The 121,896-nt window shown below is 44.4% G+C and overlaps 1 protein-coding gene across 1 annotated transcript; it reads left to right on the top strand.

The window, feature by feature from the left end:
- The first annotated feature begins 479 nt into the window (after positions 1-479).
- ZCCHC4 (zinc finger CCHC-type containing 4) lies at positions 480-61,498 on the top strand. Its single transcript, XM_082267968.1, has 13 exons — positions 480-603; positions 5,773-5,891; positions 9,800-9,882; positions 13,157-13,432; positions 28,842-28,922; positions 31,291-31,363; positions 35,350-35,500; positions 39,198-39,295; positions 39,476-39,597; positions 42,825-42,900; positions 48,049-48,100; positions 57,736-57,883; positions 61,252-61,498. The coding sequence occupies exons 1-13, from the start codon at positions 489-491 to the stop codon at positions 61,301-61,303; spliced, it is 1,446 nt and encodes a 481-aa protein (XP_082124094.1). The 5' UTR covers positions 480-488; the 3' UTR covers positions 61,304-61,498.
- Positions 61,499-121,896: the final 60,398 nt, after the last annotated feature.

Below are 121,896 nucleotides of genomic sequence, written 5' to 3'. Positions count from 1 at the left end.
TGGGAGGAAATACCCCAGGACACCATCCGATGTCTCAAAAGGAACATGCCCCAACGTTGTCAGGCATGCATACAAGCAAGTGGGGGTCATACAAAATACTGAGTACCATTTTGAGTTGCGTCAATGAATTTTCAGCAAAATTAACTAGCCTGCTGCATCATTTTTTCCACTTAGATTTTCAGGGTGTCTTTGAATTCAGCCCTCTGTAGGTTGATACTTTTCATTTCCATCAAGCAATGTGGGATCCTTTCATTCTAACACATTACCCAGTCCATACCAGTATAGATATCCAGCATGAGATTTTTCCCCATGGAGATCTGATGTGTTTTCAATGTGTTCCTTTCATTTTTTGAGCTGTGTATTTGTACATTGTTCGTTCATTCAGCTCACTACATCCTTTGCACACTCTTTCACTTCCTGCTCTGTGCTGTCACATGATCCACTCCCCCTCCCAATTGTAGTCATGTGACTGTGATGTCATCAGGCAGATGCCAGCAGTCAGCATGGAGGCAGAAGGAGAGTCACACATGTCTGGGATGTCAGATGGATTCCAAGTCTTGCTGGGTGATCAGAGGAAGGAGGGGGCTCCGCACTGTCCTCATGGTGAGATCCCCCCAGTCCTGTCCCTGTTCTGTGTGCAGCCTGTGTGTCAGATCATTGTATTTACAAACATTTTGAGTGTGCTGTGCTGTGTTCTTCTATATACACTTTATATCAATGATAACAGCGAGATCAGAAAGCAATGATCTGGGTGGCTGGCTCAGCATGCTGAGACTTGTAGTTCTCTTTTTACTTGTGATAAAGTAACTTTGTACCTCTTTGAGCTGTCACCCTCGCGTCTCTTGCTGTGTGCTTTTTCACACTGCAGAATTTGCATCTCCTTGCTGTGTTCAGGATGCAATAAATAAATAAATGGCACTGCAAGCAAGACATGCATTTTTTCTTTTTTGTTCTTTTCTGTAATGTGTTTAGGGGCTGCTATATTAACATCATTATTATTATTATTATACAGGATTTTTATAGCACCAACAGTTTACGCAGTGCATTACGTTATAAATATAGTGTAAATGCAGCTTTAGAAGTAGTATTCAACCTGCATTTAGAAAAAAATTGCTGACAGACAGGGTTAATTTTTTAAACTATACATTTTTGTTTTCATTTGTTATGATGGCCATACACTATATGAAAAATCGGCCGAAATTCGCTCATTTGGACAGTTTGTTCGTTTTTCCGCCAGTTAATTGGCTCAAATCGGTAATCGGGTGTGACGTTTGTGAGCCAAAAAAAGACAAGTTTGGAAATTTTCTGCCAAATGAACGATAAATAAAAAGGTTAATGTGTTTCTCGCCCAAACTGTTTGCGTTAGGTATTTGTGACAAAACGCACAAAAAACTGATTATGTCCATTGAACGATTTCTCAGTCATTACATGATGGCACGATAGTTTGATCTCACAGCCGAGTTCTCGTCTTTCGAAAAATTGTTTTTTGGATAGTGTATGGCCAGCATTAGTATGTAGAAAACCAAGAAGAGATACAAAAAAAAACCCCACCATGATCAAGTAATTTGGTGCATCAATTCAGTTAAAATATGTAGGAAAATAAGATATAAATATGCAACACAGTAAAACTGTAAAATAGACCTTTTGGTTTTAGGCCCCTTTCACACTGGCGGCTGTTCTGCCACTAGTAAAAGCATGTTTTGTTATTTTGAAATTCCAACACTTCTGGCACAGGGATCAATCACGTTTGTACTTTGCGTTTATCTGCGATTACTTACGTTTACATGCAGCTGCGTTTACCTGCGGTAGTAAACTCTTGCCTTTTCTATAGCTACTGATTACTTATTTTTTCTTTGTACTGTGATTAACTGCGTTTATGTACAGATAGCTGCAGTACATCACTCCTGGCCGCTGTCCATTTTATTTTTCCTAAACGCACAAAACTGTATGTTGGTAAAGCGTTGCTAAATGTAGTGTGTGTAAATGGCGCCATAGGGATGCATTGTCTGCATTTATCTATGTTAAGTTCCTCTATCTGCAGCTAAAAGCTGAAATCCAAATGCCCGTGTGAAAGGGACCTAACTTTGATAGGACAATCCAGACATAGGTAATAGGTAGAAAATATACTATGTAAGTACCGTATATACTCAAGTATTAGCCGACTTTTTCAGCAATTTTTTTTTATGCTGAAAAAGCCCCCCTCGGCTTATACTCGAGTCACTTACCTGTCCTCCCTGGGGCTGACTAAACGTCGGCCGACATGTACACTGCGCATGCGCTGCCGCCATTCGGGAGAGCCCGTACGCAGACAGTGCATGCGCAATGACATGTGGTGCCGGGCGGCACCATCTTTAAATGTAAGGCGCCTCGGGATGGGAAAGCAGGACCCCCCTCTGCATCTCCTGCGCCATGCCGGCAGCCCCCGCATCTCCTGCACCATGCCCGCAGCCCCTGCATCTCCTGCACCATGCCCGCAGCCCCTGCATCTCCTGCGCCATGCCGGCAGCCCCCGCATCTCCTGCGCCATGCTCGCAGCTTCTTCCTCTCCTGTACCATGCCGGCAGCCCCCTGCATCTCCTGCACCATGCCGGCAGCCCCCTGCGCCATGCCGGCAGCCCCCTGCATCTCCTGCGCCATGCCGGCAGCCCCCTGCATCTCCTGCGCCATGCCGGCAGCCCCCTGCATCTCCTGCGCCAATGCCGGCAGCCCCCTGCATCTCCTGCGCCAATGCCGGCAGCCCCCTGCATCTCCTGCGCCAATGCCGGCAGCCCCCTGCATCTCCTGCGCCAATGCCGGCAGCCCCCTGCATCTCCTGCGCCAATGCCGGCAGCCCCCTGCATCTCCTGCGCCAATGCCGGCAGCCCCCTGCATCTCCTGCGCCAATGCCGGCAGCCCCCTGCATCTCCTGCGCCAATGCCGGCAGCCCCCTGCATCTCTTGCTCCATGCCTGCAGCTTCTTCCTCTCCTGTACCATGCCCGAAGCCTCTGGTATCTACGTTTATTTTTGAAATTTACCAGTAGCTGCTGCATTTCCCACCCGAGGCTTATACTCCAGTCAATACGTTTTCCCAGTTTTTGTGGTAAAATTAGGTGCCTCGGCTTATATTCAGGTCGGCTTATACTCTAGTATATACGGTAAATAGAAAACAACTAGGTTGATATTAAAAATTATTAAAGCAAAATAATCCAGAGAGGGGTACACACGATTGGATTGAATACTTAAAGGGTAACTTCACTTTTGTGGTAAAAACAAAAAGCTTGCACATTAAAAAAAACAAAAAAAAAACATTACATATACAATTGCAACACAAGTCATATTGTAATTAAATGTTATCAAAAATTACCTTTCCATTTTAATCTGCAGCTCTGTAATTTTCTGTAAAATGCAGATGGTATACAGAACGCTCCCAGATATGTCATTTCCTGCTTGTGTGATTGGCTCACTGATTTTCCCAGAAGTCTGCACTGTGATACAAATCAGATTTTGAGCATCCCCTGCAACAAAAACATCATACTCCAAAAGGGAAATCACATCTAAAGGGATGCAGACCCTGCCACTTTCCTCATTAGAACCCTGCAAGTGCAGCAGCTGATTATTTTAAAACCACTCCCATTAGATTCACTTTGCACATGGAAACAGACAAACAGCTATTTCTCCAGAATAACAATAGGTAGGAATCTGCAACAAAGTTTGTTAAAATCCCCGCAGTGTTTTTTTCTCAACAAAAGTGGAGTTACACTTTAAATTGTCCTGAACCAAGAGGGGAATCTAGGAACATAGAGGATGATAAGTAAGAGCCCAGGAAAATATAAGTACAACTGGGTACATCTAAGTATTTGTGAAGATAGGAAGGTCAGGTGCCCTCATGAACTTGACATGAACACATGAACGTCTATGGTCCAAACCTAGTTTTTATGATGTAAGAGACCTTATCGGTCTCTTCTCTCATAAATACTTCCCTTTGCCTGTGAGCGGTCATGTACATTGAGCCTCCCATGTGCAACTCGGTGTACATTTATGGCACTTACTCTTTGCCATCATGATGTGATGTCATCACAACCTGGATATTCAAGTGACCAAGCAGACAACCTGGAAGGAAGACTGGGTGAAGATGGAAGCACTCAAGCACTGACAGCACAGTGATCTTTTGGCAGGTGAGTCTGTCATAATGTGCTATTACGCCTGTGCAAAATCAAATTTCTTCATAAATGTAGGCCAAAATGCTTTCTGCTACGTGTTTTTGGAAAAAAAAATTGCCCACAAGTGTATATTAATTTGGTTTGTGCAAAAGTTTTAGCATCTATGAACTATGGTGTATATATACTGGAATTTACGCAGCTATGACACTGTACTTGCAGTGGTGCTGATCAGTGACTTATAGTGGGACTGTGATAGTGTGGCGGGCAATCTGGCACTAGCTGACGCAGGATGGGAGGGTAACTAACTAACACTGACATCAGTAGTGACACTAATACAGCGATCAGTGCTAATACTGTACTTGCAGTGGTGCTGATCAGTGACTTATAGTGGGACTGTGATAGTGTGGCGGGCAATCTGGCGCTAGCTGACGCAGGCTTGGAGGGTCACTAACTGACACTGACATCAATAGTGACACTAATACAGTGATCAGTGTTAATATTGTACTAATGACACTGGCTGTGAAGGAGTTAACATCTAGGGGCATTCAAAGGGTTAACTGTGTGCCTAATAATGTGTAATGTGTGCAGTATGTGCTGCTTTTATCTTAATACCTGTGTTTTCTCCCAGGAAACGGCCAGATTGCTGTTCACAATACACGAAGTTCTATGTTTTTGTAATAGGACACAGCTGATCAGCTGATGTCAGCCAAAACCATTGGCTGAAATCAGCTGCCAAACTCATGCTGTGCCCAGTCACAGCAGGGGACGTGCGCCCAAAGCCAGGAAAAAAAGATTGCCACATACCAGTGCGTCGCCTGGCTTGTACCTTAGCTGCTGCCCACTCGCAATACAACTACTGTGGGCGGGCAACAAATGGTTAAAGTTGCACTATAAGTCCTTATATTGCAGTTGGGGTGGTACGCATGCTCCAGTGTGTCACACATGCTGTGCACTCAATAATTTGCTTTATGGCCACAGCAAATCTAACTTGGTTTGCAGATTTTAATAGCGGTACCACCTGTCAGACTTGCCCAATGGAATAATTTGGCTTGCGATTGTGGTGTGACATTACAATAGGAAACCTACCTTATGGCCACTGCTCTGCTGCCCTCATTGCAAATTTATTCTGTGAATTCCTGTAGAGGCAGAGACTGTTTTGTGATTGGTTGGTGTACACCAGGGACGGTCAACTTTCTGCAATGGGGGTCCCTAAGTGCAGCCCTTGACATCACTTAAGGGCCACACATAAAATTGAGTGTATAATCAGTGTCATAGACATTAGACACAAGGCAGGATATAGCCAAAGATCAATGGCAAGATACAAGAGACGGTCAGAGCCTGTGGATCTAATACCAGAGATGTTCAAATACTGTAGACACGACACAACAGCGGGTCAGAGACTGCTAGAAATCACCGCTATAACAGAGCAACAGGGAAGTAGAGATTTGTGTCTGCAGGGGTCCTGAGGGCCACACAAAAAGAGCCAAAGGGCCTAATTTGGGCGCCGGGGGTGTACATTGTAAAGTAGTGTCAAGTTTTGAGATGCCGTGTAAATGAGTAATTTAAAACATGATACAACATTATTTCATTAGCAATGGTATATTTTAATGATATTTTTGTTTATTCTCATAGGCCCAACACTATTATTTGTAAAGACCGCCAAAGGGAAGGAAGATGGTAGGAGATTCTATGCCTGCTCAGCCTGCAGAGATAGAAAAGACTGTAAATTCTTCCAGTGGGCAGATGAAAAGGTAAAATTATTATTGTGTATATAGTAGAGCTGCAATAATCGTTAAAAAAAATCACAATCTCGATTCAAACACCCTAATGATGTTAATCCGGCATTTCCACGATTCTTGTAACAGGTGCAGAGCCGTTCTCTGGTGGAGGTGTCAAAAAACAGAAACAAAAAAAAGCAGGCTGCAAAGTTTATCACAACATTGCTGAGATAAAAAGAAACATTGTATCATTTGGTTCTTTTAGATCAAAGGAATGAACTTTGTCTCTAAATAAGGGCAGTTTAATCACTTAAAGAGGAAGTAAAGCTTCCTCTGTAACTTGTACCCAGGGCTCAAAATTTAAAGTCCTGAGCTACTAGCCAGGCCTTAAGAGTTACTCGCCACCAGTTGCCCCACCCAACTCCTACCCTGCCCCGCCCCTAATTCCGCCCCTAAACACGCCCTCATATATTATCTCATAAAATTACACTGATAAATGTTTTTGCATTAATGCAGAAGTTACAAAAATAATTAATAAAGTTTTCAGTGCCCATCAGTGCAGCCTCATCAGTGCCCATCAAGGGTCTGGAGGGCGGGGGGCTGAAGAGCACTGGGGGGGGCTGTAGGAGCGGGGCTGAAGAGCACTGGGGGGGCTGGAGGGGGGGGGGCTGAAGAGCACTAAGGGGCTGGAGGGGGGGCTGAAGAGCACTGGGAGGGCTGAAGAGGGGGAGGGGCTAAAGAGCACTAAGGGGCTGGAGGGGGGGCTGTATAGCACTGGGGGGCCAGCAAAAGAAAAAAAATAAGTTGTATAGGAGGGGTATGGGGGGCTGCATATAGAGGAATTGATCTTTCCATATTCCTCCTGCAGCCGCTGAATGCCTGCAGAGAGGAGAATCAGGCATCCAGCGGCTGCAGGAGGAATATGGAAAGATCAATTCCTCTATATGCAGCCGCCCCACCGCTTCTCCCATCCATTCACACAGGGAGGCTTGCTCTAAAGAACGGCCACCTGTGCCGTCCTTTAGAGCCCTGTGCTGTAAGCGGCGGCTCCAGCGCGTATGTGCTGGAGTGACATCATCATGGCTCCGGCCATGATCAGGCCGGAGAACGCAAACCCAAAAGGAAGATGGCTGAACATGTTGGCTGTGTCACCAGTGAGCGGCAAGTGCTGCAGGGGCTTTGTTCTAAGGTAGGTAAATGAGCTAGTATGTGATGCATACTAGCTCATTAGGCCTTTTGTCTTATCAGGTTTTTTATTTATTTATTTTTCTGAGGTTTACAACCTCTTTAAAGACTAGGATTTTTTCTGACACTTGTTACTTACAAGTTAAAATCAGTATTTTTTGCTAGAGATGTATTTTGAACCCCCAAACATTTCTATGTATTTTCTAGCAGAGACCCTAAAGAATAAAATGGCAGTAGTTGCAATATTTAAATGTGACACTGTATTTGCGCAGCTGTCTTTCAAAAGCCACATTTTTGGGATAAAAATACACTTGAATGAATTAAAAAAAAAAAAATAAAAAAAAAAACAGCAAAGTTAGCTCAATGTTTTGTATAATGTGGAAGATGTTATGACGAGAATCAGGATCTTTATTCTAAGAAAAAAAAAAAAAATGTGATTCTCATTTTATCCACAATTGTGCAGCTCTAGTATATAGTTGTTTAAGAAGCCACCCGAGCCCCACTTGCATCATGCTGTGTAGCTGAGTGCAGTACATGGATTTGCTGCAGTAGAATAAATAATATATACTACACCAGATCCATGCACCCATGGGGAGGTTTACTAAAACTGGAGGGTGAAAAATCTGTTGCAGCTTGGCAATCAGCTGCCAGGTTGTATCCCTGGTTCACACTGAATGCGACTTTGAAATTGTCACTTCACTTATAATCGCACTATTTCAAAGCCGCATGTCAGTGCGATTTCAGGTGAGACTTGGCTGACATCTGTGTGATTTCATGCAGATGTCTATGCAAGTCACACCTGACATCAGCAAAAGTAGTGCAGGAGCTACTTTTTCAAATTCAGTTGCACTGATTTGAACAGTCTAATCGCATGACAAGTCGAACCGGTGTGAATGAGGATTTATTCTCAAAGCTTAATTGAACAAGATGAAGTTAGAAGTTGCTTGGCTACCATGCACAGCTGCACCAGATTTGACTGCTCCAGTGTGTTTGAAATTGGTTGTTTTATTCTGTCTGTAGCAACCATCAGCTTCATGTCCCTTTCAAAATAATCTTTATGATTAAACTGGTTTTAAAGTGAAACATTTTTTTACCCTTATGCAATCCCTGCATTAAGCTAAAAAAAATTCCTGTATTTCCAGAAGATTTCCCAGGACACCTACTGTGACGGGAGTCACTTTGGGCATAGGGGTTGTGGACCCCAAATTCCTTTAGAGAGGTTGGGGGGCACCATGTGGGGCTCTCTTATGTTTAAGTCACCCTGCATCTGTTATGGATGCAGGGTGACCAGGAGGGTGGTGAACACTGAGAATATGGTTTAGACTACTACAAATAGGACAGATGGGTGATGGTCTGGATTGCTTCATATTTGTCAGCAAGGTCTCCATGTAGAAATATTGAGATTTGTTCCCATTTGCCATGAGGTCTCTGACCAGGAAGTACAACTCCTAATATGGTCATTCCAGGAAGTTCAATGAGGAGACTGACTGTCTAACAATGTTTCTTTTGTCTGAGGTGGCTTTCCATTCACCTATTGTCGGGGTGCTAATGAACTCACCTGTTGTCTGCTAAGGGATGTATTGACACTCAGAGTAATGTGTATTGGGGGCTCGTTATGGAACCATTGTTCTCCGTCTGGCTATTGTGTACATTGATTGTTCCCTGGGGGCTTCTGTCTCATTACACATAACAGTCCTTCTGGTCAAGCTATCTGGCTAATCCCTGCTGACTTATTTTCAAGTCCTCATTTGCATGGCTAAGGAGGACCTGAAAGAGAACGGCATGTACTTTGCAATTGACCAATGGGAAAGCGGTTGTTGGGGGCAGGATGTTCCAAATTCTGTATAAAAGTGTATTGTGTACTTCCAATAAATCGTCTTCCTGTTTGAACTTACATACAGCCTGCTTGGTGTTTGTTCTAATGGATTCCGAACGGCACATAGCTGTAGTTTGGATCCCGGAGCCTTGGTTGACTGAACCATCAGACGTTGCGATCTGCAAGCTGACTCACTAGAAACAGAGGAGTGTTGGGAGAGCGGAAGCGAGCGAGCAAGGGTCTCGTCACACCTACCAACCAGCCTGCAAAAAAATAAAAATAACAAATTACCGTGCCTAACAGTTTATGTTAAAAACAAGGGGTATAGTTTACACACATTTTCAAATATATTGGAATATATTGGAAGCCACAGTGCCTACGTCAAGGCAGCTCTGTGGACCATAGTACACTGCCGCTTACACATATATTTGCTAATGTGTGCAAACTAAACCCCTTGTTTTTAACGTGAATTGTTAGCCAGGGTCAATTTTGTTTAATTTTCTTGCAGGCTTGCTGGCAAGTGTGCTGGGAAATTTGTGATTTGTTAGAGACAGCAGCGGGGGCCATTGGCTTTCCGCTGCTGTTAATCAAATCCTGTGAGGAGTAAGGGGATACGGGGCAGAGTCATGCTGAGTGTCTATAGATGCACACAGCCCGGCTAAGGAGCGAGTCCGAGCATGCACCCCCATAGGAAATGGCTTCTTATGGTGCCGCACAGAGAAAAGTAGGAGCCAAGAGTGCTAGCGGAGGGCCCCAGAAGACGAGGATCAGTACTGCTCTGTGCAATAACATTGCACAGAGCAGGTAAGTATAAATATGTTTATTATTTTAATAAAAAAAAAAAAAACAAGCCAGCATGTACTTGGCAAAATGCTTAATATTGTGAATTATAAGTAAAAAATATGTATACTCCACAGTTCTCCTTGTTATTTTTGAATAGGTTTCAGAAGCCAAACGGGAAGCTAGAGAAGAATATAACCGTAGCTGTCAGCCTCCCATGTCCCATGACCAGTACATGATAAGGTATCTTCCTAAATGGAGACACTTCTACTGTATCTCCTCTTCATATATAATTAGTGCTTTATCTCCTTTTTATCATTATAATGCATGGTAATGGTAGGTTGCCAAATGTACCACACATGGTGATTAAGGTTTTGTAGTGGGAACCTTAAAGTATACTTTACCTTGTAAAGCAGCCCATAGCGTGTAAAATAGAAATGAAAGGCAAAACATTTCTGTATAGATATAAAAAAACATTATAAATTATGTTTTCCCCTGATCACATTCCCTCTGTTCTCAGCTGCATATGAGCTGTGGTAGGAGAAACAGCAGCACAATGAACTTCCCAGTGAAAGGCTATCCTGGGGGGTGTGCATGTCAGGATAAGTGTGATCATTGGAGGAGTTCCCAGCATAGCTAGAGAACTGACCATGGTGTGTTCTCTTGCATAGTATGGTCAGTTTTTAATAGGAAAGCAAAGGGGCTGGCAGGAACACCAGGTATTTCAGACAGAAGAATCAATACAAAGAAATCAGGATACTTTTCATACAAGTACATGGTACAGCAGACACATATCAGGAATATGAAATGTTGGGTTTACATACTCTTTAAGGCTCGGTTCACATCGGTGCGATGGAATGTGCGATGATGGCTGTGCAAATCACATGCGATGTCTGTGCGAAGCGAATTCAGCCATACAGATTGTATGGCTTAATTTGCATCGCATTCGGACCAAACTCGTGCAGGACCCTTTTTTGGTCTGTCCAAATTGATAGTTTGAACCGATCTGGGGTGTCATTAACTTTGTATTGACACTCCCAGCGGTTTGCATATGGCAGTGTGAACTGCCTGTGGGAACCCGCAGTGGATTTGCAGGGTTTACCCATTGCATCAATGTAAACCTGGAAAAGGTATGCAGATCAGTTGTCCAGGCAAAGATGACTGGTCCACTATCATTGTGAGTGACCTGGGATAGGTTGAAAAGCATCAAGGAAGGTTTTTTTTTTTTTTTTTTTTTTTTTTGTTAGAGAAATTATGTATGCAGTCACTTTGTTGACAGCTCAATAAATACAGCAAAAAGAGTGCCAGGATTGGAATGTGACTGTTACAGTGCCTTGCGAAAGTGTTCGGCCCCCTTGAACTTTGCAACCTTTTGCCACATTTCAGGCTTCAAACATAAAGATATAAAACTGTAATTTTTTGTGAAGAATCAACAACAAGTGGGACACAATCATGAAGTGGAATGAAATTTATTGGATATTTCAAACTTTGTTATCAAATTGGGCGTGCAAAATTATTCAGCCCCTTTTACTGTCAGTGCAGCAAACTCTCTCCAGAAGTTCAGTGAGGATCTCTGAATGATCAAATGTTGACCTAAATGACTAATGATGATAAATAGAATCCACCTGTGTGTAATCAAGTCTCCGTATAAATGCACCTGCACTGTGATAGTCTCAGAGGTCCGTTTAAAGCGCAGAGAGCATCATGAAGGACAAGGAACACACCAGGCAGGTCTGAGATACTGTTGTGGAGAAGTGTAAAGCCGTATTTGGATACAAAAAGATTTCCCAAGCTTTAAATATCCCAAGGAGCACTGTGCAAGCGATAATATTGAAATGGAAGGAGTATCAGACCACTGCAAATCTACGAAGACCTGGCCGTCCCTCTAAACTTTCAGCTCATACAAGGAGAAGACTGATCAGAGATGCAGCCAAGAGGCCCATGATCACTCTGGATGAACTGCAGAGATCTACAGCTGAGGTGGGAGACTCTGTCCATCGGACAACAATCAGTCGTATACTGCACAAATCTGGCCTTTATGGAAGAGTGGCAAGAAGAAAGCCATTTCTTAAAGATATCCATTAAAAGTGTTGTTTTAGAGTTTGCCACAAGCCACCTGGGAGACACACCAAACATGTGGAAGAAAGGTGCTCTGGTCAGATGAAACCAAAATCAAACTTTTTGGCAACAATGCAAAACGTTATGTTTGGCGTAAAAGCAACACAGCTCATCACCCTGAACACACCATCCCCACTGTCAAACATGGTGGTGGCAGCATCATGGTTTGGGCCTGCTTTTCTCCAGCAGGGACAGGGAAGATGGTTAAAATTGATGGGAAGATGGATGGAGCCAAATACAGGACCATTCTGGAAGAAAACCTGATGGAGTCTGCAAAAGACCTGAGACTGGGATGGAGATTTGTCTTCCAACAAGACAATGATCCAAAACCTAAAGCAAAATCTACAATGAAATGGTTCACAAATAAACATCCAGGTGTTAGAATGGCCAAGTCAAAGTCCAGACCTGAATCCAATCGAGAATCTGTGGAAAGAACTGAAAACTGCTGTTCACAAACGCTCTCCATCCAACCTCACTGAGCTCGAGCTGTTTTGCAAGGAGGAATGGCCAAAAATTTCAGTCTCTCGATGTGCAAAACTGATAGAGACATACCCCAAGTGACTTACAGCTGTAATCGCAGCAAAAGGTGGCGCTACAAAGTATTAACTTAAGGGGACTGAATAATTTTGCACGCACAATTTTTCAGTTTTTTATTTGTTAAAAAAGTTTGAAATATCCAATAAATTTCGTTCCACTTCATGATTGTGTCCCACTTGTTGTTGATTCTTAACAAAAAATTACAGTTTTATATCTTTACGTTTGAAGCCTGAAATGTGGCAAAAGGTCAAAGTTCAAGGGGGCCGAATACTTTCGCAAAGCACTGTATCTTTTTAACATTATAATGAAGTTGTAGGAGGATGAGCATGGGCAGTGTCCTTTCCTAAAAACTCCATCCTAATTGCCTGTGCTGACACTGTAGGCTGACAGCCTATCCCTGTGGAATACATGTGGGTGGTATAAAAAAAAAAAACGAAGGCTCCAGTTACACTTGTGCGACTTCTCATGCAACTTTGGACATCAAAGTCGCATGTCAAGTCATTCCCCATGTTTTCCAATGATAACCATTCATATATGTGCGACTTAAAGTTGCAGCGACTTCAAAGTAGTTCATGCACTACTTTGATCTGACTTTCACTTTTAATGTTAACCCTCATAAGTTGCATGAAAGTCGTAACCTGAATGTTATACAATGCAAAAGTTGTCCATTATCACTAGTAAAAGCCAAAGTCGTATCCAAGTCACACCCATCCATAGTTGCGTTAAAGTTGCATCAAAGATGCACTCCAAAGTCAGCGCAACTTTAGAGACGTAAAAGTGTGACTGGAGCTTTACCCGACTAGGTTGCTGTATTACATTTCTAGATGGCTAGTTCAATTGATCTGTTTTCTTTTCACACCAGGTTTCAAGAGTTTATTGGGCTTCCTCTGGCAAAAAGGAAATTTTGTCAAGACTGCCAGCAGCTCTTGTTGCAGAATGAGTGGGAGGGACATTCAGGTCATCATATTGTTGGAGATATTTCTGTAACTCAATTGAAGAGACCCAGTCAGCTCCTGCATCCACTGGTGAACAAGAAGAGCAATGCACAATACCTATTCACAGACAGAAGCTGCTCATTCCTGCTGGATACCATCATTTGCCTGGGCTATAGACGAGTTCTGTGTGTGGGTACACCAAGGTACGGCCAAGACATTCACTCTGACAATCATGTGAAAATGTTGCAGAAAAAAAAAAAATGTTAAATGACATCCAAAGGTCTCAGCAGAGCAAACCTAAATTTAATGTTCATCTTAAAAGAGAACATTTTTTGGAATATTCTTTTTAAAAGAGAAAATTCTTTGGAATATTCTTTTCAAAAGAGAAAATTATTTTGAATATTTTTTTTAAGTTTCCCAAGTGCTGCGATAACAATACACAATTTTCATATGCTATATTTACCTAAATCAGTATTAAAATGTTTTTTAAAGGTTTAAGGTTTTTTTACCATAATGCATTCTATGCATTGAGGTAAAAAGCCTTAATGCATAGAATGCATTAAGGTAAAAAAAAATAAAAATCTTGGGACAATAATAATATGAATGGGGGAGAAAGCAGAAGGGGGTGGGCGAGTGGCATCACTTTTCTCAGTAGCGGCCACACGCATCTCAGCCGCTGCTACTGAGAAAAGTGATGCTACTCATCTGCACCTTCTTCTTTCTCCACAGAATTCATATCATTTTTGTCTCACAATGTATTGTATTCTGTGAATTGGCAGTGGAGTTCCTATCGTTCATTTGGTCCTCCTCCATTCACGGAACGTGGTGTATCAATAATATACAGTTCTATTCAAAATTATTCAACCCCCACTGAAATTGATTGTTTTGGCCAGTTTGACATTGATTTTGATCATTCAGTCATCCTGCTTACAATTAAATCAAAGAGGCACGTGTAGGTCAGACAAATATAACATAACATTTATAATGAAATAACCACAAATGTCTTTTCTGTGCTCACATCATTATCAGTTTTATTCAACCTCCAAGTGACATTCAATCTTAGTACTTAGTACAACATGCTTTTACAGTTATAACAGCTTTTAAACGTGAAGCATAGCTTGACACAAGTGTCTTGCAGCGATCTACGGGTATCTTCGCCCATTCGTCATGGGCAAAAGCCTCCAGTTCAGTCACATTCTTAGGCTTGTGCACTGCAACTGCTTTCTTTAAGTCCCACCAGAGGTTCTCAATCGGATTTAAGTCTGGTGACTGTGATGGCCACTCCAAAATGTTCCAGCCTTTAATCTGTAACCATGCTCTAGTGGACTTGGAGGTATGCTTGGGATCATTGTCCTGTTGAAAGGTCCAACGTCTCCCAAGCCTCAGTATTGTGACAGACTGCATCACATTGTCATCCAATATCTCCTGGTACTGAAGAGAATTCATGGTACCTTGCACACGCTGAAGCTTCCCTGTACCTGCAGAAGCAAAACAGCCCCAAAGCATGATTGACCCCCCGCCATGCTTCACAGTAGGCAAGGTGTTCTTTACTTCATAGGCCTTGTTCTTCCTCCTCCAAACATAGCGTTGATCCATGGGCCCATTTTGTTTCATCAGTCCACAGAACACTATCCCAAAACTTCTGTGGTTTGTCCACATGACTTTTGGCATTCTGCAGTCGACTCTTCTTATTCTTTGGAGACAGCAAGGGGGTGCGCCTGGGAGTTCTGGCATGGAGGCCTTCATTACGCAGTGTGCGCCGTATTGTTTGAGCAGAAACTTCAGTACCCACATCTGACAAATCTTTTCTCAGTTCCTCAGCAGTCACACGGGGACTTTTCTCCACTCTACGCTTCAGGTAGCGCACAGCAGTCAAAGTCAGCATCTTCTTTCTGCCACGACCAGGTAGCGTTTCAACAGTGCCCTTTGCCTTGAATTTGCGAATGATGCTTCCTATGGTGTCTCTTGGTATGTTTAACATCTTTGCAATCTTCTTATAGCCATTGCCCTTCCTGTGAAGAGTAATCACCTCTTCTCTTGTCTTCCTGGACCATTCTCTTGACTTCACCATGTTTGTAACCACACCAGTAAATGTCTAGAAGGAGCTGAGTATCACAGTCATTTTAAAGCTGCCTAATTGGTGCTTATTAGGCTTTATTGCTGCTCCCTGACATCCACAGGTGTTTTCAATACCTGATTGAAAACACTTCAATGAACCTCTGTTCTTCAGAGTGGTAGTCTATAAGGGGTTGAATAATTGTGTCAATGAAGAATTCACAAAAGAAACATTTACTACTGTATTACAAAACCAATTGATGTCATTTTAGTTGCATATGGTTCTTTAAGAAGTCCTTGTAGGATTTAATTCTGAATACAATTACAAATGTACACTAAATGTCCTAAAACCCTTCACAGCATTGGGGGGGGGGTTGAATAATTTTGTATACAACTGTAAGTTCTGTGAATGGTAAACAGGGCAGAATGGGGCAGGCGTGCAGTGCAACCTTTCTCAGTAGCAGACGCTGCTGTTAACCATGCCATCATCAGAAGGCAGCTGCTCAGGGAAGTATGCGGTGACGGTGAAGGAAAATTAGGGACTAGAAATACGAAAAATGAAACTAGGAGTGGAAAATTTATGAACAAGTGGATGAACAACCAGTACATACCTAGATAACTATTGTCCTCCTGGTATATTCCTGTGTTATATGCTGGTGATAACCTGATACCCTGATTTGTTATTGCTAACGTTTCTACTTTTTTGTACTTCATATTTTCAATAAAAAATACTGTAAACATACATTTATGAAAAAAGTAGATTGTGTTTTAAGTTGCATATTGATAGAGCCATCTGTATAGCCTCCATGAAGGAAAGATCGTCTTTTTAAGGACAGGGGGAAAACTGAAAAAAAAAAAGCACTACAAGATAAAAGGTTCTTCTTCTTCTGCCCAAAATCCAATCACCTCTGTCACTACCTTCTCACATGAGTTCAGTTCTGTCAAGGGTATCATTTCCAAGTATCTACTGGTTTTATATGCATATTCTGATTTTCTTCCCATTTTGTCAGCAGGCTGCAGATTTTCAAGCTGCCATTCAAGTACCCTGGGGAATATTTTATCCCCTAACCCAGTGCTTCTCAACTCCGGTCCTCATGACCCCCTAACAGGCCAGGTTTGCAAGATAACTGAAATACATTGCAGGTGATATTATTTGCTGCTCAGTGATTGCAGTATTCTAGTCTGCATCTCCCCAAGGAGATCATTCTGCATTCCATCTCCCCCTGCATCTCCCCCGTTCCTTCAGAGCCCCGTGCCGTTACCGTCGGCTCCCGCGCGCATGCGCGGGAGTGACGTCATCACGGCTCCAGCCAATCAGATGGCCGGATGCCGCAAACCCGGAAGAAGGGCGACACAACATGTCACCCACGAGAGAGGTGAGCGGTCGGCACTTCGGGGCTTCGTTCTTAGGTAAGTATTTCATAATGAGCTAGTATGCGATGCATACTAGCTCATTATGTGTTTTTCTTTCAGGTGTTCGTTTTTTAAAAAAAAAAAATTCGGAGGTTTACAACCTCTTTAAAATCTGTCCTGTTAGTGTGCCCTGAGGACCTGAGTTGGGAATCACTGCCCTAACCTATTTCTGTCTTCACAACAGAATAAGACGTGGTTGACTGTCTCTGGATCATATGTATGTGGCTTGAGCACCTGCTACTTTTGTGACGAGCACAACAGTAAACCTAAGACTATTGCTGCTTGTGCTACTGGGAGAGAATATACCACCCGTAACAATGTCAACTGTGGCACTTCTAATGTGGTCTATGCCATAGAATGTACATCATGTAGACCAGTCGTCCTCAACCCTGGTCCTCAGGGCCCACTAACAGGCCAGGTTTGCAAGGTAACTGAAATACATCCCAGATGATATAATTTGCTTCTCAGTGACTGCAGTACTCTAGTCTGCATCTCCCCAAGGTAATACTTAAAGCGGAGTTCTGGGCACAGAAGTCAATTTTCAATAAGCATACCCCCGGGACAGTCAGGGCTAGCACATTCCACAATGGCTAGCCTCTGATCTGTCCCGGTTCGCACTTACCTTTTAGAAGAAATACTTATAAAATTTCTTCCACAGCGTTTCCATCTCTCTTGTGGGCAGCTGAAGCCGGCGCGGTCCTCTTCTGTGTCTTCTTCCGCGTCTTCTTGTCCCAGAATGCGCCTGCACCGGCCCCTCTCGTCACTTCCGGTGCGGCGCCGCATTCCTCCACAGCTTCTGGGCATGCCCAGAAGCTGTTTAGCAGGGGAATGCGGCGTCGCCCGGAAATGACGAGCGGGGCCGGTGCCGTCGCATTGATTCCTGGGAGCTATGACGTTCAGCTCCCAGGAATCATAGCGAGACAGGAAGTGACGGGGTGAGCCGCGGCTCCGAGGGAGGAAGTACCCTGAGGTGAGTATTTACGATCTTCAATTAAAAGGTGAGTGAACAAAAAAAAAAAAAAAAATAACTATCCAATTCCTTTTCAGGTCAGGTCTACCTAGCGGAGGGGCACAAAAAAACAATATTGTTTTTGTGCCCGGAACTCCGCTTTAAAGTCTGGCCTGTTAGTGGGCCCTGAGGACCGGAGTTGAGGACCAATGATATAGACTACAGTATGTAGGGTGTACGTCACGCCCTATGCGAGCCAGAGTTAGCGAACATTATCATGGCATTTCTTACATTCGCAACTAGGGATTGTCCAAAGTCTCGAAACTATTTAAACTTACTCCTGCTGGCAACATGAGTTCATTTAAATTTTGTGGTTTTGAAAGGGTTAAAGGTTCTCTATGAGGGGGTGACACCCACAGGAAGCTCCTTGGAAGGGAGGTCTGGTGGATTTTTAATCTCCACACTAGGATTCCTGCAGGTATGAACTACAGGTATGATGTGGACCTTTTTCTGAAATGATACCATCATTTAGTCTAGTGTATTGTTAGTGCTTTGAATCATGGATTATTTATTCTGTGCTATTAACTGCACTTTATGTATTTATTTTTGGCTCTTTTATATGCATTGGAGCCATATATTTTCACACAGGTTATTGCCTTTATGTACTTATTTACGTATTTGTTTTTTTATTTATTTGATTTCTTTGAACTGTTTTTGTTTCTTGTCTTAAAATTGTGTTTATTTCCATAAGCTTTCTCAGTGTTTAAGTCTCGATTCACACTACGGCGATCCGACTTCAGGGGCGACCTGTGAAGTCGCGTGCACCGCGACTTCGGCACGACTTGCACAGACTTCATAAAATTAATGTCTATGCAAGTCGCCTCCAGGTCACCCCGAAGTAGTACAGGACCCTTTTTCTAAGTCGGAGCGACTTGTGTCGCTCCTATTAGAACCGTTCCTGTACTACACTATGGACCGCGACGGTGCACGACTTGTCAGGCTGACCAAGTCGCCTGACAAGTCGTACTAGTGTGAATGGAGACTTATGCCTGGTTACCAATTAAGCAATTTTTTTTTTTTTATTAGCACAATTGTCTGATTGCTTGTTGGTTAGGTGGAGTTTATTGCACTATATACAGTGCCTTGCCAAAGTATTCGGCCCCCTTGAACTTTGCGACCTTTTGCCACATTTCAGGCTTCAAACATAAAGATATAAAACTGTAATTTTTTGTGAAGAATCAACAACAAGTGGGACACAATCATGAAGTGGAACAAAATGTATTGGCTATTTCAAACTTTTTTAACAAATAAAAAACTGAAAAATTGGGCGTGCAAAATTATTCAGCCTCCTTAAGTTAATACTTTGTAGCGCCACCTTTTGCTGCTATTACAGCTGTAAGTCGCTTGGGGTATGTCTCTATCAGTTTTGCACACCGAGAGACTGAAATTTTTGCCCATTCCTCCTTGCAAAACAGCTCGAGCTCAGTGAGGTTGGATGGAGAGCGTTTGTGAACAGCAGTTTTCAGCTCTTTCCACAGATTCTCGATTGGATTCGGGTCTGGACTTTGACTTGGCCATTCTAACACCTGGATATGTTTATTTGTGAACCATTCCATTGTAGATTTTGCTTTATGTTTTGGATCATTGTCTTTTTGGAAGAAAAATCTCCTTCCCAGTCTCAGGTCTTTTGCAAACTCCATCAGGTTTTCTTCCAGAATGGTCCTGTATTTGGCTCCATCCATCTTCCCATCAATTTTAAACATCTTCCCTGTCCCTGCTGAAGAAAAGCAGGCCCAAACCATGATGCTGCCACCACCATGTTTGACAGTGGGGATGGTGTGTTCAAGGTGATGAGCTGTGTTGCTTTTACGCCAAACATAACGTTTTGCATTGTTGCCAAAAAGTTAGATTTTGGTTTCATCTGACCAGAGCACCTTCTTCCACATGTTTAGTTTGTCTCCCAGGTGGCTTGTGGCAAACTTTAAACAACACTTTTTATGGATATCTTTAAGAAATGGCTTTCTTCTTGCCACTCTTCCATAAAGGCCAGATTTGTGCAGTATACGACTGATTGTTGTCCTATGGACAGAGTCTCCCACCTCAGCTGTAGATCTCTGCAGTTCATCCAGAGTGATCATGGGCCTCTTGGCTGCATCTCTGATCAGTCTTCTCCTTGTATGAGCTGAAAGTTTAGAGGGACGGCCAGGTCTTCATAGATTTGCAGTGGTCTGATACTCCTTCCATTTCAATATTATCGCTTGCACAGTGCTCCTTGGGATGTTTAAAGCTTGGGAAATCTTTTTGCATCCAAATCCGGCTTTAAACTTCTCCACAACAGTATCACGGACCTGCCTGGTCTGTTCCTTGTTCTTCATGATGCTCTCTGCGCTTTAAACGGACCTCTGAGACTATCACAGTGCAGGTGCATTTATACGGAGACTTGATTACACACAGATGGATTCTATTTATCATCATTAGTCATTTAGGTCAACATTGGATCATTCAGAGATCCTCACTGAACTTCTGGAGAGAGTTTGCTGCACTGAAAGTAAAGGGGCTGAATAATTTTGCACGCCCCAATTTTTCAGTTTTTTATTTGTTAAAAAAAGTTTGAAATATCCAATAAATTTCGTTCCACTTCATGATTGTGTCCCACTTGTTGATTCTTCACAAAAAATTACAGTTTTATATCTTTATGTTTGAAGCCTGAAATGTGGCAAAAGGTCGCAAAGTTCAAGGGGGCCGAATACTTTCGCAAGGGACTGTGTGTGTGTGTGTAATATATATATATATATATATATATATATATATATATATATATATATATATATATATACTCCTGTATCTCACTTCATTATTGTGCTGTGATCAAGGCGGTTTGCCGAAACATGTTAGCCTTCTTGTCTGCTCTTTTCATGTAACAAATAAGTTTTCTGTGTGGATTTGGAGTTGCTGGCTCACTTACTGGATTTGTTTGCTCACTTGGGAGCCAGAGCACCCATTTTGTGGATTCCATCCATTAATTTTATATAGAGGTTCCCCTGTACAGAGCGCTGCAGCTGTTGTTTATACCTAGATAACTATTGTCCCCTTCTGGTATATTCCTATGTTAGGCTGGTGATGACCTGATTTGATGTTGCTAACTTTTCTACTTTTAAAAAAATTTTGTAAACATACATTTATGAAAAAGTGGATGTGTTTAACCGCTTTACGACCGCCTGCAGCAGTTATACTGCAGCAGGCAGCCGCTCCTGCGCGAACCGCCTTAACTGTACGGCGGTCGCAAAAAGGAGGCTAGGCGGTGAGCGCGCACCACTGGCGGTGCCAGCCTGCCCCCACTCATCAGCGGGGAAGCCGATGCAGCAGGCAGGCGGCGCCGATTTCCGGCTGACACCCGCGATCGTTCTCCGCTGAGAGAGAAGAACGGTCAGCTGTTGTAAACACAGCTGACCGTTCTTCTCCCTGGAATGATCATAGAGCCCCTGCGATCCTTCTTCCAATAATTTTTATTCAAGAATAACAAGTGAACATAGCATCAAAGTACAATAATGAAATGTTGAGAAAGTAACATATCTTGGAGAAATAGCAATAATAATAGAACAAGGCAATCAAAAGAATGAAGGTTTTCAGTCCATACGGCAACATTCCCAAGAGCTAAGCAGTACAGAAAACACTAGAAATGTAATGGCCAATGAGAAAACAGGAAAAGTACATTTAAAAGTAACAGTACGGCCTCAAGAATAGCATACCTGTCTGCCAGCTCTCTTCCCAACAGGGGGGCTAATTTGAACACGGTAAAAAGAAAAAAATAGCACAGGCAAAAGCAGAATACACCTTGTACAGTTCGACAGCTAACTAGAGTGCTATCTCCCCCAACAAACTTAACGTAATAATAAGTAGTTACCTCCCAATAACATGGAAGAGGGGCCACTGGCCCAGAGAAGTACTAGGTAGGAGAGGATCAGGGGTAGAGAAGGAAGGGAAAGAGAAAAGAGAAGAGAATAGGACAGAAAGAAGAGGGTACAGCCAATCCCCAGGAGAAGACAATTAGGTAATCTAATTCAAGGTCACTCCAGGTACCAGTGAGATACCTACATATTTGGCCCAGTACTCCCAGATTAATTCAAATCTGGGTACCGTATTGGTCAGGACACTGACCATCCTTTCTTGGGTCATTATCCAGGTGATTTTATTTCGTATCTTCCTGATGGAGACCCTGGATAATTTCCAGGACCCCGCAATGGAGAGTTTTGCACCCAGTAGAATATAGCGAACTAATGTTTGGGTGTATTTCGGAATGCCAGGGAGCCTCGAATGCAGAAGTGCAACAGGGGCAGTGGTGGGAAGCCTGTGACCGGTAACTTTGTATATCATGTGAAAAATTCTGTTCCACGTGCCTCTTAGTCTAGGACACTCCCACCAAACATGTAGCATAGTACCAGGCATCTGACATCCCCTGAAGCATAAAGGTGAGGAAGAGGGATACATCTTGTGAAGTTTAACTGGTACAAGATACCATCGGGTCATTACTTTTAATCCCGCTTCCATTAAAGGAACACTTCCGATCCCCTGAAAGGAGCGAAAGCCAGCTCTACTCCATTCCTCCATGTCCCAGGTGAATGCCAGATCCCTTTCCCAAGCCTGCATATATGGAAGCTTCTCTTGATCGGATATCAGTGACTGATAGATTATTGAGATGCCCCCTCTCTGCTCTGCAGAGTTAAAGCACCATACCTCATAGCTTGTGAAGGAGAAGGGGGGTGTCTCATCTTTCGAAATGGTTGCAAGAAAGTGAGAGATTTGCAGAAATCTATACTTTTCCGATAGTGGCATTTTGAGCTTGTCAGAGCAATATTTAAGTGTGAAGGGGCCCTTGGGAGTGAAAAAGTGTCCTATACGATAAATTCCCTTATCCAGCCACCATTGAAAGGCCTTGATGTCCATACCGGGTTGGAAGGCCGGGTTATGGAATAAGTGTGAAAGTGGTCTCATACGGGAAGTAAGAGAGGAGGACTGCCGTAGCCTATCCCACAAAGCGAAGGAAGAGGACAATACTGGGGACAGTATGGGAGGTCTGAGTCTGGGCGGACTCCAGAGAAGGAAATCTAGAGTGTATGAGGGGACTGCCTGCCTCTCGATTTGTATCCAGTCTGGTTTTTCAAATCTAGAGTAAACCACAGAGAGCTGAGCTAGTCGTGCTGCACGATAGTAGAGCCACAGGTTGGGGACTCCCAACCCCCCCCTTCGTCTATGAGTGTATAAAACCTTGCGGGAGAGTCTATGACCCATGCCCCCCCAAATAAAATCGATTACCGCATTTTGAAACTTGCGCAATGGTTCCCTGAGGAGGTGAATTGGGAGAGCCCTAAATAGGTATAGTAGTCTAGGAAGCAGGTTCATCTTAATGGCATTGATTCTGCCTAGCCATGATAAGCGATAGAGAGACCAACTCTGTAGTTCTCCACGTAGGGATTGGTAGACAGCTGGGTAATTTGCTTTGTGTAGATCCTCGAACTTGGCTGTAAGATTAACCCCTAGATATCTGATATGGGAATTATTCCAGAGGAACTCGAAGGAGGATTGTAGGCGTTGGGCCTCCTCCCTTTTAACTGAAATATTCAGGATGGATGATTTCGTTAAGTTAACCCGAAGGCCTGAAACTTTCGCAAAGTCCTCCAGTGTTTTGCAGATATTAGGAAGGGAAACGGAAGGTGAAGTGACGAATAGAAGCAGGTCGTCTGCAAATAACGCACATTTATGTTCTTGGTTGCCACATGTGACCCCCTTGATGTCTGGATTGGATCTGAGTGCAAGGGCGAGAGTCTCAATCGCGATCGCGAAAATAAGAGGAGAAAGGGGACACCCCTGTCTCGTCCCCTTAGAGATTGGGAACGAGTCAGAGTAATAGCCCTGATATCTAATCCTTGCTTCGGGGGAGGAATAAAGAGCCCTAATTATGCCCATGAAGCTTGTGCCAAATCCCCATCTTTCCAGAATTGTGAATAGATATGGCCATTCGACAGTGTCAAATGCCTTTTGAAGATCTATAGAAAGAAGTAATCCTTCCTGCGGATCCCCCCCAGCCCATCCCGACTGTAGTATAGAGATGATGTCGATCGCCCGCCTTACTTGGTCAGGGCCCTGTCTACCCGGGATAAAGCCTACCTGATCCTTATGAACGTACAGATTAATAAAGGACGCTAACCTATTCGCCAGTAGTTTGGTAAGTATCTTTAAATCATTATTTATAAGCGAGATGGGCCTATAGTTGCTAACTTCTCCTGGGTCCTTATCCGGCTTAGGTATTACTGAGATGAAAGCCTGATTGTTTTGCTTGTCGACCGGACTACCTTCTTTAAGGTTGTTAAAGTACCTAGTTAAGTAGGGGGAGAGCAACTCAGAGAATGTCTTGTAGTAAATGTTAGGGAAACCATCTGGTCCCGGTGCAGAACCCAATTTAAGGTCTTTAATCACTCCTCTAATCTCCGCTTCAGAGAAGTGTGCTTCCATGACCTCCTTATGTTGTTTAGATATACTAGGGATAGGCAAGTTGTCTAGAAAGGAATGTAACGCTTGTGACTTGTCGGAGCGGGCATCGCTATAAAGGTTTTGAAAGTAGGTTGCAAATTCCTGCAATATGCGTATTGGGTTCTGGGTTTTACCTCCCCCCCGATGGACATTTTGGGCATTGCGTGGAGTCTCATCCTGGGTCTAAGTTTCAGGGCAAGTAGTGTCCCTATTTTATCCCTCTGATGGTAGAATTTAGCTCCCTGCCATCTAATGTGCTTCTCAGCCGAGCTGGTCAGAGCCATATTGAGGTCAGCCCTGGTTGCGTCGAGAGCCCTCAGAGACGCCCTGGAAGGTTTACGTTTGTGTTCGGCACTTAAAGCCGCAAAGTCCTTTTCCAGGCTCAATAGGTGAGCCTTCCGTTCCCTTTTGATATTGGACGAAATCTGTATCAGTTTCCCGCTAATGGTCGATTTATGAGCTGCCCAGAGGGTTTCAGGAGAGATCCCATCTAGGTCGTTCAAAGAAAAATATTCCGAAATTGCGCGTTCAACTTCCGTCACTCGACATGGGTCGCTAAGAATGGACTCATTAAGTCTCCAGTGAAATGGGCCCTTAGGGGCGCAGGATCCAGCAATCTTAATTATCACCATCGAGTGGTCCGACCAGACCACATCTTTGATAGATGCCATAACCAGTGAGGGGATCAAGGCCTGAGAGACCAGAACATGGTCTATGCGAGCAAAGGTCTGGTGTGGATGAGAGAAGTGTGTGTAATCTTTCGAGGTTGGGTGTAATTCCCTCCAGCTGTCCACCAATCCCATTTGATTGATCAATTTGGCAATCTGTGAACTACGTTTGGGTGGTTTGACCGTTTGAGAACCCGGTGGTTTGGATTTGTCTAAGCCATAATCAAAAGCCGTGTTGGAGTCCCCCCCTAAAATTACGTGGCCCTCTAGTTGTGGCATAATCCGGCTAAACATATTCTGGAAGAAGTGTGTCTGATTCTGATTAGGCGCGTAGTAGGAGACAAAAGTATACAATAGTCCCTCTATGGTCCCTTTAACAAGGATGAATCGCCCCCCGGGGTCCCGTAGTTCATAGTGGGGGGTGAAATTACAAGATTTAGCAAAAAGGATAGCTACTCCCCGCGTTTTGTCCTCTGCATTAGCTAAAAAAAAATTGGGGTACTTAGCGTGTATAAACGAGGGACAGTAAGATCGGGGAAAGTGAGTTTCCTGGATCATTAAGACCTCTATCCCCCTGCGGTGAAAGTCCTGAAATGCCTTCCTTCGCTTCATGGGAGAGTTGAGACCTTGGGTATTGTGGGAAGCTATTTTGAGGTATGGGGCCATGGTTTTAGAAAGAGACATGAGGCAGGCAGTGTTGGTGCATCTGAAGAATCTTTTCACTCACCCCGTTCCAAGACAATATATCTGGAGTGCAGAGTCGATATTGCATGAGGATCCATTGTAGAGCTGAAGTGGTATGTGATATCCTCCCGGAGACCAGCTGTGAGAAAAGAAGAGAGGCAGTAAGAAAGAGGAACTGGGGAAAATAGGAAAGAGGAGAGAAAGGGAGAGAGAGTGGACCTGCGTCCAAAAAGGACATCCAATGCCGGGTTGAGGTCCACACCAACCCGACAAGGTTAAGTATGGGGTTCCAGCCTCCCGGAAAGGGGGGCTGGAGAGAGTCACGCGAGAAAACCGAAATCCTCTCCCGTGACTGGTGGAGGCGTCATCCGACCACTCCGGCAGGGCTCCCGCCCCATAGAAAAAAATGCTGTAGAGATAAAACAAACAAATGTGGTAAAGCATGCAAAAATAATTGACTGCAATAAACGCACGACCCTCAGGGGCTCCGCTACCCCCCATCTACTCAGCCGGAAGGGTCCCCAAGAGTGGCGTCAGAGTCCACTGCTGAGTACATAAATTGGTAGTAGGCTCATGTACCGGCTGCGAATTGCCTCGATCAGGGCCCCCCCCCGCAGAGGGGGGACCCGCGCAAGGGGCTGAAACAAAAACAGCAGGCATCCAAAAAAAAAAAAAGGGGGGGTGCAGTACTTGCAGACAAAAGCCAAAAAGTAAACGGAACGTCTGAAGGCCAGTCCAACAGGGTCTAGTCTGAAGAGAAAAAGGAAAATCCATGAAATTCCATAGACATCAATCTCGAACCAGGAGGATGGAGACAGACACATGAGGAGGAACTCCACTGAGAAGGAACTCTTGCTAGAAGCTTCCGCGGCGACGATCAGGGAGGTTTACCATCTTTAGAGCGCTTAAATTTGGATCCATTCCAAAGGGGAGCAATGGGGCTTGATGGGTTAGGGCGTTTTGACGGGCCTGATCCGGAGGAGGATGCCGGGTGATCCGGGGGCTGTGGCAGTAGTTGCAGATGCTGAAGTAGCCTTTCTCCCTCCGTGAAGCTGGAAAAAGTATAGGTCTTATTCCTGTAAGTGAATTTGAGGGCGAAGGGGAAAGCCCACCAATATTTAAGCTCCTTCTGTGACAGAATGGAAAGAAGTGGCTTCAATGTTCTCCGCCGTTGTATTGTAGAGGGGGCTAGATCAGTGAAAACCTGGACTGCGTGGCCCTGACAAGTAAGATTTGGAACCTTCCTGGCTCTGCTGACAATTTCTTCCTTTATCATATAGAAGTGGGGTTTGACCACTATGTCCCTCGGATTACCGTCCCGCCTTGGGGGACCCAGTGCTCTGTGCGCTCTGTCAAGTTCAAGTTTGTGTGCTGGTATATCAGGGATAAGATCCTTAATGAGCCCCTGCACAGCGGTCTGGACGTCCGCAATCGATTCCGGCAGACCCCTCAGTCTAAAATTGTACCTGCGAGACCTGTTTTCAAGGTCTTCCACCTTAAGGAGGGCCGAGTCCAGCTGATCCTGAAGTGATTGTATAAGGGTAGTGTGCTGGTTAGTTTTTGTCACTGTCCTGTCAATTTTATTCTCCATGGCTTCCATCCTGTCCCCCAGGTTTTGAAAATCCACTTTTAAGTTTGAGGTAATTTTGTCAGCAATTTGTGACATACCCCTCTCCATCATGATGGACATTTTGAGGAGAAGATCCTCATAATCTGAGTGGGAGAGCCCTCCGGATCCCTCTGTGGCAGGGGGTCTGATGGTGGTTATTGGTGTATAGCAGGCAGGGGAGAAATCCCCCAGCACCCTGCTCAGGAGGGACTCAGTGGAGGCTGGAGAGGGAGTCAGAAGCAGGGGGTTACTCACAGGTCCCTGAGGATTAGTTAGGCAGTGTCCTCTAGTCTGAGTGTCCGAGTGTGGCTGAGCGGAGTCCCCCTCCTCCATCTCCTCACGCTGCGGGGACGGGTCCGCCATATTGGAATGCTCGGCCGCCGGAAAGCCTGAGGTAAAGATCTCCGTTAGGCTTCTTCTGACCCGATCGGCTCGCATGGATCGTTGCCCGCGGGTCCGGTGGAGGTGCGGACCCCGATTTGGGTCTGCTAGTGTGCCGCTTCACCGCGCTGGGCGGGAGACAGTGCCGGGATGGCGCGGAGCTCCGGTCCTAAGCGGCCATCTTGGGAGCTACCGCGCATGCGCCTCTGGCGATCCTTCTATATACGATTACAGGTCTCTATGGTCATTCCACAAGCCACGCCCCCCCCCCACAGTTAGAATCACTCCCCCTAGGCTCACATTTAACACCTTGACCACCCAAAATGTTAACCCCTTCCCTGCCAGTGTCATTTGTACAGTAACAGTGCATATTTTTAGCACTGATTACTGTAGTAATGTCACTGGTCCCCCCCAAAAGTGTCAAAAATGTCAGTTATGGGTCCGATCTGTCGCCGCAATGTCGCAGCCCCGCATAATGGCAGATCGCCGCCATTACTAGTAAAAAAAAAAAAAACAATAAAAATGACATAAATCTTTCCTGTAGTTAGTAGACGCAATAACTTTTGCGCAAACCAATCAAAATACGCTTATTGCAATTTTTACCAAAAATATGTAGCAGGAAACAAATTGGCCTAAAATGTTAAAAAGATTTTATTTTTAAATTTTTTTTGGGAATGTTTTATAAAACAGAAAGTGAAAAATATTTTTTTTTTTCAGAATTGTTGCTTTTTTTTTTTGTGTAAAAGCGCAAAAAATAAAAATTGCACAGGTGATCAAATACCACCAAAGTAAAGCTCTATTTGTGGGGAAAAAAGGACGTAAATTTTGTTTGGGTACAGCGTCGCACGACCGTACAATTGTCAGTTAAAGTCATGCAGTGCCAAGTTGAAAAAAGTGGCCTGGTCATTAAGGGGGCAAATCCTTCCGGTCTTAAAGTGGTTAAAGAGCAGTCAGAACTGGTTGACCTTTTTAAAGAACAATGGACAGTGAGCCAAAAATGTACACCTTTCCATACACACGTTATGTGAAGCATGATAATTGATGGTTTTTACTACATGCAGTGCTGAAATATGACATGCAAAGACACCTATAAGGTGTATCATTAAAAATAGAAGATACTACTTTAATGGTCCACTAAAGCTATAAATTGCACAGAATCTAATGCATGCAGCCTTGAGTATAAAGCTGTTAGTGCAGCCATATTAGTTTGAGTTCTAGCCTTTTACCTAGATGCTGAGTCATTTATTTATTTAGCTTTCTTCATTCTCACTGTATTCTTGAGTCAAAACTAGCAACTTAAAATGACTATTGTTCCGACCTTCTAGATTACATGAATGGATTAGACATCAGGCTTGTGAAGACTCCAAGCTGAAGGTGAAGAGTCTGTTATTAGACATTGATTTCAGGTAAGCACTCATTGTATATCTATTACCATCTAGGCTTTTAAATAAAACCTGACAGCAGAGAAACATTAAAATGTATTTCTACTTTTGCCGTTAAATTTGAGAAACCCTGCTATACAGTATGTTTATGTGTTCCCAATTCACACCGCATACCCAAAACAAAACAAAAAAAATGTAAAAAATATTTCTTACCTTTTTTAAATGTTTTCTATTTGGATGTTTGTAATGAGAAGGTGTCATGGTTCTAAGATGTCCTGGAAAGCGGTAATCCTAGTACGCATGGACTGAATGTTGGACATCGGCCGGTACAATAGAAACCGGCCAACTTTTGGCCCATGTGTAATGCAACCGGTCTGACAGTTCGGCCAGCATCTGTCGAAGGGTCTTGACCGAAAAAGGTCTGCCAACCGGCTCCTAATCAGCACACTGAGAGCGCTGACCGAAGTCTTCTGGCGGGGGCCCCCCTGACGGCACACAATAAAACAGCAGCAGAGATTGCTGTACTAACAATGAATAGTACAGCGGCTCAGACCTGAGCTGTCAGTTTTTTTTTTTTTTTTTTTTTTTTAGCCCGCTGGGTTGAGCCAAAAAAATAAACTTGTAGTGTGTACCAGGCTTTACAGTGTCTTCGTCCCCACACAGAGTGAGTTATACCTCATTATATCGGTGCTCCAGCCCCCCCGATTGGAGAAATTAAAAGTCAGCAGCTACACATACTGTAGCTGCTTACTTTTAATATTAGGACACTTACCTGTCCTGGAATCCAGCGATGTCGGCACCCCAGCTGATGTTACCATCGGCTCTCGGGTGCTGCTGCCGCTATAGCCTGTTAGAGGAACCAGCAGGGAAGCCTTGCGGCTTCCCAGCCGATTCCCTACTGCACATGTGGCGGCGGGCAAGGAGGGGAGGGGGGGTTGAACTCCTTACATACCTCGCCGCAGAGAAGTCTGACTGCAGTGGGGACGGCTAACTGCCAAAACAGGTACCTGCTCCCCCCTGTCAAGCTGAGTCCTAATTTTTAGCACTTTGTGTCTTTTGACCCAGAGCAAGTAAACACATTAGGATTTCTGACTTTTCTTAGGCTTTTCATACATGCTTACTTGTTCCTGATCGGAAAGGATTGAATGTAGAGTGTAAGCACGACCAGGAGACTCACATGTTCCGAAAGAGGTCAGAAATCAAATCTCTGAATTTCTTCCATGACAGGTTTACTGTAAAGTGACCTGTCCACATAGAGCTATACAAAAAGGCAGCTTAGGAAAGCCAAGTAACATTGGGGGTCAATAATCCATGGACCAAGTCAACAAGTACCGTATTTAATATAAATTGGCCTCAATTAGAAACTTGTCTAATCCAGTCTGAACAATTTTCTTCCAGCAGACGTCTGAATCTCGTGTTTGTACTATGACTTACTTGCATCCTGGTATATGTGTATGCATTTTATATCTATCAAAAAATAAATAAATAAAGCAACGTACAATTCCCATAGCATTTCAAAATTTTTTTATTGTCCAATTCAGTGTGCCTTGTGCGCCAGTGTCTGTGATTCGTCACATCGATCGCATGGTACAGAGACCAACCACAGCGGACCTGTACCATGTGATAGCTGTGGCCAGTCACAGCTATCACAACAGTACACAATGACACATGAATGGATGCCATTCACAAAAATGATTTCTTATATGGTGGTCAGATCATCATTGCAATAAGCAATCATAGTAAAACGATGGTGACACTGTACTGCTTTGGTCAAAGTATGTAAGAAAATAAGAAAATTAACATTCTTAATCTTTCTTCTTTAAACATACTGTTACCAGTCAGTGTCCCTGATCACCCTCCCAATTCATTGTGCCAGTTACATCAGGTGTCCCTTTTACGTTAGGTGTCCACCTCAAAGTGCCCCTGTTCCTTGTAGCGCCAGTCAGGCGAGAAGTGGGAGCCAGAGGGTAGCTTTTTTTTTTTTTTATCTGCATAATTCTATGCTGTGCAACCTCCCACTAATGCTCAAGTGTGTGAGTGAGGCTTTAGTGGGCCAGTGAACAACAAACCTATGTATTTATAGGTTTACAAATATGGTTATTCAGAATATGAGGAATACCGGCAAGGAAATCCAAGGCAGACAGAAACAGAAGATGGAGGGCAGATAGAAGACTAAAGTCCATAAGGAGTTAATGCCCCTGTGCAGAAATAATGGCAATGCATTGTCCGGTTTTCATGGCTCATCAAGGAAAACAGTTTGGTTTAAATAGCTAAGATTGCGACTTTATTGCAATATGATATTTTATATAAGGAATACAGTGCTTGAATATTATTTTACTACAAAATGACAAATACAGCAGCTGACTGCTTTTTTTTTTTTTTTTTTCCCCAGGTATTCCCAGTTTTACAGCAAAACTGATTTCTGTCACTACAACATGTTTAACCATCATTTTTTTGGTGGAGAGGTAAGCTTTAAAAAGAACCTGCTTTTTACTGATGGATGCTGGAGCAATTTACCAGCTCTGGAAAAAAGAAAAGTGGAGAGGTTTGCTATAACACCATTCATATTTTGCTGTCATTTTCTGAGCAGCACTTAAAAAAATGACAGGCTTCTAAGCCATCAACTTTTATTATTCTAGCTTAGAAGAGAGCTTCATTGTGCACTTGCTGATCTATTTTTTACCTGTGAAATCGGTCCCTTCAGCTGTCTGAAATTGTGGCGTTCTTTTGCCCATATTTTGTTTATAGTCGTTACAGCTAATAAAATACTTCCTTTTTACCTACTTGAAGACCAGGCCTATTCTAACACTTTTTTTTTTTCATTTTTTTACATATAAAGATCAGTATTTTTTTTTGCTAAAAAATTACTCCAAACACTATATATTTTGTTTTAGCAGGGGCCATAATGAATAAAATGGTGATTATTTCATTTTTTAGGTCACATTGTATTTGCGCAGCATTTTTTTAAATGCAATTAAAAAAAAAAAAAATACACTATAGAATTGTAATGCAAATACCCATTTTTTTTGGTAAAATATAAAATATGATGTTATGCTGAGTAAAGAGATACCTTCCATGTCATGCTTTAATATTGCGTACACCCACAGAATGACGACAAAGTACGATACTTTAAAATCTCCATAGGCAATGCTTTAAAACGTTTTACAGGTTACCAGTTTAGAGTTAGAAAGGAGTTCTAGTGCTAGGATTGTTGCTCTCGCTATAACGTTTGCGGCAATACCTCACATGTATGGTGCGAAAAACGTTTACATTTGCTTGGGCAACCTACATATGTGTTTACTTCTTCGTTTGAGCACGGGGGAGGAGGCGCTTCTAAAACATTTTTTTAATGTTAATATTTTTTTTTTACACTTTCTTCAGTTTCTTTTAATTTTTGTTTTTAGATCACTTTTATTGCTGTCACAAGGAATGTAAACATCCCTTACGATAGCAATGGGCAGTGACAGGTAATTTTTATAGAAAGATATGTGGTCTATTAGACCACAGATGTCTCCTTTGCCCTAAAAAGCAACTGATCACACCAAGATCAATGTAATCAGATGCTTTCACTATTTAAAAATGGCGTTGTTTATATCCTGGGAAACTGGAAGTGAGGAAAATGCTTGTCCGCTGGCTTACAATAGAGGTGACTGGAGGCCGGGTCATCTCCGAGCACCACTATGGTCTAATAGAGGGGATTGGAGACAATTTGGTCTCTAGTCCTCTCTATTGTAAGCCGGAGCAAGTGCAGGATTGGATGCGGGGCTCCACACTTGGACAGGAGAGCCCAGAGAGGCACCGGGGGGGGGGGGGGGGGGGAGACGCCATGCCACCTGTAAAAGCAATCCAGTGGCTAATTAGCTGCTAGGGTTGCTTTTACTTCATAGAGCTTCACTGGTTCTAAAAAAAACAATACTGGGGCTATGGCTGATAGCTGTATCTGTAACCCCCTGGCATAACCACTTGAAGTCCATCACATACAGGTGACGCCATACCACCTGTAAAAGCAATTCAGTGGCTAATTAGCTGCTAGGGTTGCTTTTACTTTGTAGAGCTTCACCGGCTCTAAAAAAAAAACAATACTGGGGCTATGGCTAACAGCTGTATCTGTAACCCCCGGTATAACCACTTGCAGTCAATCACATACATGTACAAGATTTGGCAGCAAGTGGTTATTTTTTTCGCACACAAATTTAGTACAATATATGGACAGCGCACAGTGATGGTGTATGTATATGTATATGTGTGTGTATGTGTATGTGTATATATATATATATATATATATATATATATATATCATACATACATACATACATACATACATACATACATACATACATACATACATACGGAAAAGATCCCACGAGCAGCGATCCATAATGTAAGTCAGTTTATTTGCAATTAAAATCAGGGAATGCAAGCTCGTTACCACACGGGTCTGGATGGTCATTATGGATCGCTGCTCGTGGGATCTTTGTATATACCATCACTGTGCGCTGTCCATATATTGTACTAAATTTCTTTGCATCTACATCCCATGCTTGGGACGGGCAGCACAGGGATTGGTTTCTTCATTTAGCCAGTGATCTCCTGGTTCAATTCGTCCATAGGGGGCTTTGACTTTTAGTGCCTGGGCTTAGTGTATAATTTTTTCGCACACTCCTCTGAAATATTGCATGTGAATATTTTTTATTCTTATTTCCGGCCAGCAAGTGGAGCTCTAAGCTCTTTCTTTTACAGGCTATCCTTATCTGCTTTCCCACAGGCTTTTTTGCTCAGAAGAGTGACAGATGATTTGTCAGGAGAGAGAGCTTTTAACACTGTCATAACTGTGTCATGGGTGCACCCTGTATTACATGTTCATTTATAAAACAAAGACCTGGAATATATAGTAAAAAAAAAAAAAAAAAAAAGTATGTAAAACATTATTTTAAAAACTTTTAAAATTGGTACAAAACCATTATAGTCTGTTTGTTTAATTGTAAAATAAAAGATCATTCTTCACAAAACTGACCTTTTGCTCTTGCAGAACAAATGCCTCTGAGCTGGGTCGTCCAGTGTCTTCCTATATCACTCTGAGAGATAGAATAATGGAGGTTCTATGGCTGTTATCCACATCCTTGCTTTACTACATAGAAAACAGGGCAGTAGCTCTCTGCCAACTATACTGGTAAAATGCTTTTTCAGTCAGTGACTTGCTAGGTACAGTAGCAAGGATCAGGATGATGGCCCTAGAGTCTGCATCTATAGGTTCCATATTCTATTCCCTTTGGTTTCCTTTAAAAGGCATTGTCCACAGGAAGAATTAGCTGTTTTGCTATAGCAAGCAGTCCGGTCTTTCCAGAGAATTGCTGATTCATACGTTTTCAACTGGCCGGAATACTTTCACATTCTGTCTGGTCTGCAGGGACCAGTTGAAGAATCTAGGTCGGATTCTCAAACTACAGCCCTACAGCTGTTGCAGAACTACACATCCCATGAGGCATTGTAAAACTGACATTCACAGACATGACTAGGCATGATTGGAATTGTAGTTCCTGAACAACTGGAGGGCCATAGTTTGGGAATCCCTGATCTATGTGATTGATAAATGATCATTTGCAGCTTGGACACATCTTCTTATAAATTCAGAAACCCCTAAAAAATAAAATTTCCTGTTTTTAAAAAGATTTTCTCATCCTTCTTCCTAAAAAGTCATAGAGCTCTTTAAAGCAGAACTCTAGCTAAAAATAACATGACACCAATGAATAGCCTTTTAAAAAATAAAATGATGAAACCAGTCTTTGCTGCAATATTCTTCTTCAGTGCAGAGATTTTCCCCACTGTACTTTTCTTCTGCCACTGGATGTCCTTAATTTATGGCCAACAATACCCACTTCCTCTGAGCCCAGGTTGCCCTTGGACCCTCCCCAGTCTGTAACTGGACATTGAATGGAGAAGCAGCACTGCAATGAGCTCATATCCCTGTTAATCTGCTTCTCTTTCTATCAGCATGCTTCTTGTTAGCACAGGAACTGATTGGTTCCTTGCACTGCTTCTTCCACTCACACACCAGCCCTGATGTACAGAGACTCCAAGAGTCTGATACCGGGTCACATTCAGATATTTACGCTGCCTGTATTTAAAAATACTTTTCTTGATGACAGAGATGTATTCATTTTTGTCTTTACTATATGCCTTGAGTTCAGCTTTAAATAATCACCAGCACAGTGTTTCTCAACTCCGGTCCTCAGGGCACACTAACAGGCCAGATTTTAGGTATTACCTTGGGGAGATGCAGACTAGAATACTGCAATCACTGAGCAGCAAATGATATCACCTGTGATGTATTTGTTTTCTTGCAAACCTGGCCTGTTAGTGTGCCCTGATGACCGGAGTTGAGAAACCCTGCACCAGCATATATGTAAACGACTGATGACATCTGTATTAAGGAATATGTTGAATCTTTCAGGCTCCAAAGGAAATATGTCAGAATTTCTTGCAGGAAGATAATGGAGAAGGAATTATCATGGTGACTGACCCGCCATTTGGAGGTTTAGTGGAACCATTAGCTTTCAGCTTTAAAAAAATGAGCGAGATGTGGAGAGCACCATCAAACACAGGTATGCTGGTACCGATTATTACATTTGCTGGCTTAGTTTAGTATTCAGACATGTTATGCTAAATATCCACTAGAGGGCGTGCTGCTGCCTCTTTTGGATTCTTGTCTTTCTGCAAACTGTTTCACTTGATTAAAAACTTTTTTTTATTATTATATAAAGGTGCCGCTTTGTGTTCTATTTAGAATGGATAACCTTAAGAGCCGGTTCACACTGGGGCGACTTGTCAGGCGACCTAGTCGCCTGACAAGTCGCCGTGGGTCGCCTGCCATAGATTAGCACAGGACCCGTTCTAATAGGAGCGACACAAGTCGCGCCGACTTAGAAAAAGGGTCCTATACTACTTTGGGGCGACCTGGAGCGACCTGCATTGACTTCAATGATATGAAGTCCGTGCATGCCGCTCCGAGGTCGCGGTGCGCGCTGTGCACCGCGACTTCACAGGTCGCCCCGGCAAGTCGGGTCGCCCCTATGTGAACTGGCTCTCTTAAAAGAAAAAACACAGGGTCAATGTTTAATACCCTGCTTTTTTTGGGGGGAAAAATCGGGAAAATATGAAGCTGTTCATAACTCAAGGAAAACCACACAACACTCCCTGCTTTAATGGAACTTACATTCTGAAGTTCTGAACAAACACACAAACCCACACATGCTGTGGTCAATTAACATGCAGTTAGTGTTGCTAATCATGAATAAACCTAGCGCTCCGTACACAGAAACTCTAATCACTAAACCTGTGGTTCCCTCGGTTCTATAACTTGTGTACACCAGAAACGTGTCCAAAAGCTCTATTCTTTAAATCTGTGTACCTAAAATCGGGGGTACAGGAACACCCGAACTCATCCCAAACCTTACCCAGTGTTTCTGATTCAGGAGTGTACAGCTTGTTGGCATTGAGTCCTGGTGCTTCTGTGACCCTGATTTTAAGTGCACTTTTTACTTCCATTATACTGAATCACAGCAGCATAATCATAATTCTGTTCATTGCTGTCCCATGGGTTCAGCCCACCCTCCTGCACTCTAGATAAGGCAGGGACTGTCAGGCTGCGCATACGCAGTGTGACATTGTTCATGTTTTTAGATATTTATTTGACTAGGCTGGAGATACTACTGTGCAAACCAGAGTCCTGCCAACTGACCGAAAGCCAGGATTACTAGGTAATTCCTGGTATATTGACAGCTGTCAACCAAGCGACTTTTTCTTTACAATCACAGGTACACTACTGCCTTTTTCCACATTTATTCATATTTTTTCCATACCCCCTAAAGGTCCTGGCGTGTACTCTGGGAGGTACACTTACCCCAGGAGCCATTTACAGGGAAATCAGTGGGAAACAAAGGTAATTCATCTCTGCATACTTTTTCAGTACAAAGACAGATGTTCTATCTGCTCAGTACTTTTTATATTCAGGTGTCCCTTTAGTGCAGCAGTTCCCCCCACTTACTTTTGTGGGTGATCGGAGAACCCCTTTGTAGTGCCTAGGCAGAAGAACGTCACTAGCACACCGTGGATCTCCAATGTGGGTCCAAAGCTTTATACAGCGATCACATTGTTAAAGCAAGATCAATGTTTTGGAGCCTCGCATTACCCTGTCACATGCCTGATGAAGGAGTTCTGCAAGGCTCCGAAACGTTGCTCTTGTTGTAGCAATGTATTTGTTGAATAAAGCTTTTGACCCACGGTGTGCTGAAGATTTCTTCTGCCTTGACTATCTTTGGTTCCAGTCGACGGTCATTACAGCACCTGCTTCTTCACATGCTATGTCATTATCCAGGAACGTGTGTGTTTTGGGACTGTGCATTGATGTCTGTAATTCCTAGTACATACAGTACGTTGAGAAAATTGGCTGAAAAATACCGCTTTCGGGGCGAGATTGTCCAAATATCTGATCGTTCGTACACAGTTTTTGAGAACCAATCACAACAGTTCATGCAAAATTATCTGAAGGGACAAGCATGATAACAGAATTACCATTTTTGTTTAATCAGTACAGTTTTTGTCCATTAAAAAAAAATAAAAAAATCAAGTGACGAAGACAAGATGCTTGGAAATGAAAGAATACAATACATTACATCATCGTGGGAAGTTGTATTCTGTCTAACGAGAATTTTCATGACTCTGTTAACCTATTCATTTTCATTTCCAAAAAATTGACGTTTGTCTGATATTCTCATCATGTGTACCAGGATTGACCACTTCTGGACCGGAAAGATTTACCCCCTTAATGACCAGGCCATTTTTATGTGTTGCTTTAACTAGAGCTTTCTTTCGGTGGTCTTTGATCTCCTCTGCAATTTTTATTTTTTGTGCTTTAAATAAGAAAATGCAACAATTCTGAAAAAAAAAAAAAAAAACAATGTTTTACTTTCTGCTATATAACATTCCCCCAAAAAAATAAAAATAAAAAGATAATTTTTTTCAGCATTTTAGACCAAGTTGTGTTCTGCTACATATTTTCGGTAAAAAAATCCCAATAAGTGGGCGGCACAGTGGTGTAGTGGTTAGCACTTTCACCTAGCAGCAAGAGGGTCACTGTTTCGAATCCCAACCACAACACTACCTGCGTGGAGTTTGCATGTTCTCCCTGTGCCTGCGTGGGTTTCCTCCGGGTACTCCAGTTTCCTCCCACACTCCAAAGACATGCTGGTAGGTTAATTGGATCCTGTATAAAGAAAAAAAATTGCCCCTACTATGTATGTATGAATGTGAGTTAGGGACCTTAGATTAGGGCTCCTTGAGGGCAGGGACTCATGTGAATGTGTAATGTATATGTAAAGCGCTGCGTAAATTGACAGCTCTATATAAGTACCTGAAATAAATAAAATAATAAAATAACTGTATATTGATTGGTTTGCGCAAAAGTTATCTCGTCTACAAACTAGCAGAAATATTTGTCATTTTATTAATTTTTTTTTTTTCACTAGTAATGGTGGTGATTTTTAGTGGGACTGCGACATTGTGGCGGACAGATCGGTCACCAACTGACATTTTTGACAGTTTTGGGGGGACCAGTGACAATATTACTGAAATCAGTGCTAAAAATATGCACTGTTACTGTACTAATGACACTGGCAGGGAAGGGGTTAGCACCAGGGGCGATCAAAGGGTTAAATGTGTCCTTAGAGGGTGCTTTCTAACTGTCGAGGGAGTGGCCTTGTTGCATGAACAGAGACCTGTGTTCCTAAATAAGAGGAACACAGGATCCCTGTGTTCATAACTGACAGAACAGCGGTCTGGCTTGTTTACAACAGCAGATCGCCAATCTGTCTCCACGGGGAGTGATCGCAGGTGCCTGGCGGCAGTTGCGGCCACCGGACCCGCTGATTGGCTTCCCCCGTGGCCAATGGGTGCATGCACGTCCCCGCAAAGCGACATACAGGTACATCATTTTGCGGGACAGAGCCGACCTGCCGCAGTAAAACTACGGCGGCTGGTCAGCAAGCGGTTAAGGCAGAAGAGTTATTCCCAAAGAAAAGCTTTGCTGTGTTTTGCAAAAGCCAATCATTAATTCTCTGGAATTTATCAGCCTTTTAAATGATAAAAGGTAAAATCAGGTTGGTGTGGAATACTGGACATTGCACATCTTCATTCCCTTTTTGCACTGACTAGTTAGAGCCTTCACTTGTACTGAGCAGACCAGATGAAATAATGACATAAGGCCTTCACGAGTGAATAACAAAACCCTTTTCTTCCTATCAGGACATTCCATTGAGCTGACCACATTTTGGATTTTTCCCTACTTTTTTGAGCCTCGTATTCTGCAGGCTTCTGCCGGGTTTGCCATGCTGGATTATCAGGTGAGTGCTGCATTACATATTTGTTCACATACAGTATACTATTCCTTGCATATGTTTTCTTCAGAGTATCCCAATTTAGAATCCGGACGAATGTTTTTTGCAGATCTGTAGCTGTTGAGATATGTATAGTGACTCTTTTGCCTCGTTATCATTTTATTCTAAATCTTGTTGCTCTTTCAGGTGGATTATGATAACCATACTGTATACAAACATGGGAAGACTGGAAGGAAACAATCACCGGTCCGTATTTTCACCAATATTTCACCAGAAAAAATTGTGCTTCCCGCAAATGAAGGCTACAGGTGCAATATCCTTTCATACTTGGGCTTTTATTTGTACCATACATGCGTCCCTGGAAAACTGACCCTGGAGTGCATTGTCACCCAACACCCACTTTATGGGAGCATGGCTCTGTTATAGCAGTTGTGTGCTGCTATAGAGGGCCTGTATAATGGTGCTGACATAAATGAATAGGAGACTTCATATTGAAAGTTACATTAGAAGTTGTAATTGAATGACTGTGCACTTTTATACATGAAGCCAGCATTTTTATTTTGTGTAGCAAAGTTTAACATTTTATCAGGTGTCAATGTATTTTTTACCTTCAGTCTTTGTACCATTACACAAGTTCCTTTCCTGTACTAAAATCTCTTTAGGATGTTCAGCATCATATAGATCTTTTCTTCCCAGCCTGTCCCTGACCAGTCCCTTTCATTGGAGCTTAGTTCTTTCAATCATGAAAGCTCAGCTTTGTATGTGAGAATTACCTTGGGCGGTCTGCATGGTAAAACGTGGGCAGGCTACAATACCACCAAGGTATTCAGATCCTCCAGACTGGCAGCCACCTATCAAGGCATTATTTCTCTTACGTTCATTGACGGACTCAGCTCTTCCATAATTCTTGACCATATGGTTATGGCGCCACCTTTAGGAGTAGGACACTAAGCAGCAAAAAGACTGTTAGGCGTTAGGACCTAGATTCCTGCTCTGTGTTTATGGCCGCTGGCTCGGCACTTCGTCCAGTTTTGACCACGGCTTTGTGTCTCAGACAGTCGCTGAGTGGTCTAAGCTCTGGTCCATTGCCAATCGGTCCAGAGCCTCAAGTACATGTGTGATGTGTCCTTTGATACGTCCCCATTGCTTTCCAATCTCTATGTCCTGGCAGTGGTTCTTCAGCCAGTTCTCTGGCTTAAGTGTTGGTCTGCAGACCAGATGTCTAAGAAAGCCCTGGCCAATTTACCCTCCTGGTTGAGTGGCTCTTTGATGACACCCTGGATGACATCATTAAGAAGGAAAGAGTACCTTTCTCCCGCTATCCAGGAAAGGGTAGGGAGCCGCACCGTAAGCAGGGTCCCTCCTTCTCTGCACACAAGCGGCTTTTTCATTCACCAGGCTCCTCAAACAATGGATCCAAGCCCTTCAAGGGGCACAAAGCGTTCCTGCCCTCACAAGTCCACTAAGCCCGTGGACAAGCCCTCCTCGGCATGAAAGCCTGCCCCGATCCATTTTCAGGGTAGGTGGGTGAGGTTGCTTTAGTTGATTTGCAGATCCTTGGACCTCTCTGCTTTCCAAAAAAACGGGTCTGCAAACTGATTCTGTCAGGTTGCAAAATAGAATTTCTTGCTTATCTGCCAGACAAGTTCTGTCCTTCCAATCTTCATCTCTCCCCATCTCGTCTGCAAGGCCTTTACAGGGCAGTGCAGGATCTGCTTGTCCCGGGCATGATAGCCCTAGTTCCAGACCCAGAGAGGTTTAGGAGGTTTTACTCCAACCTGTCCATCCGATACTGGACCTCAAGGCCTTGAATTGCTTTGTGAAAGTGCAGAGATTCAAGATGGAATCCAACTGTTCAGTGGTAGTTTCCCTTCATCAGGAGGATCGCCTGGCCTCTATAGATATCAAGGACACATACTTACATTTTCCCATCTGTGCCAGGCACCAGTGCTTCTTGTGCTTTGCGGTCATGGACGCGCATTATCAGTTTGTGGCGCTCCCCTCCCATGCTTTGATCTGGCCTCTGCTCACCAGGTGTTTACCAAGTTGCTGGCTCTGGTCCTGGCATTGCTGAGACAACGGGGGATTGCTATGATAGGCTATCTGGACGATCTCCTCCTGCAAGCGGAGTCTTACTCTGCGTTGATGCACTATGTGGCAATCACCATGCGCACACTGCAGGAGTTCAGCTGGGAGCTGAACCTCAAGAAATCTGCTCTGACCCCCCTGCCATGCGTCTGGAATATCTGTGGCTGACCCTCAACTAGGTGCAGGCCAACATGGTTCTCCTACCAGGCAAACTTTGGAAACTCGGAACTGTGGATTGGTTGCTGCTGTCCCACAAGTGGTCCTCTCCATGTTTTTGCATGCAGGTTGTGTATAATATGGTGTCCACTTTCGAGACGGCCCTGTATGCACAGTTCCAAACGAGGGTCCACCCTTCTCTGGTGGCTTTAGTCTCCGTCTCTGTGGGCTGGGAAGTAATTTCTCCCTCTCCTTCAGATGGTGTTTATGATGATAGCCAGCAGTCTGTATGGGTGGGTGGAGGGGGGATGCTGGAGAAGTCTTGGCTGCCTAGAAGTCCTGGAACTAAGGGTGATCAGTAGGGTGGCCTATATCCATTACCAGGGACAAGGAGATTGGAAGCAGTAATGGAGGCCTCACCAATTTTTTAGTGGGTAGAACTTCACGTGCCAGCTCTCTCTCTGTTTACGTTCGGGGAGTAGAATACTGGCAGGTGGGCTACCTCACTCATCAGGTGTTGGATCACAGAGAGTGATCTCTACACTCAGACATGTTTCATCAAATCTGCCTACAGTGGGGCACACAAGATGTGGATCTGCTGACCTCCTGTCTCAACAGAAAGGTGTCTACAGTGTGATGGATCCCCTTGCTGATGCTAGACACCCTGGTAGTTATTTGAAGGCTTTACCCACTCATTTATACATTTTCCCTTCAAGGACAGTCAGTCATTCTGGTGACTCTGGACTGGCCTTTGCGACCCTGGTATGCAAATGTGGTGCAGGTGGTCATGGATATCCCCTGGCGGCTTCCTCTACGGGAAGATCTTTTGTCCCAAGGGCCGATCCTCCACCCTTCTTTACATTTGCCGGCTTTGATAGCTTGGCTATTCAAAGCCAAGTTCTAAGAGACACGGGGTTGTTGGGCTTCTCCACCCTTCTTTACATTTGCCTGCTTTGATAGCTTGGCTATTCAAAGCCAAGTTCTAAGAGACAGGGGGTTGTTAGGCTTAGTGATTCCCACCATGTTGAAGGTGCATAAATCCACCAATCTGAAGATGTATACCATACATGGAAGGCTTAAATTTCGTGGTGCGAGGCTTCGGATTTGCACTCTCATTCCTTCTCGGAGTCTCGGATTTTGGCCTTTCTTCAAAAGGGAGTGTATCAAAAGTTTGCCTTTAACCCACCTTGGGAGTTGTCAGATCATCTAGTCATCCTTTTGGGTATACTTTTTATTATTTGTTATTTATTATTATTATTATTATTATTATTAATTATGTTCTATCATTTAGGTTCTGTTCACTGTGTCAGAGATATGTGTCCTCTGAAAATAAGCACTGTAAAACCTGCAACACTTGTCCCTCAAAGGTAATACATTTATATTATTATATGGGTATTATGTGTATGCTATGTGTGTGTGTGTATATATACAAACTATGAAAAAAATTAGTATTATGTTTGTGTAAGCTTTTGTGAAATAGATATTGGATTGTAAGTTTCTTTGGGAACAGAGACTGTTGTCAGAGATCAGTATGTTCTGTAATGTGCTCCAGTATTTGAGCTGTAGTAGTCATATAAATCCTGGTTTCATAGTCAGAACATGCCTGCCAATCCTATTGGTAAAGGACTTCTTTAGGTACAGTGCTTTGCGAAAGTATTTGGCCCCCTTGAACTTTGCGACCTTTTGCCACATTCCAGGCTTCAAACAAAGATATAAAACTGTAATTTTTTGTGAAGAATCAACAAGTGGGACACAATCATCAAGTGGAATGAAATTTATTGGATATTTCAAACTTTGTTAACAAATAAAAAACTGAAAAATTGGGCGTGCAAAATTATTCAGCCCCTTTACTTTCAGTGCAGCAAACTCTCTCCAGAAGTTCAGTGAGGATCTCTGAATGATCCAGTGTTGACCTAAATGACTAATGATGATAAATAGAATCCACCTGTGTATAATGAAGTCTCCGTATAAATGCACCTGCACTGTGATAGCCTCAGAGGTCCGTTTAAAGCGCAGAGAGCATCATGAAGAACGAGGAACACACCAGGCAGGTCCGAGATACTGTTATGGAGAAGTTTAAAGCTGTATTTGGATACAAAAAGATTTCCCAAGCTTTAAACATCCCAAGAAGCACTGTGCAAGCGATAATATTGAACTGGAAGGAGTATCAGACCACTGCAAATCTACGAAGACCTGGCCGTCCCTCTAAACTTTCAGCTCAAACAAGGAGAAGACTGATCAGAGATGCAGCCAAGAGGCCCATGATCACTCTGGATGAACTGCAGAGATCTACAGCTGAGGTGGGAGACTCTGTCCATAGGACAACAATCAGTCGTATACTGCACAAATCTGGCCTTTATGGAAGAGTGGCAAGAAGAAAGCCATTTCTTAAAGATATCCATAAAAAGTGTCATTTAAAGTTTGCCACAAGCCACCTGGGAGACACACCAAACATGTGGAAGAAGGTGCTCTGGTCAGATGAAACCAAAATCTAACATTTTGGCAACAATGCAAAACGTTATGTTCGGCGTAAAAGCAACTCAGCTCATCACCCTGAACACACCATCCCCACTGTCAAACATGGTGGTGGCAGCATCATGGTTTGGGCCTGCTTTTCTTCAGCAGGGACCGGGCAGATGGTTAAAATTGATGGGAAGATGGATGGAGCCAAATACAGGATCATTCTGGAAGAAAACCTGATGGAGTCTGCAAAAGACCTGAGACTGGGACGGAGATTTGTCTTCCAACAAGACAATGATCCAAAACATAAAGCAAAATCTACAATGGAATGGTTCACAAATAAACATATCCAGGTGTTAGAATGGCCAAGTCAAAGTCCGGACCTGAATCCAATCGAGAATCTGTGGAAAGAACTGAAAACTGCTGTTCACAAACGCTCTCCATCCAACCTCACTGAGCTTGAGCTGTTTTGCAAGCAGGAATGGGCAAAAATTTCAGTCTCTCGATGTGCAAAACTGATAGAGACATACCCCAAGCGACTTACAGCTGTAATCGCAGCAAAAGGTGGCGCTTCAAAGTATTAACTTCAGGGGGCTGAATAATTTTGCACGCCCAATTTTTCAGTTTTTTATTTGTTAAACTTTGAAATATCCAATAAATTTCGTTCCACTTCATGATTGTGTCCCACTTGTCGATTCCTCACAAAAAATTACAGTTTTATATCTTTGTTTGAAGCCTGAAATGTGGCAAAAGGTTGCAAAGTTCAAGGGGGCCAAATACTTTCGCAAGGCACTGTATATTACATTCAAGGCAGTATACTGTTTAGTAGTACCTACATTTCTGGTTAAAGGACCCATTGTCTTTTTTTTAAAAGAAAAACAAATGTACAACAAATGAAAATAGAATGTGGGGTGGGATTTTGAATGTACTTTTAAGAACATTTTTTTATAGTTCTCCTTATGTGCTGATCTTAGTGTACACACATTGGGATTCATGCAGACCTTTCACTGCTCACTCTTTCTGTGTTTGCCACGTCTGTGCATTACCGCCCTACAGGGCCGGACTGGGAATAAAAACCAGCCCTGGTAATAATTTCATACCAGCCCCATAGCATTTTTATACCGGCCCACCAGCATAGCGTCATTTTCTTGATCATAAAAGGGAAAACCATGCATTTTAAAGCACATGTGAAGTGTGTATTATATGTAGATAAGACAGATAAGAAATCACATAGGGTTTTATATACATTATAAACACACACACACACATACATACATACATACATACATAATGGGGAATGCTGCAGACTCTGATGTAAAGGGGAACCCCAGGAACTCTGGAAATGTGACCATAGACCACCTTCCGCAGAAAGAAGGGGGGGGGTTACTGATATAAGGGGGGCCTTTATATCAGCGCCCCCTTACATTACTGTATTCATTTCCCCCTTACGTCACTGACCCCTACTCAGACTGGTCTGGCGGAAGTGTCACTGACCTCCTCTCAGGGGGACCATGCAGGGCTCAGTCAGTTGGCTCCCTTGTTGGCTCTGGGTTTATCCTATAGTCTTCTCTTCACAGTCCACAGACATTTGACTTCTCCTGTGACCACCTCCCGACTCCTCTCCAGACTCCCCCCTCAGAGACTGCAGACATGATAAAAGACAAGAGATGGTCAGAGGCTGTGTGGACATGGTACAGGAGATGTCAGAGGTTGCAGACATGGTACAGGACATGTCAGAGGCTGTGCGGACCTGGTACAGGAGATGTCAGAGGTTGCAGACATGGTACAGGAGATGTCAGAGGTTGCGGACATGGTACAAGAGATGTCAGGCGCTGTGCGGACATGGTACAAGAGATGTCAGAGGCTGTGAGGACATGGTAGAGGACATGTCACAGGCTGTGCGGACATGGTACAGGACATGTCACAGGCTGTGCGGACATGGTACAGGACATGTCACAGGCTGTGCGGACATGGTACAGGACATGTCACAGGCTGTGCGGACATGGTACAGGACATGTCACAGGCTGTGCGGACATGGTACAGGACATGTCAGAGGCTGTGCGGACATGGTACAGGACATGTCACAGGCTGTGCGGACATGGTACAGGACATGTCACAGGCTGTGCGGACATGGTACAGGACATGTCACAGGCTGTGCGGACATGGTACAGGACATGTCACAGGCTGTGCGGACATGGTACAGGACATGTCACAGGCTGTGCGGACATGGTACAGGACATGTCACAGGCTGTGCGGACATGGTACAGGACATGTCACAGGCTGTGCGGACATGGTACAGGACATGTCACAGGCTGTGCGGACATGGTACAGGACATGTCACAGGCTGTGCGGACATGGTACAGGACATGTCACAGGCTGTGCGGACATGGTACAGGACATGTTAGGGGCTGTGCGGACATGGTACAGGACATGTTAGGGGCTGTGTGAACATGGTACAAGAGATGTCAGGGGCTGTGGTGGTGGTGAGGGGGGTGGGATCGGAGGTGGTGGTGAGGGGGGTGGGATCGGTGGCGGTGGTGAGGGGGGTGGGATCGGTGGTGGTGGTGAGATCGGAGGCAGTGGGTGGCGGCGGTGGTGGTGAGGGGTTGGGAATCGGTGGCAGTGGGTGGTGGTGAGGGGGGTGAGAATCGGCGGCGGTGGTGGTGAGGGGGGTGGGAATTGGTGGCGGTGGTGAGATCGGAGGCAGTGGGTGGCGGCGGTGGTGGTGAGGGGGGTGGGAATCGGTGGTGGTGGTGAGGGGGGTGGGAATTGGTGGCGGCGGTGGTGGTGAGGGGGGTGGGAATCGGTGGTGAGGGGGGTGGGAATCGGTGGCAGTGGGTGGTGGTGGTGGTGAGGGAGGGGGGTGGGAATCGGTGGCGGTGGTGAGATCGGAGGCAGTGGGTGGTGGCGGTGGTGGTCAGGGGGGTGGGAATCGGTGGCGGTGGTGAGGGGGGTGGGAATCGGTGGCAGTGGGTGGCGGTGAGGGGGGTGGGAATCGGTGGCAGTGGTGAGGGGAGATTAGTGGCAGTGGTGATGGGGGGTGCCATCCTCCCCACCGCTTCCCCCCCATCCTATCAGGGATAAGATCTGTGGGGGTGGTGAGATCAGCAGGGGGCAGTGGTGGTGGTCTGGTGGAGGTCGGAGGATTGCACAATTACACTGCTGATTTTAATACTAACTTGGTCAGTCGGACTCTCGATTCCCTGGCCGGGTGCGATCATGCTGCTGGGCTGGCCGGTGTCTGAGTAGTGGGACTCTCGGCGCTGTCACCGTGACCGTCCGTCTTGCTGACAGTCACATGATCCACCGCCGGCCGGCGCCACGCAGCCGCTCCCGCCAGATCTGACGTCATACCGCTCATAGCGGCTGACGTATGAAAGACTTCACCAGGGCTGCAGCCTGCAGCGGCCATCTCACCGCGGCCGCGGCGCGGTCCCAATAGAGGCCGCGTCTTAAAGCGGCCACAATGTTAAAGCGGCCACAATGTTAAAGCGGCCCCAAAGTGGCCCCAGGGCCGGCGGCCCACCGGGGTGTATCCCGGTAGTCCAGTCCGGTCCTGCCGCCCTATGGACTTCAACGAGGATGTGTCTCAAGGCCAAAGATGGCGGGAGACTGAAGTCTATGGGGATGTAATGTGCAGGTGCTGCCAGGATGCAAACAAATACTGGAGGTTGCGCCCATTGGATCAAAGTAAGTATATGTTTGTGCAGCAAGAGGGGGGGATTACTTTTGGTCAGTGCAAAGGGGGCAAACTGGCTAAAATGCATTTTTCCTAAAGTTCCCTTATCTCTTCAGTGCTTTTGGGCAGATATAAGATCTTCATAGCTTCATGGTATTGTGCAGAGTAGCTTTAGACTTGATTGCTTTCAGTAAGAAAGATGATTCTATGCATCAAGATTTTCTAAGCAGCCTGGTTAACCATCCTAAGGGGCATAGAAAATAGAAGACTATTTCAGTGGTTTGGACAATAGCCTTGATGTGTATTTGAATATGTCCATACTTCTCCAATTTTATATCTGTTTCTGAAGTATCACACATTTTTTGTGTCTTTGCAGGATGGCAGAAAGTGGAAGCATTGCCCCCAATGCAATAAATGCGTGAAACCTTGTAAGTAATAACTATCAGAGTCTTGGTTTCATAGATTCACTGTTCTATATGAGCAAGTCTTAGACCTTAAAATGAACTGAACTTTTGAGGCAGTGCCTACATCATCCATAAAACACAAAACTGAGATGTGCCTATGTAAACAAGGCATATCTCAGTTCTGACGGGGGAAGGGACCTATCGTGTGTCTCTGCAAAGCAGGGACTACAATTCATCTCTTCCCCTAGTAAAGGCAGTACACTGTGTACACATAAACATTGACTAGGGGCTCAGACACAGAGTAGATCTGCTAAATCTGAGTTCCGCTGGCATATCTGCATTGAAAGGGGGCCCCCTGGCATATCTGCATTGAAAGGGGGCACTCTGGCATATCTGCATTGAAAGGGGGCACGCTGGCATATCTGCATTAAAAGGGGGCACGCTGGCATATCTGCATTGAAAGGGGGCACGCTGGCATATCTGCATTGAAATTTAAATTTAATTTATATTAATTCACACATACACACCATCCATCTACTCTTGGTCCTGCCCCCGGGTCCAATATATGAACCCATTGCGGCCCTCGAGTCAAAAAGTTTGCCCACCCCTGGACTAGGCACACAGTTAACCCTTTGATCGCACTAGATGTTTAACCCCTTCCCAGCCAGTTATTAGTACAATGACAGTGCATATTTTTTTAACACTGATCACTCTATTAGTGTCACTGGTTTCTGCAAAGTGTCATTTAGTGTCCGATAGTCTGCCACAATTTCACAGTCTTGCCATCATTACTAGTATATAAAAAAAATATACATAAATATATCCCATAGTTTATAGACGCTATAACGTTTGCGTAAAATCAATACACGCTTATTGGGAATTTTTTTTTACCAAAAAAAATGTAACCGAAGGCATATTGGACTAAATTTATGAAGAAATTCGATTTTTTTTTTTTTTTTTTTTTTTTTACTTTTTTTTTTTTTTTTTTACATTTTTTTTTATTGGGTATGTCTTATAGCAGAAAGTAAAAAAAGTGTGTTATTTTTTTTTTTTTAAGGAATTTTGGTATTATTTTTTTTTTTTTTTTTTATAGCACAAATAATAAAACACAACGTGATCAAATACCACCAAAAGAAAGCTTTAAGTGACAAAAAAATGCCATAAATTGTATTTGGTACAGTGTCACACGACTGCGCAATTGGCAGTTAAAGCAATGTAGTGCCGTATTGCAAAAAATGACCTGGTCATGAAGGGGGGTAAATCTTCCGGAGATAAAGTGGTTATTATTTATAAATTTTCTCTATAATATCACAAAACCCCACTTTTAAGTTCATGTCCACTTTAAAGATGTAGTTAGTAAAAAAAAACTATGGTAGGTAGTAAATTAAATCTATGTCAGCCAGCAAAAAAAAAAAAAAAAATATGGCCGTCAAATCAAAAAAACAATCAAAATTAAAGCCACGCTTACCCAATCAACTAAAACAAACCATAAATAATATATCAAAAACATAGTCCATGTGAAAGCATAAATAGTCTAAATATTATTTCTGTGCACTAATTATTCTCTTAAAGTGCCGGTGCTCAAAAAAAGTGGTGGTGCTTTAAATAATATCTTCTATAGTGCCAAAATGTTCACCACCAACATTCCACTTTGTGAAAAATGGTACCCTTCCTGGATGGGACCACACTAACCAAATAAATATGACCACCTTAGCATATACCAAGGTAGGTCTCTAAGTCTTGTTTACTCTCCTGATGATGTCCGTGAGTGACGAAACACGTTCACAGAGAGGCAGCTACACACTGAGTTGGGAAGCCGCTTCCGGGGATTGGAGCGCCCGCCAGCTTTCACATGTTGAAGAGGCACTGGCGAGCTGTAGAGTAATAGGCAGGTGACCCAGGGGTGCCAGGACGGGCACCAAAGATTGTGAGTGTTTATTTTAATTGTTTATATGTGTATTTTAATAAATCCCTTTTTGTTTAAATCCTCTATATGTGAGCACTGCTATGGACCTCTATTCTAAAGGATTTTGCCACACACAGCGGAGCTGTGGCACAAGCCTTGGAGACCTACCTTGGTATATGCTAAGGGGGCCATATTTATTTGGGGAGTGTGGTCCCAATGGGAAAGGGCACCATTTTGCACAAAGTGGAAAGTTGGTGGTGAAGAATTTGGCACTGGCACTTTAAGAGAGATTAATTAGTGCACAGTAATAATTTTTGAACTATTTATGTTTCCACATGGACTATGTTTTTGTTATATTAAGTATTGTTTTAGTTGATTTGGTTTTGATTTTCAGTATTTTTTACATTTGGTGTATTAAGTGGCTTTCATTTTTATTTTTTTTTTTTTTTTTTTTTTTTTATATTGTCAGCACATTGCATCAGCTGAAGCTAGCATTATTTGCACAATTATAATTATCAACAGGTTTTTTTTTTTATATTATTATGGTCAATAAATCAAACCTCCTATTAGCCAGTAAAAAAAAAACTATGGTAGCCAATAAAAGTCAGTAAGAAAAAATACAGTAGTCAGGAAAATAAAAACTACGGTAGTAAATTTTCAGTTGGATTTCCGCTTTGATTTGAGTACAGTGCACACATCTGATTTAGTGTTATGATTATTGCTCTTTGCACAGTTTTTGTACTGTGCCTAAAAATGTATCTTTGTCTGCCCTGAATTTCTCAATAATATAAAAGCCTAATGCTGGGTATTGACCTGTTCAGGCATAGTGTTTATGTGATCACAAACTGATAGAGCCCCCCTCCAGTGATATTTTTCCAAATGTATGTTGGTGGGCATCTCAAGCCAAGCAGCACAGCTCCTGTTTTTGCTTTTTAGAAGAGGAAACCTATTTTGAGGTCATCTCTCACACACCAGCAATAATTCACTTTTCTCTTTTGTTTATTGACAGACACAGCACTCAATTATTCAGAACCATAGGGTTATATTGCCCCCTACAGGAGTAGGACACTAGTCAGAAAAAAGACTTGGCTATGCCTATGGGCAGTCCCAGGTGGTATACTCACCCTCTGTGCTATAGGTCTTCAGTTTTTTTCTGCCTAGTCAGGAGTAATTTTTTTTTCCCTTTTTTAAAAGGCTTTTTTTTTCTCCTGCGAGATCTGCATTTAACTACCGTACTGGGCGACTGGATAATCTAGATCCAGTGGTCACCCCAGTCTGGCCACAGCTCTGCTCTAGGTCAGCTGCGACATAGCCCTACTGGACGGTCGCTGGCCTGTGAGTTAAATGCCTCGCAAGGTCGCATACGACCTGGTTTTGACCTGAGTCGCAGCATTCCCCCCCCATTTTGATGGCGAGGAGGTTCTGTCTGGAGTGGTGCCCACCTTGTTCCTGGGATGGTGAGTAGATGTATCCCCTCTCCCCCTGGAGGGTTTTGGGGTGGGCACGGCCCCCCCCCTGGGCCAGTCAAACCTGTGGGATCCTCCTCCTTCCCCTCAGACCCCACCCTTGGTTGTTTGTGGTTCCCATGGGTCATTCATCTGGTAGACCCCCCCCTGGGAAGCGTGGAGGGTTGGGATAGTGACTGGGGCTGGTGTACTGCACTGTACTGGTGGGAGGGGGGAACGCGCCGCCACCTGTGGCTGGTCTTCTCGGCTGTTGGGCACTGGCTGTTACTGGGGTTCTGTGCCCGATCCCCCCTCTCTTTTGCTGGTTGATGCCAGGGCTCCAGGGATCTCTCCTGGGAGCCTCGTAGAGCCTCGTGCGGTGACCATGTTTGTGTAGTCCAGCGTCCATTTTTCGTTGGTTCAGCCTGCTAATAGAGCGGCGGCCATGACAGGGGACTCTCTGGGCAGTGATTTCGGTTGTGGGAGCTCCTCCTTTTGCCCTGGTGTTGACTGTTGACTGTTTTTTTCCTTCCCCCTTGGATGCCGCAAGTGGAGCAGTGCTATTCTTGGTGCAGACCGGTGCTACTCTGGTGGGGTCCTTCCCTCTCTCTGGTGCAGATTGTGGGGTGCTCTGCTTGCTGGTGACCTGGTGGTGCTACTGGCACGGTGGGGATGTCCCATAGAGTTGCTAGTCATTTTTTGTGGGGCTCCCCCTAGCTGCTTATGGAGTATCAGGAGCACATTTCCCCTCCTGACCCCCTCTCAGAGGCTGCAGGTCCCTTGGGGTCCCAGCGCTCTCTTGATGCACTGACGGTGGTCCTGGAGTCCTTTATTTCCCAGATGGAGGTGGCTTTTGGGCAACAGGCTAGCAAAAAACATTCCCCACCTTCCCCTGTCTCATCTGCCTCATCAGATCCTGAATCTGTTCTCAGCCGCCGCAGTCGTGGCCCACACTGCGGGGTCTGCAGCCACGCTCCCTGATTTCTCAGATAGTGAGGATTATTCTTCCACCTCCTGTAGCTGCACACGTGGAAACGCTAGTTTATGCACTGATTGCATCTGTGCTGGAAACTTTAAAAATGGAGAATGCAACGGAGGTGCCGGTCACCTTTGGCACCCACAAGTCGTCTCGCAAGGCAAAAGTGTTTCCTTATCTCTCTTGTTTTGACAAATTTTTCTCTAAAGAGTGGGAGCGTCCGAAACGTCCCCTTGTGGTTTCTACCCCTTTTGAGGAGTTTTTCCTCAAGAAGTGGCTATTCCGGCTAACAGAAAGGCGGAGTTTGTGGCCCGCAATATAGTCCCTTTTGCTGGCCCGGCGCTTAGGCCAGTCCTGGCCATTGCCCTGATGTGGCAAACATTAACTTAGTGAGCTAAGCTTTTGCACGGCGGCCTAGAGGGTGGGCAGATTCACCTGATTTCTAAGCTATCTGTTTCAGGAGTGATGCTTAAGCAAGTATTTTGGCTTAATTGATAGTCTGCGGACCAGACTTCTAAAAAAAAAAAAAAAAAAAAAAAAAAAAAAAAAAACCTCAGATTTACCCTTTCAAGGTGATCGCCTGTTTTGTGCTACCCAGGATGACATCATTAAGAGTCTCACAGGGGGGGGGGGGGGAAGAGTTCCTTTCTTCCACAGTCTGGGAAGGGGAAGGAACCTCGTTGCAGATGTGGCCCATCTTTCTTGGCTCACAAGAAAGTTTTTTTTGTCTAGCAGGGTCCACTGACAAGGGTTCAAAACCTTTTAAGCCCTCCTCAGGAGGTTCCAAGCCGCCCTTGCTGGCAAGCTGAGAGCGGGATTCTCTAGACCCGCAGACATGGCTCCTTCAGCCTGAAGGTGCGCCCTCAGCCGTGCCTGGGGTGGGGGGATGTCTTCGCTGGTTTTCAGGCCCGTGGACCTCCTTGATAAACAACCAAGAATTCACAAAGTGATACTGTCCAGTTACAAGTTAGAGTTTCGTTCTTGGCCTCCGGATATGTTCTTCCCTTCCAATGTGCGTCTGTCCCAGACCGATTGCAAGCTCCCTTTGGGGAGGTGCAAGACTTGTTGCTTCAGGGTGGAATTCTCCTGGTTACAGTATTTGAATGGTTTCAGGATTTTTATTCCAGCCTGTTCACGATCCCAAAGGAGGGCAAGGTTCATCCAATTCTAGACCTGAAGGCCCTGAACTGCTTGTGCGGGTACAGAAGTTCAGAATGGCGTGCATTCGCAAGGTGGTGTCATCCCTTCATGACTTTCTTTCTTATATCGACCTCAAGGATGCTTCCCCGCACATTCTAATATGTGCCCGACACCAGCGCTTCCTGCTTTTTGCTGCGGAAGAGGAGCATTACTAGTTTGTGGCATTACCCTTGGGTCTCGCGAAAGTTTTGGCCTCAGTCATGGTGTTGCTACATCAGTGGGGGATTGTGGTACTGGGCTACCTGGACGACCTCCTCTTGCGAGCCAAGTCTGCTGCCCTGATGGACGACTTAGGGATCACTATACAGACCCTGAAAGAGTTTAATTGGCTTCTGAATTGCCAGAGGTCTGCTCTGATTACATCCAGAAAATTGGATTATCTGGGTCTCACTCTGGACTCGGCTCTAGCCAGAGTGTTCCTTCCTCTAGACAATCTCCAGAAGTTGCATGATGCAATTCATCTACTGCTGTCTAGCAGTTGTACTCCCTCCGGACTTGAATACGGGTGCTGGGGCCTGATGGTATCTACCTTTTTTGAGGCGGTTTCGTTTGCACTGTTCCATATGAAGTCCCTTCAAAGGGAGATCCTGGTAAAATGGGACAAGTGTCCGAGGTCTCTAGACAATCTGATTCGGCTGAGCCGAGAAACCAGGGGGCCCCTGGTTTGGTGGATTTGTTTCCTGGATCTTCGGCAGGACAGAGCCTTTCTTCCCTTGTATTGGACAGTGGTCACCGCGGAATCGCGGATGCCTTTCTGTCCGGGTAGGATCCAGACAATGCCACAGCGGTGGCCTATGTCCATCACCAGGGCAGAACAAAGAGTGTGTTGGAGCCCTGGAAGTAGCCGGCATCCTCCTGTGAGCTGACCCTCTCCGCTGTACATATTCCAGGAGGGGAAAACTGGCAGGCGTTGGACCAAGGGGAGTCGTTCCTTCACCCGGACGTGTTCCATCAGATATGTCTTCGGTGGGGCACCCCTGAGATCGATCTGTTGGCATCCTGGCTCAACAGAAAGGTACTGAGGTTTGTGGCAAGGTCACAGAATCCTCTAGCGGATGTCAGGTGTCCTGGTGGCTCCGTGGGGCCAGTATCGTCTGATTTACGCTTTTACTCCTCTCAATCTTCTGCAGCAGATTTTACCAGAATTGAGGCTGAAGGGATTCTGGTCATTCTAGGGGCCTCTGCCTTGTCTCGCCAGTCTTGGTATGCCAACCTGGTGCGATTGGTCGCCAGCGTCCCTAGGAGACTGCCTCTCAGGGAGGATCTGCTGTCCCAAGGGCTGATCTTCCATCCTGCTTTACAGTCACTGGCTTTGACGGCCTTGCTGTTGAAAGTCAGGTGCTGAAAGATAGAGGTTTGCCTGGGTCGGTAATTCCAACACTGCCGAGGGCTAGGAAGTCTATGTCTAGGAAGATCTACCAACGTACATTTCCGGGTGTCGCTCGGTGTTCACGCTTATTCTTTTTCGGTGGCTCGAATTTTAACCTTTCCTCAATGAGGTGTTGAGCAGAAATTGGCCTTGAGTACTATCAAGGGCCAGGTGTCCACCTTGGCAGTTTTCTTTCAGCAACCCCCCATTTATTCAAGGGGTTTGACATCTGACTCCACTGATGCAGTCTCCTCTACCGCCTTGGGATCTGAACTTGGTGCTTTCAGTTCTTCAGAAGCCTCCCTTTGAAAATATTTGGGAGGTTCCCCTGCTTGTGCTGTCCCAGAAGGTGGCCTTTTTGGTGGCTATCACCTCTGCTCATAGGATGTTGGAGTTGGCAGCGTTATCCTGTCATACCCCCTACTTGGTGGCCCACAAAGATATGGTGGTTCTTCCCCATTTCCGTTGTTCCTTCCTAAGGTTGTCTCTGATTTCTATTCAAATGTAGACATTGTGTTACCTTCCCTGTGTCCCAGGCCCAAACATCCTAAGGAATTTGCTTTGCATACCCTGGATGTGGTTCGGGCGATTCGAGTGTATTTGGCAGCCACTGAGTCTTTCCGAGATCAGACTTACTGTTTGTGATCACGGAAGGGCCAAGAAAAGAGCTGTCTGCTTCTTCTGTGACCATTTCCAGATGAATCCGACAGACGGTGACTCAGGCTTTTTCTATCAAGGGTCAGGTTCCTCCTTTCCCTGTAACGGTGCACTCTACTCGGGCGCTTAGTGCTTCTTGGGCCTTCTGTCATCAGGCTTCAGGGATGCATGTTTGCAATGTGGCCAATTGGTCATCAGTGCACACTTTCACAAAATTCTTCAAACTGGATGTTGTTGGCATCTACAGATGCTTCCTTTTGGCCGCAAAGTTTTGCAGGCTGCTGTTTAGAGGGTCTGTTCTCTCTTTGGGAGTATATTGTTCAGGTGGGCTCCAGTTGTTTTTTTATTGAGCTCCTGTTTACCTGGTTGGCTATTGTGTTGAGCCTTAGGATTTTTTTTATTGTCCCACCCCTCATCTTTGGCACTGCTTGGGGACGTCCCTATGGTTCTGAATTATGGAGAGCTGTGTATGTCAATGAACGAAAGAGAAAATGTGATTTTTGTATTTACCATAGAATCCATTTCTCGGAGTTCATTGACTGACACAGCACTCACCCCTCTATTTAGTTGTAATACTTCTGACACTGTTTGTTACTAAACGGAAGACCTATAGCAGAGAGGGGGAGAATGCCACCTGGGACTGCCCATAGGTGTAGCCAAGTCTTTTTTTCTGCCTAGTGTCCTGCTCCTGTAGAGGGCAATATAACCCTATGGTTCTTAATAATGAAGAGCTGTATCCGTCAATGAACTCAGAGAAATCGATTTTTTTTTTTTTTTTTGGGTCTGTGTGAATTTTTATAGCTCCTAGAATAGTAGGATCAGCATCAAGCCTGCAATAGTTGTGTAACTGATGTTGTATCCCTTTACAATGTTAAAGTGGTTGTAAACCTCAGACATGAAATCTGTACAAAGCATACCCCTCTATAGTGTTTTTCTCAATCCAGAGCACTAAGTGTAATTTCTCTCTGCTGCTTCGTTCCTCTATCAGGCACTTTTTGACAAGTTTTCATGACACCAAGAGAAAAATGGTGACAGGGGAGGGACCTCCAGCTGATTGACAGCAGTTAGGAAAGGACTCCCTAAAGCCGCACATTAGTGGTGTCTTTATACTGGGTGTATGATTCCCCATGACTAAGCTCCGAGGAGCTATTTGTTTTATCTCTGTGTATCTCCCGAGGCCAGTCACTTCACTGGGCATATGTAAGGTTTTACAACCACTTTAAGTATTTGACAAAATAGGCCTCATTCACACAGGCACTGAGGACAGTAGACCATGAATCTGCCTGGTGCTATGTATAGGCTGTTTATGTAAGTCTATGTGGACGCAGTGGTTGTATGGAAACAGGAGCTTGTATTAATTTGACAAGTGTGTCGGTGTGGGCAGTGTTAATTTCGTCGCCTATAACCGACTAAAACATTTTAGTCTACTAAAATACGACTAAAACTAAAACAATTCAGATGACTAAAATACGACTAAAACTAAAATGGCATTTTAGTCTTAAGACTAAGATACGACTAAAACTAAAATGGCATTTTAGTCAAAAGACTATAACTAAAACTAAATCGAAATTTGCTGCCAAAATTAACACTGGTGCATGCTCAAAGCTTAATACCATAAATAATAACATATTCGATTTTTCACTCCAGGACTAGCTTAAATAATGCATTACAAATTACAATTGAACTACACCCATTGGATTATAGATGACTAAAATTAGTTTTAGTCGACTAAAATGTACTGGAGTTTTAGTCGACTAAATACGACTAAAACTAAAACACTTGCAAAAGACTAAAATGGGACTAAAACTAAAATGCCATTTTAGTCTTAAGACTAAGACAAAAACTAAATTGAAATTTGCTGCCAAAATTAACACTGGGTGTGGGTGAGCGGCCTCACATGCAGACGGTATGCATTCAGGGCCGCTAACCTGCATGCTTGCCAAATTAGGATGAGTGGCTGTATTCATACAGCCTATGTGTCCCCATAGACTTACATGGACTGTGTGCAAGCAGCACACAGTCCATGTAAGTCTATGGGGACACAGAAGATTACTGGATGACTTTCTAACCCAAAAGTGATTTTATTTCTTTTTTTTTCCCCCTCAGCCTGGGCTCACTGCTCTTCCTGTGACCGTTGCTGTTTACAAGACCATCCCTGCGGCAGTGCTGTGGGTGGCTGTTTTCTGTGTGGAAAAGAGGGTCACAAATGGAGGAACTGTCCTACTCGACTCACATCTGAAAGACTCAATAAAAAGTCAGTATTGGCCATAGTACCCTTTATCAATTTTACAATCTCTATAAGATATTTTGTCTGCATTGCTCTGTATGTTTCTGCTCAGCACATTCAGCTAACAAGCTAATATACATATACACTCACTGGCCACTGTATTAGGTACACCTGTTCAATTGCTTGGTAAAACAAATTGCTAATCAGCCAATCACATGGCAGCAACTAAATGCATTTAGGCATCTAGACGTGGTAGAGATGACTTACTGAAATTCAAACCGAGCATCAGAATGGGGAAGAAAGGGGATTTAAGTGACTTTGAATGGGACAATGTTGGTGCCACCAGACAGGCTGGTCTGAGTATTTTTAAAAACTGCTGATCTAATGGGATTTTCTCACACACACAACCATCTCTAAGGTTTACAGAGAATGGTAAGAAAAAGAGAAAATATCCAGTGACCGGCGGTTGTGTGGAAAAAAAAACCCCTCTATGTCAGAGAATGGACAGACTGGTTCAAGATGATAGAAAGGCAACAGTAACTCAAATAACCACTCGTTAGAATCAAGGTATGAAAAAAACTCTCTCTGAAGTAGATGGGCTACAGCAGCAGAAGACCACACCGGCTGCTACTGCTGTCAGTCAAGAACAGGAAACGGAGGGTACAATTCACACAGGCTCACCAAAATTGAACGATAGATTGAAAAAACATTACCTGGTCTAATGAGTCTCGTTTTCAGCTGTGACATTCAGATGGTAGGGTCAGAATTTGGCATAATCATCATGAAAGCATGGATCCATCCTGCCTTGTAACAACGGTTCATGCTGGTGGTGAAATGGGGTGGGGGATATTTTCCTGGCATACTTTAGGCCCCTTAGTACCAATTGAGTACCTTTTTATAAACACCACTGCCTACCGGAGTATTGTTGCTGACCATGTCCATCCCTTTATAACTACAGTGTACCCATCTTCTGATGGCTCCTTCCAGCAGGATAATGCACCATGTCACAAAGCTCAAATCATTTCACCACTGGTTTCTTGAACATGACAATGAGGTCACTGTACTCCAATGGCCTCCACAGTCATCAGATCTCAATGCAATAGAGCCCCTTTGGGGTGTGTTGGAACGGGAGATTCGCATCATGGATGTGCAGCCGACAAATCTGCAGCAACTGCGTGATACTATCTTGTCACTATGGACCAAAATCTGAGGAATGTTTCCAACATCTTGATGAATCTATGATATGAAGAATTAAGGCAGTTCTGAAGGCTAAAGGGGGTCCAACCCGGTACTAGTAAGGTGCACCTAATAAAGTGTCCAGTGGGGGTATATCCCTGCATAGCCAGTATATAAGAGAGATCTGTCTACTTACCCTCCTTATTCTGGTCTGGTAATGTTATACAGCAGCTCTGGCTCCCCTGTGTCAGAGAGCAGCTGCTGCAGGGGAGAGGAAGGAACGCTGACAACAGATGGGCCATGGGAGCCTATGGGTAATGCCACCGCACCAGAGTTTCACTGCCTTTTTCTGAGCTGCTAAATCGCATGACCGGACCAAATTTAAAAAAGGTAAGTACACAGATCTTTTTTTTATACAGGGTATTCAGGAAAGGTAGGAGAAAGGGGGAAGGGACATGTTTGTTTTTCAAAAAAATAAAGTTTATTGGGTTCTGTGCACATAAAATTACAAGTACAATAGACATGAAAATAAAATGGTAAAGCAGGTGCATAAACAGAGTAAGCAAAGACAAAAGCCACTGGTAGGCCTGGAGACCGGAATATACAACTATGTAGGACTCATGAACAGGTAGGTGTGAAACAAGGTACAAAGCATGGAGAGCAGAACACAAACAGACACATCAAGGAGCTGCGGGAAAGGTTAGCAATCGGCGAGAAGAACATGTGTCCGAGTTCTGGAGCCACCTATCCCATATCTTGTGATAGGGAACCCCTATTAGTATAAATAACTTTCTTATAAGACAGACTGGTTAACATCCGTTATCCACATGGCAAGGTCGGGGGAAGGGACATTTTTTAAAAATATTTTAGTTAGGGCTCTTTCACACAGAGCGGACCACATTGCGATCCCCTCCGGCACTTTTTTTTTTTCCACGGAGCGGATGACACTTGTGTCATCCGGTCCGTATGTCCTCATATCATCCCATCCGTTTGCGGATGATATACGGACATAATGTAAGTCTATGGGCATTGCGGATGTCAGCGGATGACACCGCTGACATCCGATTTTGCTTCCTTTCCATTTTTTGAACGGAGGAAAAAAAGGGTTCTGTTCCGTTCCAAAAAACAGAACAGAACTGAAGGAAGAAAATTGGATGTCAGCGGATGGTATTCCACTGACATCCGCAATGCCATTGACTTACATTGATGTCCGTAAATCATCCGCAAAAAAATAGGATGATTTGTGGACATACGGAGCGCTCGTGTGAAAGAGCCCTTAGTCTTTACTTACCCTCTTTGCTCATTTACTGTTTATTAGGAATGTGCAAGTACTTAAAAGGACCAAAATACTGCAAAATCCATAGCATAATGTAATCTGCTTGCCAAAAATTCAACTGATTCACATAGTAAGGCCCCTTTCACACGGAGCGGACCGTATTGCGATCCGCTCCGGCACTTTTTTTTTTTTTTTTCACGGACACAGATGACATTTGTTTCATCCGGTCCGTATGTCCGCATATCATCCCATCCGTTTGCGGATGATATACGGACATAATGCATGTCTATGTGATAGCGGATGACACCGCTGACATCCGATTTTGCGGCCTTTCTGTTTTTTAAACGGAAGAAAAAATAGGGTTCTGTTCCGTTCCAAAAAAACGGAACAGAACTGAAAGGACACAAATCGGATGTCAGCGGATGGTCATCCACTGACATCTGCAATCCCATTGACATGCATTATGTCCGTATATCATCCGCAAACGGATGAGGTGATATACGGACATACGGAACGCCTGTGTGAAAGGGGCCTAAAACACATCAAATACCAGGATAATCCGTATAATGCATACATCATACTTAAAGCCGTTCTTCAACCAGGTTGTCAAAAATTAAAAGTCAGCAACTACAAAAACTGTAGATACTGACTTTAAATAAACAGATCCTCACCTGTCCAAGGATCCAGCGCTGTCCTCACCTGGGCATGTCAATCATGGGAAGCTGACTGAGATTCCTTGTGGCTTCACACAGCAAATGCGTGAGTTGCATTGCGCTTTGTGAAAGGTCCCACAGCCTTCTGGGACCTGTGATGAGTCCCAGAATTGTGCGGGCAGGGAGGAGGGGGAATAAAGCTATGCGATCCAAGCAGAAGTGGGAGTAGGTACATGTTAGCGGGTGTAGCACTGTATTAATACTTTTTTTTATATATTTATTATTTACAGAGTGGAAAAAGGAGGAAATCGGAAAAAGAAGAAGAAACATCTGAAGGGATGATGTGATGAGCAGTTATGTGGACTTGTCACTGTGAGAAAGTTTTGCTACCTTCTCAGTGGACAATATGTTCTGTCTGGTATGATGATGAAGCCAGCTCCTTACACAGCAATTAAAGTGATCTTGTTATCGAGGATAGAATTTTAAAACCCCTACTCCGTGATGTAACAAATCACAACATCCTGGCAATATAGACCACTTGTGGATATATTGCCCAAAAAAAAAAAAAAGACTAAATATGTTTTTTCACAGATTTTAGGGTTTTTTCTTAACTTGTTTCTCAATAAAAACCCATTTGTTGGTTTAAACACAGGGTAGCAGAGTGATGATTGGCACTAAGGTGCTGGAGTTATGTGCCTGTAGGATACTACCTATAGGGGATGTAAATGTTCTTGCCTTGTTTCTAAAAGATTTCTGTGCTCTAGTTTTCTTTTGCAACTCAAAATCATACTGGTAGCTTGACTGGCTGAAGACTAAAGTGATCATCATTTCAATTTGTTTGCAAAGAACAAAAGGTGTGGCAGTTAGTTTCTGTATTTTATTAGCAAAAGAGCTAAACATTCACAAAGATTTCCATTTTGTTTCTAATGTGCAAAAGACAATACCTACTAGGGCCCAGTGTGTATGATGGTATGGCAACTTGCTGATTCATCAAGATTCACAGGCAGTGTCAACTCACCAAGAAGACTCCAAGCATTTCTTGCAATGGAAAAAAACTACAGCCTGTTAGCCTCTTGTGGTTATGGCTGATAATGAGAGATCTATCCCTATCATAGTTCCAAAATGCAAAGAACATGTGGCTGGTAAAAAAAAAAACCTTTCACTTTTACCGAGCACTTTGACAACATTTACTTAAAGCGGTTGTAAACTGCTGGGTGCCTTTTTTTAATTTTTTTTCTGACCATCACGGTAAAGCCATAATGTGCTAGTATGCATCGCATCACATATGTGACACTTGCCTGAGAACTAAGCCTTGCAGCGATATGCTGTCATCCCTGGAGGCCGCTTCCATCTTCACTCGTCTTCTTCCTGGGTCTGCAGACTCTGACTGTGAGACTGGCCAAAACAGCAATGACGTCATTGGGAAGGTTTTATAGCAGAAAGTAAAAAAATATATATATTTTTTTTTAATAGCGCAAAATATAAAAAAACACAGAGGTGATCAAATACCACCTAAAGAAAGCTCTATTTGTGGGGGAAAAAAGACATCAATTTTTTTAGGTACAGTGTCGGACGACCGCTCAATTATCAAAGTAACGCAGTGCCGTATCACAAAAAATGGCCTGGTCACAAAGGGGGTAAACCTCCCTGTAGCTGAAGTGGTTAACCTTCCTCGCTGGCCAGTGCATTCCTTGCATACGCACACCGCAGACTGCGTTCTCAACTGCATCAAGACTACTCCAATTGAAGATCTGTTCATGGCCTGTAAAATCGGCGGTTTCCATTTAAAATAAAAAGCCCTAAAAATTGCAATTAAAGCATAACTCCCCTCTGGGTGATCTCTGTACATTACAAGGATTTTACAAGGATCTAATGGGAGTGGTTTCATAATTGTCTATCAGCTGTGGCAGCTGCAGGGCTCTAATGGGGGAAGCTGCTGGGTCTGCATCCCTTTAGACGTGTTCCTATTGGGAGTATCTCACCAAAAATGACATTTTTGTTACAGGGGATGCCAGAAATCTGACTTGTATCTTAGGCAGACTTCTGGGAAAATTGGTGAGCCAATCACAAAAGCCGGAGATGTTTCTGGGGTGTGGTCAGTGCACATCCTCTGTACAGAACAGCTTCGAGTAGCCATATTGCATTGCATTTTCAGAAAATTACAACAGCTGTAGATTGAAAAGGAAAGGTAATTTTTAATAACATTCACTTACAATCTGATTTGTGTCGTAATTGTATACGGTATATTGTTTTTTTTTCTATAGTTAAAAGTTACCCTTTAACTTTTAAAGTAGATCTGAACTCAAATAGTTTAGATCTGCTGTCTTGTAGGTAACACCTAGAAATATTTATTGTGCCTAAGAAGTGACTTTGTCGTGAACATTTCCTAAAAATAGCAGAGCACTTCCTGTACCTTGAGCCTCCTATCTGTATATCTGCAGTATGAGATTCTATATTGAACTGTACTGACTGCTAGTCCCACAAGATTTAGATTTAGAGTGAGATTTTGTAGTTGCTACGTTTCTGCTCACTGTTCTCACTGAATGAAGTACATGCATTTTCCTGCCACTGCTTCATTCATTCTGTGGATCTGTCCTTCCGGCTTCTCTGTGCTGCTAATATCCCCCCACCAGTCATCAGGGGGACAGCTCTAAATTTGGGGAAGCAAAGCCCTGCCTCCAACATGATGACCATCTCCACACTGACATCAGGGCAGAACAAGACATAGCTCGTCAATAATGGGGCTAAAAATCAGCTAGAGGAAGCCTACACATTACTAGTCTAGACCCTTTCCCTCTGCTAGCCATTTTTGGGCACAACCTCCACAGTTCAGTCTTTTTAAAGCAGTATTAAACCCCAAAACAAACCTTTATTATATTGTAGCTTACCAATTCTTTTGATGGTTGCATTATTTTTCTTTCTTAGGTTTTCCTTCTTCTATGTTCATTTGGTGATCCAGCCAGTAAGTCTGTTTTTTTTTTTTTTTTTTTTTTCAAAACAAACAGCTCTCTTTCAGATATATCAGTTTACAGGGATGAGATAAACCATTTAAGACTGACAAGGGTGGTTACAGTAATAAGCTTTTAAAGTAAATGTGTATGAGGTGCTGCGCTGTTGAAATGATAATGTGCATAAAGCAATAAATCAATACATGTGAAAACTGGATGATGCAAACCCAATGAATCAAATACATAAAATGAATAACTGAAAAACACCTAGTGGTGTAATAGTAAAAAACATAAATGTAACTCAATAAAAAAATAAATAGACTAAAATTAGCATATATGAAAAAAATATATGAACTCTGTAAGGAGAGTGCATAAATGTGCAGAATAGTCTATAGTAAATAAGTCTATTTTGAAACGTGTCCTTCAACATGTGATAAACACTAATAACTTGTAGGGTGATTCCAAACAAATGTATGCATAAATCTTCAGTGCAATCATAAGGTGACTTCCAAACATATATGTGAATCTTCAGTGCAGTGACATCTCCGTGTTCACAAGCCGCTCACCTTACTGCTGTAAGGTAACCGCATTAAGATACTCTTTCTGTGTTGCTCCTTCACTCCTAACACTCCTAGAGTTAGAGATGTATCCTCTATGGTCCTCTTCCTTTAATCTCTAGCCCGCTCCATAGTATATGTAGACAAGAAATTAAGCTCCATAGCGCATTATCGTTTAGCAATTTTAATAATAAAAAAAGCAACAGGCTTCTCACTTTTTAAAACAACAAATATGCACTACATCCATGAGCGCAGAGCTCGTCCACACATCTCTTCTGGTAAGCTGATGCCCTACGTGTTACGTCACACCATGTGACTTCATCAGGGGATACCAGTAGATGTGTGTGCTGTGATTAAATAGGGTACTAATTGTCTCTGATATGGCGGACGTTTTTTTGTAGTCTATAGTTAGTATGTTGTATTGCCGCTGATGCCTATGCTTTTACTCGTGTGGCCATTATGTTGGAGACCAAATGAACACAATGTCCTTTATTATTAATACGCTAACCTTAACCACTTAAAAAGGTTTTGCCCCCTTATGACCAGGCCATTTTTTTGCCATTCGGCACTGCGTTAATTTAACGGACAATTGCATGGTCGTACGTACGATGCTGTACCTACATAAAATTGATGTCCTTTTTTCCCCCACAAATAGAGCGTTCTTTTGGTGGTATTTTGTTACCTTACACCAGTAAGATGAGCGGCTTGTGAACACGGGGGTGTCACTGCACTGAAGATTCACATATGTGTTTGGAAGTCACCTTATAAGTGCACTAAAGATTTATGCATATATTTGTTTGGAATCACCCTACAAGTTATTAGTGTTTATCACATGGTGAAGGACACATTTCGATATAGATTTATTTACTATAGACTATTGTGCACGTTTATGCACGTCCTTACAGAGTTCATATATTATTTTTTTATATATGCTATTTTTAGTCTATTTATTTATTTATTGAGTCACATTTATGTTGTTAACTATTACACCACTAGGTGTTTTTCAGATATTCATTTGATATTATTTGTATTTGATTTAAATCATTGGGTTTGCATCATCCAGTTTTTCACATGTATTGATTTATTGCTTTATGCACATTATCATTTCAACAGAGCAGCACCTCATACACATTTACTTTACTTTATTAGGGTTTGCTATATTGGTGTTTGTTTACTGTTGTGTATATACTATTTTTCATCATAGTGATAGTGCAAGAGTTTTACGATTTGTTTTATTAATGATAAGCTTTTATTTATTCATGTAAAAACCTCTATTCCAAACGCCAAAAAAAAAAAACTGCTGTAACTGACTATAAAGTATTAGCTAGAGTTTGGCTCAATGTATCTATCTAAATCTGCTAGTGCACCGAACACTTCCTACCCCCTGATTGACAATGCTGCAGTCCAAATGTGCCCCCTGTCGTTATTCATCCAAAGTGGGGGCACTCTAATAAAGGAGGTGTTCTACTGGCCAGGTCACCAGATAAAAAAAAAAATAAAAGCGGGGGAAAAAGCCTAAAAAAAAAAAAAAAAAAAAAATGATGCCGCCACCACCACCACATCTAATGACTGGTAAACTGCAATATATTACAGTTTTGGGTTAATACCACTTTAAGAATTAAACCCATGAAAAAAAATGCATTGGACATTGACTTCATGCTTATTCCAGTTTAGTGACCAAATTATTAAAGTTACTGGATAAGTCCCACAGCAACTGCGGACTTACAAACTTTTTTGCATTTCAGGGTTTCTTTAGGGTAACTCCACTTTCTTGTGGAAAAAAATTGCAAATAAAAAAAATATAGAATATACAATTGCTACACAAGTCATTGTGTAATTTTCTGTAAAATGTAATGCACTATGGCCACCTGGACGCATTCTGTACACAGATGGTGTACAGAACGCCCCCCAGATATGTCATTTCCTGCTTGTATGATTGGCTCACTGATTTTCCCAGGAGTCTGCACTTAGATACAAGTCAGATTTTTGGGTATTATCTGCAACAAAAAAGTAATTTTTGGTGAGATACTCATCTAAAGGGATGCAGACCCTGCCCTTTTCCTCAATAGAACCCTGCAAGTGCAGTAGCTGGTTGATCATTACAAATCCCTCCCATTCTCATTCACTTAAAATAACAAAAGGGTAGGAATCTCAAACAAAGTTTGTTAAAATCCTTGCAATGTACATCGATCACCCAGAGGGGAATGTTTTTTTTCTCAACAAACGTTTCGGTACTCCTTTAAGGTTCATTTACGGGAGGCATATACGTCATAATTGAAATGTTTGTTTACGCATCTAAAAAAATGCATATATACGTTTAATACCAAGGTTTATATATTTATTGGCGAATTGTTTAAAAATCAGGCTGCCTGCTCTTTGGTGAAAGATGAATCTTTTTTTTTTATCTGGAATGTTTGAGCAAATATGGAATGAACTCTCTGCAGCAATGGAGCCTTCATTAACCACTTCAATACGGGGCACTTTTAGTCCCCTTCCTACCCAGGCCAATTTACAGCTTTCAGCGTTGACACACTTTAAATGATCATTACGCAGTAATGCAACACTGTACCCGTATGAAATTTTTATAATTTTTTTTTTTTACCCAAAAAGAGCTTTCATTTGGTGGTATTTACCACTGGATTTTTTTATTTTTTGCTAAACAAAACAAAAAAATTAATTTTTTTTTTAATAGTTTGTTATAAAATTTTGCAAACAGGTAAACTTTCTCCTTCACTGATGTGCACTGATGAGGCTGAACTAATGGGCACTGATAGGCGGCACTGATAGCTGACACTGATGATGAGGCACCGATAGGTGGCTCGGCTGGGCACTGATTGGCAGCACGGCTGGGCACTGATTGGCAGCACGGCTGGGCACTGATTGGCAGCACTGGTGGGCACTGATTAGCAGCACTGGTCGGCATTGTTGGGACTGATGTCCCTTTTAGCAGAAGCCAGTTATTGGCTTTCTTCTTCTTTCCTCACGCTGTTAGTATGAGAAAAAAGAAAGCTGATAACTGACTTGTGTTTACATCCTGTGATTAGCTGTCATTGGCTGACAGCTGATCACATGGTAAAGGGCTGCTGTGATTGGCCCTTTACCCCGCTCCCAGAGCGTGCCGTCCATGCGTGGCAGGGGGGCATGCTTGCAGTGTGATCATGGGAGGTTGTCCATGTATGCCCTTCCAAGAAAGTAAGCCCACTCTGTAGCCGTATTTTGGCGATAGCACAGGCAGGAAGTAGTTATAGGTAATCTCTAAGTTGGAATGGAGTATCATTGAATATGGAAGCTAGCTGTATCTTAAATAATATATCAGTGTTCATGCTGAAATCTATGTGTCTTTTTACATTCAGAGGTCTTAATTCGCTGTTTCAGCAGGGACCCACCAAATTTTGATGCATGCGTGGGCATCCCTGTTCACCAGAAGTCGATCATTAGATTGACTTCTTTTGAAGCAGATTGTTAGAAAACCCTTGTTGATCAGCGGGTGCTGATCATCAGTATATTATGACACGAAGAGTCCCTACTGTCCGAATACAATATCTCCGCAGGGGGGATTGCTTCATGCACCCACTTGTGTGGATGGAGGAACCTGCTGGTTGAAAGCAAAAAAAACAAAAACATTTATGGCCAGTTTTGGGGCCATGTCTTCCTCGTGATTCTGTTGCTGGTCACACTTTTCTGGCAGCGGAGTCACTAAAATTCTACTTCCAACATCAACAGCAAAAGGTGCTCCATTAATGCAAAAATAAATTCACTGTGTGACTTCATAGGTTAATGTATAACACTGCTAAGGGTGAGTGGCTCTCCATAGACTCCAATGCTGGTCCAGCTCGTTGCACCCTGAGTTACTGCACCCTGGGCTGCAGCAAACTTTTATTATTTAACCACTTTGGCACTAGAACAATTTTTATATTTTTTGCACACATGTAAAAATCTGAATGTTTGGCCATAAAATTACCTAAATTATATTTTCTGAAAGCAGAGGACCTGCAGAAGGATAAAAAGATAGTAATTGCAGTCTTTTATGTTGCACAATATTTATGCAACTGTATCAAACACCTATTTTCTGGAAAAAAATGTAAAACAACGTAGAACATTTTTTTTTTTTTTCATTTTGGATAGAGTGAGGGAGGGTTATAACCCCTGTCAAATTTTTTATTTTTTTGCCATCTATGTCCGATTGCGTAGATTTACCTTCACTTCCTGTCCCATAATCAAACAGGAAGTGAGAGGAAATCTCTGTAAAGTAAGAGAATTGCTTGGGGACCCCCAGGCCACCAGAACTAGTGTATAGTGATGTCGCGAACCTAAAATTCGCCGTTCGCGAACGGCGAACGCGAACATCGGCAAATGTTCGCGAACCGGGCGAACCGCCATAGACTTCAATAGGCAGGCGAATTTTAAAACACACAGGGACTCTTTCTGGCCACAATAGTGATGGAAAAGTTGTTTCAAGGGGACTAACACCTGGACTGTGGCATGCCGGAGAGGGATCACGCAAAAAAAGTTCTTAAAAATTATAATTTTTTGATAGAGAGCCAATTATTGGAAAAATTAAAAAAAAATAAAAATAAAAAATTTCTTTGGATTTAGCATCTGGGGGGTCTAAAAAGTGTACCTGTCAAGTTTCAGCTCTGTAGCATGTCCAGAACCCCTAAAAAACAGCATTTTTATTATATTTTCAGTAATATGGCTTCTCTGCGGCTGGCTTTTTCTCTTGCAGGCATTTATCGGGCATTTTTTTAGGCAGGCATGTCATTTTTTGTATTTAGTGTCTGGGGGGTCTAAAAAGTGTACCTGTCAAGTTTCAGCTCTGTAGCATGTCCAGAACCCCTAAAAAACAGCATTTCTCTTATATTTTCAGGAATACGGCTTCTCTGCGGCTGGCCTTTTCTCTTGCAGGCATTTAGCAGGCATTTTTTTAGGCAGGCATGTCATTTTTTGTATTTAGTGTCTGGGGGGTCTAAAAAGTGTACCTGTCAAGTTTCAGCTCTGTAGCATGTCCAGAACCCCTAAAAAACAGCATTTTTCTTATATTTTCAGGAATACGGCTTCTCTGCGGCTGGCTTTTTCTCTTGCAGGCATTTAGCGGGCATTTTTTTAGGCAGGCATGTCATTTTTTGAATTTAGTGTCTGGAGGGTCTAAAAAGTGTACCTGTCAAGTTTCAGCTCTGTAGCATGTCCAGAACCCCTAAAAAACAGCATTTTTCTTATATTTTCAGGAATACGGCTTCTCTGCGGCTGGCTTTTTCTCTTGCAGGCATTTAGCGGGCATTTTTTAAGGCAGGCATGTCATTTTTTGTATTTAGTGTCTGGGGGGTCTAAAAAGTGTACCTGTCAAGTTTCAGCTCTGTAGCATGTCCAGAACCCCTAAAAAACAGCATTTTTCTTATATTTTCAGGAATATGGCTTCTCTGCGGCTGGCTTTTTCTTTTTTTACTTTGCAAGCTGCTGTGCCACCTTATATATCAGTGGTGGGTGGGCAGTGGCACAGTACACTCTCTGTGGACCTGACAGCAGTCACTGGCACCCAGGCAACTGCAATTTAAAAAAAAATATTTTTTTTTTTTACTTTGCAAGCTGCTGTGCCACCTTATATATCAGTGGTGGGTGGGCAGTGGCACAGTACACTCTCTGTGGACCTGACAGCAGTCACTGGCACCCAGGCAACTGCAATTTAAAAAAAATATATATTTTTTTTTTACTTTGCAAGCTGCTGTGCCACCTTATATATCAGTGGTGGGTGGGCACACAGTGGCACTGCAGTGGGCAAAGTACACTCTGTGGACCTGACAGTCACTGGCAGCCCAGGCAACTGCAATAATAAAAAATATTTTTTTTTTTCAATTTATTGCAACAAGATGCTGTGCCACCGTATATATATCAGTGGTGGGCAGTGCACTGCAGTGGGTACAGTACACTCTGTGGACCTGACACAGCACTCACTGCAATTATGACAGAGGAAAAAAAAATATTTTTTAAAATGCCAGGTACTGTGCCTGTGCCACCTGAAATGAGTGTGGTGTGCACACAGTACAGTCTGTGGTAGGTCTGTGGCCTCTCACACACAGCGGGCAGGCAACTGCAGTCACAGTGTACAATATATATATGTATATATATATATATATATATATATATATATATATATATATATATATAGAAAAAACTCTATTACCTTACCAGCCCTTAAAAGGGCTTTTGGGGACGCTATATATATATATATATATATATATATATATATATATATGTATATATATAAATAAAAAAAAAAAACCTCAATTACCAGCCCTTAAAAGGGCTTTTGGGGACACTAGATAGATAGATAGATATATATATATATATATATATATATATATATATATATATATATATATATATATATATATATATATATATATATAAAAAAATTACACAAATACCAGCCCTTAGAAGGGCTTTTTGGGGTGCTGTCCTTACAGCAGTAGTGGACCAAGAACACTGCAAGACCAGGAACACTGACTAACTGTCCCTAGCTTAACAGCAGCAGCAGCAGCAGCTCTCTCCCTACTCTCACTACACACACTGCTTCAGAATGATCTAAGATGGATGCTGCCCTGGCTTATTTATAGGAGGTGGGAGGGTGTGGGAGGGAGGTATGCTGATTGGCTGGAAATGTGCCTGCTGACTGTAAAGTTCAGGGTCAAAGTTTGCCTCAATGATGTCTTATGGGGGGCGGACCGAACATCGCATATGTTCGCCGGCAGTGGCGAACGCGAACATGCTAAGTTCGCCGGGAACTGTTCGCCGGCGAACAGTTCTATACATCTCTACTAGTGTACCCATTGGAAGATTTCCCCTCTATTATTTTCTGGGGACAACCCAAAATTTGGGTAATTTTCTTTAACTTTCAATGATAACGGTAAACAGGACAAATGGAGAGGGCGAATTTCCTTAACGGGAGCACAACTGGCAGGTGTTCTAATCCCTCTCCGCTCTATCCAAAATAAAAATAAAAAGTTTTGCCTTTTAGGTTTAGTGCACACAAACACAATATAACAGTAAATTTTTGGTAAAATATAAAAGATTGGTTGTGTCAAGTAAATACCAAAAGTACCCAATCTTAAAATTGTTTGTACCCATTATATGGATATGCTTCAAAAGCCCTTCAAAAGCCCATCAGCTGTGAGCTCTGGAGCTAGAATAATTGTTCTCACTCCAATGTTCACAGAGATGCCTCATGGGTGTGGCACGACTGAAATTTTATATACATGTGTACACCCTGGGTGCACATTTGCAGGTGAGCAGTGGAGTTGCAATTTTATTTTTTTAAATTTTTATAATTTTTTTAAATTTAAAGAGGTTGTAAACTCGTATAAATTTTTTTTTTTTTTTTACAACCTCAAAGACATAATGAGCTAGTATGCATCGCATATTAGCTCATTATGAAATACTTACCTTACAACGAGCCCCCGCCGTGCCGCTCACTCACCTGTATGACGGGCGACATGTTCAGTCGCCCGTCTTCCGGGATCGCGGCATCCGGCCATCTGATTGGCCGGAGCCGCGGTGACGTCACTCCTGCGCACGCGCGCGGGAGCCGACGGTCACGGCACGGGACTCTGAAGGAACGGCACTGTCACAGAATTAGGAAGCTAGACTCCTGGCCACTGTCTGTGTGGAGCAATTCTTTTTGGTAGACTCATCAACTCAAGCCATCTGTCTTTCACACAGCAGCCCATCGTCTGCTGGGGGGATGTGTTACACTTTAATGCTGTCTATTGTTCTTTGGGATCTCGATGCCGGTGTGTCTGGCCTTGAATGAGATTCCTGAATGTTCAGGTGTTTGTGTCATCTATTGTTTACCTGCTAGCATTCTGTGCATTCTGCCTAGGCTGATTTAAGTGCTCAGTTAATTGGTATGTTAATGATATCATGGTCAGCCCTACCTCGTTATCGTAGCTATTGTGTGATATTTTGTGTAAATATTTGACTGGCCAATGACATACTTCTCCAATGTATAAAAGTCTGTGAGTTGGTTTTAATAAACAGTTCATTCTGGTTTGACCCCAAAACTTGTACTATCTAGTTCTTGAGGTAACTATAGCCAGATTCACGGATCCCGTGTTCCAGATTTCTTAGGAAGCAGTCTTCTTGGCGGAGATACCCAGTCGGGGTGTCCTGTTCCGTCACATTTGGTTGGCAGCGGTGGGATGCTTCCTTGTGCCTGGAACATCCAAACCACCAACGGGATTTTGTCGGATGGAGCTTTACTCCAGCCTTAAGCGAACCACGCTCAAGGATCTGCTGGAATCAAGAGGACAGAACGCTGGCAACAAGTCAAAGGCCACCTTAATTGCTGAGTTGATGGAGAGTGACCAAGCCAGCGACCAAAGCAGAGGGCCAGCTATGGAGGGGTCCGGAATGTCCGAGCTCCAGCGAGAGATCCAGTGGCGGCTGTCACTCTACAGCACCACTCCCCCCCAAGAGGTGATCACCCAGATAATTACAGACATGACCCGCCTGAAAATGCTTGAGGTCCAGAAGGAGATGGGGGGTACTGCAGTTGCAGAACAGGGTATCCGCAAGAAACTTCCCTTTGCGGCGTTCCGACCCTTCCAGGATGGGGTGGAGGAAATCGACCGATACCTACATGTCTTCGAGACACAGTGTGGTCTCCAGGGAATTGACAAAGCTGACTGGGTCACCATCCTCATCAGCAAGCTGTCTGGTCGAGCACTGGATGCTTTTGAAGCCATACCTGCGGAAGACAAAAAAGAATATGAGCGGATCAAGGAGCGGCTGCTGGCAAGATACGCAATCACCCCCGAAGCTCATCGGTCCAAATTTCGCAGATTACAACGGGAAGAGGGTCAGCCCTATACGGAATGGGCTCATCAGATGTCCCGATCGGTAGATGCATGGTTCTCTGGCTGTCAGGCGACTACCTTAGCGGATGCTGCCCAGCTGGTCCTACTGGAACAGTTCTACAAACAATCCCCTATTGAAGTGCGCCAGTGGGTTCAAGACCAAAAGCCCTTGACGGTAGACAAAGCAGCGGAACTAGCCGACCAGTATATGGATACCCGGAGATCCCACCAACCAGAGCCTCGCAGCTTCCTCAGACCACTACCAGCACCTGTCCATATCCAACCATCTGCCCGGCAGTCAGTCACCCTCCCCGCAAAGGCCCGACCGGCTATACCCATCCAGAAGACTGGGCCTCGCTGCTATGGGTGTAATCAAATGGGACACCAACGAGCTAACTGTCCTCTGAATGTCAATGCCAGTTCATGGCACCGTGCTGCCCCTAGCCCAGCCCGAGCGGCCGCTCATTGCCTGGGGGCCGCCTCACCATCTACCTCAAGCAGTTGGGGTGAAGAGGAGTTTGGGCTACTCCATGAGGTGAACCCGATCCAAGCTGCTGCAGATGACAACCGCAGTCACCACCGACAGGCTGTAAGGGTGAATGGGCGACCTGCCCAAGGACTCAGGGACAGCGGAGCTACTATTACCTTGGTACAACCCAGGATGGTTACATCGACCGAGAAGACCGGGAGGTCCATAGCCGTGCGAGTGGCTGGAGGAGAAGTTTTACGCATCCCTACGGCCCAAGTGCATATGGATTGGGGTTTAGGATCCAGAGACGTGGAAGTTGGAGTTATGAGAGATTTACCCGCAGATGTTCTACTTGGAAATGATTTGGGGCATCTTTCTTCATCTTTCCTTGTGGATTTATCCCCAGAAGCCTTCCCTGTGACCACCCGAAAGCAAGCAAGGCAAGCAGAGGCGGCACTCGATGATGGGACCCAGGTGAGACCTAACTTCCCTAACCCCGACCAGACTGTACCACCCCTTACCTGGGCTAACCCAAATGACTTTACCCAGGAACTACTATCTGACCGGACGTTAGCTGGTTACCGGGAAAGGGCAGGAATGGACCCCGGGGGATTAGAAAGGGAATGGATAGAGTGGGATCGGGAATTACTTTATCGGGTGACCGAAGGGAAGGGATCCCATCCGGTGCCCAAGCGACAGCTGGTCGTGCCGCAGAAATATCGGCGCGACCTGCTTAGCATCGGACATGACATTCCCCTAGCTGGTCACTTCGGAGTGACCAAAACCCATCACCGTTTGACTCAGCTATTCTTCTGGCCAGGGATAACTAGGGACATCAAACAGTATTGTCGTACCTGTGACACTTGTCAGCGGGTGGGAAAGAAGGGTGACCGATCGAAAGCTTCTTTGTACCCCCTACCAATCATAGCTGAGCCCTTTAGCCGGATAGCCGTAGACCTGGTAGGACCATTACCCCGACCCAGTCCCTCTGGGAAGAGATATATCTTGACGGTGGTAGATTATGCTACTCGTTACCCGGAGGCAATTCCCCTGACAAACATCCATGCAGAGACAGTGGTGGAGGCACTGCTTCGGATCTTTGCCAGGGTGGATTTCCCTCAGGAGATTATCTCGGACCAAGGGACCCAGTTTACTGCGGACCTGACCCGGCAGTTGTGGAAGCTCTGTGGAATAAAGCCTCTACAGAGCTCACCCTACCACCCCCAGACTAATGGATTATGTGAGCGGTTCAATGGAACGCTGAAGCAACAACTGCGGACGTTCGCAACTACTCACCGGGACTGGGAGAAATTTCTGCCGCACCTCCTGTTCGCTTACAGGGAAGTGCCGCAGGAATCTACGGGGTTCTCCCCATTTGAGCTATTGTATGGAAGACGGGTGAGGGGGCCACTAGATCTACTTAGAGCCCATTGGGAAGGAGGTGTAGGGGCTGAGGAGACCTCTGTTGTAGGATACGTACTAGCGCTCAGGGATCGGCTGAAGGAACTCACGGACACCGTGCGGGAGAACCTTCAGACTGCGCAGGGGCGGCAGAAGCGGTGGTATGATCGTACTGCCCGGGACCGCACCTTGGCTGTAGGGCAGAAAGTTCTTGCCCTCAAGCCTACCAAGACGGAAAAATTACAGGCCTCCTGGCAGGGACCCTACAAGGTAGTACAGCAAATATGTGACACTACCTATTTGGTAGCTAAGTGCTCGGATGAAAGAGTCCAGCGGACCTTCCATGTGAACATGCTCAAGGCGTACCAAGAGAGGCCCGAGGAGATAGCCGCCATATGTGCTCCCGCCGTGGAAGATTCCGAGAACCTTCCCCTACCAGAGCTGCCGGTGGGAGATAATGACAGAGCAGGTGTAGAGACAGTGAGGTTAGATGGGCAGCTAGGGCCAGAGCAACAGGACCAGGCCAGGCAGGTCCTTAGGCAGCGTCAGGACATGTTTTCCACCAAGCCTGGGTACACTACAATGACAGTGCACCGGGTGGAGACCCCAGGACAGCCACCTATCCGGCAAGCGGCTTACCGGGTACCCGAGTCAGTGAGAGAAGGTATGCGGAAGGAGATAAGGGACATGCTCGATTTAGGAGTCATCGAACCCTCCAATAGCCCCTGGGCATCCCCAGTAGTGTTAGTACCAAAACGGGATGGTACTACTCGCTTCTGCGTAGATTACCGTCGACTAAACGACTGCACAACGACTGACGCATACCCCATGCCCCGGGTCGATGAACTGTTAGACCGCATTTCCCGAGGTAGTTTCCTAACTACCCTTGACCTATGCAAAGGGTACTGGCAGATTCCTCTGGATCCGGAATCTGTTCCAAAGTCAGCATTCATCACCCCTTTTGGCTTGTACCAGTCTAAGGTCATGCCGTTTGGGATGAAGAATGCTCCGGCAACGTTCCAGAGGATGGTAGATCAACTGCTCGATGGCCTCCAGGATTATGCCTGTGCATACCTGGATGACATTGCGATCTACAGCGATACCTGGGAGGAACATCTTCTCCACTTGGGTACTGTGTTAGATCGCATCAGGGCTGCTGGACTAACATTAAAACCGGAGAAACGTAGGGACATCCGAGGTTCAGTACCTTGGGCATCGGGTAGGCCGTGGGCAACAGCGACCCGAACCAGCAAAAGTAGAGGCCATTGCAAACTGGCCCACCCCCCAGACAAAAACCCAGGTCCTAGCATTCCTAGGCACTGCAGGGTACTATAGGAGGTTTGTACCCGACTATAGCACAATAGCTAAACCCCTGACTGACTTGACAAGAAAAAATCTTCCTCGCCAGGTCCTGTGGTCCCCAGAGTGTGAAAATGCTTTCCAGTGCCTGAAAAATGCTTTGATTTCTGCCCCAGTTTTAGCTGCTCCTGACCCAACCAAACGTTTTTGTGTCCATACAGATGCCTCTACCTTTGGGTTGGGAGCAGTTCTAAGCCAAGTGGGCGCCGACGGCAGTGAGCACCCTGTTGCCTACATCAGTCGCAAGTTACTACCCCGGGAGGTGGGGTATACAGCCGTGAAAAAAGAATGTTTAGCGCTGGTGTGGGCCCTGAAAAAACTTCAGCCATATCTCTATGGACAATCCTTCACGGTGCTCACTGACCACAACCCTTTAATCTGGTTGAATCGAGTATCCGGGGACAATGGACGCTTACTGAGGTGGAGTCTTGCCCTGCAGCCTTACAACTTTTCTGTACAGTACAGGCCGGGACGACAAAATGGCAACGCAGATGGACTTTCTCGGCAAACTGAACTGTGATTGTAGTATGGCTCCCGGACATCCCCAAGCTGACCCGTATTGGATCTAGCTGGGTCTGCCGGACTATGGAACAGGGGGGAAGTATTGTCACAGAATTAGGAAGCTAGACTCCTGGCCACTGTCTGTGTGGAGCAATTCTTTTTGGTAGACTCATCAACTCAAGCCATCTGTCTTTCACACAGCAGCCCATCGTCTGCTGGGGAGATGTGTTACACTTTAATGCTGTCTATTGTTCTTTGGGATCTCGATGCCGGTGTGTCTGGCCTTGAATGAGATTCCTGAATGTTCAGGTGTTTGTGTCATCTATTGTTTACCTGCTAGCATTCTGTGCATTCTGCCTAGGCTGATTTAAGTGCTCAGTTAATTGGTATGTTAATGATATCATGGTCAGCCCTACCTCGTTATCGTAGCTATTGTGTGATATTTTGTGTAAATATTTGACTGGCCAATGACATACTTCTCCAATGTATAAAAGTCTGTGAGTTGGTTTTAATAAACAGTTCATTCTGGTTTGACCCCAAAACTTGTACTATCTAGTTCTTGGGGTAACTATAGCCAGATTCACGGATCCCGTGTTCCAGATTTCTTAGGAAGCAGTCTTCTTGGCGGAGATACCCAGTCGGGGTGTCCTGTTCCGTCACAGGCACCAGAGGCCGTTCCTTCAGAGCGCATGCGCCAGTGACGTCACTGGCTGCATGTAAGGTAAATATCTCCTAAACGGTACATGTTTAGGAGATATTTACAGTACCTATAGGTAAGCCTTAATATAGGCTTACCTATAGGTAAAAGTTACAGAGGAGGGTTTACTTCCTCTTTAACAAACCCATATGTGATAGCATTGTGCAGGTGAGCAATACTTATTTTGTAGACATTAGGGGTCTCATAGAGATATGCTTGGTTGCATGCTTCTCTGGCTGTGTCAGCCAGTGTATGACAGCTCAGGACGGAAAGTGACAAAATCACTTTTGATGCCAGATCGATTTTACTTTACTGCTGGGAGCCAGCTGAACAAAATGGGCATAACTCTTCACTCTTTTAATGCACATAGGGTGGGAGGAGTGGAGGAAGGTAAGATATTTGCACAATGTTGTTGTGAATTAATGAACAAATAAGATATTTTAGATACGCAAGACCTGATCCCCTGAGGACGTCAGATTGTTAAGACACGTGCAGGGCGGAGCCAGGATACGCTAATGTCATTATGCATACTGGCGCTACTAATTGGGCTGTTTTTTTTCTATACAGATAAGCGCTTCTTTGATTTTTAACATCTGAGTGTTTTTAATTCTCATTTTTAATAAACTGTGTTGCTGGATTTACACTATTGTGGGTGTTTATTTTCTTCTGTTTTCATCTGTGTAAATAAGGCAGAGCTCCTTCCTGTCAGCAGGGATGTGGTGGATTTTGTTTCCCTGCAAAGCAGAAAATAAAAATCAGCACATCCCTTAGTGAAAGCAGCTCCCAGTACACACACAAACACTGGTAGCCACACATTTAACCCTTTGATTGCCCTAGATGTTTAACCCCTTCCCAGCCAGTGTCATTATTACAGTGACAGTGTATAATTTTAGCACTGATCTCTATATTAGTTCCCACAAAGTTTCAGACTGTCCGCTGCAATAATGCAGTCCTGCTAAAAGTCGCTGATCACCGCCATTATTGGTATAAAAAATAAAATAAAAATGCCAGTATATAAACCCATCGTTTTTAAACACTAACGTTTGCACAAACCAATCAATATATGCTTATTGTCTGTAGCAGAATACATATTGGCCTAAATTTATGAAGAACTTTTTGATTTTTAACATTTTTTTAGGTTTCTCTATCGTTCATCGACAGATGCAGCTCTGCCTAATCGTAGACTATAGGGTTATGCTCCTCCCACTAGGGATAGGCACTAGGTGGAAAAAAAGGCTTGTCCACGCCTATAGGGGTTGTCCCAGCTGGCATAACCCCTCTGCTATACTCAAACAGTTTGTTCTGCCTAGTGACAGGGATGGGACCTAGGTCTCTGCTGGGACTTCGGTCTTAGCTGTAACAGGGAAAGTTTGTGATTTTTTTATTCTAGTTCGTTACTGAGGACCAAGATCCAGAGGAACTACAAGCAACAGCCGGCTGTCTCCCAGTCTGGCCTGAGAGCGTGAGCAGGTTTTAGTCCAGAACTAGGCCTTGCCACAACAGTGCCCCGAGCCTGCGAGTGGATCATCTTGCCGGGAAGCAGACGACCTGGAACGCCCTGAGTCGCAGCCTCCCCGGGTGGGAGGCGATCTGTTTCCGAGTGGCACCCACCTGGTACCGCAGTACGGTGAGTAACATGTCCCTCCACTACCCCTGGAGGTCGCGGGGTGGGTGTGGGCCCCTCCCTAGAATGGTCGGACCTTAGGGGCTCCCTCGGTTCCCTGGCACCCCGGAAGCCTAACTGGCGTACCCCTTGCTTCCCCCCCTTGCTTTTTTTTTTTTTTTGGTGAGAGATTATTCATTTTCTCTATATTGTTTGAGCAGATATAAGCTCATTATACCTGTTAGTGGCACAGAAGACTAAAGAAAGGTAGGAAGGGACATGTTTTTTAAAAGTTTTCAAAGACAGTAAATTATAGTGTTTTGCATTATTTTAGGAGCAGAAGCCCTAAACACAAACACTCCAGAAACCACAATTGGTCATCATTGGTCATCTCCAGATCAGGATAATCTGCATTTCTCAAATTCCCACACAGGGCAGCAAGCAGCTTACCTGGCAATGGCTCAAAGCATTTATATCAGCATGATCGGAAATACCTTGCCCAGGTCAGGGTGCATGTTGGTACTGCTTGCAGTCTGCAGAGGTGGGGAAATTAATTTGCAAGGATCGTCTCAAGTGACAGTGGATAAGAAAGCGGATGCACAAATTTTAAAGCCTATATTTAGGCAGAATGTTTTCAGAAAATATCTGTGGCACAGACAAAGGAAAGAAAAAAAAATATAAGAAGCGAAGGGCAGATGAAGAAAGGTTGGGTGCGCATACTTTTGATTTCAATCTCATTGATCCCATTAGTAGCTGGGGCCCAACTACCGCAAAAAGCATGCAGATATTTCTAAATGTAAAGAATGAAGTGCCTTCTTTCCCCATAATGACAGAGAATAAAGAGCCCATTGATGAAGAATGGGAGAGCCCTGATAAGACCAGTTTAGGGTACAGGTTCGCTAAGCTTTATGTAATGAATGTGGCTAATGCATTTTTATGCAACGCACTTCCAGGGGGGGATGGGGCCCTCCAGCGTCTGACGTGTCAAGTGTCTGTCTTTTAATAACTTCAGTGTGTTTTTATTGTTCACATTGAGACTTTTTACACTAGCCATTCCAATGGTGCCTTAGGGCAGGTTGCACATGGGAGCAATTCAGTTTTCCTTCCTCAGTCAAAGGGATGGACTGTATATGGATAAGAAGATCTTTGTGTCTGCATGAATTTCGCAAGAGAGTCTTTTCCTGCTACAATTCGCAACAGAAACTTTTGCTCGGCGGTAAGCCTCTTACAGGCAGTTAACGGTGGTATACTTGCTGGGATAGCGGAGTCCACTAATGGATCAGTTAGGTAGAATATTTTCCAACATTCCAGCAGTAGTTCTCATAGAGACTCCACTGAAGGCCCAGTTTTGTGTATTTGCAACAAGGTACAAAGACGAAGACTTGGTGATAGAAGATGGGTTCACATTGCAATGGGTTTTTCTCTGTCGTCATTGACAGACGTAGTCCTCGTTGATTAATAACAACTCGGGTTATGCTGCCCTCTACAGGAGTAGGACTAGACAGGAAAGAAAACGTTCTAGCCACACCCTAGGGGCAGTCCCAGAGGGTATATCCTCTCACTTCCTGCTACAGCAAATCAGTTTTTTTCTGTCTAGTTAGGAGTAAGGACCTAGATGCCTTGCTAGGATCTTCGGTCCTGGCAGGATTTTTTTTTTCTTAGAAAGATTTTTTTTAGACAGCTTTTTTCTCCAGTGTTCCTGTGAGATCTTCAAGCAAGCAAGCTGTAACTGGGCGACGGGCTGGATGTTGAGATCCAGTGGTCACCCCAGTTCAGCCTACGAGCGCGTGCAGGCCATAGCTCCGCGCTGGGTCGGCCGCGACATAGTCCCACTGGACGGGGACTGACCCTGCGAGTTAAACGTCTCGCTTGAACCCAATGACCAACAGTCACGGCGTCCGTACTGGTCGACAGCCCCCCCCCACCCCGGTGGAGAGGGGTTCTGTCAGGAGTGGCGCCCGCCTGGTTCCGGTATGGTGAGTAGTATGTTCCCCCTCCCCCCCTGTCGGGTTTGTGGTGGACGCGGGCCCCTCTCTGGAATGGTAGGATGGGTCTCCCCTCTATCCTATAACAGGTCACAGATCCCCCAATTTGAGTGTTATTTTTGTGAACAGAAACCAGGAGGCTTGGTTTGGGAGCTGACTATCTAATGTCATTTTAAAACTGTAAAGGTGACTGAAGTCAGTGGCAGTACTAGAATGGGCATTACTAATGAAGCAAGAGGTATCTTACCTGTCAGAGGCGTTCACAGGGCGATGCCTATGCCTGAATCACTGTAGTCCAGATCGCCATTCCTCCAGCAAGGGCAGAGAGCTGCCTTCCGACGGCCCACGGACCGCATGCAGCCCGCCAGGGTCCGGTACCGCCGGCCAGGCTTATCACCATCAGGGTGAAGGTTGTGGGGCCGAGATACTCCCGCAGGCGAACATTGAATCCTGTACAGGCCGCCGCCATTGTCTGGCAGATCGCACGAGGCCGCCATATTGGCGTAGCCTCGTGTCTCCAGCATGGGGGCGGCCATGTTTGAGGTGACCAAACACCTCGTGGAGCCAGGGGGAGGCGCCGGAAGGCGTGTTAAGGGGCGGAGCCGCCTCCTTTAGCCAGGAAAAAGGGCTAAAGACTTCCTGTCTGTAACAGGACAGCACTGAGCAAGCTGATAGAAAACTTCTGTGCATCAGGGATGAGCCTTGGGGTCTCTCTCTCTCTGTGGGGTCCAAAAAGGCAGGTAACACTGAGGGGCGCTGTTACGCTGGGGGATTACAAAAAAAAAGTTTTTTACTTTGTCATTTTCTTTTTTTTGGTCGCTGGCAAATGTCTTGTATAATCATTGACTCTGCCGCATAGGTATCCCCACCTGATCCCCTCAAGGTGGCCGCAGGACCCTCCAGTACCCCACTTGTTTTTAATGCATTTTCAGCAGTTTTGGAGTCTTTGGTATCCCGGGTGGAGGTGGCCTGTCAGGGACGGGGGTCAAGAAGTGACCCCCGCCTACCCTCATTTTTTATCTGATACTTCAGATACGGATTCGGAGCTGGTCAATGCAGCTGCAGGTCCCTATTATGGGGCTGTTGTCTCAGGTAATGTCTCCTCAGCAGTGAAGAGAACGTTTCTGCCTCCGCCATAGCACAAGAGTGGTGGATGCACTAGTTGTGTCCGTCCGGGAAGCCTTTAGTCTTGAGGTTACACCGGCAGAGGTAGCTGAGACTGAGATTCCTTTTTGGTACTTGGTAACCTACCAAAAGGGTGAAGGATTTTCCTTTACCCAAATGGGGTCGTTTTGAAACGAACCCCTGTTATTTCCAAACGCATGGCTAGGTGCTATCCGTTTGAGGAATCCCTCTTTAAAGGAAGGTCATACGGTCAGGATACAGGATCGAGTCTCGATCACTTTCACCGGTGCGATTCTTCCCTTCTAACATTGAACGGTTTCAGGGGTTCTATTCGAACCTGTTCACAATGTCCAGGAAAGAGGGCAAGGTGCGTCCAATTTCTGGACTTGGGGAAAGATGGAGTCCATCCGAACAGTGGTGGCCTCCCTGCATCAGGGGGATTTCCTGGCGTCCATAGACATTTAGGATGCCTATCCTTATATCCCCATCATCGCAGGACATCAGCATTTTCTTCGCTTTCCCAAAGATCATCCCTGGTTCCCACCAGGAGACTGAACTATCTGGGCCTAATGTTGGATACATCCAGGGCAAGAAAGTTTCTCCTTGCGGAGAAACTCCAGAAGGTTCAGTCAACGATTCAGATGTTGCTGTCCATCAATTGGCTGGGACAGATGGTGGCCTTCTTAGAGGCAGTACCGTATACCCAGTCTCATACCCGAATTCTCCTGAAGGAGATTTTTTTCTAATGGAATCAGAATTCCGATTTCCTGGACAATCGGATCCGGTTGAGCGAGCGGACCAGTAAGTCTCCGATGCTCAACCAGGGGAAGTCATTCCTTCCGATAGCATCCAGGTTACCAATAGGGTATCGGAACTAAGAGCGATCAGATTTTGTCTGATTTACTGGACCGAGCAGCTCTAGAGCAGCCCGATTCGGATCCAATCGCACTATGCCATGGTCGTGACTTATGTCAAGAAAGGGGCACTTAGAGTGTCCTGGTGGCCATCGAAACGACTAGCATCTTTCATTGGACGGAACGGGTTGTTCCGGATCTCCCCGCAGTGTTCACTCCGGGGGTGGGAAATCGGCAGGCAGATTATTTCAGCCATCAGATTCTGGATCAAGGGGTATGGCCTCTTCATCCAGAGGTTTTTTCACTAGCTGTCCCTTCATTGGGGCACCTCGGATGTGGATCTGTTGGCACCTTGGCTCAACAGGAAGGTGCGGAGGTTTGTAGCTCGCACCCGCGATCCTCTAGCGGACGCAGCAGAAAACGCTGATCGCCCCGTGGGGCAGTATCAGCTACGGCATGCCTTCCATCCTCTCAAGTTACTGCGGGAACTTCTTTGCAGGATAGAGGTGGAGGGAATTCCAGTTATTCTGGAAATTCCGGACTGACTTCGTCGAGCCTGGTACGCCGACTTGGTGAGGCTAGTCGCGGACGCTCCTTGGAGACTTCCTCTCAGGGAGGATTTGCAGTCTCAGGAACCGATCTTCCATCTTGTTTTACTATCGCTGGCTTAATGGCCTGGCCATTGAGACCCAGGTACTGAAGGACAAGGGAGTGTCAGCTTCAGTTATTCCTACCTCTAGTTAAAGCAAGGAAAGCGACTTCCAGCACATGGAAGTCTTATATTGCGTGGTGTGAATCTCTTGGATTTCCCCCACATACCTATTCGGTGACCCGAATCTTGGTCTGTCTGCAACAAGGGGTTGAGCAGAAACTGTCCTTGAGCACATCAAGGGTCAGGTTTCAGCATTAGCAATCTTCTTTCAGAAACTTTTGGCTAATCATTCCTTGGTGCGGAATTTCATCCAGGGGGTGCGACATCTGGCTCCACCAGTGCGTGCACTCTTACCGCCTGGGATCTTAATTTAGTGTGGTCGGTTCTTCAGAAACTTCTCTTTGAAGATATTAGGGAGATTCCCTTGCTTACATTATCCCAGAAGGTGGCCTTCTTGGTGGCCATTACTTCTGCACGCAGGGTGTCATAACTGGCCGCATTATCTTGTGGTTCCCCATATCTGGTGGTTCATAGGGATAAGGTGGTTCTTCTTCCGAATCCATCCTTCCTTCCTAAAGTGGTTTTCAGAGTTTTCATCTGAATAAAGATATTGTGTTACCTTCCCCGTGTCCTAAGACTAGCCATCCTTGGGATTACACTCCTTGGATGGGGTTCAGACAATCAGGGTACACTTGACTACTACGAACTTGGTTCGTAAGGCGAACTCACTTTTTGTGATCACGGATAGCCCTAGAAGGGGGTTGCCTGTGTCTGCCGCGACCATATCTAGATGGACCAGTCAGACGGTGGTACAGGCTTATTCTATTAAAGGTCGGAATCCTCCGTTCCCTGTTAAGGCGCAATCTACTCGGGCGCCTAGTGTTTCCTGGGTCTTCCGCCATCAGGCGTCAGCGATCCAGGTTTTCAAGGCGATGACTTGATCGTCGGTTCATACCTTTACATCTCTTTATAAAGTTGATGTGATGGCATCATCAGATGCCTCTTTTGGCTGCAAGGTTCTGCAGGCCGCAATCTGAGGAGACTGTTGGTCTATCTCAAGGGTTTGTTGGGTTTTTCACTTAGGTCTCATCTTTTGCTCGATGAGTCCTTGATGTTTCTGGTTGGCTCCGGTTGGGCCTTCTGGATTTTGATTTCTGTTAGCCCACCCCTCATTTGTGGTACTGCTTTGGGACGTCCCGAGTTGTTATTAATCAACGAGGACTACGTCTGTCAATGAGCGACAGAGAAAAATGGATTTTTGTAAAATCTTACCGTAAAATCCTTTTCTCTTAAGCTCATTGACAGACGTAGTACCCGCCCCTCTGTTTTGGAGTTGGGTTAAATTCTCTAAACACTGCTTTGTGACATAACTGATTTGCTGTAGCAGGAAGTGAGAGGATATACCCTCTGGAACTGCCCCTAGGGTGTGGCCAGAACGTTTTCTTTCCTGTCTAGTCCTACTCCTGTAGAGGGCAGCATAACCCGAGTTGTTATTAATCAACGAGGACTACGTCTGTCAATGAGCTTAAGAGAAAAGGATTTTACGGTAAGATTTTACAAAAATCCATTTTTTTCCGTTGGTCTTTGTCTTCCTCCAGTGTTCTTGAATATGAACATTCTTCTGGAAATTGGGACAGAACATCATACAGGTGCTTTCCACCTGCTGAGGAAGCCTTTTGTTTCAGTGCTCCTCCAGGTGTTATCAGCAAGACCAATCCCATTTCAGGTCGAATGAGATCTTTTATGCCAAAGTCAATGGTAGCACCGCCTAACCAGTAAGACTACTTTTAGTAGCCTGGCTATTAAATCAGCCGCACTATAGGTGCAGGGATTGTTATCCAAGGTTGTTCAGACCTTGCTGAAGGCCACAAGATCATCCATAAATGCTAAATATGAGAGGATAAGAAAAGAAGTTTGTTTTGCTTGCTCAATAAATTATTTCTCTTCTGTGTCCCTAGCGCTGGCCAAAATCCTGAACATTTTTACAATCCGCACTAGAGGTTGGTCTGGCATAGTTACATAGTAGTTGAGGTTGAATAAAGACAATAGTCCATCCAGTTCAACCTGCTAACCATACAGTCATGGTCAGTGTACCCCTCCTTTTCCTGTGTAAAGACTGAGCAGAAAAAAGCAATCAGCACGGTTGCTTTTTCAGTGTCCTCTGTAACCATCCTCCCCTCATCGTTAATTATGTGTGCAACATGCTCTACCCTTGTTTTTTTGCTGTTCATATATTTAAAGAATTTCTTAGGGTTCTTTTTACTATCCTCCGCTATTTGTCTCTCAAAGTTGATTTTAGCCATTTTGATTTTGTATCTACTTTTCTTATTTGCCTCCTTGTATTGCTGGAAAGCTGATACTGAGCCCTCTGATTTATATATTTTTTTTACCCTCTAATACGTTTTTTTAACATTACGGTTTAGCCAGCCAGGTTTGGCTTTGTCTCTTCTAAATTTATTTCCCATAGGAATGCACTGCGAGATGCATTTGTTTAATATGTTCCTAAAACATTCCCATTTTTCCTCTGTGGTCAGTGTACCCAGGGTTTGGTCCCAGTTTACCCTTTCCATCATTGAGCACAATTTGGGAAAGTTTGCCCTTCTGAAGTTTAGGGTTCTTAAGTTCCCCACTTGCCTTGTTATATTGTTATTTACGCTAAATGTGATCATCCTGTGATCGCTAGAGCCCAGGTTCTCCTGGACTCCTACCTCCGAGATGAGGTCTGGGTCATTAGTGATCAATAAATCCAGGACTGCATTTTCTCTAGTAGGAGAATCCACCAACTGAGACATGTAGTTGTCCTGTAAGGTTTCCATGAATAGACGGGCCTTCTGTGAGTGTGTACTCCCCTTTTCCCAGTCAATGTCTGGATAATTGAAGTACCCTAATATGATGACTGATCCCATCTTTGCCGCTTTACCCAACAGTGATATAAATTCCAGCTCTACCTCCTCCCTTTGGTTGGGTGGCCTATAGCAAACCCCCACAATTACTTAAATATTGGCATAAAACCCTGTTAAAGTACAGATCTGTGCCTTATCCTCTTTCTCAGGCTGCAGTTGGGTGGAAGAATCATTGACCAGATGCTTCATGCAGGCAGTAATCCATTTACGACTCCCAAGAATATCCTTGTTCTCTTCATGGGACTTAGGATTGGCTCTGAAAGCACTGGTGCAGTAACCCTTTGCTCCAACAGCTTATTTCCATTGAGGTTCCTTTTGGCAAAACTGGTTCTTTTGACAGCAATTACTTCAGACAGAAGGACGTTGGAGATAACAGTACTTTCCTGCAAAGATTCCTTTTGTGTCTTTTTACCTTAAATAGCGCTTCACTCTTCCGGGACTCTCTCTCCTGATTGGCTGAGACACAGCAGCGGCGCCATTGGCTCCCACTGTTAATCAAGCTCAGTTACTCAATCAGGAGAGAGAGGGGGCGGGGGCGAACAGCAGCTTCCTGAATAGACACATGGAGCTGCAGCTCGGCTCGGTTGCTCCCATAAAAAGCTGCTTGCTGTGGGAGCACTAAACAGAAGGGAGGGACCTGGGAAAAGGAGGATCCAGGCTGCCCTGTGCAAAACCAACTGCACAGAGGAGGTAAGTATAACATGTTTGTTATTTTAATAGAAAAAAGAAATAGACTTTACAATCACTTTATGTTCACGTTGCAACCTTCTTTCGACTATACAGACTAAACGTGTGGTCAGCAAGTTCTGAAAATTTTGGGACAAGAGACATGAATATTTTTTTTTGTCTTTAGCAGCTTTTCTTTAATTGTCAATGTTTCTTTTCATGTGTTCTCTCCTGCCCATTTATTCTGCAAGTTGTATTCTATTGTGTGCTGACGTGAGGTAGGGCAAGGAAAACAGAAAGTTGTTATTTGATACATGCCGTAATTTTCCTTTCCTGCCCTATCCTCAGGTCAGCACGGAACTCCTTCCCTAGTGGCCTGCCACATGCTAGGTTATTAACCACCTCAAAACTGGGCACATTCACCCCCTTCCTCCCCAGACCAATTTTAAGCTTTCAGTGGTCTCGCGCTTTGAATGGCAATTACTCAAACATGCTACACTGTACCCACGTGAAATTTTTATCATTTTGTTCACACAAATATTTTTCTTTTGGTGTTATTTATTCACCACTGGGTTTTTTATTTTTTGAGATTTAAGTGAAAAAAAAAGAGAAAAAAAAATTATATATATATATGTGTATATATATATATATATATATATATATATATATATATTCTTTTCTGTTTCAAAAGAAATCCAATAAAATCAAATTTCTACATAAATTTAGGCCAGAATGTATTCTGCTACATGTCTTTGGTAAAAAAAAAAAATCCTGATAAGTGTATGATAATAGGTTTGCGAGTCTACAAGCTTTGCTATGTATCATTGAAAATTGATCAGTCCTGATGTACTGACTACCAATTTCATTTCTTGAGGCCTTAAAATGTCTGGACAGTACAAATACCCCCCCAATTACACCTTTTTTCTCAAAGTCGTCTTCCAGGACAGCCCATGAGACCTTAGGCTCCTCCCCCAGGGACAGGAAACACATTCCAAAATTCAAATAAAAGGCGGTGCCTTAGTCCTCACCTTCAGTATTTAGTGTTTCCTCCGGACAGGGGGTAACATGTTCCTGGAACTGAAGCTCCCGGTCTCCTGGACTGTCCTTGGAAAGACTTGGAAAGATGCATCTCCTCAGCCCATAGCGGTACCCCCTTAGTGCCGCAATAGGGGCTGACCGCTGTCTCTTGTTCTTCTAGCCTCTCGGCAGGACTACGGATGCTGTCTGGTGGAACGTTGGGGAGTCCACTCCGTTGGTCGGCCGGTTCCTTGGAGCAGAGTCCTGTGTACCCGGAACCGCTAACTTCGGAAGAAATTTTGAAGTTGGCGCCAAAAACGGAGGGGGCGGAACTCAGCGTATCCACTCTGGCCTCACGGGAAGCGACAGTGTCACTTCCGGCGCAGTGACGGCATCCGCGGGCGCCGGAAACCCTCGTTCCAGTTTCCGAAGGCGCGAACAGTGAGTACATATGGGCGACCGATGTTAGGTGGAAACAGCAGTGCTGGGATCACCATACAGAGCGATGGACACGACAGTAACCGCACAGGCGGTGGAAGTCGGCTCTGGCATCGGCACCTCTCAGGTAAGCAAGGGGAAATGTACACCCTATTTGCAGATACCTGTTAGGAACTCCGTTCCCCTTCCCCCCTCTCTTTTCTATCGTTAGGGGCAGGGGTTAAGCAGCACCGCTCCCTCTTTTCTAAATCACAAATGGGGGATAAGCGGGAGGTGGGAGGAGGACAAGTTTCCCTGATTATAATTCTCTTGTCTTTTATCTTCCAGGCCAAGGCTCAGGACAATAACCCACCTCAGCCCCCCAAAAAGAAGTGTGCTGTATGCGGAGAGAAATTGAGTTCCTCTTGGAACAAAGCAGTGTGCCGGGCATGTATAGCTAAACTGGTCAGAGACGACCCTGCAGTCTCTACCCAGAAAATGCTGACCTCAGTGAGAGATGAACTAAAAAGTACCATTAGTTCATTCAAAACTCTCGTTGAAAAGATGCAGGCACCAGTCCAGCCTTCCACCCCAGCTCAGGCTCCATTGGCCCAGGCCCCATCTTTGAATATCCCAGTGGGTTTGGAGGAAGTTTCTTCTTCCCACTCCTCCGGTGGGGAGCAAGAAGGATCAGGATCAGGGGAGGAACCCATAGACAAGGATTCCCATAATAGCTCCAACTTTAAATTGAGCTTGGAGGATGTAGATAACCTACTAAAGGCAGTTTATACAACTCTAGAAATTGAGGAGGAAGAAGTGCATCTCTCTAAGCATGACTTGATGTACGCTTGTCATAAAAAGCATGCTAGAGTGTTCCCTGTGCATAGCTCCCTATTGGATATGATTAAACAGGAGTGGAATTCTCCTGATAAAAAGCCTTTTTTTCCAAAGACTTTGAAAAGAAGGTATCCATTTGACAACAGTGGGGATCAGCCTTGGAACAAAATCCCTAAGCTGGATGCCTCCCTTTCCAGAATCTCCAAAGGCACTGACTTGGCATTTGAGGATTCAGGAGCTCTAAAAGACCCTATGGATAAGAGAACTGATATCTCTTTGCGTAGGGTCTGGGAAGCCTCCATTATGAGCTTAAAGCCAGCCCTGGCATCCACCTGCATAGCCAGACACCTGGAGCTCTGGCTATCTCAAATCCAAACACACTTGTCTGCTGGAACATCGAGGGAACAGATTAATAAATCATTTCCGCTCTTGTTTCAGGGAATTGGATTCCTGGCGGATTCTTCAGCTGAAGCTGTAAGAATGGCAGCAAGGACCTCAGCTTTGGCTAATACGGCCAGAAGAAGCCTATGGCTCAAGACATGGTCAGGTGATGTTACTTCTAAATCTCGCCTTTGTGGTCTTCCCTTCACAGGAGACCACCTTTTTGGCCCAGGCCTAACAGAAGCCCTGGAGCGTACAGCGGATAAAAAGAAGGGATTCCCAGAAAAGAAGAAATTCCCCTATGCTCAGAGGAATGCTCGTGGCAGGGGTAAACAGCAGAAGTCTTTTGAAACCCAGCAAAATTTCAAAAAACATTGGACCGGGCATAAAGGAAAAGGGAAGGGCAACATTCTGTTTAACCCTCCTCAACGCCCCGACAAGCCCCAATGACTCCCTTCCCAGGGTGGCAGGAAGTTTAGGGGCCTTCCTCCCACTATGGAAGAGGATTTCTTCCAGCCCTTTTATTCTAGACCTAGTAGGCCAAGGACACAGGCTGGAGTTCTGTCTTCTACATCCAGAAAGAATCTGGGTCTCTCTGAGGGACGTCACAAGAAGGATGTGCTTGATGACCTCCTGTTTCCCAGCGGTCCCCTGGGCAGGGTTCCAACTACGTCCACTCCAAATGTTCTTCCTACAGAATTGGGATGGATAGTCAAGTTCCTTAGAACAGAAAGTAAAGGTTCCCACCAAGTTGAAAAGGACCCTTTGGGGGTGGAAATCCTCTCTTCACCTATCAATAAGGCGAAGCTGGACCATCCAGGTATCACAGACATATCTGCACCACCACCAGATGAACCAGGACAATTGGTTCCTCAACCAAGAGGTGTTTTTCAAAGTCACAACCCCTTGGGGCCTACCGGTAGTGGATCTGTTTGCCTCCTAGGCAAACAGGAAAATAGAAAAATTATTTTCCATAATCCTAGTAGATATAGAGATGATCCTGATAACCCCATACTGGCCCAAGAGGCCATGGTTGGCACGCCTTCAGGCATTGGCTGCACTACCTCCAATGACCTTTCCTTGGAGACTAGATCTCTTAACTCAAGGTCCGGTGGTCCATCCATTTCTCAGGACCCTAAACCTGTCGGCCTGGTATCTGAGGAACAAATTCTAGGTTCTCAGGGGTTCTCAGACAGAGTCATCCAAACATTGACCAGCTGTCGAAAACCGGTCACTAGGAAAATATATGCAAAAAGTTGGAAGAAATTTCATTTTTGGATGGTGGAGAATCAGAGATTTTCCCCAGATATTCCAACTATCTTAGATTTTTTTCAAGAAGGCATAGACAAAGGTCTCTCCCTAGGGACCTTAAAGGTACAGGCTGCCGCCCTTAGTGTCTTCCTTCGGTTCTCCCTTAGAGAAGACCCTAATGTGAATGCCTTTTTCAGAGCAATTGCCAGGACAAAGCCAACCAGGATTAAAACGTGTCCAGCTTGGGATCTATCCCTGGTACTCCAGGCTTTGGTTACCAGTCCGTTTGAACCCTTGGTAGACCTGTCAGTAAAAATGCTCACCCTAAAAACTTTATTTTTAGTAGCTATTGCTTCGGCTAGAAGAGTTAGCGAATTACAGGCTCTCTCAATCAGAGAACCTTTTCTTATGATTTTGACGACAGGATTGTGCTAAAAACAGATCCAGGATTTTTGCCCAAGAGGGTCTCTTCTTTTCATAGGACTCAGGACATAGTCCTTCCTTCCTTTTGCAATTTCCCAAACAACAATAAAGAAAGAGAATTTAGTTGTTTGGATGTCAGAAGAGCCCTTCTGAGATACCTGGAGGTGACTAAAACCTTCAGGAAGAATGATACTTTGTTTTTACAATTTTCCGGCCCCCATAAAGGGGAAAAAGCTTCTAAGGCAACCTTAGCTAGATGGATCAAACAGGCTATCACAGAAGCCTATATGGTGAAAAAGGTGACTCCACCTTTCATTACTGCACACTCTACTAGAGCACTGTCCACGTCTTGGGCTGAAAGGGCCGGTGCCTCTCCAGAACAAATCTGTAAGGCAGCTACCTGGTCTAACTTTTCGACCTTTGTTAGACATTATCGCCTGGACCTCCTATCTTCTCAGGAACAGGCGTTCGGTCGAAAGGTGCTCCAGGCAGTGGTCCCTCCCTAGACTGGTAAGTTTCTTGCTTATCGTCTCATGGGCTGTCCTGGAAGACGACTTTGAGAAAAGATGGGTTATACTTACTGATAACTCCTTTTCTAATAGTCTTCCAGGACAGCCGGATTCCCACCCGATTTATCTGGTATTATGTATAAATGATATGTGTATATATATATCTATGTATATGTTTTACAGGGTGTCCTACGGTTCTCATGAAATACTGAAGGTGAGGACTAAGGCACCGCCTTTTATTTGAATTTTGGAATGTGTTTCCTGTCCCTGGGGGAGGAGCCTAAGGTCTCATGGGCTGTCCTGGAAGACTATTAGAAAAGGAGTTATCAGTAAGTATAACCCATCTTTTTTTTTTTCTAAATATGACAGTCCAAGGTATTTAGTAAGAAGCATTGAGAATTTTTTGAAATTGCAATTTTTTTGCCAATAATAGTTTGGGTAACGAAGATTCTTTTTCCCCAAAGTTATTTCTTACACATGGCATAGATAAACTTGCAATTACACCCTAAAATATATGCTACTCCTGAGTATGGTGATACCACATGTGAGACTTTTTCACAGCCTTGCCACATACAGAGGCCCAACATCCAAGTAGCACCGTCAGGCGTTCTAAAGGCATAAATTAAACATTTTATTTCCTGAGTACCTATCACATTTTATTAAGGCCCCGGAGTACCAGGACAATGGAATAACCAACAAAATGACCCAATTGTGGAAAGAAAACACCCCATGTATATTTTACGAGGCCTAATGAGTCTTTTGAACATGTTATTTTTTCCCACAAGTTTTTGGAAAATGTGAAAAAAAAAGTCCCCCCTATTAAACCTATTTTTCTCTTACGTCCTCTGACAGTCGCAGCCCCTCATACAGCCTTCACAAGTGGGTAATGGCGCCCTCTGCAGGAGCAAGATAGGCAGTTTTAAAGGTTTATAAAAAACTTTCTACACTTAAGCACACCTCCAGGGGGCCGTCCCTCAGCCATTATCCTGATCCAGTTACCAATGTCCTTCAGTTTTATGCTGCCTAGCATCAGGAGTAGGCTAGGTTTTCCTGCTGGGACCTAGTGTCTCAGTTTCTTTGTTTTTTTTCTTGAAAAAATGTTTTTTCTTTTGAAAATAGCTTTTTTATTTCACTCACTATCGCTAGTTAGTCAGGTAATTCCTGGAGGACTACAATAGATCCTTATGGAGTCCCAGCCTGCCACCAAGCGTCGCAGGTCATTGGTGCGCCCTGGCCCGCAACAACAGTGCACTTTGAGATGGGAATGAGCCTGCGGAGTCTTCTTCGCCGGGATGTCTCAACTCTGGAACGCCCGTAATTTGCTAGCATCCTTCCTGGCTGACGGCACCCCCACTTAGGGTGGGAGGTGTTCCGTTTTAGAGCGGTGCCCACGTTCTTTGGACTGGTGAGTACTACTACCCCCTTGTCCCTGGGACTATGTTCTGTGGGGGTGTGATGTGGGCCCACTCTTAGGGGATGGCAATTCTAGTGGCTTCTGTGATATCCCCCTCCTGGCCGTTTTGACACGGTTCCCTTCCTCCCTGCCCCTACTGGGGGTGCTCTGTGGTGCAAACTGCTGTGGCTGGGGGAAGTGTATCTGGGGTGCTCTCTGGGGTTCCCTGTGGTGGCCAGCTCATGTTTGTGCTTATTTTGGTGCCGTTCACGCGGCCGCCATTTGGATGAGGGCAGGCTGTTTGGGCCTCATGTAAGGGCAGCAGCCATTTTAGCTCATCATTTTGGCGCTGATCGGGCGCCATCTTTGGTATGGGCAACCGCCTAGTAAGGGCAACAGCCATTTTACCTGTGCTTCCTCTCACTGACTTTCATCAGGCACAATTTGTTTGTGGCTCAGGGCGGGCTTAGGCCTCTATGTGCGTGAGGTCACTTCCTCCTTTCTCTCCTCTTCAGCCTGCTTGGTCTTGTTGGAGAAATTGCTGACTGTAGAGGATTCTAGGATGGTTTTTTCTACCTACTTCTTTATTTATTCCTGCTGCCAATCATCCTGCTCTTGATTTTAAAACTTTGGCTGTTCGTTATGTCCCTAGTGGTCTACATGATAAACAACTAAGTGAATACAAGACGCATGTTACCCCCGAAGAAGGAGTAATTAATCACTCCGAAACGCGTTGGGTTTGTTTGCCTTGTACCAAATTTTGTCCCATATGTAAGCCACCGACCATTATGGGACGCTTATGTGTGCACCATGTCCTTGCCATGTGAACAACCATATTTTAATTGTTGGAATTTTCTATGTTTTTATTATTATGTATTCAATAAATGTATACCATTTTATTACTTTTCTATATCTACTCTTTGATTCTTCATGTAGGTCGCTATAGTCCCAATTAGTGGGGAATCTGCTTTTCTTGTCTACAAATATAGGGATAAGGCCTACTTCCAATTCCAAACTCCAACCCCCCTTTTTTTCTCTGTATAAATAATTCCAAACACTTGACTGAAAGCAGTTGCTGTATAAAATAGTTTTAGGGCTGTCAACATCAACTAGGTAGGAGGAACAATATATTTTTTTCTTATCACAAAGGTGCATGTGGCAGGTAATCTTGGCCAAGGTTAGTAATCATTGATTCTTATCTAAACTCACTCTACCATATTTCTTAATATGGCATTCGTTAATCAATAGCTTCAATTAAAATGAACGTGCGTGGGTTTTTAAATCATATTATTTTTTATCTGACTGGCAATCAATGCTGAAATGTTGTGTTCATATTCATTAGACTATCTGAAAATGTGGCGGGGGGGCGAATTCAAACCAGGTATTATCCCCAGTTAGCAAGGATAACTTGCCCTAAATTTGTGGCAGTGTTGAATTATAAGTCTGTTAACTTGTTGCACATTTTCAATGGCAAGTTGTACACTCGCAGAGTACTTGAAGCACAAATTGTAGATGACACTTTTCCAATTTGCAGCAAATTTGCATGGCAAGTCTATAGCAATAGAAAAGTTGCAGTGGTGAGTCTACAGCAAGAGCTTTGCAAGTCTGCAGCATGAAAATTCAGCCACAGTGACCCCTGTGGTGGGATGACTATTGCACAACATAACTGAACCAGAACTTGCAGAATATTTGCAAAGAAGGTTGATCTGGAGTCATGCAATGCAGACTTTCTGCCCAAGTCTAGCAATAGCTTAGCAAGTCATTTTCAAACTTGCAGCACAGTTGCTTGCAATCTGGGAAACAGTATGCTTATCCACTTGCTTATACAACGGCAGGTTCCCGTGAATCGCTGTACTTGTATGGCGGATGGCAAAATTAATCCTGCTGGCGCGTACTCCATCGCCAGCAGGGAAGCCGAGGCGCGGGGCCGGCGGCCGCAATCTCTCCCCGTGAAGAGAGAATGGAGGTCTGCTGTTGTAAACACGTTTGGTTTTTGTTTGGTTTATCCCGCTTTAATATACAGGTCCTTCTCAAAAAATTAGCATATTGTGATAAAGTTCATTATTTTCTGTAATGTACTGATAAACATTAGACTTTCATATATTTTAGATTCATTACACACAACTGAAGTAGTGCAAGCCTTTTATTGTTTTAATATTGATGATTTTGGCATACAGCTCATGGAAAAACCCAAAATTCCTATCTCAAAAAATTAGCATATCATGAAAAGGTTCTCTAAACGAGCTATTAACCTAATCATCTGAATCAACTAATTAACTCTAAACACCTGCAAAAGATTCCTGAGGCTTTTAAAAACTCCCAGCCTGATTCAAAACCACAATCATGGGTATGACTGCCGACCTGACTGCTGTCCAGAAGGCCATCATTGACACCCTCAAGCAAGAGGGTAAGACACAGAAAGAAATTTCTGAACGAATAGGCTGTTCCCAGAGTGCTGTATCAAGGCACCTCAGTGGGAAGTCTGTGGAAGGAAAAAGTGTGGCAGAAAACGCTGCACAGCGAGAAGAGGTGACCGGACCCTGAGGAAGATTGTGGAGAAGGACCGATTCCAGACCTTGGGGGACCTGCGGAAGCAGTGGACTGAGTCTGGAGTAGAAACATCTAGAGCCACCGTGTACAGGCGTGTGCAGGAAATGGGCTACAGGTGCCGCATTCCCCAGGTCAAGCCACTTTTGAACCAGAAACAGCGGCAGAAGCTCCTGACCTGAGAAGCAGCACTGGACTGTTGCTCAGTGGTCCAAAGTACTTTTTTTTGGATGAAAGCAAATTTTGCATGTCATTCGGAAATCAAGGTGCCAGAGTCTGGAGGAAGACTGGGGAGAGGGAAATGCCAAAATGCCTGAAGTGCAGTGTCAAGTACCCACAGTCAGTGATGGTCTGGGGTGCCATGTCAGCTGCTGGTGTTTGGTCCACTGTGTTTTATCAAGGGCAGGGTCAATGCAGCTAGCTATCAGGAGATTTTGGAGCACTTCATGCTTACATCTGCTGAAAAGCTTTATGGAGATGAAGATTTCATTTTGCAGCACAACCTGGCACCTGCTCACAGTGCCAAAACCACTGGTAAATGGTTTACTGACCATGGTATTACTGTGCTCAATTGGCCTGCCAACTCTCCTGACCTGAACCCCATAGAGAATCTGTGGGATGTTGTGAAGAGAAAGTTGAGAGACGCAAGACCCAACACTCTGGATGAGCTCAAGGCTGCTATCGAACCATCCTGGGCCTCCATAACACCTCAGCAGTGCCACAGGCTGATTGCCTCCATGCCACCCCGCATTGAAGCAGTAATTTCTGCAAAAGGATTCCCGACCAAGTATTGAGTGCATAACTGAACATAATTTTTTGAAGGTTGACTTTTTTTGTATTAAAAACACTTTTCTTTTATTGGTCGGATGAAATATGCTAATTTTTTGAGATAGGAATTTTGGGTTTTCATGAGCTGTATGCCAAAATCATCAATATTAAAACAATAAAAGGCTTGCACTACTTCAGTTGTGTGTAATGAATCTAAAATATATGAAAGTCTAATGTTTATCAGTACATTACAGAAAATAATGAACTTTATCACAATATGCTATTTTTTTTAGAAGGACCTGTACACTGCCAACCCATTTAAGATCAAAGGGCTGCCTTAAGGTAGCTCCTAGTAATGCTGGATAAGAAATTTTTTTATGCATGTATGAATAGACCCTCAAAGAATATCTTAATCTACGAACAAAAAGTATTGTCACCCTAGGACAGGAAGCGTGTTGAGATTAAAAAGTATTTTTCTCTCTCCTCATCTTTTTTGGACTTGAAAGTGAACAGCATATAGTGTTTCATACAAGTAATTAGAGTCAGTATGTAAATTTGAGCATGCAAAATGGAACAAAATGTTTAACTTAATCTAGCGAGATTTTACAGAAGAAATGACAATCACGCTTAGTGTTGAGCTTATAAAGTTTTCGTACAATATGATAACAAAAGGGAAAACAGAATTTAACCAGTTGCTGCCCACCCACCATCAAATGGCGGCGGAGCGGTGCAGCTCTCGTTCTGGGCCGAGGTCATATGACGTCGGCCCATTCAAGCAGGGCATGCACGCAGCTCATCACCGACAGGGGGTAAACAGCCAATAAGCGCAGCTGTTTACCACATGATCGGCTGTGATCCAATCACAGAGCTCTACCTCCTGGGTAGACTGCACATGCGTCCGATCAGGAGCGCAGTCATGTCAGTGGCGGCGTGTTCCCAGGAACACAACTCATCACCCACACTGGTAAACAGCCAATGACGATGGCTGTTTACCATGTGATCGCCCGTGATCCATTCACAGCCGATCACAAATGTAAACACAGAGCGATATCTGTTACCAACTTTTCTCTCCTCACACACCGTTTCCAGTGTGAGGAAAGAAGAGCCAGGAGCAGTGAGTTACTGATCAGTGTTTGTCAGTTTACTCTGCACTAAACACAAATTAAGAGAATCTTTCCCCATCAAACGTGTACCGTCTTCAGCCCCCCCCCTCCCATTGCACATGTCACCCAATAATCACCACATCAGTGCCCATAAAGTGCAACTGTCACCCATTAGAGACTGCCATCAGCACTGTCAGCAGTGCACCTGTCATCCATCAGTGACCATCGCCTGTCACCTATCAGTGATCGTGACCTGTCACCCATCAGGGATCATTACCTGTCACTCACCAGGGACCGTGCCCTGTCACCCATCACACACCCCGCAGTCACCGTCACCTGCCACCCATCAGTGACTGTCAGCAGTCATCTGTCACCTGTCGCACAGCCACCATCATGTCCACAAAAGTGTACAGCAGTGAGGAAGTGTTTCAGATCCTCTCCACGACTGGTGAGAGCAGTGGGGAGTTTGCTTCAGATTCCAATTCAGAATTTAAAAAAAATTGATAGCAGTGGAGCGGCGACGGAATTACAAGAAGAATGGGTCCTTCCTGAAAGGGCAGGGCACTCTGGAAATCAGGCAGCTGCCAGCAATAGACCTCAGGATCCAATGTCCAGGCCCAGTACTAGCACTGCCACCAGTGATACACCCCAGGAACAAATGCCCCAGGCCCAGCACTAGTGCTGCAGTATCACTCCCAAGTACCAGCGCAGAAATTTCAAATCCCCCAACTACAAGCACTGGAGTGTCACATCCCCTAAGATTCAGGGCAACTACATACTCCCAGATGCTCTTGCCAACCCAACATGGCTGCCTTCCAACTCGGGATCAGCAAGCATTCACCCTTTCACCGCACAGCCAGGTGCATGGGCCAATCCTGAGAATTTCTCAGAAATAGATTTTCTTTATTTATTTTTGCCCAACACTTTGCTGCAATTTATTGTGGACCAGACAAATCTCTATGCCCAGCAGTATATTGAAAACAGCCCACAATCATCCTATACCTGTCCGTTTGAGTGGAGAGATTTAACTTTGGAGGAGTTCAAATTGTTCATGGGCCTCGCTATAAACATGGGGCTTACAAAAAAAAAAATGAAGGACGTGCCTATTGGTCCACCAACCCTATCCACCACATGCCCATTTATTCTGCCGTAATGTCCAGGTCCCGATATGAGATGAATATGCGCTTCCTTCACTTCAGCGACAACACCCAGTGCCTTCCCAGAAACCATCCAAATTATGACAAATTATGTAAAATTCGCCCACTGATAAATTTTTTTCCCCAAAGATTTGCAGAACTTTATGTCCCTGTTCAGAACATATGTGTGGATGAGTCCCTGGTACACTTTACAGGCTGGCTAGGAATAAAATAATATATTCCTAGCAAAAGGGCCAAATACGGGGTCAAAATTTACAAGTTATGTGAAAGCCACGGAATATCTATATGTTCTGCATATATGAAGGAAGAGATTCCGCGCCCCAGCCCCCTGAGAGCTCGGCCTACCTGGGCACAACCAAAAAACTTGTATGGGACCTTGCATACCCACTGCTGAACAAAGGGTATTCATTCATTAATTCATATTCTTATCCTTTAACCACTTAAGCCCCGGAAGATTTTACCCCCTTCCTGACCAGGGCCTATTTTGCGATTCGGCACTTCGTGACTTTAACGGACAACTGCGCGGTCGTGCGATGCTGTACCTAAACTAATTTGACGTCCTTTTTTTCCCACAAACAGAGCTTTCTTTTGGTGGTATTTGATCACCTGTGCGATTTTTTTGATCATGCGCTATAAACAAAAAAAGAGCGTCAATTTTGCAAAAATAACAATATTTTTCAAATTTTTTTTATATGAAATTCCCCAAAAAAATGTAAAAATTAAAATTTTTTAACATTTTCGGCCAATTTGTTTTATGCTACATATGTTTGGTAAAAAAAAATCGCAAAAAGCGTATTTTGATTGGTTTGCGCAAAAGTTATCGCGTTTACGAACAAAGGGAAAGATTTTAGTCATTTTTGTTGTTTTTTTTTTTTTTAACGACTAATGGTGGCAATCTGCAATTTTTTTTTGCGGTACTGCGACATTGTGGCAGACAGATCGGACCCTTCACTGACATTTTTGACACTTTTGGGGTTACCAGTGACATTACTGCAGTAATCAGTGCTATACATATGCACTGCTACTGTAAAAATGACACTGGCAGGGAAGGAGCTAACTGTATTGGAGAGGGAGGGGCTAAGTGTGTCCTAGGGGCGTTCGCGAATGCCTGGCAGACATCGGGTCCGCCGGGCACACGTGCGGGGGGGGGGGGGTCCATGACCGCGCGGGAGCGCGCCTCCGGCGGCGCGCTCCCTAGAGCCTCACAGGCTAGCGACGTAGTACTACGTCGCTTTGCCTGTGAGGGGCTGACCGCCGCAGTAAATAGTCGTGCGGCGGTCGGCAAGTGGTTAAAGGTATTTTCTTATTTTGGGGAGATTTCCCTTTATTTACTGTCCCATAGCCAAAACAAGAGGTGACAGAAAATCCCTCAAAGGTAAAGTGTTACTAAACCCACAACACTAAAATCAGTATTTATATACAGTAAAGCATGCTTGTTATACTCACAGTGGAACCTAAGGAGTTAATATTTTGCATTGTGTAGAAGGGCTGTGTGATTCTGTCTTCTCTGTTCCTCCCATTCTTCCACTGTCCCCACTACATGTCCTGATAAAACAAAAGCTAGGGGACAGGCTGCACATACTCAGTTTGGTGTGTATGGCCCCTTTCACACGGGCGCACCGCCTGACAGAGTCCGTTCTGCTCAGCGGGGGATTGATCTGCCGATCCCGCTGAGCAGGCGGATGACAGCTCCGTGTCTGCTCTGTGTGAAGAGACGGAGCTGTCAGATCCCAGCTGTCCTCTATGGGGAGATCGGTTGAGAATGGACAGGTGGTTCTCCAGACGGATGGAAAATAGGGTTTCCATCCATCCGGATTTCATGGACAGGATCGGATAGCAGCGGGTGTCAGCGGAGATGTCTCCACTGACACCCGCTGCCCCATAGGAATGCATGGAGCATCCGATCAGGTCCGCCTGAAAAACTGTCAGGGCCTAAGGCTAGGGAGTGTTTTTTTCTCGGGAGGGTGCATGTGATCAGCACAGGGCCAATCGGTACTGTCCAGACAAAGGGTCAGGGGTCCTGCAGCTTCATAGGACAGCAGAGAGCAGTATGAAAACTCCTCCTTCAAGCTTTAACCAGGCACAGATAAAAGCCACAAGGCTGCTCTAACTACTGATGAGAAAAAATATTTAGCAGTTTATATTTACTAAAACTGTTTCTTAATTCTATATTCCACAATAATTCTATGTTCTGTGTATTGTAGGAGACCAGATATAGTGAATGCAGGCTCCTGGGTTTGGTAAAACTTTAAGGCAATTCCTAATAATCACCAAGGTCCCCAAAAGTAGTGTCCCTATTGCAATTTTTCCCCCCTATTCCTGTGTTCTGCAGGGTGAAGTAAGAAGAGATCGGATGCTGTGTTCGGAGATTGGAGGAAGCCTCCGCTAAAGCTGCTGCAGGGATGTGCCCAGAGGAGGCGGCGGGTGTATGACACAGGTCATGACTTTACAGTTAAATTCCGGGGCTGTGGCAGAAACTTTACTGGCGAAACGCGTAGGAGGAGCCTGCGGCACATCACGCTGTGACCTACGAGGGGATGCGGCGGCCATTTTCTGGGTTGGAAACGAAGTCCCGAGGAATGCTCTGAGACACGCTGCTTTGTCTCTATGTAAATGTGAGTTGCCACTCTTCGTTCCTTTACTTTATTTAAGAGTCTGTGATTGTACTTCACTATGGGAGTTGTCCCTCTTCTTTACACATGCATATGTTCCGGTCGGAGCTGATGAGAGGGATATCAGGAGCCGGCTTACTACCTGCATAAGTATTGGATCTTACATACAGGCTGGATACGATCCCTGTAGTGGGGATCATCGCATTGTGGTAAGGGGCCATTCTTATCTTCTGGTGGCGGTTCCTGCACACGGGGCTTTTGGAGCTTGGAGTGTTTGTCATTTTCCATTTGGGAGCACCTTTTCGGAAGGACTTTGTTTATTCCATTTGTTTCATCTGAACACTTGTGTGGACTGTGGAGTTCATCTAATTGTTACAAGCGCTACACCATATCCATTACATGTTGCTTTTCAGATCTGGTGGTTCTAATTCTAGGTCAGGTGTTGGCAGCTGTACCAAGTCTATAGACTTATTTTATATTTATTTGTTAAAGTGATACTTTGAGCACAGCAATATCCCCATTTTTTATTCCTGTTCTGGTGTCAACCTAACATTTGGGGATTTCTTTAACTTTCAGGGCTAATAGTAAACAAGACAAATGGGAAAGATCTCGGTAGCGGGGGCACAGACCGCAATACCAACCTGACAGAAGTTCTGATATCCTGCTCCCTCTCCATTATATAATATATTTTCTGGACAAGTTATTTATTTTGCTTTTCTAAAGAGCAGAGTGCTATTGCATGTTCATTAGTATTTATTACATGGATGAAATTGCAATGGTGCAATGCAAGTAAATCATCTGCAGCACTATCTTCTCTGATGTATTATGAAGACAATTTACAATTGCTTTCCAATTATTGGCCATTATTGCTTGTGTGTATATGCCTGGTGATAAAAAAAAATAACATTCGTAGTTCCTTATCTTTTATTTTTGAACTATAAACACATATCATTTGGAGTTGTATTAATAATCAACACTGGATAGACTGGAGTTTCCTGGAACTGATCCAGATTCTTTATTGGCCGTAAGGTATCAGCAGAACGAAGCTACATGTGATTGAATCAAGCATTTGATAAATGCTATTTGGACTTGGCTAAGTTGCACTTTGGCCCCTTACTAGAAGGTGTACACTTTTTCAACACATGATTTGAAATATTTAACTAGAAAAAATGAGGGATCCAGAGCTATAAATCTTATATATAGAAGGTCTCATTCCATAGCATTGGGAAGAAGCCCCCATTTAAAGCTAAAAGGATATACAGAAAATAGTGAAAAAATGGGCACCACCATGAAACAAAAAACCTTGTGTAGAAAAATTCCTGTTCTTATGTCAATTTTGATTGTCTGTACTATCCTGGCATCTTAGGGTCTCAAGAAAAGAGATAGGCAGACAGAAAAAGAGATGTATTCCAGAGATAAAACTATAATCCTTCCACTTTATAAAACTGTGGTCCGACCACATCTGGGTTATTCTGTCCAGTTCTGGTCGCCTGTCCTCAGGAGGGATGTGTTGGAGCTGGAGAGAGTCCAGAGAAGGGCAACTAAACTGATTAGGGGATTGGAGGACCTTAATTATGAAGAGCATCTACAATCGCTTAATTTATTCTCCCTGGAGAAGAGATGCCTGAGAGGGGACATGATAGCAATTTATAAATACCTCAATGGTGATCTCAGCATAGAAAAAAAGTTATTCAGTTGCAAAGATTGCACAAGGACTCGAGGACATACAGATTAGATTAGAGGAGAAGCATTTTGACCTCAGGCAACGCAGGTTTTTTTTTTTCAATGTTAGGGCTACAAGATAGTGGAATTCTCTACCACAAGAGGTGGTTTCTGTGGGAAGTATGGCTACTTTCAAAAGACTCTTGTACGTACATCTCAAGGATCAGAACATTAAGGGGTATGAGAGATGATTACGGCCACGAGCGCCTACACAGGTTGAACTGGAGGGACTATCTTTATTCAACCTCAAGTACTATGTAACTATGTAAAAATCAGAGCTGGTAAACTACAAATACATATATTGTAGAGTCATCCTGGGGCAGGGTTAGGAGAGGGATAGTTGAAGAGGGCAGATACTTCCCCTTCAGCCCTGTTTATTAAGCAGCTGGTCAGAGGGGCTGATTGGTTTTGCTGTCTGTGGTGAGGAGACCTGGATCCTACATGGAAAAGGGTGTCCAGATTTTTAAAATAAAATCCGGGGACATATACATATATATATATATATATATATATATATATATATATATATATATATATATATATATATATATATATATATATATATATATATTTTTTTTTTTACAAATGGTAAACTATATACTGTACTAGATACTTCTTAGCATTTTTTGGGATATGACTACCAAAAGTTAAAAAAGATAAGATAGAGAAAAAACTTTTCAATGCATATTTTGTATTTTATTCTTACCAAAGAAAAGCAGAGGTGTGCTATGTATAGAGTGCAGAGTTCAGGTGTGCACAACATTAACCACTTCTGGATCGGAAGGTTTTGCCCCCTTAATGACCAGGTAATTTTTTGCGATTCGGCACTGCGTTACTTTAATTGACAATTGCGCGGTCGTACAACGCTGTACCCTAATAAAATTGATGTCCTTTTTTTCCCACAAATAGAGCTTTCTTTTGGTGGTATTTTATCACCTGTGTGATTTTTATTTTTTGGGCGGCAATTCTGATAAAAAAAACAAACAAAATGTTTTACTTTCTGCTAAATAACAGTCCCAAAAAAAATGTTTAAATCAAATTTTTTCATCTTTTTAGGCCAATTTGTATTCTGCTACATATTTTTGGTAAAAATATCCCAATAACCGTATTTTGCGTCTACATTTTACGTATTCGTGTCTACAAACTAGGGGAAAGATTTATGTCTTTTTTTTTTTACTAGTCATGGTGGCGATTTGCATGATTTTTAGTGGGACTGCGACATTGCAGCGAACAGATCAAGCCCCCTAACTGACCTTTTTGACACTTTTTGGGGTACCAGTGACATTACTACATTAATTGGTGCTAAAAATATACACTGTTACTGTAATAATGACACTGGCAGGGAAAGGGGTTAACCCAGGGGCGATCAAGGGGTTAAGTGTGAGCCTAGAGGAGTGTTTCTAACTGCATGGGGGAGGGACTTGTGGAATCAACACAGAGACCTGTGATTCTAAATAGGAGGATCACATGCTCTCTGTGTTCATTCCAGAGCGAACGACGGTCTGCTGTGTTTACAACAGTAGACACTCGTTCTCTCTCAGCAGGGGCCCGGTGGCAATCGTGGCCACCAGTCCTGCGGATTGGCTTCCCTGCTTCCTAAAGGGGGCGGGCACTCGCCTGTGGCAGTGCGCACGCACCCCCAGGAGCGCTATTGCGAACAGCCATACAGTTACTGCAGTTCGTGCAGCCGAGCCAGCCTGCCGGTCAGCAAATGGTTAAGAGTGCAGGGTTCAATAGTATGCTATGTACACAGTGCAGAGATCAGATGTGTGCTACATATACAGTACAGAGGTCAGGAACGCGCTACATGCACAATTCAGAGATCAGGAGTGCGCTACGTGCAGAGTGCAGAGATCAGAAGTGCTCTACGTGCAGAGTGCAGAGATCAGAAGTGCTCTACGTGCAGAGTGCAGAGATCAGGAGTGCGCTATGTGAAGAGTGCAGAGATCAAGAGTGCACTACATACACAGTGCAGGGTTCAGGAATGCGCCACATACACAGTGCAGGGTTCAGGAATGAGCCACGTACACAGTGCAGGGTTCAGAAGTGCGCTACATACACAGTGCAGGGTTCAGGAATGCACCACGTACACAGTGCAGGGTTCAGAAGTGCGCTACATACACAGTGCAGGGTTCAGGAATGCGCCACGTACACAGTGCAGGGTTCAGAAGTGCGCTACATACACAGTGCAGGGTTCAGGAATGCGCCACGTACACAGTGCAGGTTTCAGAAGTGCGCTACATACACAGTGCAGGGTTCAAGAGTGCGCTACATACACAGTGCAGGGTTCAGGAATGCGCCATGTACACAGTGCAGGGTTCAGAAGTGCGCTACATACACAGTGCAGAGATCCGGAATGTGCTGCGTACACAGTGCAGGGATCAGGAATGCGATACATTCAGGCATGCAGTGCAGAGTTGCGAATTAGCTGATTCTCTTTAAAAGATTGCATTTGGTGACGGTACTGACCACCAACCTCCATATGGGATATCATTTACACTAATATGAGAAGAGAGAGATAGTACAGAGAGAAAGTTCACATTACTTTTATTGAGATTTAGGACTGTTGCTCACAGGTGGTTGAGCCCATTCAGTGTAATTGCAGCCCAAGTGCAATGTACAGCCCTTCACTGACATGAATAGTTGTACGCTGCTGTACTCATGTTTATGATCACTGTATAGAGTAATACAGCAGCACACAACTCTTTGTCAGTGACTGACTGTACACTACATCTGGGCTTCAATTACACTGAATGGGCTCAGCCATCTGTGTGCAATAGCCCTGGCCTTATGGCCTGGATGGAGGGAGGGATGGATATTTGGATTGATTGATTGATGTTTGGATGAAGGGAGGGAGGGATGGTTAGATGGATGGAACAGGAGATGGTTGGTTGGATGGGTGGAGGGCTGGTTGGATGGATGGAGGGAGGGATGTTTACATGAGGGATGGTTGGATAGATGGAGGAATGGTTAAAAAGAGGGGGGGAGGGATGTGTAAATAGAGGGAGAGGTGGTTGTAGGGATGGAGGGAGGAAGCTGCTCTGGTGCTGCTCTTTTAACTTTCTGTATCGCACACTGTAAAAACAGCCTCTGCTCATTGCTGGCAGAAGCTGTTTCTTTGGACTCACTGGCTCACTGCAGAGGCTAAGAAATGATCCGCCTGCCTCTTGTAATCCATCCTCCATAGCAGGCTGTGTTCTCTCCACTCCTCTCCTATCCCCCTCCTATCGATCTGCCAGCACCTCCTCCTGATACAGCATAGCTTGAAAGTCAAATCAGGTGGGCTGAGGAAGGGGGCGGTTACAATGCTTTCTCATTGGCTGAGGAAGTAGCAGAGAGGCTGCATATGGATCTGCCTCTGAAATCAGGTTGCCAGGTCTAACTAAAGATTATTGGCATATGCGGCCAGAACAGCTGTATCCCTCCACAGGAAAAAAAGAGTCCCCATCCTTCTGGCATCAATAGAGGATGTGCAGGTACAAAAAAATAAAATAAAATTGTGGCATATGCAAGTAAGCACACCCAAGCACCCACCTTGCGCCGCCCCTGCCGGGGGAAAAAACTCATCCACCTCATCCATTCACAAACGTCTTGTATTTTTTTGCACAGCATAAAAGGCATTCTGGTAATGGGGGAGGGGCAGATAAACAGAGTATTCTATGAAAAGAATATGATGTTTTATGAATGAATGAGGTGGAGAGGAAGCGACCTTTTGTGAAAATAGTATTAGAGTCGAGATTGGCAATATTTTCAAAGGTGGCCTACACAGGTATTTCTCTGTCGCTCATTGACAGACGTAGTCCTCGTTGATTAATAACAACTCGGGTTATACTGCCCTCTACAGGAGTAGGACTAGACAGGAAAGAAAACGTTCTGGCCACACCCTAGGGGCAGTCCCAGAGGGTATATCCTCTCACTTCCTGCTACAGCAAATCAGTTTTTTTCTGTCTAGTTAGGAGTAAGGACCTAGATGCCTTGCTGGGATCTTCGGTCCTGGCAGGATTTTTTTAGAAAGACTTTTTTAAGACCGCTTTTTTTCTCCAGTGTTCCTGTGAGATCTTCAAGCAAGCATGCTGGAACTGGGCGACGGGCTGGATGTTGAGATCCAGTGGTCACCCCAGTTCAGCCTACGAGCGCGTGCAGGCCATAGCTCCGCGCTGGGTCGGCCGCGACATAGTCCCACTGGACAGGGACTGACCCTGCGAGTTAAACGTCTCGCCTGGATGCGAATAACCAACAGAGTCACGGCATCCATATTGGTCGACAGCCCCCCCACCCCGGTGGAGAGGGGTTCTGTCAGGAGTTGGCGCCCGCCTGGTTCCGGTATGGTGAGTAGTATGTTCCCCCTCTCCCCCTGTCAGGTTTGTGGTGGACGCGGGCCCCTCTCTGGGATGGTAGGATGGATCTCCCCTCTATCCTATAATAAGTCACAGATCCCCCAATTTGAGTGTGATTTTTGTGAAAAATAACCAGGAGGCTTGGTTTGGGAGCTGACGATCTAAAGCCATTGTAAGTCTGTAAGGATGACTGAAGTCAGTAGCAGCACTAAAAGGGCGTTACTATTGAAGTAAAAGGTATCCTACCTGTCAGAGGTACACAGGCTGATGCCTATGCCTGAGTACTGCAGTCCAGATCGTCATTCCTCCAGCTTCCACGGGCTGTACAGCATTGTTTTGTGGCATCTCCTGACGACCCACGGACCGCATGCGGGCCGCCAGGGTCCTGCACCGCCGGCCAGGCTTATCACCATCCTAGGTGAAGTTTGTGGGGCCGATGCACTCCCGCAGGCCGCTAGGCCGAATACAGACATCCTGCAGGCCGCTGCTAAGCCGCCGCTATCCTAACAGACCGCCGCCATTGTCTTGCAGAGCACACGAGGCCGCCATATTGGCGTAGCCTCGTGTCTCCAGCATGGGGGCGGCCATGTTTAAGGTGACCAAACACCTCGTGGAGCCAGGGGGAGGCGCCGGAAGGCGTGTTAAGGGGCGGAGCCGCCTCCTTTACCCAGGAAAAAGGGCCAAAAACTTCCTGTCTGTAACAGGACAGCACTGAGCAGGCTGATAGAAAACTTCTGTGCATCAGGGATGAGCCTTGGGGTCTCTCTTTCTCTGTGGGGTCCAAAGAGGCAGGTAACACTGAGGGGCGCTGTTGCGCTGGGGGATTACAAAAAAAAAAAAAGTTTTTTACTTTGTCATTTTTTTTTTGTCGCCGGCAAATGTCTTGTATAATCATTGACCCTGCCGCATAGGTATCCCCACCTGATCCCCTCAAGGTGGCCGCAGGACCCTCCAGTACCCCACTTGTTTTTAATGCATTATCGGCAGTTTTGGAGTCTTTGGTATCCCGGGTGCAGGTGACCTGTCAGGGACGGGGGTCAAGAAGTGACCCCCGCCTACCCCTATTTTTTATCTGATACTTCAGATACGGATTCGGAGCTGGTCAATGCAGCTGCAGGTCCCTCTTATGGAGCTGGTGTCTCAGGTAATGTCTCCTCAGCAGTGAGGAGAACGTTTCTGCCTCCGCCATAGCACAAGAGTGGTGGATGCACTAGTTGTGTCCGTCCGGGAAACCTTTGGTCTTGAGGTTACACCGGCAGAGGTAGCTGAGACTGAGATTCCTTTTTGGTATTTGTTAGCCTACCAAAAGGGCGAAGGATTTTCCTTTACCCAAATGGGGTCGTTTTGAAACGAACCCCTGTTATTTCCAAACGCTTGGCTAGGTGCTATCCGTTTGAGGAATCCCTCTTTATAGGATAGACGGTACCAACAGCCTGATGCGCCCCTACCCATCTCTGGGGTGGGGGGATGTCTTCACCGGTTTCCGGATCCATGGCTTGCCAGAACCCCGGACTAAGGGGTTCGCGAGGTCATACGGTCAAGATACAGGATCGAGTTTCGATCACTTCCACCGGTGCGATTCTTCCCTTCTAACATTGAACGGTTTCAGGGGTTCTATTCGAACCTGTTCACAATGCCCAGGAAGGAGGGCAAGGTGCGTCCAATTTCTGGACTTGGGGAAAGATGGAGTCCATCCGAACAGTGGTGGCCTCCCTGCATCAGGGGCATTTCCTGGCGTCCATAGACATTTAGGATGCCTATCTTTATATCCCCATCATCGCAGGACATCAGCGTTTTCTTCGCTTTCCCAAAGATCATCCCTGGTTCCCACCAGGAGACTGAACTATCTGGGCCTAATGTTGGATACATCCTGGGCAAGAAAGTTTCTCCTTGCGGAGAAACTCCAGAAGGTTCAGTCAACGATTCGGATGTTGCTGTCCGTCAGTTGGCTGGGACTGATGGTGGCCTTCTTAGAAGCAGTACCGTATACCCAGTCTCATACCCGAATTCTCCTGAAGGAGATTCTTGTCTAATGGAATCAGAATTCCGATTTCCTGGACAATCGGATCCGATTGAGCGAGCGGATCAGGGAGTCTCCGATGCTCAACCAGGGGAAGTCATTCCTTTCGATAGTATCCAGGTTACCAATAGGGTATCGGAACTGAGAGCGATCAGATTTTGTCTGAGTTACTGGACCGAGCAGCTCTAGAGCAGCCCGATTCGGATCCAATCGCACAATGCCACGGTCGTGACTTATGTCAAGAAAGGGGCACTTAGAGTGTCCTGGTGGCCATCGAAACGACTAGCATCTTTCGTTGGACGGAACGGTTTGTTCCGGATCTCCCCGCAGTGTTCACTCCAGGGGTGGGAAATCAGCAGGCAGATTATTTCAGCCATCAAATTCTGGATCAAGGGGTATGGCCTCTTCATCCAGAGGTTTTTCACTAGCTGTCCCTTCATTGGGGCACCCCGGATGTGGATCTGTTGGCACCTTGGCTCAACAGGAAGGTGCGGAGGTTTGTAGCTCGCACCCGCGATCCTCTAGCGGACGCAGCAGAAACGCTGATCGCCCCGTGGGGGCAGTATCAGCTACGGCATGCCTTCCATCCTCTCGAGTTACTGCGGGAACTTCTTCGCAGGATAGAGTTGGAGGGAATTCCAGTTATTCTGGAAATTCCGGACTGACTTCGTCGAGCCTGGTACGCCGACTTGGTGAGGCTAGTCGCGGACGCTCCTTGGAGACTTCCTCTCAGGGAGGATTTGCGGTCTCAGGGACCGATCTTCCATCTTGCTTTACTATCGCTGGCTTAATGGCCTGGCCATTGAGACCCAGGTACTGAAGGACAAGGGAGTGTCAGCTTCAGTTATTCCTACCTCCTAGTTAAAGCAAGGAAAGCGACTTCCAGCACATGGAAGTCTTATATTGCGTGGTGTGAATCTCTTGGATTTCCCCCACATACCTATTCGGTGACCCGAATCTTGGTCTGTCTGCAACAAGGGGTTGAGCAGAAACTGTCCTTGAGCACATCAAGGGTCAGGTTTCAGCGTTAGCAATCTTCTTTCAGAAACTTTTGGCTAATCATTCCTTGGTGCGGAATTTCATCTAGGGGGTGCGACATCTGGCTCCGCCAGTGCGTGCACCCTTACCGCCTGGGATCTTAATTTAGTGTGGTCGGTTCTTCAGAAACTTCTCTTTGAAGATATTAGGGAGATTCCCTTGCTTACATTATCCTAGAAGGTGGCCTTCTTGGTGGCCATTACTTCTGCACGCAGGGTGTCAGAACTTGCCGCATTATCTTGTCGTTCCCCATATCTGGTGGTTCATAGGGATAAGGTGGTTCTTCTTCAGAATCCATCCTTCCTTCCTAAAGTGGTTTTCAGAGTTTTCATCTGAATAAAAATATTGTGTACCTTCCCCGTGTCCTAAGACTAGCCATCCTTGGGAGTTTGCATTACACTCCTCGGATGGGGTTCAGACAATCAGGGTACACTTGACTACTACGAACTTGGTTCGTAAGACGAACTCACTTTTTGTGATCACGGATAGCCCTAGAAGGGGGTTGCCTGTGTCTGCCGCGACCATATCTAGATGGACCAGTCAGACGGTGGTACAGGCTTATTCTATTAAGGGTCGGAATCCTCCGGTCCCTATTAAGGAGCACTCTACTCGGGCGCCTAGTGTTTCCTGGGTCTTCCGCCATCAGGCGTCAGTGATCCAGGTTTTCAAGGCGATGACTTGATCGTCGGTTCATACCTTTACATCATTTTATAAAGTTGATGTGATGGCATCGTCAGATGCCTCTTTTGGCCGCAAGGTTCTGCAGGCCGCAATCTGAGGAGACTGTTGGTCTACCTCAAGGGTTTGTTGGGTTTTTCACTTAGGTCTCATCTTTTTGCTCGATGAGTCCTTGATGCTTCTGGTTGGCTCCGGTTGGGCCTTCTGGATTTTGATTTCTGTTAGCCCACCCCTCATTTGTGGTACTGCTTTGGGACGTCCCGAGTTGTTATTAATCAACGAGGACTACGTCTGTCAATGAGCGACAGAGAAAAATGGATTTTTGTAAAATCTTACCGTAAAATCCTTTTCTCTTAAGCTCATTGACAGACGTAGTACCCGCCCCTCTGTTTTTGAGTTGGGTTGGGTTAAATTCTCTAAACACTGCTTTGTGGAATAACTGATTTGCTGTAGCAGGAAGTGAGAGGATATACCCTCTGGGACTGCCCCTAGGGTGTGGCCAGAACGTTTTCTTTCCTGTCTAGTCCTACTCCTGTAGAGGGCAGTATAACCCGAGTTGTTATTAATCAACGAGGACTACGTCTGTCAATGAGCTTAAGAGAAAAGGATTTTACGGTAAGATTTTACAAAAATCCATTTTTACCTTCAATCCTGTCTGGGACATCAACCCCTTGTACATCTCTGTGCCAGGCTAGTTGTTAATCAAGGAGACTACAATAAAAATACTGGCGGATCAAAATTTGTATACCCTACTATGATCAGCTAGGAGGGCAGAGAGAGAGAGAGAAAACACATGAACACATGGCAAATCACACAGAACCTGACGTGCGTACGTTTATTGGGAGATTTAAGTATACAGGAGAGATGGCAATAGGGCAAAGCATAATGAAGTAGTCCTCAGGGCAACTGCATGGCACAGCAAGATTACACACCCCCTGGTGCAGTGATATGACACAGCAGGGTGCCATCTCATGGCCTAGACCAGTCCTTTTTAATCAGGGTGCCTTGAGGTTTCTTCAGGGGTACCTTGGCAAAAGGCCTAAAAATTGTATACAAGCTGGCGTGTGGATGAAGCCTGCCTTTTCGTTACACAAAGTCACAGGTTTTCATTGTGCACCATTAGCTACTGGCATCCTAATGACCTATTCCATCATCAGTTAATATGGAGGATGTCAGTCGCCTGCATAAGCAAATATTGAGATACAGCGCTACTGACACATTATCAACAACTCTGTGCAAATGAACAATAAAGTGCTTAATAAGACAATATAGATATACAGTATATATATATATATATATATATATATATATATACAAAGTACCTTGCGCAAGTATTCAGCCCCCTTGAACTTTGCGACCTTTTGCCACATTTCAGGCTTCAAACATAAAGATATAATACTGTAATTTGTTGTGAAGAATCAACAAGTGGGACACAATCATGAAGTGGAACGAAATTTATTGGATATTTCAAACTTTTTTAACAAATAAAAAACGGAAAAATTGGGCGTGCAAAATTATTCAGCCCCTTTACTTTCAGTGCAGCAAACTCTCTCCAGAAGTTCAGTGAGGATCTCTGAATGATCCAATGTTAACCTAAATGACTAATGATGATAAATAGAATCCACCTGTGTGTAATCAAGTCTCAGTATAAATGCACCTGCACTGTGATAGTCTCAGAGGTCCGTTTAAAGCGCAGAGAGCATCATGAAGAACAAGGAACACACCAGGCAGGTCCGCGATACTGTTGTGGAGAAGTTTAAAGCTGGATTTGGATACAAAAAGATTTCCCAAGCTTTAAACATCCCCAGGAGCACTGTGCAAGCGATAATATTGAAATGGAAGGAGTATCAGACCACTGCAAATCTACGAAGACCTGGCCGTCCCTCTAAACTTTCAGCTCATACAAGGAGAAGACTGATCAGAGATGCAGCCAAGAGGCCCATGATCACTCTGGATGAACTGCAGAGATCTACAGCTGAGGTGGGAGACTCTGTCCGCCTCCCCCGTCCCCCCCGTCCCCAGGCCCATGGAGCACCAGATGCCACTGCTGCATAGCATCCTTGTTTGACCCTCCCTGCCTCTCTTCATCAGCATTAGGGTCACATTAGCTGAATGAAGGAGAAAAACTGAGAGAGAAGAAAAACATTGAAATACTATTCAGTACCAGTTTGCAAAAGTGTACTTGCTTTGGAAGAATAAATCACCTCCAATGTTGATTGTCCTACTTCTGTGGATGTTGCTGCACTATGTAAAACTATTACCATAGAAAAGTTTTTACATTTTAGAATGGGGTGCCTCAAGACTGTCCATCATTTTTAAAAGGTGCCTTGACTGAAAAAGGGTTGAGAAACTCTGAACTAGTCAACCAGACGCTCAGCATCAGATTGCCCGGACAACAGGTTATGCCTCCACCCCGTGTGTCCACGTTAGGCGCACAGCCTTTGTCTCCAGTGGGGCAGAGCACGGGAAGAAGAGTGTGCTGTGTCATTTAGGCCTTGGTGCCAAGGGGAAGGAAGACTGCGGCCAGTAGGAGGGAATCCACTTACCGGCCACAGCAGGGGACCGGCTAGCCTAGCGCCTCACACACAGGAGGTGTGGAGCAGCAGGAACTGTTTGCGAAGGGCTAGTTTTTGCCTCCATGTTTCACAGCATGTATATGGTGTGGGATGGTGGAAGACGTGTGGGGAGTGAAGGGGAAAGCCTGGTACTGTGACACCTACCATGTGGAATACACTGTGTTTTAGTCTCTCTGTGAATTCTTCTAAAAAAATTGTTCTCTTCATATCCAAATGGACTTTCTTCCTCCCTCCTCTTTGCTAGTCACCATTTTTTTAAGTGATTGTAAATTTTATCCATGCATTTAAAATGTTCAGCTGTTAACCACTTCCATACAGGGCAGTTACACGCCTTCCAGGCCAATTTTCAGCTTTTAGCGCTGTTGCATTTTGAATGACAATTGCGTGGTCATGCAACACTGTACCAAAACCAAATTTATGTCATTTTTTGACCACAAATAGAGCTTTCTTTTGGTGGTATTTGATCACTGCAAGTTTTTTTGTTTTTTTGTTAAAAAAATAAAAAAAGACCAAAAAGTTTGGAAAAAAAAAGTTTTTTTTTGTTTGTTATAAAATTTTGTAAATAAATATGTTTTTTCCTGCACTGACGAGCACTGATGAGGCCACACTGGCAGGCACTGATGGGGTGGCACTGATGATGAGACACTAATATGCAGCACTGATTGGCACTGATAGGCGGCACTGATATGCAGCACTGATGGGCACTGATAGGTAGCACTGATATGCAGCATTGATGGGCACTGATAGGCAGCACTGATAGGTGGCACTGATGGGCAATAATAGGAGGCACTGATGGGCCCTGATAGGTGGCACTGATGGGCACTGGTAGGCGGCACTGATAGATGGCAATGATGGGCACTGGTGAGTGGCACTGATAGATGGCAATGATGGCAGCACTGATGAGGAGGGCACTAACAGACTCCCTGAGCACTGATTGGCATCCCAAGCGGCATGGGTAGGCATCCCTGGTGGCCATGGTGGGCATCCATGGTGGCCATGGGTGGGCAATCCCTGGGGGCTCTAGTGGCATCACCCAAGGGTCTGCACCGGTTAATTAATGCTCTGATTACCAGCACAGACCCCCCCCCCCGTCAGGAGAGCCACCGATCAGCTCTCCTCTACTCGCGCCTGTCAGGCGCGAACTCAGGAGAGCCAATCAATGGCACTTCCTATTTTCTATGTGACCAGCTGTGATTGGACACAGCTGATCACATGGTAAAGAGCCTATTTCATAGGCTCTTTACCGGGATCAGAGATGCGGTGTGTCAGAGTGTGACACTGCACCACCAAAAGCCGCTCTGCGCGCCCCCAGAGCGGCCTATCCCGCTGGACGTCATATGGCGCCCAGCCGGGATGGGACAACCTCCTCGCGGCCGTCATTTTACTATATAACGGTCGGGAAGTGGATAAACAATAAGTCAGCCGCTCATACCTTCTCTTGTACTTCAAAAATGTTTGAAAAAAAAAAAAGATATTTGAACTAACGTCTTGTATCCTAGGATCCAAATGAATTGGCAGGGGAACAGAATTATCTCTACTGGCCAACAATTCTAAGAGATTGGAGATGATGCACAAAAAAGTGACAAAGATTAAATGTGGGTTAAATTGATGGCCCTGAAGCTTGTGATGACACATGATGTGAACCTGTTCCCTCATCCACACCCTGTCTGCTATCTTTACAACTGCAGTCTGAAAAAAAAAGTACATGGAAACTGAAGGAGACACGAAAATGTTTTGAATTGTTTTGTAATCTTTACTGTACTTTGCACAGTACAGAATTTATCATTTTTTTTTCTTTAAACCTGCCACGCTGTTAATGTGTCTAGAGCCATAAACATCAAACATAATTATTCATGTTTATTGCATGTTCTTTAAAAAGCTCTGACCCGAGCTAAGGTGACAAAACACCTATTAATATTCTTGAGATGTTTCTGTACTGTTTCTTGCTTGCTTTCTCCAGTATAAGGTAATCCATTTGTTTCGCCTTTCAATCAGTTATAGGACTTAAGGTTCATCACTACCTTGGGATCAAGGTGAATGCTTCAGGCTTAAAATACTTGGTCCCAGTGAATTAGTGTATTGATTCATCAGGAAGAATTTTTTTATTTTTTTTAAACCATAATGCACTGCATAGCCTTTGAATTATGGCTAGTAGGCTTAGAAGGACCAAAAGGGTGGCTTTTGAATAAGCCAGCCCCTCACTTTATAGAATATGTTACATATTCCTGATATGTGCCTGCTGTATCATATGTACAGTATGATATAGTATTCTGTTCTCTTTGTGTTACTTCCTTTGTGTGAAATCCCTGGTGTTCCTGACAGTCCCCCTGCTTTCATATTAAAAACTTACCACACTAGGCATGAAAGCACAAAGTCACAGAGGGTACCGGGCATCTGTGTTTGGCTCTGGTATCATCTGGTCACTGCAGTAAACTATGGCTATAATTCATTACATCATTGCTTACTACTGTGATCTTTCTGATTGGTCACAGCGATCACATGGTACAGGGCCAATCACAGTGCAGTCAGTCACAGTTCTCCTATCACCACTACACACGTACCGATTGTCGACCGATCGGCCGATTGTAGGATTGTTAGTATGATGCTTCCGACAGCCGACAGCGCATTTTCCCGCCGAACAGAATCTGTCGTGCAAGCATTAAAATTTTTGTTGGCCAACACCAGAACGGCCGATTGTTCGCCCGTCAGTACAGATTTCGGCCGACAGACAGCAGATTTGCAAGACTGGGCATGCTCAGAAAAGAAAAAACACAAGGAAAGTTAACCATCACATGACATCACTTCTGCAGTCGGCTGTTGTTGGCCGACAAAATTCGTGTGCAGTCTTTTGCAGTTTCAACAGACACGACAGCCCTGGACAAAAGACGGCCGATCGTTCGGCCGACAATCGGTACGTGTGTACGGGGCTTAACTAGAATCAGTGTTCCTGATTGCCACCACACCAGACCAGTGCTGCAAGCAAAGGTTTTCCTGATTACCGCCACGCCAGTCCCAGTGTCACCAGACAGATGTAAATCAGAAGCAGTGTTACTGATTGCTGCCACAGTAGTCCCCAGTGTCACCAGACCAGTGTAAGCCAGCAACAACTGCAGTGTTGCCTCTGCTTGCGGTCTGTACTAACCCTGGCCTGTTTATTGACCATGTTCTTGCCTGCTGCCTTGGACTGGTCATTTGCCTGTGTGCTGACCATGTCTCTGCCTGCAGCCTAAACTGATCCATCTGCACATCCCACTGACTATGTACCTGTGAGACACCATCCCCTGTCGGCAACTTCACTCCTGGAACCACGGGAAATCTTTTGCTCTTGCTTTCTTCAGCCTCCTGTACTTCCTGGCCACTGAACAAGGCATTCTTGAGGGCAGCCACATACCAGTAGGCTAGGCTTGCTTGGCTTATAGGGCCTGGGACTGCTATAGGTGACGCTAACTAAGCTATATTCCCTGACCACACATACAGAGGCAACCATTGCAGTATATTGTTTTTGATATAATTTGTTGATTTGTGTAATACACAGAATACATTCTCCAGTACATAGTCAGTCCAGACTTTGAAAAAGTCTCATGCATGTGGTATTGCCATACTTAGGAGTAATGGAATGTGTTTTGGGTTGTAATTCTAAGTATGCCCATGCTTGTGTGAGAATTTCTTCAATTGACTGCTTTGTGTAAAAAAAAAAAAAATATATATATATATATATATATGTGTGTAAATTTCTGCATTTGACAAAGACTTGTGGTTAAAAAAATGAAGTCCCAAAACCTACTATGCCTCTTAAAAAAATGCCTTGGGGTATTTACTCTTCAAAATGTAATAGGTAGTCAGCACAAATAGATACATAATGTATGCCACTAGAAAGCTTAGAAGGTGTGATCCTTGGATTTTGAGCCCCTCTATGTGGTTAGGCTATAATAAGTCTCACACATGTGGTATTGTCATACTCGAGAGAAGTATCAGAATGTGTTATGGAGTGTAATTCAAAGTATGCCTATGATGTGTGTTAGAAATATCTTATTAATTGGCAACTGTGACAAATAAGTCACAGGGTCCTGATGAGATACACCCAAAATTATTAAAAGAGCTTAGTGGTGAGCTGGCAAAACCATTAACAGATTTATTTAACCAATCATTAGTAACAGGAGTCGTCCCGGAAGATTGGAAATTGGCAAATGTCGTGCCCATTCACAAGAAAGGTAGTAGGGAGGAATCGAGCAACTATAGACCAGTGAGTCTGACATCAATAGTAGGCAAATTAATGGAAACCCTATTAAAGGATAGGATTGTGGAACATCTTAAATCCCATGGATTGCAAGATGAAAAACAACATGGGTTTACTTCAGGGAGATCATGTCAAACAAATCTTATAGATTTTTTTGACTGGGTGACTAAAATAATAGACGGTGGAGGTGCAGTAGACATTGCATATCTAGATTTTAGTAAGGCTTTTGACACTGTCCCACATAGAAGACTTATCAATAAACTGCAGTCATTGAGCATGGACTCCCATATTGTTGAGTGGATTAGGCAGTGGCTGAGTGACAGACAACAGAGGGTTGTAGTCAATGGAGAACATTCAGAACAAGGTCATGTTACCAGTGGGGTACCTCAGGGATCTGTACTGGGACCAATTTTGTTTAATATCTTCATAAGTGATATTGCAAAAGGCCTCGATGGTAAGGTTTGTCTTTTTGCTGATGACACAAAGATATGTAACAGGGTTGATGTTGCTGGAGGGAAACGCCAAATGGAAAAGGATTTAGGAAAACTAGAAGAATGGTCAGAACTCTGGCAACTGAAATTTAATGTGGATAAGTGCAAGATAATGCACCTGGGGCGTAAAAACCCAAGGGCAGAATATAGAATATTTGACACAGTCCTGACCTCAGTATCTGAGGAAAGGGATTTAGGAGTAATTATTTCAGAAGACTTAAAGGTGGGAAGACAATGTAATAGAGCAGCACGAAATGCCAGCAGAATGCTTGGATGTATAGGGAGAGGTATAAGCCGTAGAAAGAGAGAAGTGCTTATGCCGCTGTACAGAACACTGGTGAGACCTCACTTGGAGTATTGTGCGCAGTACTGGAGGCCACATCTCCAGAAGGATATAGATACTCTAGAGAGAGTTCAGAGAAGAGCTACTAAACTAGTACATGGATTGCAGGAAAAAACTTACCAGGAAAGGTTAAAGGACCTTAACATGTATAGCTTGGAAGAAAGAAGAGACAGAGGGGATATGATAGAAACTTTTAAATACATAAAGGGAATCAACTCGGTAAAGGAGGAGAGCATATTTAAAAGAAGAAAAACTACCACAAGAGGACACAGTTTTAAATTAGAGGTGCAAAGGTTTAAGAGTAATATGAGGAAGTATTACTTTACTGAGAGAGTAGTGGATGCATGGAAAAACCTTCCTGCAGAAGTGGTAGCTGCAAATACAGTGAAGGAGTTTAAGCATGCATGGGATAGGCATAAGGCTATCCTTCATATAAGATAGGGCCAGGGACTATTCATAGGATTCAGATATATTGGGCAGACTAGATGGGCCAAATGGTTCTTATCTGCCGACACATTCTATGTTTCTATGTTTCTATGTTTCTAAAATACATTTTATTTCATTCTGCATTTTTCAAAAACGTGTGCAAAAGAAGACTTTTAGAAAATTCATTGGAGTGTTTGCTTTCCAAAATGTCATTTTGTAGGTGTTTCCACTGTTCTGGTGCTCCAGGGCCTCCAAAAATGCAATAGATAATTAGAAAATTACAGTAATTTTTGGATGTAAGCCCCCTCTATGCATTTAGGATGTGAAAAATTCTCACACATGTGGTATCCCGACACTCAGGAGATGTAGCAAATTATATTTTGGTGTAATTGTAAGTATGTTTGTGCTGTGTGTGAGAAATAGCTTGTTACAATGACAGCTTTGTGAAAAAAAATAAATAAACATATTTAATTTCATTTTCCAAAAAGTTGGGCCAAAAAATGACAGCTTCAAAAATTCACCATGCCTCATACTAAATACCTTGAACTGTCTACTTTCCAAAAGGAGTCATTTAGGGGGTGTTTGTACTGTCTTGGCATTTTAGACCTCAAAATCAGATAGGCATCCAGTACATCAGGATTGATCAAGTTTCAAATATATACAGTGGGTACGGAAAGTATTCAGACCCCCTTAAATTTTTCACTCTGTTATATTGCAGCCATTTGCTAAAATCATTTAGGTTCATTCTTCTTCCTCATGAATGTACACATAGCACCCCATACTGACAGAAAAACACAGAATTGTTGACATTGTTGCAGATTTATTAAAAAAGAAAAACTGAAATATCACATGGTCCTAAGTATTCAGACCCTTTGCTGTGACACTCATATATTTAACTCGGGTGCTTTCCATTTCTTCTGATCATCCTTGAGATGGTTCTACACCTTCATTTGAGTCCAGCTGTGTTTGATTATACTGATTGGACTTGATTAGGAAAGCCACACACCTGTCTATATAAGACCTTCCAGATCACAATGCATGTCAGAGCAAATGAGAATCATGAGGTCAAAGGAACTGCCTGAAGAGCTCAGAGACAGAATTGTGGCAAGGCACAGATCTGGCCAAGGTTACAAAAAGATTTCTGCTGCACTTAAGGTTCCTAAGAGCACAGTGGCCTCCATAATCCTCAAATGGAAGATGTTTGGGACGACCAGAACCCTTCCTAGAGCTGGCCGTCCGGCCAAACTGAGCTATCGGGGGAGAAGAGCCTTGGTGAGAGAGGTAAAGAAGAACCCAAAAATCACTGTGGCTGAGCTCCAGAGATGCAGTCAGGAGATGGGAGAAAGTTGTAGAAAGTCAACCATCACTGCAGCCCTCCACCAGTCGGGGCTTTATGGCAGAGTGACCCGACGGAAGCCTCTCCTCAGTGTAAGACACATGAAAGCCTGCATGGAGTTTGCTAAAAAACACCTGAAGGACTCCAAGATGGTGAGAAATAAGATTCTCTGGTCTGATGAGACCAAAATAGAACTTTTTGGCCTTAATTCTAAGCGGTATGTGTGGAGAAAACCAGGCACTGCTCATCACCTGTCCAATACAGTCCCAACAGTGAAGTATGGTGGTGGCAGCATCATGCTGTGGGGGTGTTTTTCAGCTGCAGGGACAGGACGACTGGTTGCAATCGAGGGAAAGATGAATGCGGCCAAGTACAGGGATATCCTGGACAAAAACCTTCTCCAGAGTGCTCTGGACCTCAGACTGGGCCGAAGGTTTACCTTCCAACAAGACAATGACCCTAAGCACACAGCTAAAATAACGAAGGAGTGGCTTCACAACAACTCCGTGACTGTTCTTGAATGGCCCAGCCAGAGCCCTGACTTAAACCCAATTGAGCATCTCTGGAGAGACCTAAAAATGGCTGTCCACCAACGTTTACCATCCAACCTGACAGAACTGGAGAGGATCTGCAAGGAGGAATGGCAGAGGATCCCCAAATCGAGGTGTGAAAGACTTGTTGCATTTTTCCCAAAAAGACTCCTGGCTGTATTAGAGCAAAAGGGGGCTTCTACTAAATACTGAGCAA

This window comes from Pelophylax lessonae (assembly GCF_965119305.1).
Source record: "Pelophylax lessonae genome assembly, chromosome: 1".
Lineage (NCBI taxonomy): Eukaryota > Metazoa > Chordata > Amphibia > Anura > Ranidae > Pelophylax > Pelophylax lessonae.
Note: the sequence above shows the minus strand (reverse complement) of the source record. Positions and strands in the feature narration are given on the sequence as shown.

Bases quoted from the DNA above. Each gene is read 5' to 3' on its own strand.
- ZCCHC4 (XM_082267968.1), top strand. From the start codon at position 489: ATGCCAGCAGTCAGCATGGAGGCAGAAGGAGAGTCACACATGTCTGGG. The intron at 48,101-57,735 runs GTAAGTAATAAC...TTTCCCCCTCAG, and splicing joins CAATAAATGCGTGAAACCTT to CCTGGGCTCACTGCTCTTCC. The intron at 57,884-61,251 runs GTCAGTATTGGC...TATTATTTACAG, and splicing joins TCTGAAAGACTCAATAAAAA to AGTGGAAAAAGGAGGAAATC.